The 144,179-nt window shown below is 36.3% G+C and overlaps 1 pseudogene; it reads left to right on the top strand.

The window, feature by feature from the left end:
- The first annotated feature begins 84,761 nt into the window (after positions 1–84,761).
- Positions 84,762–86,601, top strand: LOC129017589 (phosphatidylinositol 4-kinase type 2-alpha-like; annotated as a pseudogene).
- The last annotated feature ends 57,578 nt before the right edge of the window (positions 86,602–144,179 follow it).

The raw sequence follows: 144,179 nt of genomic DNA, 5'->3' as shown, positions 1-144,179 counted from the left end.
TGAATTGACAACTCATCAAATTGATCTCCAAACTTCAGTTATTTGAATGGTTATGGTAATAGGCATCCCATATCAAAACATGTCCATGACCCTTAGCAGATAAAATTTGTTTGTGGCTAGATACTCCATTCAAGCTGGACAAATTGGTGTCTTTCTGAGTAAGGACTCTGGATACTTGGACCATATTAAGAAGCTAATGCCCCATCTAGGCCCCTTATTGCCCTGGGTCATTCAGATGTGTCCCAGTGTGTTAATCATAAATCTTCCTTTTGGGTAGACTGATTGCTTTTGGGTTTCAGTCACTTTCAAATAAAACAAATGAAAGAGGCAAGCCTCAGACAAGTCATAGCATAGCCCGATAATAGTGGTGCTGGTAATGATAATCATGTATTTTTGGATAATCCAAATGATTTGTAGTACTTTTTCAGAAAATATAACATATCTAGTATTAAACTAAGGAATGCAGATATAAAAGTAACATCTCCAAGATGGGCAAATAAATATCATACATTGTTTAAATGCTATGACAAAGATCTGTGGAATTTTAGTCCAAGTCAGATTAGTAACTGATTCTTCTTACTCTTTTGAAGTGACACTTCTAGTAACAAACCAACATTTTATGTATATAATATACATTAATAATTATCTTTTAACAATAAATATCTCATTTTACTAGATTAAAATCTGTTGATAAGTAATATTATTAGATTTCATAGTGGGATTGATATGGTTTGGCTCTGTGTCCCCACATGAATCTCATCTTGAATTGTAATCCTCATAATCCTCACGTGTCAAGGGAGGGGCCAAGGTGGGAAGTGATTGGATCATGGGGGCGGTTTCCCATATGCTGTTTCCATGATACTGACTGAGTGCCCATGAGATCCGATGGTTTTATAAGGCAGTTTTCCATGCTTTTGTTTGCTGTCTCTTTCCTGCCACCATGTAATGCATGCATTGCTTCTCCTTCCTGAGGCCACCCTAGCCATGTGGAACTGTGAGTCAATTAAACCTCTTTCCTTTATAAATTACCCAGTCTGGGGTATTTCTTTTAGCAGTGCAAGAATGGAATAATACCATAAATTGGTAGCTGTAGAGTGGGTTACTGCTGTAAAGATACCCAAAAATGTGGAGGCTACTTTGGAACGGCATAACAGGCAGAGATTGCAACAGTTTGGAGGGCTCAGAAGAAGACAGGAAGATGTGCGAAAATTTGGAGCTTCCTAGGTCCTTGTTGAATGGCTTTGACCAAAATGCTGACAGTGATACGGACAATAAGGTACAGGATGTGGTGGTCTCAGAGGGAGATGAAGAACTTTTTGGGAGTTGGAGCAAAGGTCACTCTTGCTATGCTTTAGCAAAGAGACTGGTGGCATTTTGCCCCTGCCCTAGAGATCTGTGGATCTTTGAACTTGAGAGAGATGATCTGAAATTGGAACTTATATTTAAAAGGGAAGCAGAGCATAAATGTTTGGAAAGTTTGCAGCCTGATGATACGACAGAAAAGAAAAACCCATTTTCTGAAGAGAAAATCAAGCCAGCATGGGGATTTGCATAAGTAACAAGGAGCCAAATGTTAATTACCAAGACAATGGGGAAAATGTCTCCAGGATATGTCAGAGAGCTTGATGGAAACTCCTCCCATCACAGAACCAGAGGGTTAGGTGGGAAAAATGGTTTTCTGGGATAGGCCCCACTGCTGCACTGTGTGCCCTCTGGACTTGGCACACTGTGGCCCAGCCATGGCTAAAAGGTGCCAGTGTATAGCTTGGGCCATGGCTTCAGAAGGTGCAAGCCTCAAGTCTTGGCAGCTTACATGTGGTGTTGGGCTTGTAGGTGCACAGAAGTCAAGACTTGAGGTTAGGGAACCTCCAGCTAGATTTCAGAGGATGTATGGAGTCACCTGGATGTCTGGGCAGAAATTTGCTGCAGAGGCAGAGCCCTCATGAAGAACTTCTGCTAGGGCAGTGCAGAAGGGAAATGTGGGATTGGAGCCCCCACAGGGGCACTGCCTAGTGGAGCTGTGAGAAGAGGGCCACCCTTCTCCAGATCCCAGAATGGTAGATCCACCAAGAGCCTACACTGCACAAAAGCCACAAACACTCAACACCAGCCCATGAAAGCAGCCGGGAGGGGGGCTGTACCTTACAAAGCCATAGGAGCAGAGCTGCCCAAGACCATGGGAGCCCACCTCAGCATGACTTGGATGTAAGACATGGAGTCAAAGGAGATTAATTAGGAGCTTTAAGATTTAATGACTGCCTTGCTGGATTTTGGGCTTGCATGGGGCCTATAAACTCTTTGTTTTAGCCAATTACTCTTTTGAAATAGGAGTGTTTACCCAATGCCTGTACCCCCATTGTATCTAGAAAGTACCTAACTTGCTTTTAATTTTACAGGCTTATATGCAGAAGGGATTTGCCTTGTCTCAGACGTGACTTTGGACTATGGATTTTTGGATTAATGCTGGAATGAGATAAGACTTTAGTGGACTGTTGGAAAGGCATGATTGTGTTTATAAATGTGAGGATGTGAGATTTGGGAGGGGACAGGGATGGAATGATATGGTTTGGCTCCATACCCCCATGCAAATCTTATCTTGAATTGTAATCCGCATAAAACCCAAGTGTGGAGGGAGGGACCAAGGGGGCAGTGATTGGATCATAGGGGTGGTTTCCCCTACGCTGTTTTCATGATAGTGAGTTATCACAAGATCTTATTGCTTTATAAGGCAGTTTTCCCTGCTTTTACTTGCTCTCTCCCTCCTGCTGCCTTGTAAGGCATGCCTGCTTCCCCTTCCACCATGATTTTATGTTTCCTGAGCCTTTCCTAGCCATGAGGAACTGTGAGTCAATTAAACTTCTTTCCTTTATAAATTACTCAGTCTCAGATATTTCTTTATAGCAGTGTGGGAACAAACTAATACATGAGTATAACATAAAACTTTCACATATGAATAGTAATCAAGTTAAATATTCCGCATAAGATAGGGAGGGAGGATCCTTCCTAATAGAATTTGACAATTATGAATAATCCTTGCCATAGCTGGGTACAGTGGTGCACATCTGTAGTCACTGCTACGCTGGAGGCTGAAGTGAGAGGATCACTTGAGACTGGGACTTTGAGGCTGCAATGTGCTGTAATGATTTTGCCTATGAATAGTCACTACACTCCAGGAATACAAGAAATATTTAATCAGTATACCATGACACCTGAGTTCTAATTCTAGATTAACCATTAGCTATTTATATAATCTTTTGTGAGTAAACTTTCATCTTAGTTTCAAGTTTATCACATGTAAAATAGGTGAATTTTGGTCCATTTAGCTTAGACCTTTAATGGTTTTCTATAAGAGGGACATATGCTGTACATTACTAATACTTTCATATGGCCAGCCGTCTAAGCCTACTCAAAAACTTACAGAGCTTTTTCTTTTCAGAAGACAATGTAATTTCTTCACCATAACAGCCAGTATCTAGCATCAACATTCCACCTTCTTTGCCTTGCCCATCCCCACATTCTCTTTTTGCCATCAACTTTACCTATTGAAATTCCACCTCTTCAACTATTTCTCCTAGAATGACTTCATGCATTCCACCAGCCAAAAAAAGGTCTTTCTTCTCAGTTATAAATTTTACTGGTCACACTCTCCCTTAAGTTACTGCTTTCTGAATATATGTTGGATCTTTCATTGCAGGTTAGGCGTAGTGCAGAGTGGTACAAACCAACCAAACTTACCTTGAGAATCAGCTTGGGGTTTGAACTATGATTATTTTAATTAATAATTAAAACCATAACTATGTTACTTAAGTGTTCTCTATTTAATATACTATCAATCATATAAAATGTTTTTGCAGATATTTAAGATAATCTTTAATAATCAACGTCTTATTTCAAGCTCAAGTATAATCATCTAGTTGACAATCTCAATTACATGCCCAAAATAATACGTGTGATTTACATGTGCCCAAACCGTGTATTAGTCAGCCATTTCTTGCCCTTTGGTGTAATTCCTCAAATAGTCACCCAGTTACTCAAGCCAAATGACTAGACAGTTTTTATTAGATTCTTGTTGTTCTCTGTGTCTACCCCTCCTACACCTCTTCCTTCTCCCCCACCCTTTTTTTTTTTAGAATCAAGCAACTCTTTATTCCATAAAATAGAATAAGTTATCCCTCTTTCTAATTTATCAGCAAGCACAGTCTCTGTAGCTCCAAAACATAACTCTGTCTCTACCCTTGTCTGGGACACCAGTGTCTGTCACTGGACAAAATTTCTACTTTTACTCCTAACAGTCTATTCTCTACACAATAGAACACTCTACACAGTTACCTTTAAATATGTACATTATATCACATAATTCTTTTTTTAACACAATGTAATAATGTTTCACTACTCTTTGAAAATAATCCAGACTCTTACTTTATCCTACAATATCATATAGAACCTGTGCTCTGTACCTTTCCCAGCCCATCTACTGTAATTCTTCCAACTGCATTCCATTTCAGTCACCATTGCCATATTCTCATTTCTCCAACCCTCCAAGACTCAAAGCCTTTAAACTCATGTTTCTTTTGCCAGGAACACTCTTTTCCCAGGCTTGCTTAGCTTTTTTTGGGGGGTTATTCATATTAGTTATGCCTTTGCTAATTCAAACAACTTCAGCAAAACTTTACTGTACTATGTGTATATATATATATATATATAGTATATATAGTATTGTATATATATATAAAATATGCTCTACAATATATATGCCCTATAATATATGGTTTGACTATATAATGTCTGATATATACATCTAACGATCATCAATAGTAAGACCTTGCTTTCATGGAAGAGGTTACAGTAGGCAAAGTATTAATTAAATTTCATAAAGGCAAACATGAAATTACATAATAGTTTCTTTTAAAAAGGGGGGTCCTGTTTGGACCTTCACACCAAAAATGTATCATCACTGCAGTAATTTAAGCAAATGAAGCAGGAGTCCCATCTGTTACATGTAGAAAAAGGGAAAGGTAACAAAAAAGTTTCATTTCATAGGGCATTATCATAAACTATATCTATTGATCATCATGGGCGTTTTACCATATCACAGCATGTATCAGACACATTACCAAATTTAAACTTTTGTTTATGAGATTTTCAGCACTTGGAATGCTATACTTATCCTTTCGTATTCCAAATTTTTTGAATACTTCTAAATTTCTAATATTTTTCCGGGTTATAATTGATCATTGTGAAATTTACTTGAAAGCTTTAGTAATTTATTATCCAATGTATTATGTAACATGCATTTATTTATAATATCTTTATTTTATTAAGCTTTTATAATTTATTGCCAAACATATTCTACAATGAACTTTTATTTTGCAATGTATTACCAGATGTAATGAAGCTTAAATTTGTTTTATGTGTGGCTGAAATATTTTAAGTGCTTAACTATTTTAGTGAATAAACAACATAAAATAAAAATTCAGCATTACATTTAGAAAAATCACCCCACCATGTCATTTAAATGTCAGAATTGAAAGCATGCACAGGTACATTTCTCATTTTCATTTTAAGGAGTAGATAATTTGTCATTTTCAAATAATTTGTGCTACATTTAAGTGAATCAGCTATTCTTCAAAATCCATTTAAACATTTTGATGTTTCCAATTATCTGAATTTTGGGCACCAGCTACCTATAATCCATGCATAATAAAATGTTTTGAGGCAGAATGTCTGCCTTCTGTATCATCATATATTCTCAACGTGTGTCCATCAGGTGAGACAATCACTAAAGCCTTTTTCAATATACTTTGCCTTTAACAGTGGCTACAGATAAAGGAGAAGAAAAAAAGGGCCATATTGTTCATTTGTTTGTTTACGAGAAAAATCTTATTACATGTTCTCTTACCAAAAATGTTTTCTTTTTGGAAAAGTGAGGAATTCCCAAGAGGCAGTTATTAATTCTTTCCAAAGAATGGATGAATATACAATAAAGTAAATTTATTACTAAAATAAATGTGGGATGGGGGAAAGGGAGGGAATCTGAATTTATGGAAGAGCAAACAGGAATCCGAAGAAGCATCACACAGAAAATAAGGCCAATTTCAAAAATTAAGAAAAAGATCAAGAAAAGAAAAGCTTATGTGGGCTTGACATAAGAACCTATAGAGTACCAATAAATTAGATATTAGCAATTATTGACCTATAACTACCTTGGAAGTGGCATGAAAGAGTTTTACATATAAGTTTTCAAATGTGATGAGCTTTTTTTAAACGTTGGCTTCAGAATCTACTACATGTGTGGATTTGGGCAGAGCTAGTAAGTTTGTCAAGCCTGTTTCCTAACCTTTAAAAATAGAAATGGTGATACTATTTTGCATTGTTTGTATGAGAATTGAATGGTATAATGAGTACATCTTGGCACATATTTATTATATCTATTCAAAATAGTTAAAACTTTTAAATAGTACTTATTATCTACTAGGCAGTATTCTAAGCATTTCATGTGTGTTAATTCCAACCCCATGAGAGAGGTACTATTTTTAGCATCATTTTAAACATAAAGAAACTGACGTACAGAGAAATTAATGTAACTGGCCCAAGGTCTCAGATTTTTGAAGCAGCTTTGCTAGTGTTTGAGTCACAGTGTTGCTTTTGTGTTCATGAAATTAAACCCTATGGCTTGCTGCTTCTCAAATTATGTTAGTTCCCATTATATTTCTCTTTGAATAATTTATTTACAGAAATAATTGAATGGACTATCACTAATTAATTCTGTATGTTCAATTTAAAAATCTTACTATTTTTTTTCCATAGAGCTCCATTTGAGTTATTTCCAATAGATGTTATCTTCCAAAAGTCCCATAATAAGGTGTACTTTTCTCTAACATCCTGAAGCAATGGTAGCATAAGTTTTCTCTGCTGGATTTCTGGGTTGAACATATAGTTCTTGACTGGCCTTATCTCTATCCTACCTATTGTTCATGTGACACTCACAAGCTGGGATGTATGGTATGAAAATTAGATGTCTGTAATCCCAGCACTTTGCGAACCCAAGGCAGAGAGATTATTTGAGTCCAGGAGTTAGAGACTGTAGTGTGCCATGATTGTGTCTATAAATGGCCACTGTACTCAGCAAGACCCCATCTAAAAAATAATAATTATAAATAAATAAATTAAATAAAACAGAAAAAAAGAAAATAATTGAACTATGACATAAGCAACATACGCAGATGATTCTGCTTATTTTTAATTTTATATAACATTATTTTATTATTCATATATTAAACAAATGATTTATCCATAAATACTACAAATGTACAAATCTACAAAATCTACAAATATTAAAGAGGGCTAGTTTCTTTCTTTCTTTCTTTCTTTCTTGTCTTTCTTTCCTTCTTTCTTTTTTTCTTCCTTTCTTTTTCTTCTTTCTTTCTTCCTTTTTCTTCTTTCTTTCTCTTTTCTTTCTTTTCCTTTTCTTTCTTTCTTTCTTTCTGATTTTTCTCCATTAAGAAGATATTTCTAAGCTGAATAGAGTTCCAATTTCTGAGGATATGGACAGTAGAGTACTGGTCTTAACTTTACATCTTTATAGAAACTAAGAACAGCTTGTTTATTATTTGTTTGTGTGTATTATAAGCATGGCCAGGGGCTTATCCTTACCAGTTAGTAGGTTCAGTGTATCCAAGCATACACATTGTAGAAAAATAAATAAATAAATAAATAAACAAACACAGTGAAAACTTTTGTGCTGACAGACTTGGAGTACATCCCTACTAGGCTACTATGCTGTTTTCATTTCCCATTGTTATAGTTCAAATCAGCACATATATTTTGAGTCCAAATATCAATGACTGGAAAAATAGGTCTAACTAGCGAAGTGGCAGTTAGGAAGTGTAAGAAGATATCAAGCAACATTAATGTTTCAACAAACACACTGGAACATTACCATGTCCAAGGCGCCAATCTAAGTATGAGTAAAGGTCTTGGTCCCAAGGATCTTCCATTCTAGGAGGAGAGTAAAATTAGAGACCTTTAACAATCAAATAAATTGAATAAATATAGATAGTAATATGTGCTCTCAAGACAACGTAACAGGGCAAAGAAATAGAAAGTGATGATTATGTAGTTAGTCCTGGCATTACACATACGATTTTCAGTGTCGCACATGATCTGCAAGTTATGTTTGGTTGCATTTTCTACTTTTCCTTCCCACCCACCTCTTCTCTTATCTCCATCCACAGGGCTCCTTTCTATCCCTCAAACATGCCAGGCATCTCCTCAATTAGGGTTGTGCACTGACTGTCCACTTTTCTTGGAAGTCTTCTCACTCATATTTGATATGAGGACAAAGTTCTGAATTTTTATCTTGCCCAAATTTCTACCTAAAGAGTCTAGGGATTCATGTTCTACAAGCCATAAATTATCATCAGATGGGTTTTATTTAACCCTATATATTGTGACTTACTTTTCAGTCTGACTCTGGCATAACATTATGAGACAAGGAAAAAATATTTAACCCCAAAATATATTTCCTTGCCATACCTTGAAATTGCTCTGCAAAGTCTCTTGTGGGAAAAATCCACATTCTGTAGTGAATTCCCTTCCCCTTTTTTCCTTAATTTTGTTTCCAGATCCAAGAGATATTCAATTAAGATCCAGGCACCCTTTTACATCCCATAAGAAAAAAATTTACAGCCTGCTCCCTCTGAAGTCTGCTATGTGAGAGATTCCTTTGCATAATAAAACTTGGTCTCCAAAATCCTTTATCTTAACCTGAATATTCCTTTCCATTGATCCCAGGTCTTCAGATAAACTCAACCAAATGTCAACCAGAAAATGTTTAAATTTACCTATAGCCTGGAAGCCCCATGCTTTGAGTCGTCTCACCTTTCTGAACCAAACCAATGTATTTCTTAAATGTATTTGATTGACGTCTCATGTCTCCCTGCCACTGACCACCTTGGGTACATGTTCTCAGGACCTCCTGAGGGCTGTTTCATGGGCCATGGTCACTCATATTTGATTCAGAATGAATCTCTTCAAATTATTTTACAGAGTTTGACTCTTTTCATGGACAGATACTCCCTCACATCCACATCTTTGCTTATGTGTCATCTTCCCAACAAGCTCCATTCTAACCACCATTTATATTTCAGTTACTCTTATCTCCCTGTGATTTATTTTTCTATTTGTTTTTAAATCACCTATCACTTTCTAAAATCTCATGTTTTATTTTATTTTATTTTATTTTGGGTGCTTATTGTTTATTTTTATGTCTGCCTTGTAGAATATAAGCTAGATGAAGGCAAAAATACTTGTCTATTTTATTTATGAGTGTATTTCAAATGGTTATAATGGTACCTGGCCTATGTAGGCTTTCAGTTAGCTATGGGAGGTAAAAATGACCACTTAGTAATCATAAAAAGAAGTGAATTCCAAAAAGAAAAGTGGATAGACCATGATACTGGGATTGAGAAATGAGACAGCTATGGCCAAGGTATAGTTTTGCTTAGAATTAAATGAGAATCTTTTGTAGAATGAAACGGCAAAATGGAGAACATATTTAAAAGTGCTTGGAATGAAGAATAAAGTGAGTTTTGGAAAATGGGTATGGAGATGGAACAGATGCAGAGAAGACCCATTACTGTACTACCAAAGAATAGAATTCTATGTTCCTTTACTTTGCACAGCAAAAACTGTATTTGTCTGCTGAATACAGAACATGCAGAATGGTTTGAAAAAGTATGTAACTAGGTCAAGGAGTAATAAAAGGTAATGGCACGACTAGGCAATTTATTTTGGAAAGTACTGGAGTTTAATCCATCATATTTTATAGTGTAATTGCAATTATATTAAGGAACCTGAACATCCTCCTGCAAAAAACTTAGAGTTAACTGTTTTAAGGAGTAGATTCTTGTGACAAAATTTCCCTGGTAGCAGTCCATCCATTCATCCACACATTCACTCATTAATTCATCTAAAATATACATTTAGGATCTGATGTATTACTTAATACTGTGCTAGACTCTGTATACAAAAATAAGTATCACTCAGGCCCTATACTAACAGGGCTCATATTCATTTGTGGGATGTATAAAAAGCAATTTCAATGTAATATACAATCATATAGGAAATTCTTTAAAAGTATAGAGAGTAGAAATATTTTGTTGTTGTTTTAGATGGAATCTTATAATAGGTGGTGATAATTAACCTTGATATTAGAATTTAAAATCTCACCTTAAGTGAAAAATAGATTTATGTAGAAAGAATAGCATGTAAAAGTAAATTAAGGTGTGAGAGTGTATGACATATTTCAGAACAAGTAATCCATCTGTTATTAGTCTGTTCTTATCCTGCCAATAAAGACATAACTGAGACTGGGTTATTTATCAAGGAAAGAGGTTTAATTGACTCACAGTTCCACATAGCTGGGGAGGCCTCACACTCAGAGCAGAAGGCAAAGGAGGAGCCAAGTCATCTCTTACATGGCGACAGGCAAGAGAGCATGTGCAGGGGAACTCCCATTTATAAAACCATCACATCTCGTGAGACTTATTCAGTATCCATGAGAACAGCACGAGAAAGACCTGCCCCCATGATTCAATGACATCCCACTGGGTCCCTCACATGACACGTGGGAATTATGAGAGCTACAATTCGAGATTTGGATGTGGACACAGCCAAACCATATCACCATCATATTAGGGCAAAAACACAAGAGGTGTTGCAGGTTGAATTGTGCCCTCCTGAAAAGATATACTAGACTTCTAACCCAATTGCTTCAGAATGTGCTTTTATTTGGAGACAGGTTCTTTCCAGAGATAACCAAGTAAAAATGAGATTATTTGGGTGGAACCTAATCCAATACGACTGGTGTCCTTATTCAAAAGGAATTTTGCACACAGACATACTCACAGGGAGAATGCCATATGGAGATGAAGGCAGATTGTAGCACTGCCTTTTTAAGTCAAAGAACACCAAAGATTGTTGGTAAATCACCAGAAGTTAGGAGAAAGGCATGAAAAAGATTCTCCTCCACAGTACTCAGCAGGGAGGGGAAAAACCCCTGCAGACACCTTGATTTCAGATATCCAGCCTCCAGAACTGTGAAACAACAATAACAACAAATCCTGTTGTTTAAGTTACCCAGTTTGTGGTATTTCTTACAGCAGTCCTAGAGCTAATACAGGAGAATGTGAAAGTTATAAAAGACAAAGATGCAAAGATATGGAGGGACTGTCAACATTGTTAAAATATTAAGTGCTTAGATTTTAGTGGTTTGTAAGGACCACTGAAAATGGAAGCCAAATGAGTTGTGCATTTTACAAGGAAATTCTGACAGCCTGGGGAAGATGCATATAAGCTAAAGCTAGTTAAGATGAAAAGTCAGAAAACCGGGCAAATGACTATTATAATTTAGCAAGAGGGAGCCAAGGAGGGACTAAAATAGGGAAGAATAGTTAGAATGAAGATGTAGTGATGTAAGAAATTAAGGATATAAAATGTGTAAGATATAAATATTGATGAGATAGGAAGGGGAAATCAACGGAGAGATTAGATATGACTTTGGCTTAGGGAAATGAGAAAATGGTGGCACCAAGTTTATAGAAAGGCAATTCGTGATCTAAGGTAGAGGATGAAAATGAATTTTACTTAATGTTGCAATCAATGTACGTGGAGAACGTTTGCCAGCTTACAAATGAGCCTGTGGGTATTTTAGGTGAGTTATGAACTAGATAAAAAAAGAGAAAAATGAAAGTTTATAAATAATATTTCTTGTGTAATATAAAGGATTGAAGAAAGACGATATAGACTAAAGGTTGTATGTACCTGAGAGGTGGGGATATGGGCAAGGGCATGAGGGAGAGTTAATTCTGGGATTCTTATAGTAGTTTAGGCATGAGTTGATAAGCTTCAAGTAACTAAATACAAGCAACAATGACTCTATGCAATAAAACAAGGTTATTTTTATCTAAAATGCAAGCTATGCTGGAAGCAGTACAGAAGAATAACTGCTTTAATAGTAGATCTCACCTGGCAATGACCTTCTAAGCAAAAAGTTTTATTTATATTTTCAGGCCGTGTTTACTATGTAAATAAATATAAAAATGAGAAGAAGAATTAGCTTCCATATTTTTTTCTAATGTGAAGGTATGAACTCTTTCTGTAAATTTTGTATTGATACACATAAAGATAAAAAAGCTGTCTAAAAGATCTTACATTATACAGAGTAAGATGCAAAGTGAGAAATGCTTGACCCATACCACCGGCTGTTCCAATGTGATACAGCAGACAAAACAATGAACCGGAGTGCTACAAGAGGAGTACTATTAGTATACTGCCCTGCAGAAAAAAATGAAAAAACAAAAAACAGAAACCAAAGCAAAATCAATAAATATTTTTGTAGAATTTATGCGTAATTTATGCTTAGAAATATTACTGATTTATGCTTTTGACTGATGTTTAAGTTTCATTATAATCACAAGAATCTTACTAGCTTAAAAAATGGAAACAAAAACACAAATAACATGCATGCCAAATTTTCAAGAGATGAAGAATTGTAAGTAGAAAAGAATATGACAGTTTGAATCAGAAGGACCTGGATTCAAAACTAATTTTTAGCATTGCTACCTGTTTGAAAGGCGATTGCCAAGAGATTAGCCACTACCCCCACTGAGTTTACAAAGATAGGTTGTGAAGGTATAGAAACTCCAGTAAACAAGTTTAGTGATGAATTCCAAAAATGGCATTAATTTTAGCCATCTTTCCATATCCTTGCCTTTTGGTAATATGCTCCTATACTGGCTGGAAGCTTGTTCTCCATTATTTACCCAGTGGGTTATTAGCAAATTTAACACAAGAAGAAGTTTGAAAATGACCTGCATATTTCTGTTTTCATTCTTGTACTCTTTGCATTTCCATGAACATGTACAGAATAGCCTACAGGAGAAATGTGAGAAAGATACATGGAGAAAAACAAAGCCAACCTAGATCAGCCCACAGCCAGCCAACCATAGGCATATGAGAAAACTCAGCCAATATCAGCAGGGCCACCTTCGAGACTCAACTGACCACAGATGCGTGAAGGAGCCCAGCCAATCCATAGACGTGTAATAAATAATAAATGATGTTTGCTTTCAGCCACTAAATTTCTTGGCAGTTGGTTACACAGCAGTATGGTAGTAATAGATAATTTATACATCAATGAAGTGATAATATTGAGAATGGAAAGGAGAAATGATGGCTCAAATGAGGCATAACTGAGGAGGAAATCTTTGCCAAATCTGAAATTCACTACATACGGTCTCACAACTTAGGAAACTTAACCCCTGGTTTTGCATGCCTACTCTGGAATAGAAATAACTATCAATTATCTATAAGTCAGTGTAAATGATTCCTTATGTGCAGATTTCATGTCTTAAAACTTTGTTGTCATAGAAACTCACAGACTGCCAGGACCTAAGTAGTCAATCAATAAATACTGTTTAAAAATATGATGGAAAGGAAGCTGTTTCACAGGTTCACACAACCAGTCACACTAATAGAGCAAACTCAAGTCCAGATATCAGAATGTGAATATGACCTTCATATGTTTTCTTTATAAATATGTTACTTTTATGTTTTTATAATCCTTTCTTAATTATAAGGTTGACATATATTAATCTCAAAAAATCCACCAGAAAGAAATATGTTTTGTGTAACTAGACTTAGGACAGACAAGTTGGACCTAACTAGTCTGTTCTAGAGCCAGAAGAGTAGAATAGCATTTTCAGTGTATTAAAAAAGTGAGGCTAAGATATGAAAATTGGTTTAATTATTACTTAAGACTGAAAGAGAGATAAATATATTTTCATATAGAGAATGACTGACAGATTTTAATAGTGATTATTTCTGAAATAACTTCTAAATGATTTTTTTAAGTTACAAATATTCTGAACCCAGATGATTGAAGTGTCAAAATAATTATATTTCACAATTAGACTCGTGCAAATAAATTGGCAAATACGTGTGTAATTCAAAATATGTACAAGACATGAATAATACGAAATAGGAGCAACTTATTGATATTAAGTCAAGACATATATAAAATACCAGATAAAAAATCATGTAGAAAGTGGAGCAAGGAAATCAGAATTAGAGCTAAGATCTATTTATCATTTGGTATCATTTAGATCAGGGTCACCAAACCCCCAGGTTGTGGACCAGCATCCGTTCGTGACCTGTTCGAAACCGAGTCACACAGCAGGAGGTGAGCGGCAGGCCAGTGGGCACTACTGCCTGAGCTCTGCCTCCTGTCAGATCAGAAGCAGCATTAGATTCTCATAGGAGAGTGAACCCTATTATGAACTGTGCATGCGAGGGGTCTACCTTGTGCGTTCCTTGTGAGAATCTAACTAGTGCCTGATGATCTGTGGTGGAACAGTTTCACCCCAAAACCATCTCCTGCATCTCAGCTGCACTCCTGGGTCTGTGGAAAAACTGTCTTCCACAAAACAGGACCCTCGTGCCAAAAAGATTGGAGACCACTGATAAAGATGACTAATTTTCTGCTTTCTTATCTAGATGAATTAAAATTTAAACATAAAAGAATTAGGATGTATAATATCTAAACCAGTAACAAGAATAAAGGGCAATGGGGTATGGTTCAGTAAAAACAAAAACAAAACTACAAGGAAAAGAATAGTAATTGGAAGTCATAATATTAAATGATTCTAAAAACTGAGTATGTCAGTAATCAATAAATATACATGGAGTAAGGCTACACATTGAAAAACAAATGGTCTCAAATGGGATATAAATTAATCAATTCTAAAATATTTGTAAATATAGTGACTCAAAATATATAATGACTCAAAAACTTTAAAAATAATGGATAAGAAAAGATACACTGGGCAAATACTAACGAAGGTTAGCTGCTGTGCTACACAAATACATCTTTAAAGACATAATTAAGGATGAAGTATTCTTATTAGGGACATAATTATAAAATAAACTACTTACCAGAAGAATATCACAATTCAGATCTAATCTTTATCTAACAGCTAAAACTCAAAACTCAAAACAAAGACAAAATTACAAATAGATTTTTATAAATCTATAGTCAGAGACAGGGATTTAAACATCTGTCCCTCAGAAATTAACATAAATCGTAATAATCAATAATAGTTTGATTTTGTAAATATATAGACTCTTATATTCAACAATTAAAGCTTATATTTATATCTATGTTTAAATCTCTATTTTTATACCTACATATACATTCCATTCAATTCAAGGGCACATAGAAGTTTTATTAGAATTAACAGCATACAGACCCACTTAAATAAAATGAGTAATACCTTAGAAAGATAACGAACATGCACACCTGACTCAAGAAGAAAAGGAAAACCAAAAAGTCCTGTAATAATTAAAGGAATTAAATAAATAAACTAAAATTTGGTACAACTTGCCCCTTCATACACACACAAGCATCAGGCACAAATTGTTTTACAGATAATTTTACCCAAAGCCTCAAGAATCTGATAACCCTTATCTTACACAATTGTTCCAGAGGATAAAAATAGAAGGAATATTCTCCAACACATTACTTTATCCAATTAGCATAATTTTATATAAAAGGAAGACATAAATAATAAAAGAAAGTAACATTATAGACCAATTTTACTTACAAATGAGATGTCAATACTCCACACAAAATTTTATCTAGTTAAGTCACAATAATGCAAGTTATTCTAGGATCATAAGAATGTGTTAGTTCTACTATAATGCCTAGAATCCTGTTCCCCATCTACCACATGAAAGAAATATTATAAACAGGTATGTTAGTTTTGAACTTACTTTTTACATGATGCTATGAATTGCTTCCTGTGCAGTCACAATTTGGAAGGGTTTGGCTATAGAGACTAGTTTTAATTATTATATAATATTATTCAATAGCTTTTTAAAGCATCCCTCTATACATTTTTAAATTTTCCTCAAAACAATCTGTATAGTAAATAAAATGATGAAACTGAGAATCAGGAAAATTAATTGAAAAGAAAAAAATGGTTTTAATGAGCTACTCTATGTCAATTACCTAAACCTCTTAAGTAGCAGAATGATCTTGAAATGCTTGGTTTAGATTTTAGATCTACATTTTCCCTTTAGCATACTCACCCATTCATATCTTGGGTGGTTTCAGATTATGAGATGTCACTGCCTGTTGCAGTTTCATGAATACACATTAATATATATTTACTAAAGTGCAATTCTAGAGGCAGAGTTTCAATACTAAGAACATTATACCTTCAATGTTATGAATTTGCTAATTTTGCTGTAAAGAAATCAAGCAAGAAAACCTAATTTTATTTTTTAAAATAAATACACCAAACAAATCTGTTGAAACACATAAATACAACTGGATAACTAGTGGAATATTTTGCACAGTAAGGATACCTCCTGAGACTGAGGTTCATATCCTTATAAAATTCATACTATAAATTCTAGGTACCATACTGCATTAAGTAACTGCAAAAAGAAGATCAGGTTATGAGTTTTAAGCATGTGTACATAAATCTCTGCTCTGCATACACCAGTGTTACATTTCTGAATAATAAATAATCTGATATTATGTCACCAAAAATATTGTCTGTTCTGAGTGCTTAATCTTTAAACTTTCCCTGAATGAGAAGAAAAACTCAAGCAATATAATTCAAACTTATTATGCATGAAATAGCATGTTTAAGAAAGGAAATATTTGCAGAAATATATAAAGCCATGAATACATTCACATTTTAGCATACTACACATATAGTGATATAAAACATTAGTTTGTCACCATATATGCTCACTTTACAGTGCATGATCTAGATTCTGGATCTGTATTGTAGGGATGTTAGCACACTTGCCACAATGGTTATTAAGTCACCAGTTACATACTATGTAACTGAATGTTCCTCTCTGAATGTTATGACTTACTCTTATTTTCTTCACTCTAGTCATATTCAATCACTTAGTGTCTCTTTCTCTTGCTTCTTCTTTTCCTTTTTGTATCCTTCTGTATTAAAGACTGTTAGTGCTCAACATTATTCATGATTTTTTAAAATTTTCCAAGCAGTTTTGCTCTAAGATGTGTCTAGTTCTTGCGATGAGTTGTGGGTAGCAGTGATATGTTGCATTTTCAGATCAGGGGGTGTCTGGTTTGCTTCTCCATGCTTTCTTCCTTCAACTGCTAATTGAATTTCTTTGAGTCCAGAAGATGATGGGTCCACATGATGAAAGCACTCTTATTATTTATTCACCAATTGAAAGAGAGATACTCAGGACAGTTGCCCAGAATAGCTTGACAAGCTGCCTAGAACTACAAAGTGAATGATAAATAAACTTTTTTGATTTAAGACAATGAGATGTTGTTGTTGTTGTTGTTTATTTTTACTATAGAAAATTACCGACTTAATAATATTCCTTTCTCTCATCTTTAAACTAATCTTTATTGAATACCCTATATCATGCATTATGCAATGCATCAGAGACACAGAGATGAGAGATTCAGTCCCTTTCTTCAAGCAACTTGCAAGGTCATATTGAGTAAAGGTGATTAAGCTAACCATTACAATGCATTTTGATTAATGCAATTGTGGAGTTATCCCCATAGTCTCTGTAGCATGAAGGACTCTAGGGAGGCATCCTAGGAAAAGTGATGCTTGACCACAACATAAAGGGTAAGGATGGTTTATACAGAAGGCACAGAAAAACCTAGGCATTCCGAACAAGTGTTCCTCAGGGTTCCAACTGGGAGACCTCAGGGTTTAGTTTTCTTCAGGAAGTTTGCACAAGTGGGTAACCTAGCAATGATTTTTGATTCACAATTTCTTTAACTCTAATACTAATGTTCAATGTATAATCTGGTCCTTTTGTTTTTATCTTCTTTTTCAATTTTTATTTTAGATTCAGGAGGTAAATGTGAAAGTTTGTTACCTTGGTATATTGCGTGATACTGAGGTTTGGGGTACAACTGATCCCATCACCCAGGTACGGAGCACAGAACCCAATACTTTTCAACACTTGCCCCCTTCCTCCTTCTTCCCTCTAGTACTCCCCAATTCCTATTTTTCCTATTCTTATGTCCATGAGTACCCAATTTTTAGCTCCCACTTATAAGTGAGAACATGGAGTATTTGGTTTTCTGTTCCTGCATTAGTTCACTTAGAATGATGGCCTCCAGCTACATTGATGTGACTGCAAAGGACATGAATTTGTTCTTTTTCATGGCTGGATAGTATTCTATGGTGTATATATGTAACATTTTCTTTATTCAGTCACCATTGATAGGCACCTAGGTTGAATCCATGTCTTTGCTATTGCAAATACTTTTACAAAGAACATGCAAATGCGTGTGTCTTGATTGAATAATTTGTTTTCTTTTGGATATATATACCTAGTAATGGAATTGCTGGATCAAATAGCAGTTCTGTATAAAATTCTTTGAGAAATATTCAACTATTTTCCACAGTGGCTGAACTAATTCACATTCCTGCCAACAGTGTATAAATGTTCTCTTTTCTCTGCAGCCTCACCAGCATCTGTTGTTTGTTGACTGTTTAGTAATAGCCATTCTGAATGGTGTGAAATGGTATCTCATTGTGGTTTTGAAATGCATTCCTCTGAGAATTAGTGCTGTGTAACATTTTTTATGTGTTTGTTGGCTACTTACATTGTCTTCTCTTGAGAAGGGTCTGTTCATGATTTTGCCCCTTTTTAATAGGGTTATTTAATTTTTGCTTTTTCAATTTTGTAAATTCTGTATAGATTTTGCATATTAGACCTTTGTCAGATGTGTAATTTGCAAATAGTTCCTCTCATTCTGTAGGTTGTCTGTTTACTCAGTTGATAGTTTATTTTGCTGTGCAGAAACTCTTTAATTAGATCCCACTTGCCAATTTTTGTTTTTGTTGCAATTGCTTTTGGGGACTTAGTCAAAAATTCTTTCTGAAGGCTAATGTCCAGAATAGCGTTTCATGGTTTTTCTTCAGTGATTCTTACAGTTTTAGGTCTTACATTTAAATGCTTAATCCTCCTTGAGTTAATTTTTGTATATGGTGAAAGTTAGGGGTCCAGTTTCACTCTTCCGCACTTGACTATCCAGTTATCCCAGAATGATTTATTGAATAGGGAGTCCTTTCTTCATTGCTTGTTTTTGTTGACTTTGTTGAAGATCACATGGCTGTAATTGTGCAGCTTTATTTCTGGGATTTCTATTCTGTTCCCTTATTTATGTGTCTGTTTTTGTGCCAGTATATTGATGTTTTGGTTACTGTAGCCTTATAATATAGCTTAAAATCAGGTAATGTGCTGTCTCTGGCTTTGTTCTTTTTGCTTAAGATTGCTTTGGCTATTCATGTGCTTTTTTGGTTCCATATGAATTTTATAATAATTTTCTCTAGTCCTGTAAAAAATGACTGTGGTAGTTTGATAGAAATAAGATTGAGTGTTTAAATTGCTTTGGGCAGTAGGGCCATTTTAACAATATTGTTTCTTCCTATCCATGAGCATGGAATATTTTTCCATTTGTTTTTGCTGTTTCTGGTTTCTTTCAGCAAGGTTTTGTAATTCTCATTGTATAAATCTTTCATCTTCCAGGTTAGCCATATTCCTAAGTATTTTATTTTTTGTGTGTCTACTGTAAATGGTGTAAATGGGATTGTGTTCTTGATTTGACTCTCAGCTTGAATATTATTGGTGCATAGAAATGCTACTGATTTTTGTACATTGATCTTGTATCCTGAAAATTCACTTATGTCATTTATCAGTTCCAGGAGCCTTTTGATGGAGCCTTTAGGGATTTCTAGGTATAGGATCATACTGTCCATGATGAGAGATAATTCGACTACTTCTTTTCCTATCTGGATGACTGTTATTACTTTATCTTGCCTGATTGTTGTGGCTAACATTTCCAGTACTATGCTGAATAAGAGTGGTGAGAATGGGCATTCTTGTCTTGTGCCAATTCTCAGGGAAATGTTTCCAGCTTTTGGCCATTCACTATGATGTTGGCTGTGTGTCTGTCATAGATGGCTGTTATTATTTTGATGTATGATTCTTTGACAGCTAGTTTATTGAGGGTTGTCATCGTATAAGGATGTTGGGCTTTGCTGAAAGCTTTTTCTGCATGTACTGAGATGATCATATGTTTTTGTTTTTAATACTGTTTATGTGATGAATCCGATTTATTGATTTATATATGTTGAACTAACCTTGTATTCCAGGAATGAAGCCTCTTGATCATGGTAATTAACTTTTTGATGTGCTGTTGGATTTAGTTTGCTGGAGTTTTGTTGAGGATTTTTTTAATCTATGTTCATAAGGTATATTGGTCAGTAGTTTTCTTTTTTCATTGTACCTTTGCCAAGTTTTGGTATCAGAGTGCTGCTGGCTTCATAGAATGAGTTAAGCAAAAAAAATCCCTGCTTCATGATTTTTTTGGAATAGTTTCAGTAGAAGTGGATATTGTGTATTTTAAAAAGTTATTTCATTTCTTCTAGATTTTCTAATTTATGTACATACAGGTGTTCATAATAGTCTGAAAATCTTTTCTATTTCTGTGGGATTAGTTGTAATGTCACTTTTGTCATTTTTGATCGTGCTAGTTTGGATCTTCTATTTTTTTCTCTGTGAATCTTGGTGGCAGTCTATCAATCTTGTTTATCCTTCCAAATAATTCATCTTTTGGTTTTGTTGATTCATTTATGGATGGTCACATCTCAATTTCATTTGGTTCCAATCTGATTTTAGTTATTTAATTTTTTTTCTGGTAGCTTTGGTGTTAATTTGTTCTTGTTTTTATGGTTTCTCTATGTGTGATGTTTGATTATTAATTTGAGATCTTTCTAACTTTTTGAGGTAGGCATTGAAAGACATAAACTTTTCTCCTAACACTGCTTTTGCTGCATCTCAGTGATTTGGGTATGTTTTGTCTTGGTTTTCATTTAGTCCAAACTTTTTAAAATTTTTGCCTTAATTTTGCTTTTTACCTAAAATTATTCAGAAACAAGTTGTTTAATTTCCATGTAATTGAGTAGTTTTGAGAGATCTTCTTGGTATTGATTTATATTTTTATTCCATTATGATATGAGTATGTGGTTTACAAGATTTCAATTTTTTTGAATCTATTGAAACTTGCTTTGGGGCCAAGCATGTGGTTAATCTTGGAATACATTTCATGTGCAGATAAGACGAATATTCTGTGGTTTACGTGTGGAGTATTCTGTAGATATCTGTTAGGTCCAACTGGTCATGTGTTGAACTTCAGTCCAGAATTTATTTGTTAGTTTTCTGCCTTGATGATGTGTCTAATGCTGTCCATGGGCTATTGAACTCTCCCACTATTATTGTGTGTCTGTCTAAATCTTTTTGTAGAACTAGAAGTACTGGTTTTATGAATCAGAATGCTCCAATTTTGGGTGCATTTATATTTTATTAAGTCTTCCTTTTGAATGAACCTTTTATGACTATGTAATGCTCTCCTTTGTTCTTTTTTTACTGTTGTTGGGTTAAAGTCTGTTTTATCTGGTAAAAGAATAGCAACCTCTGCTCTTTTTCCATTTTCTGTTTGCATAGCATATCTTTCTAAAACCCTTTACTTTGAGCCTATGGGTGTTATTACATGTGAGATGCATCTCTTAAAGGCAGCAGACGGATGGGTGTTATTTTTTTTAATTCCAACTTTCCGCTCTGTGCTTTTATTTATTTATTTATTTTATTTTTTATTTTTTGAGACAGAATCTCACTCTGTCACCCAGGCTGGAGTGCAGTGGCGTGATCTCGGCTCACTGCAAACTTAGCCTCCCAGGTTCAAGCAATTCTCCTGCCTCAGCCTCCGGAGCAGCTGGGATTACAGGAGCCGGCCACCACACTCAGCTAATTTTTGTATTTTTAGAAGAGACGGGGTTTTGGCATGTTGGCCAGGCCTGACCTCAGGTGATCTGCCTGCCTCATCTTCCCAACGTGCTAGGGTTACAGGTGTGAGCCACCGTGCCCCCGCTTTTGTGTCTTTTAAATGGGGGCATTTAGACCATTTGGATTCAAAGTTAATATTGATACGTGAGGTTTTGATCCTATCATGAAATTGTTAGCTAGTTGCTTTGTAGTTTCTATTGTGTGGCTGCTTTATAGTGTCTGTAGGCTGTGTACTTAAGTGTGTTTTGTGGTAGCATGTATCATTCTTTTATTTCCATGTTTAGAACTCCCATAAGGATTTCATATTAGGCTGGTCTAGTTGTAATGATTTTCCTTAGTACTTGCTTGTCTGGAAAATGGTTTATTTCCCTTTTACTTATGCAGTTTAGTTTGGGAAAAATGAAATTCTTGGTTAGAATTTCTTGTATTTAAGAATGCTAAAAATAGGCCCCCAATCTCTTCTGACTTGTAAGGTTTATGCTTATATGTCCACTGTTAACCTTTTAATGTTATCTGACCTGTTTGTCTAGCTGCCTTTATTTTTTTTTTTCTTTAGCATTGATCTTGCACAGCCTGGTGACTAAATACCTTTCGGATAATTGCCTTATATAGCATCTTGCAGGTGTTCTCTGGATTTCTTGCATCTATCTATCTATCTATCTGTCATCTATCTATCTGTCTATCTATCTATCTATCTATCATCTATCTACCTATCATCTATCATGTATCTATCTCTAGCAAGATTAAATTTTCTTGAATTATTTGTCTAAATCTGTGTTCCAGGTTGTTTATTTTTTCTCCTTCTCTCTCAGGAATGCAAATAATTCATAGGTTTGGTATGTTTACATAACTCTATATTTTTCAAAAAATGTGTTCATTTTATAAAATTATTTTTTCTTTATTTTTATCTGGCTGGATTAGTTCAAAAGACCAGTCTTCAAGCTCTGAAATTCTTTCTTTTCCTTTTTCCAGTCTATTGATAAAGCTTTCAATTGTGTTTTGAAATTCCTTAAGTAAGTTTATTTCCTGAAGCTAATTTTTTTTTTTTAAGATTTTTGTCTCTTCTTTAATTTCCTGGGTTGTGTTAATTTTCAACGTTGTCATGGATCTCTTTGAGTTTCCTTTCAATACAATGTTTTAAATTTTTTTGTCTGTCATTTCTCAGTTTCCATTTTGGTTAGGTACCATTGCTTAAGAGTATGATTCTTTGGTGGTGTCACTACATTCAAATTTTTCATGGTGCCAGCATTTTTGTGTTGGTTCCTTCCCATCTGGAGATGCTAGCACTTTTCCTTTCTATAATTGGTTTTGTGCATGTAGGAGTTTTTGTTTTTCTTTCTTGCCTGTAATATTATTTTTTTCTCTTTCCCTTTCTCTTTCCCTTTATGCCCTCCCTAGGAGGTGTGACTGTAGAGAATGCTGGGTAGGGTCTTTAGTTTTGCTTCTATAGCCTTATGCACTTCTTTCAGCAGGCTTTATATTGGGTTGTTCAATTTGACCTACAAGTGAATAGACACTGCTTACAGGTAAGAGCTGGCTGTGACCAATAGAGTTGGGTATATTCCTGATCCTGTTTATTGTCAGAAGCTCTCCACTGCATCAGGCTGTAGAATGATTTGTGGAATGCACAGTGGTCTCAGCTCCCTGCTCAGTCCTGGGGGCATGGAGGCCATGATGGGTGGGGCCAGTTTGGGTAGGTGTGCCTACAGATCCCCCAGTGGCATTCACAAGCACCAGTACCAAAGAAGAATCGAGTGGGCAGCCACCAAGCACCAAAGTGCCTACAGATGGAACCAAAAAACCTCTTTAACCCCAAGTTTTCTGCATAAGGATGGAGGGAAGCCTAAACTCAATTCAGGAGAGTGGGTGTTCCAGATGCCTGGACATCTTCCTGGGAACGGAGCTGAAAGGAACACCCTGCACCAGGATCTGTGCACAGGGGGAATGGGGTGAGACAGGCTGCTGATCTAGGTCAAATGGTGTTCCAAATGCATGATGCCCCTCTAAAAATCTCCCATACAGCAGTCAGAGCTGCTTCACTAAAACTCAAATATGATTATATCTCTTCTATGGTTAAAACTTTTTGATAATTTCCCATTGCCCTGAGAAAAAATGTCCAAACTCTTAGCAGGAATTTTTGTGTTATGACTTCAGCTTATATCACTGATATAATCTTACCACTTCCTACCTCACAATGTATAGTCTAGCCATACTGATTATCTGCTTAATCCTAAAATACTATATGTTACACAACAATGCTCTAGAACTTTTCTATACACCTGAAGATAAATGCAAGCTCACATAACTTCAAAGGGGATGATGTATAGAGGTGTCTGGACAATAGGATGTAGGGAGATTAAGGTCCTCATAGGACTTTAGTAGTTGATGTCAGCAGACATGGGACTGTTAGGCATTTTTTAAAAAAATAGTTTATCTCCTTGATCAAGTGAATCTAAATGATTGTCCAAGGGATGCAAAGTTCTGTTGTAGCTGAAAAATAGGCAGCTAAGTAGTTAAATGGAAGTAGATTATCATTGGAGTACAGCAGGAAGCAAAGCCTATGAAATTTAAGGCAATATTTGTTGATAACTACATAAAAGGTCATATTGTTTCTCTGTAGGACTCTATGAGAATTTGAAAAACATATATTTAGGGCTAAGAAAGCACTGTTTCTATAATACCTAAGTGATAATTCACTGAGTTGAAAATGTCTCCCAATACAGTATAATTATCTGAATTATAGTTAATAAGTGAATAATCTAATTGATTTTTATAATGTCCTGAATATTGAAAGATGGTATACTGTATGTCAATAGCTGACTGAGAGAAACAGGATTCTTTTGTATATATAATCATAAAATGCTCTAGAGAAGAACTGAGGTAATAACTAAGACAATAAAAACTTTAATTTTAATTATGCCTTAAAGGATGGGTTTTAGCACAGGCATAGAAAGAAACTGTAAAATAAATGTTGTAAGGATCAGAAGCTAATTGGAAGAATCCTAGAGAGTTCTGAGGAATGTTTTATCCTGGAAGGTAAGTTTCTCTAGTACAGTGTTAATAGAGTCTGCTGTATGGACAAAATTGAAGAGTAGAAATTAAGGAAATGTTTCTTGAGTGTAGGTCATGGCTTTTGCTCTTTAAACAAACATTTGTTGAGCTTTATTTTCATACTGCATCTCATTTGAAAGTAATGACAGTCCTATACAGAATGCATTTAATTTTGCTGTTTTTAAGAGAAGAATTGCGTTCAGGGAAGTTAAGTGACTTTGCCAAAGTTGTACTGCAAGGTCCGTTTATAAGACAAAATCAGAACTAAGTTGTCTAAATCCAGTGCACTTTTCATGATAAATTGTGACCATGGAAGATATTAGGGGATTTCATACTCACGTTTCTTAGAGTACAAACTGCAAGTTACAGGAGGACCACAGAAGTCTGGGGAATTTATTCTGTGTGAGTTCATATTTCTATACTGAGATGTTTAGTATCTGAACCATGAACAAATGGATTGTGTTTAATTGGCTGCCATTTTTGTAACTTTCATCTTTACAAAAATCCTTCACATAAATGTCAGCCTCTGTGATAAGAGAAACCAAGAAAAAGAGTTTTTGCCTGCACTTAAGCCAGAATTTTAAAAAGCATTATGGACCTAGGGATTGTAAGTAATGCAGAGACTCAGGGAGGACAGTAACATTCCGAAACAAAGTCAGAGACATCTGATCCAATCTCTCCTTTCTACCTGGAGATTCCAGTCTGGAATTTTTTTCACTGGAGCTATAGAGGATGACTCTATTTTAAAAACAAAGCCTCCTTTATACAGGCTTATTATAGGCTTTTGCAATTCCAGCCTTCCATTTCGTCCACACTTCTCTACTCCCACTCAATAATTTTCTTATTGAAATTTGGGAACCCTTCTAAAATTATGACAGTTCTTCCAGTCTCATCAAGTCAAAGAAGGCAAAGAAGGATGTATTGGAAATGAGAAAGGAAGACAAGGGCAAAATTCAGGAACTAAACTTTAGCAATTTAGAAATGCAAACAAATTTAGTCTCTACAGCATTCAAATTAAATTATACTTCTAATGTGACTTTTTCATTACTATGAAAGGTAATTTAATGGACTTATTTAAGCATTTTGAGTGGAAGTAGGAGTGATATTAATGAATTAAATATGAACTTTTGCTTAAAATGAATTCATTCTTCAAAATGATTCTTAGTATTTTTAATAAAGTACTACATTTATGTAACTAAAATGAGCATGGGATAGGTCTTAATGTGCTTATAAGCTAATAACATAAGTCTATAAATGACTTGTAAATGGTGAAGAGAGACTACAGGAAACTCATCCATGTAATTATAGTACCAGATAATATCTGAGGAACATCAATTTAATGTTTTCTCATGATTTCACTACCTATTAACTGTCACTTTGAGATCACTACAAGTCTTGCTAAATGGAACTATTATTTAAATCTGTGAATTACAAAACGAAGACACAGTGAACAAGCTTCTTAGATGTTTCAGCTGCTATTCTGCAATAGATTACAAAATGTTATAACACGTGTGATGGGTGATATTTTATTTTGCTTTGATGCAGATTTATTAATGATACCACTACAGGACTAATGTAATAATAATATTGTGGCTTTAAGGACAAATGAAAGCTTTCACAGAACGACAAACAGAAAAAATAAATTTGTATATGGAAAGCACAGAAAAATATGGAGAAAAGGGCTAGATATAAATGTAATTTATACACATATTAATCACTGCAGTTATTATCAAACTAAGAACTAAACCAAGAGAGGTATATTCCCATGAGTTCTAAATATTACTGTAGTATTATTTGGTGTCTATTTTTTATTTAAAAATCTTCACATAAAAGTTAATTAAAATTTAATTTTAGTTTTCAATTTATTTATTTTTGTTTATAATTAATTGCTCTTAGATCTTGGAGTAGTCGAAAAAGACATGAGCTTTGGAATTATGTCTCTAAGAGACTACATGACTTTAGACAAGTATTTCATCCTCTTTGGGTTTTAATGTTTACAGTCTTAAAATTGAGATAGCATTTTAATATTCCCAATCTTGAAATATGGCTTAACATTATAAGCCATAGTTATGAAATTGAAAATTAAAATACAGTGTGGTTAGTTATTTGCCTGACACATTATACATAGTCAATACCACATACTGACGCATTTATTTCATGTTTTATAGGCAAGATCTATATACATATACACATAATTATTTATATATACATATATAAATATATATAATTATACTTTTATAAGGCTTAAGATTACAGTATATACAGATACGTATAAAACTGCTTTTTAGTACTAATATCCACATGCCTGCATGATTGAAACAGTAAAAGAAAATAAAAGGAACTAGCTATAACAAAAAAAAATCTAAAATCATAAAACTCCTGGAAGAAAACACAGGGGAAAGGCTCCCTGACATTGAACTTGGCAATGATTTATTGAAGTTGATACCAAAAGAACAGACAACAAAAGCAAAAATAAGCAAGTGAGACTACCTCAAACTAAAATGTTTCTGCACATCAAAGGAAACAATCAAAATAAAAAGGCAATCTACATACTGGAAAAATATTTGCAGAGCATATCTGATAAGGGGTTAATATCCAAAATATATAAAGAATGCATATAATTAAATAACAAAAAAACTTGATTACAAAATTAACAAAGAACCTGAACATTTTTCAAAGAAGACATAGAAATAGCCATATATATGAAAAGATGCTCAACATCACTAATCCTCAGGGAAATGCATATCAAAACCACAATGAGATATCACCTCACACCTGTAAAAATGGCTATTGTCAAAAAGACAATAGATAAATTTTGGTGAGGAGGTAAAGAAAAGGCAACCATTTTACACTGTTGGTGGGAAGGTAAATTGTCATAGCCATTATGGAAAAGAGTTTGGAGATTCCTCAGAAATTTAAAAATGTAACTACCAGTGGGATCCCGTAAACCCACTTGTGGATATATATACAAACAAATTGAAAGCAGTATCTTTCTATTGAGAGTTATCCAATTCCCATATTAACTATAGCATGCTTCACAATAGCCAAAGTAAGAGCCCAACCTTAGTTTTCACCAACAGATGATAGATAAAGAAAATGTATTGTGTGTGTGTGTATATAATATATATAATATATAATATATATAATATATTATATATAATATATTATATAATATATATAATATATTATATATAATATATATAATATATTATATATAAGATATATAATATAATATATATATTATATATAATATATTATATATAAGATATATAATATAATATATTATATATAATATTATATATTATATATTATATATTATATAATATATAATATATAAGATATATAATATAATATATAATATATAATATAATATATATACACACACATAATATATATACACACATCATATATATACATATATAATATTCCATCATATATATATACACACATATATATAATATTCCATCTCATATATATATATATATACACATACACACACGCACACACACACACAGGATGGAATATTATTCAGCCTTAATAAAGAAGGTAATTCTGCCATTCACAACAACACAGATGAACATGGAGGACATTATGCTAAGTGAAATAAATCAGACACAGAAAGATAAATGCTGCATAACATCTCCTATATTTGGAATCTGAAAAACATCAGACTCATGGTAACAAAGAGTAGAATGGTTAGCAGGACCTGGGGGGTGGAATAAATATTGGTCAAAGAGTACAAACCTTTAGTTATAAGATAAATAAGTTCTAATGTACAGTATCATGACCATAGTTGTTAATAATGTATTGTATACTTGAAATTTGCTGAGAGTAGATCTTAAATGTTCTCATTACACACACACACAGAACAAAAATGGTAACTTTAGGGCATAATGGATATGCTACTTAGCTTGATTGTGCTGATCTTCTCACAATGTACACATACATCAAAATATTCATTTGATACCCCTTAAACATATGCAATTTTGATTCGTCAACTATAACTCAATAAAGCTAGGATAAGCAAGAGCATCATTAAAAAACTCCTTTGTCTATACAAGAATGGTGTAATGGCTTCTATTTGCTTAGGTATTATGTTGTAAATCTGTTGTTTTAATCCTGATAGTGTTTATCATAAAATGCAATACAGATTGATATCCCTCATCTGAAATCAAAAATACCCCCAAAACCTGACACTTTTTAAGTGCCAATAGGACATCACAAATTGAAAATTACACACCCGACCTCATGAAATAGGTTATAGTCAAAATTTTGTTTCTTGCCCAAAATTATTAGAAAGATTGCATTACTTTCAGGCTCTACATATAATGGTATATTTGAAACACACATGAATTTTGTGTTTAGCCTTGAGTCCCATCCCCAAGATATCTCATTATATTATGTGCAAACATTCTGAAATCTGAAAAAGTCTGAAACATGAAACGCTTCTGGTCCCAAGCATTTTGAATAGGTGATACTCAATACGTAATATTATTTTGCTGTTCTGAATGTATATGGCTTAGATTAGGCAAGTAGAATGTATAAAGAACCCTATGTAGAGAAATAGACACAAAAGAATTTATAGAATTTAAAAAATATTGTCCACATATTTTCCAATTCTGCTTTGAGTGTCTGTAATAATCCATTGTTCCTTTACTACACTAGATGTCTGCAGGTGTATCCCTAGGAAGCATATTTTTATGGTTTCTTCCCCAAATGCAAATGAGTTAGCAAATGTTTTCATGTCTTACTTACTGTCCCAGCACTTTTGCCTGAATACCTTTACTCACTTCAAAGGTTCTACTCCACCATCATCACCAGGAGGTCTTTCTTTAGTGAATGTTCCAATCTAGATTTTGTGCCTCTGTCATCACTGCTTCCTTAGCCTCTGCTTTTTACCTCTACCTTGATTGAAATATTCTTTTTTTTTCTGCCTATATCTCTCACTAGATTGTGATCCTTTTTAACGCTGCCTTTTTATGCATTGTTACAGGTATCAGTCAGCAACTGACAGGGTGGTTGTTCAATAAGTGTCTGTTGAATGAATGGAATGATAATTTAAAGAAAGAAGATAAGGAGTTCATGTTACTCAGACCCTAAGCAGGCAACTATGTGTCTCTCTGAATGATTCACTATGATAAAAGCTAACATCAACAAATTAACTATGATGTTTTGTCATTGTGCCCAGTAATTTATGAGCATTCTTTATTTATTCCTATGGGCTGAGTAAGGCTAATATTTTCAGTGTTACATTAAAGACAAATAAAATTAAGTTCAGCAATATTAAATAAGTTGCCCAAGACTGCACTACTGTTTGGATCTCAAGGTAATTTTTCTCCAAATGTGTGCTGTTGCTGTATTGCCATGGTGGTTTCCTCATTTAATTGAAGCTCTATAAATTCTATGTGTTTAATTTAAGCATCCCACATACTTATAAAACAGGAAAGAAACAATAGTTTTCTTCTGTTTTGATTCATATAATGATTTTGTAAGACGGAGTCCAACTCCAATTCAAACAACAACAAAATTGCAGAATAAACAAGAGAAGGACTTCAACCACATATTTCATTTGCTCTGATTTTTATTTTTAGCAAAATAGCATTTCAAATAGTAAAATAATGCATTTTGTTAAGAAGATATTATGGGTAGTGACCAGCCTAAAAGTCATTGGTAGATTTCTAGTTAGGAAAAATGGAATCACTGTATGCCTAACTCACACTAGATACTAGAAAGAGAATAATTTGTATGTGGTGATTCTAAAGGTTCATCTGAATCTTGTAATACTTTAGGGTATCCACAGTGACAATACTTTTTGTTGCAAAGTCATAGAGGTGAAAGGTAAACTGATTTTTTTTTTTTTTTTTTTTTTGAGATGGAGTCTTGCTCTGTCACCCAGGCTGGAGTGCAGTGGCTCAATCTCGGCTCACTGCAACCTCTGCCTCCCGGGTTCAAGTGATTCTTTTGCCTCAGCCTCCCGAGTAGCTGGCATTACAGGCACGGGCCACCATGCTCAGCTAATTTTTGTATTTTTAGTAGGGACAGGGTTTCACCATATTGGCCAGGCTGGTGTTGAACCCCTGACCTTTGGATCAGCCTGCCTCGGCCTCCCAAAGTGCTGGGGTTACAGGCGTGAGCCACCGCGCCCCACCCTGATTTTTTTTGTTTTGTTTTGTTTTATATTTTAAAATTTTAGTAATCTGCTCTTACTAACTTTGCCTTTTAAAAGTGTCTCAAACTCTGGATCCTCTTAATTGTTTAAACACATGCACACACACAGACTTACACATACACACACACGTACACACAGTATATACATCTTTATGACATTTCACAAATATATACTTATTTGGAGAGAAGACATCTTATCTTTGACATATTTTCAATCTTATTGAGCAGTACTCAGAGAGCAAAATCCACAGGCATTTGTCTTCAATACAATCATTTGTAACCTGTTTGGATAATTGAACTGTCAGCTTTGCCCTAGTCAGGATCCCCTGGACATTAGACATTTGTTTGCTTTGTAGCAGTCAGTGTTTTCATTTCGATATACTTTGTTACTGCAAAGAGCACTGCCTCAAAACTACCATTAAGAAGAAAAAATACCCAGTAGTACACAAGAGAGTAAACTGCCAAAATAATGTATATGTAATTGGAATGATGAGTAATCTGTCACCAAATCTGATGTCAGTTTAATTTCTCTTATAAGAAATCTGCAGCATGACCTTCCTTATGCTTCAGTTGTCTTAGTTCAGCATAAATATTTTAAATATTAATTTTGTAACGTGTAGTATACTGATATTTTATAACCTGATTTGTTCCAGAATAGTGCCAAAACACTCACATTTGGATAAAAATATGTTGCATTTGTGCAATTCTAAGAAGAGTTTCTGCTTCTTTTGATGGCAGGCGTGCCCTTAAAAAACAACTAACCATATTCCATAAAAATTGCATATTGTTTTTTGACACATCACTTACAAATGAGTTCTGGGTTCACTTTGACCATGACTAACACAGGCAGGCCAAGTTGTCAGTAACTTTTGGGAGCACATACAGCCACTATTATTTCAGAAGGACCAAGAATAGAGTCTCAGGTTCAATGCAAAAGGCAACAATACAGTTGAACATTCTACAATTCCATCAATCCGTAGGGATCAAGAATTAAACTGAAGTTTATTACAAAAAAACCTTGTCTTCCACAGTTTTTAGGAAAAGCTGCTCTTTGTGCGGCCTCTGTCCCTCTTAGACACTTGCTAAACGTTATATATTTAAGTTTTTTTTTGTTGAAAACTGCCGAGGTTCCAAAGACATGGTTTGATTTCAACAGAAAAATAAAGCAAAGCAAATGAAACACAGCCTCCTTCTGTAATTTAGAGCAATTACTTTACTCTTTATGACCCTCAACAGAAAAATTAAAAGAGAGCTTCCTGCTTTTTGATTACATGTATTTGACTGTTTAGTGTATTCTTCAGTGAACAGTTAATAAAATACAGTACTTGAAATAACCTGGTTTGTCTGTCTACTTCTTTAACATTTATAGATTATTAGAAGACTAATATATATGTTGAACCCTAATTAATATTTTAGGTCTCCTGGAAAGCAACATATATGATATAATTTTAGATTATCAGAAAGCTACTCTTTCCATCCTCACCACTAAATCTACCATAGTTCGCTGGGGTCCTATATCCTCAAATTGTAAGGGTAATACTTTAATAACTTAAAATCCAAACTGATCTCAAGATATACCCTGCTACTGATGATTTTTACATAATAGCAGGGGATAAGGAATCCATGAACAGGTTTGGGAAAGTACAAATTAAAAATGAGAATTTCTAGGAAATTCATTGCAAAATTAAAACACAAAACCTGACTTTCATTATTTTCCTTAAGCAGTGGTAATAGCTTTCACACTGAAGATGTTATCTGAGATGGATGCAGGCCTTCCACAAAGACTTGGTCCTGGGCTGCCTTGGACAGTAAATCCTTGTTCTGAGTAACCAGGAGTTAAAAATTGGGAAGCATTTAGTCAAGTGAAAGAAAGTACTAACCCAAGAGGGCAGATATATTTCTGCTGGGCTTCTTTGAAGTACTAAATGACTCTTTTATTTATTTCTTAATTTTAACATTTAGTGACAACCTACCATGTACTAGATAGTAGAGATCGAGGTGGGTGCATGGAGACAGAAACCTTCCAGTTTAAACTGAGGACTGAGGAGAGGGCCGATAGGCCCCTAAGAAGAAGTAATTCTAAAGTCTGGGAAAGAAGGAGTTCAAGGATATTCACAAAAAAATGTGTTTGTATAAGCATGACTTGGGATAATGAAGTGGTAATGAAGATGTGCTTTAGTGCATGGGAGACCAGGTAATTACCCCCACATAATTCCAGAGTCAATTGGTATGGTGAATGCAGAGATGTTTTAAAATCTTCAACAAACGTTTTCTATAAAAGGTCAGTAAAATCAAAAACAAGAGCCTTATAGTTAAGTAGGGTCTAAAGCTAAAGTTAGTTGTACAAGTGGCGGTCAGATGTCAACAGTAGGAGCTCATTAGTTTCAACCACAAGACAGACAAGTCAGAAAGAGCGGTACAGTAGGAGTGAGCATGCCCTGAGGTATGTCTGTCTGCATATTTGCTCTAGACACAGACATTGCCATGCGTTTTGGTATATAAGGAATGTATTGTTTCAGTTTATAAAATAATATATGTTCCTTTGCTAAAATTTGCTGAACTCTGAAGACTGTGGACTCTCGACACCCAGAGGTGGTCATTGTTTGTAATTATAAGGCTTCTCTTCCTTCAGGTGCATACTATTTTACAATGGTAGAGCATGCCTTATAGAACAAGTTGGTCACTTTTCTCACTTAACATAACCAGTGGTTTCTTATGTACATAATAGAATTTCAGTCACTATGCAAGAAAGTTTCATTTTTTAGCCTATGAAGGCATTTTTCTCTCTTTCCAATATCTCTGAAAATCTCATAGTTTGTGATCTTAATCAATCAACCTTCAGCTAACCAATTCACATCAAAGAAAAATATCGGGATCAAAAAACTTTTCACTTTAAAATTAAGTTTTTGGATAAAAGCAAGGGGGAGAAAGCAAAAAAAAGAAACTGTACTCTTGTTTTACCTTTGGTTTGATATCCTTGTTTCTCACTGAACCTGTTTGCAGCAGCTGCAGCTCTGCCTAGAGTAACTCATCAATGGTGTGAATCTTATGGTGTCCTGTGACTTTTCAGATCTTTGCCACTCAAACTCCAAACCCATCCAAATATAAGAAAATAAACAAAATATTTATTTGAAAATTAAAATGTATTAAATATATATGCATTTTATACGTATAATATTCAGGCAGCTGTGTATTAAGTTCCATATGCAATCTTTGTCTACTATTAATTTAAAAACTATATTTTTCAGTTGTGGATGTTAAAACGTAAGTCTCACCAGTAAGCCTTGTTGCTAATGAACTATTATTAACTCCTACTTATGCTTGCTAACGGCATGTGCCAAGCTCTTAGGCACCATTTAAAGAATAATCACCCTAGACTCATAATTTGCTGCCTTCAGCCTAGATGGTTTATACATAAAATCCAGCCAGTGTCAGATACTTTATATTGTATTATTATTAATAATAATTTTGGCACTAATATTAATATAATACATTCGATTGGCCTCTTTGGGAAATGGTATTTGTATTCTTTCAAACAACACAGGTATTAAAAAGATAGTTGGAACAGCAAGAACATGGAAACTTAGTCCAATTTTTGGGCAGATCTATAAGAACTTTAATGAACTCATCTTCTTGACAATTTATGGTTTAACTGCCTAGATCTACCTTTGAGAAAAGTAATATTCCCCTGTGGTATTCAAGAGCATAGATGAGTTTTGGGTTGTCAAAACCTTCATTAAAATTTTATCTCAAAATAATAAGAGCTATCTATGACAAACCCACAGCCAGTATCATACTGAATGGGCAAAAATTGGAAGCATTCCCTTTGAAAACTGGCACAAGACAGGGATGCCCTCTCTCACCACTCCTATTCAACATAGTGTTGGAAGTTCTGGCTAGGGCAATTAGGCAGGAGAAGGAAATAAAGGGTATTCAGTTAGGAAAAGAGGAAGTCAAATTGTCCCTGTTTGCAGATGACATGATAGTATATCTAGAAAACCCCATTGTCTCAGCCCAAAATCTCCTTAAGCTGATAAGCAACTTCAGCAAAGTCTCAGGATACAAAATCAATGTACAAAAATCACAAGCATTCTTATACACCAATAACAGACAACAGAGAGCCAAATCATGAGTGAACTCCCATTTGCAATTGCTTCAAAGAGAATAAAATACTTAGGAATCCAACTTACAAGGGACGTGAAGGACCTCTTCAAGGAGAACTACAAACCACTGCTCAATGAAATAAAAGAGGATACAAACAAATGGAAGAACATTCTATGCTCATGGGTAGGAAGAATCAATATCATGAAAATGGCCATACTGCCCAAGGTAATTTATAGATTCAATGCCATCCCCATCAAGCTACCAATGACTCTCTTCACAGAATTGGAAAAAACTACTTTAAAGTTCATATGGAACCAAAAAAGAGCCCGCATCACCAAGTCAATCCTAAGCCAAAAGAACAAAGCTGGAGGCATCACGCTACCTGACTTCAAACTATACTACAAGGCTACAGTAACCAAAACAGCATGGTACTGGTACCAAAACAGAGATGCAGATCAATGGAACAGAACAGAGCCCTCAGAAATAATGCCGCATATCTACAACTATCTGATCTTTGACAAACCTGAGAAAAACAAGCAATGGGGAAAGGATTCCCTATTTAATAAATGGTGCTGGGAAAACTGGCTAGCCCTATGTAGAAAGCTGAAACTGGATCCCTTCCTTACACCTTATACAAAAATTAATTCTAGATGGATTAAAGACTTAAACGTTAGACCTAAAACCATAAAAACCCTAGAAGAAAACCTAGGTAGGCATTACCATTCAGGACATAGGCATGGGCAAGGACTTCACGTCTAAAACACCAAAAGCAATGGCAACAAAAGCCAAAATTGACAAATGGGATCTAATTAAACTCAAGAGCTTCTGCACTGCAAAAGAAACTACCATCAGAGTGAACAGGCAACCTACAAAATGGGAGAAAACTTTCGCAACCTACTCATCTGACAAAGGGCTAATATCCAGAATCTACAATGAACTCAAACAAATTTACAAGAAAAAAACAAACAACCCCATCAGAAACTGGGCAAAGGATATGAACAGACACTTCTCAAAAGAAGACATTTATGCAGCCAAAAGACACATGAAAAAATGCTCATCATCACTGGCCATCAAAGAAATGCAAATCAAAACCACAATGAGATACCATCTCACACCAGTTAGAATGGCAATCATTAAAAAGTCAGGAAACAACAGATGCTGGAGAGGATGTGGAGAAATAGGAACACTTTTACACTATTGGAGGGACTGTAAACTAGTTCAACCCTTGTGGAAGTCAGTGTGGCGATTCCTCAGGGATCTAGAACTAGAAATACCATTTGACCCAGCCATCCCATTACTGGGTATATACCCAAAGGACTATAAATCATGCTGCTAGAAAGACACATGCACACGTATGTTTATTGCAGCACTATTCACAATAGCAGAGACTTGGAATCATCCCAAATGTCCAACAGTGATAGACTGGATTAAGAAAATGTGGCATATATACACCATGGAATACTATGCAGCCATAAAAAATGATGAGTTCATGTCCTTTGTAGGGACATGGATGAAATTGGAAATCATCATTCTCAGTAAACTATCGCAAGGACAAAAAACCAAACACCGCATGTTCTCACTCATAGATGGGAATTGAACAGTGAGAACACATGGAAACAGGAAGGGGATCATCACACTCTGGGGACTGTTGTGGGGTGGGGGGAGGGAGGAGGGATAGCATTAGGAGATATACCTAATGCTAAATGACGAGTTAATGGGTGCAGCACAACAGCATGGCACATGTATACATATGTAACTAACCTGCACATTGTGCACATGTACCCTAAAACTTAAAGTATAATAATAATAATAAAAAATTTTATGTAACCATTCTCTAGAGCTTAGAACCTGCATAATACCTTACCCAATGAATTATGCATGTCAGTTTCTATACTCACCCTATTTTTATGTTTAGCCTTTAAGCATATTTATAGCAGGATTCTCATAAACTCATTACACTGTAAATATATTAAAAGAAGTAGATTGTGTCCTTGATTGAAAATAACAAAAAAGTCCTGAGAAGGGTCAAATTCACATGCATTAGTATGTAACCAAAATCTCCCAGTGGTGACTCACCAACAAAATTCAATGACATAATCAAAAGATTTACTGAAATCTCCAGTATATATAGCCCCCAAACACTGTAAATTAGTTTGGGATCTACGGACTAAATTCATAAAGTTTAAATGTTGCACGTATGAAATAGGAAAGCAGTCTTTGATCTTCAGAACCAGAATCAAGAAATTCAAGGTAAGAGTTTACTGAAAACAAAGTCCCTTTTATGTTTGTACATTCTTTTCTCACTAAGTTTATGTAATGCTGTTTTGGGAAGCTCACGACCACTGCTAGGTTCAGCCATTGGCTAGAAAAACTCACAAGAATCAGCATGAGATTTATTACAGCAGAAAGTAAAAAATACAAAGTAAATTCAGCAAAGAGTAAAGGTACAAGGAGAGAAGTCCAGAGAAACTAGGCACAAGCTTCCAAGGGTCCTTTTCCAGTGGAGTCACACGTAAAAGTACAGCACTTAATTTATCCAGCATTAAATAGTGATAACACAAGTGAAGTGTTATCTACCAGGAAAGCTTATTTGAGACTCAGCGCCAAGGTTTTTATTGGAGGCAATTCATGCACATAACTTCTGCCTAGCATGTACCAAAATTCCAAATTCCCAGAGGGAAAGCTGGTGTTCAGCATAAACCACATTGTACAGTTCAGGCATAGTGAGCCACTAGTCCCAATTTCTAGAAATGGTGAGAAGTTTCCTGGAATCCAAGTTCCTAGATACTAGCCAAGGGCCAATCTTATAAGCAGGACTTTTGATGTCGCTCTTTTCTGCTGCTACCTTAGGTATAACTTGTTCAAAATTATTTGTATATCTGTCATATCACTTAAAATGATTTTCATCTTGATAATGCAAGTTATGTGTCCAAAGGCAGAATTAGGAAGAGATACACTAATATAGATTTAATAAATGTAAGTAACCTTAAGAGTAGACTGGTAAAAGGTAGTAAAATAGTTAGAAGTGATATGTTTTGAGTAGGTATTACCTTTGTTCTTATTTTTATTGATTTTTTAATATGGCTTTTTTGACAACTGGCTTGCAAAATCTCTGAAAACTTATCCTTCAGTGTTAGCTGGCTTTGGCACAGCCCAAGAATGCAAGTATGTATCAATCCTCTGTTCTCATCCTGTCTACTAATATTCTATTGACTTCTCTCCAAGTCAAAGATGGGGAAGTATACTTCTATGGAGGTGAGGGAGCAGGATGGAAGGTTTGCTCAAAATACTTCTAAACTACGACACCATCTCCTATTCTGCTTATCATTTTAGAGTTTTTCACCTGCTTTGTCTTATTTCATTCTAATTTAACTTTATGCATAAAGAAATTACGTTCTTGGTTTTATCTTTTAACCAGTATCATTCATGCAGGGGTAAAATGTAAACAAGAGGCAGGGAGGGAGATAGTTTTTAGGGTTTTTGTTGTTGTTGTTGTTCTCTGCTTTTTTTAGATCCCCCAATTTTAAACTCAATACAATGTTTCTCAGCAGAGAATACAATGGACATTGCCAAGAGGCCTGTAGTCTCTCACTGGATTTTTAGTTTACAGATTCTTGGTAGCTTCTTTCCAAGATTTTTATTTGAGGCCTCTTCAATGCATGATGAGGCTCGAAACAATAGAATTTCCAAGTCTCTACTTCATGAAGTTTGCTGCCAACTTACAAATGCCTTGCAGCCTCTAAAAACTCAGCTGCGTAAAAGTATTTACAAAGCTGGCCCATTTAAAGCAACCATATTTGATGATCATTACTTTATTTTCTTGGAGAAATGTAGCCCACCCCTCAGGCCAATGAATATATGCCCTACTGCACTTGAGAAACCCTTAACAAATAACATTAAGTCCACACCGGTAATGAAGTAAAAGCAGAGGGTGACATGTCGACAGAGTAATCCTTGTGTGATTTACATTCAGTTCCTTACCATGAACATAATCTTTAACCTATCTTAAAAAATAGACTAATCGCCACACAGTGTATCTCCATAAGATTGTAGAGGATAAAGAAATAAGGGGCCACTGTCCTTTACTGCTGGAAAATGTCTCCAGGAGACATTTCATTAGAAAACACTTTGGGGCTTACAGAGAACCAATGCCACCATCAACACCACTTCTACCTCTGATCTAGTCTTCTTGTCTTCAGATAATTTTCATATATGCTTTATCTTCCAGACTGGATTATAAGGCCCTTCAGGACAGTAATTTTATCTTCTCTGCCCATTATATCATTTTAGATGCTTTTAAAGCTTTTGTACCTGTTATGGGGAAGAATAGGGACAGAAAAACAGAAATAATAGCCACAGTGTACACTTCATTGGTTACATTAATTAAATTGTGTTTCTCAGTCAGGGATACATGTCCTCATGAAGCGTTTATTAAATCCAAAATTATTGCATGTCAACAAATGCTCCATGGGTTTTCGTGTAGAGTAGCTTTTAGAATCTTGCCCTAGACACCACTGCCACCACCACTGCTTATTTAGCCCCTTTAACCTCACCACACCTTCTGTTTATTTTTTCACAGTTTATTCTTCCTACGTGCTGGATACTCTGTATAGGGTTGCCATCTTCAGCCTGCTGATACTTCAAATCTCAGTTTCATGATGACTTCACTTAGAAAATAATTATTGATCCCACAGCCTGGGTTAGAGACATCTTTTTCTACCATATGCTATGGCTATGACTTTGTCTACCTTAACATTTACCAGTCAGTGATTACTGATCAATTTGCATGCTTCTGCTAAATTGTAACCCCTTAAGGACAGGAGCCCTACTGTACCTGGCTTTTTGTATCCAACACTTGGTGTGGGGTCTAGAACAAAATAGGCCCCCAATCCACACTTATTCTGTAAATTAGTGGACATGTAAAAAGATGCAAAGAGATATTTCTTCACTTGAGATTGTCACTGTCAGTAATATATTGGCATTCTAGGCATGCTGGCAATCATCTGGACTCTGAATCCCAGTTGAAATCTGAAGAAAATAAGCAATAACTAACATAAAGCTTCATGTTTTTTGAAATGTTGTCCTTCAGTACAGCTAACTCTGACTAAAATTTTCAAAGGATAATTCCATAAATTCATAAATCTCGAAGGGAATCTCCAAAAATACTCTGTCTGAAATAGATAGCCATTAATATTAAAATCTTAAATTAAAATAAATTATTCCATTCATAGCTTTTTTGATTGTAAACATTTACCACCTCTCTCTGTCTCCCTCTTAATAAATAATAGTTTTTTACTGTTGTTGTCATCACTATATCTTTCTCAAATGTTCCACATTGACTAAGGACATTCTTCTAGGTTTCTTTTTCATCTCTCTATCTTTGACAAAATAGTTATTTTAATTGAGGTCAAGTAAGATACAGATCATGTAAACTTGCATTTTGAATTCTATGTCTTCTGCATCTACTTTTGAATATTCCACAGGAATATGATTGCTTAGTGTTCCACATCTTAAGTTTATTACCTTAAGTAGAGTTTCAAAGAGATTCCATTACCAAGTAATTACAAGGTACCAGATATTGTGCTAGGCTTTTTTCTAGTAAAAGAAGCATATAATGAAAGAATATTTGGAAATACAGCTAGAGTAATTTATTCAAGTAGGTCCTTGATTAGTTGAATGAATGATAAGTGTATGAATAAATGGACTTAGAAATTGCAGATTAATGACTTTTTGGAGTAATTGCATTAAAAAAAAACCTGATGTGAAATTATTCAAATTGTCCATATCGAATAATAGCATTCCATGAATTGATTGATGCCTAAATGTTGAGCTCCAAAAGTTTTTCAAAATTTTATTTTAATAAAAAATAAATATTGATACTAGTATATATTTGAGTCATTAATCTTTTTTTTTTTTCAAGTTGTTTCCACATTCGTTGTTTAAAATCCATTATCCTCCATACATCAGTGGTAGTCTTCTACTAAGTGAACTTATCTAAGCTGGAACTGTTTCCTAGAAATTCCTTCTCTATTTGATTCCAGGTTATGATTGGTTCATGTGAAATTAGCATGAGCCTTTTTATGGCTAAAGTGCAGCAGAACCCCTTATACACTGAAGGTCAGAATGGGGAACCACACACTATTGCAGCTTACAGAGAATAAGCTCTCCACTGGTGGCTTGCTTTCTAGGGATAGTGCAGCAACAGTCCCTGTAGCTCCTCACATTCCAAGATATCCCGTTTAACTTTTAGGAACCTAGGATAGGCTCATGTGTACCCCTACGGCCAAGGGTACTAGCTTCTGTTCATCACCACCAGTATCTGCAGGGGAGACCATGAAGACAAATGAGGCTTTGAGTTTATCCTCACACCAATCAGTTTGTCCTCACACTTCCGTGGCTCATGTACACCGTTTCTTCCTGTGACTGATTTTCTTAACCTTTCGAAACGTCAGACCCTCCATTAGACAGAGATGCAACAGCTTTCCCTAAATTTCTTCACCAGTTTGCACAATTGCATAGAGGCTAATCTCCACAGTAAATCTCTTATTTCATATTGATGATAATAGTTCTGATAATTTGAATGAATCCTAACCATTACATCCCACATCAGACCTTATGTAGGTCTTACATATGAGCTTGGCAGCTCAGGTAGATTACCACTGCTGTGATGCAATTACACTGATTTCAAAGACCCTATAATATTTTATATTCTGTAGTGCTGAAATTGAGAATTACCAAATCTAGCATGAGCAGTGAAATTAGAGGCATTTTATTACTGCAGTGTTTATTTATGGCCACCTATTTATATGGTAGCTAAAAGAACTCCTAGAAAAAAGTAGACTCTACAATTATTTCTGAGAATTTTAATACTTAGCAATTGATAGAACAAATAGAAAACCAGTAAATTTATAGAAAACATGAGTAACACTATTAACCAAATTATCTTACCAACCTAAAAGACAATTATGGAACAGTCCATCCAACAGTAAAATACATATTCTTTTTAAGGCCACACAGAACATTCACAAAGATTACTAGATTTTAAAGTATAAAACAAATCTCAAACATTTATAAATAGTTGTAATACTTGTAGCAGTGGTGGTTTTACACAAGTAGCGTGAATGGCTGAAGCCAAAATTTTTGTGTGACTTTAAATTCATTTTTCTTTCACTAAAAAATAAAAATAAAAATTGTGTGTGTAAGTGTGTGCATATGTGTCATGAGGAGGAAGTGGTGAGAAACAGTGGCTTAGTTTCTGGTAGGAGTTATTTCTGTTCAAATAACAAATTCAGTTACAAAAATAGCTATGGCTTCTAAGTCCATATCTTGTAAGAGCTCATACTTTGTCAGAGATACAGACTCAATAAATATACATATCGGTATATACACATACACACACATATATGCTGATATACATGTGTATATATATGCAGACACATACGTGTGTGTTATATATGTATGTATATATGTGTATGTGTATAATACATAAGACAAATATAGATTACCATGGGAGAATATACAAGGAAGTATTCAATTACTAGTGTCAGTGGTGGAAATTAATAACAAAAGCCTTCACAGAAGTACAACTTTAAGATACGAACAGGAGCTCATCAAAAAGATAAGAAGAAAGAAATTTTAAACATGAAGTTCATCATATCTAATAGGAAAGAGCTCAAAGACATGTTTGAGAACAGCTAAAAATTTCGGGTGATTAGAAGCTGTGGAAGAGGAACACTTAAATGTATAGCTGGATAGATACTTGGAGGCTAACTTGTGAGGGGCCTTAGATTATATGTAGAGAAGTTAAATTTTTTTTCATCATGAAGGATATCGAGCCAACAGAATTGTTTTTATATGTTTGATATTTACTAACAAACGCATTTTTTAATATAACAATTGGTAATAATGTAGGAAATGGTTTGGGACAGGGAAAGAATTACAGCTAGAGGTTAGTTGAGACACCACAGGAGGATGTTGTGATCTACAGACAAGCAACATCAGTACCACCTGGGAGCTCCTGAGAAAGGCAGAACGTCAGGCTCCACCAAAACGTTAAGGTACACATGAACCACCTGGAAATTTTGCTCAATTCAGATACCAATTTAGCAGTGTTGATGTGGGAACCAAGATTCATCATCCTTACACAACTTCTGTGTGAGGTCTAAGTGGTGATCTATAGTGTTCACTTTCAGTAATAAGGGCAAGGTAGTAGGAGTCGAAGATGGTCAGCAGGCATTGTGAGACAATTAAAATAATATTTAGAAAACAGAAGTGCCAGGAATTACAGTCATCAACCATTCAAGGTGACTGGATAGAAATGATTGATAAAATTTGTATTCATAATTTGAACAAGATGAGAGTATTATGTGAATGTAAAATATGTTAATAAAGAACATTTCCATTACAAAAGTAATACATAATTGCTATTGAAAGTCTGCACAACACAGTAATGTGGAAAGGAATAAAACCAAGTATACATGTTTTCAAACCTCCAAAAGCTCCACTATTCACAATTTGCTCATTCTAGTCATTTTTTACCCCCTATTGTAGAATCACATAAACTACAAAAAGGAGCTTAAACTTGAACTGAATGGTAATCAAATATAACTTAGATTTATGGAACTGGAGCAATAAAGCAAAGTTTATATTGTATTATACATTCCAGATATCAAAAATATTTTGTTTTGCTTTCCTGAAATGTCTCCTTTGTCCCTGAAGGAGTTGGTTATCCTGTGCTACAGGTCACATAAATAATATGATGCTGGCCTGCATGGTGTCTCACGCCTGTAATCCCAGCACTTTGGGAGGCTGAGGCGAGTGTATCACCTGAGGTCAGGAGTTCGAGACCAGCCTGGCCATCATGGTGAAACCCTGTCTCTACTAAAAATACAAAAATTAGCCAGGTGTGGGCACACACCTGTAATCCCAGCTACTTGGGAGGCTGAGGCAGGAGAATAGCTTGAACCCGGGAGGTGGAGGTTGCAGGGAGCCGAGATTGCACCACTGCATTCCAGCCTGGGTGACAGAGAGACTGTCTCAAAAAAAAATTAATAATAATAATAATAATAATAATGTGATGTTTCAGTCAGTCTGGAGCCATTCAGGAAGCAAGAATAGTCTATCATCCCCACTGGACTTCCACAAAAAACATCATGGTACAGTTAACAAGAGCACTGATGATCTGTTTAGGGCCAGAGGTTGAAGAGCGTGGTTTGTTGTTATTTCCGAGATTGACATGCTTGTGGATGGAGCCCAGCTTGACAGAACAGATGATTAATTTTTCAATCACCTGTTGTAAAAGAAATTAGCAAACAAACAAAACAACTTACTTGCCTGCATGCTTACCTCATAGTCTTTATGATTTAGAAAATAAACTAGTTTTTTACTCCTGAAAAGCGTTTTTTGCTTTATTTTCTTTCTTTTTTTTAAATTGGCACCAGTTTTTGAGGTTAGTAAGCATGAGAGAGAACACAGAGAGGGAACTGGATAAACTCCTGACAATATCCACATTCTTACATAATGAAAATTGAGCTTCAAAATTTTCCCACTTTAATCATAATTCAACTTCTCAATGATCTCCAGTGAGTAAAAACCAAAAATGAAAGATAATGGAGAAATTCCACATACATAATATTCAACTTCTCTCCAAACCGTTTCCTGCCCAGCAGCTTTTAAACTGAAGGAGAACAGCAGAGAGGAGATAGCTACACTTCCACCAAGTAGATGCAGATCTGTTCCCTAAACTCCTTCTTGTCTGCTCAGGAAGGGTATCTCTAGTCACACTATTAAGTTACAACTATCTCCACTCCTCGTAATCTAGCCCTCTTGTCTACTTTATTCTATCCTCTTCTATTTTACTTTTACATATGTCATTTGCCTTTCATCCTTCCTTCCCCCACCCCCAAAGAATGTATCTTCCAAGAGAGCAAGAATTTTTATCATCTGTTTTTCAAAAAACACAATGTTTAGAAGAGCATCTAATGCATTGTAGGTGCTTAGTAAATCTTTTTGAATTAATAAGTCTTATTTTTATTTTTTTATTTTTTTATTTTTTATTTTTTTGGATTTTAAAAACCATCAGAGTATATTGTGTGAAATGGGTATTATGGCGTTCCTGCGAATGTGAAGCTCTCTTGTCCATTCATATAGCAAGCACCTATAATCCCACACTTTTCCAATTCCTGAAGCACTTTCTTCTTTGCATCTTCCATAGGACACTTATAAATTCTGTAGTCCTTCCAGTAGAATAGAAAATCCTTGGGAAAAAGGAAGAATTAATAAGTCTTATTTTTAATCAATTAAAATATGAGTGGTGTATTAAATTTGCCATGATATAATGATATAAATGTTTACAGATCTATACATTTATTTAACGTTTGCATATAGATGATTATGCAATCTGCAAATAAAATTAGAAACTGAAACTAAAAACTCATTCACTTCCTCCTTTCCAATATATGTTTTTATTTATGTTCTTGCCTTATTGCACTGACTAGATCTTTTAGTACAATACTGAATAAATGGTAGAAAGAGATTCCCAGACTTCCTCTAACTCTTAGGGGCAAAGCATCCAGTCTATCACCAGTAAGTAAGATGACAGCTGTAAGTTTTTCATAGATAAACTTCAATCAGATTGAAGAAGTCTCCTCTATACCTAGTTTCCGGAAAGATATCATGAGAAATGGATGGTGGATTTTGACAATGTGTTTTGTAGGTGCTTATTTAAATGATAATTTTTAACTTCTTACTAAGGTGAATTACATTATTGATTTATGTATGCTAAACTAACTTTGCACTTTTGAGATAAACATAATTTTGTCATGATATAATACTCATTTTGCATCTTGTTGGTTTTGATTAACTAAAATTTTGTTTAGATATTTTTCTCCCGTATTTATAAGACATATCAGTTTTCCATTTCTTTTCTTAATAGGTTTCTGTCTGGTGAGATGGCCTCTTTAAATGGGTTGGAAAAATATTTCCCGCTTTTCAACATTCTGGTAAAATCTTATTGCTATGTAACCTTTATTTCCTATTGTCCTTATGTTCCTTTTGTACTTTTTCTAATTGTATTTTTGTGGAGAGCCAAGATTTTCTGCATATACATTACTATACCATGTTTTTTTCTTCTTTTCTTTTTTCTTTCTTCTTTTTTTTTTTTTTTAGTAAGGATCTCCCTCTGTCACCCAGGCTAGAGTGCAGTAGTGAGACCATGGCTCACTGCAGTCTCGACATTCCCTTGACTCAAGTGATTCTCACATCTCAGCCTCCAGAGTAGCTGGGACTACAGTCAGGTCCATCACACCTAGCTTATTTCTCTTTTATTTTTTATAGAAAAAGGGTTTCATCATGTTGCCCTGGCAGGTCTCAAATTCCTAGGATCAAGCTATGCTCCCTCCTGGGCCTCCCAAAGTTCAGGATTTACAGACATGAATCACTACCCCTGGCCTATTTTTAAATAAGATTAATTTTTCCCAAATAAGTGTATTTGTGAATATATTGTATTAAGGAAGAGCCAAGACGATATCCCCCCAGTGAAAAGTCTTTCTGGCTCACAAACAAACTCTTTTTTGATTCAGGGGTTCCTGCATAAGTATTAGACAGGTTACTCAATATTTCCTTTGACAAAGGTGAGTAGCTATACATAGGGTTGCCAGATTTATCAAATAAAAATACACAAAACCCAGTTATATTTGAATTTTGGATAAACAACAAACAGCATTTTTGTGTGCATATGTCTCATGCAATATTTTGAATGTACTTATATTGAAACAAGTGTAAATCTAAATTTGAAATTCAAATGTAACTGGAAATTCTGTATTTTTTCTGACAACCCTATCTGCAGCGCCACTTTCCACTCACAAAGTTTCTATGTGATGTGTGTGACACATTTGCCCAGATAACATATGTAAAGCTCTTCCTCCGAGGCCATTTATCCTTCAGCATGACCTCCCTTGGCTGATTGTGGGGTCAAACAGGGAACAGGAGCCTCCATAGCTGGGTAACTCGCACTGGGCCTGCATAAGCACCGAGGGACCCTGCTTTTCTTTATGTACTACCCACTTTGGAGATCTCTGTTCCCTTGAATAAATGCCATCTTTGTGGCTCCCTTCATCACTTTAAATGTTTCATTGTACCGCTTTCTTTGTTTTCCCCAATCTTTTACCACAGTTTGCTACACTTTATGCTTCGTGTAGATTTTGTTTTCAAGTGTTTTCTATTACCATTGAAGATGAGATTTCAATCTATTTTTGCTTTTTTCTTTCTTTTTGCTTTCAGAACTGAGAAGGGGAATGTTCACTCTGCAAACTTACACCTGCAGGTCTGTATAATCCATTGAATAGCTTCATCAGTATCTATTTATTTTACGCTTCTTTCGTATTTCCATTTTAGTATCTTTGTATTTCCCCCTTTTTATATTATAGTTGTTAAAAACATATCTGTTGTTTTGCAGTGTTCCAGGTTTTAGAAGTATTTGTATGTTTTCCTGTACACTGTTGAACCCTCACTCCTCACCACTTTACATTTTAATGCCTTCTGATATTTTATCTTCATTATTTTCTCCATAAATTCAGTTCTGTTAGGTCGGGTTTTTTTTTTTTTGATCTTTTAAATTTCAGTGCTTACTTTATTTTTAATTCATTTTCTTAAACAGCTAAATATTTAACACTAACAAGTGCCCATGAGAAATGATCTATATTCTATTCATTTGGAGGTACTGTCTTATTATCATTCCCTTTTCAAAGTATCTTATTACAGTTTGAATTTGTGTTTAACAAAATAATGATATAGTAGCATTTTCCACCTTATAGTCTATGCAACTAAATATTTTTAACTGAAATATTAGTATAATATAGCTTGCTTATTTAGCTTTTGCATTGTGCTCAAAGAATATGAGCTATTAAATAATTTTGAAATTGTTAGCTTTACTTTTTGGTAAGAAAACAGTGAGAGGGTAGTTCTAATATAATATTGTTGAAAAAAATGAGCATACATTTTTCCCTCGATTATCTGCCCTTCTGTGGAACATAATTTTCCTACAGTTTAAAAGGCAGCCATGTAGTGTTTACTACCTGATGTGCCGCACCCAGCATATCTTACATTTCAGAAGATGGACATGTCAATCAACATGAACTAATTAATGGATAAGAGAAAATCAGTAAGATTTGTATCCTTAGTAATTTAAAATTGGGATATGAAGTAACTATGCCAGTGAGCTATGGCTTCTGAAAATGAAAGGTAAAATATAATAAGGAAGAATTTGAGGCAATCTCTATGAGGATTGTGAATAATCAACCATCCAAGAACTTAATATCCTCAAACAATATCTATGTTTTAGTGCTTGATTCTTTAGGGTCAGCAGATTAGGTGCTTCTTGGTTTGCTTTGACTCCCTCATGAAACTTTAATGAGTTGTGAGTCAGATAGGCAGTTCGCTTTCTGGAATGGCTGGCTATCCACTGGATCATCTTGGTTCTCATTCCTTCATCTTATTTCTGAGTGTCACTTAGATCCTTCCAGCAGCCTACCTTGGCATGTTCTCATGGCCAGGCTTCAGTGTAAATGCAAGGCAGTCTAAAGATACAAGAAGACATGCTAAGCAGGCAAATGCTTTTGACCCTTAGGCTCAGAACTCATACACAGTCATTTCTGCTATGTTCCATTAGCCAAAACAGGTTGAAAGACCATCTGAGTCAGGATATGGATGGGGGATACAAAGTTTCACATCAAATGATGTAGATATTGGGAAACCATTAATTTACAACATAACAGCAAGTTACTACAGCCTTCTCTCCAGAACAAATTATTGATATCCTTTTTATATGAAGAAAATGACTTGGGAATTTATCCTTAGTGTCAATTCCAGTAACTTGGAAAGTTTATGGCCATTATCTGTTGGAATGTGTGTGTGCTCCATTTTCATTGTACTTTCCTTCTGAGGATTCAATTACATACATGCAAGACTATTTGATCTCCCACAGACCTTAGACTTTCTGTTCTACTTTTTCATATTTTTTCTTTTAGTTGTTATTTGATAGTTTGTATTGCTCTGTATTCAAATTCTGTAATTATTTTATATGCCTAGTGATATGGTTTGGCTATGTCCCCACCCAAATCTCATCTTGAATTGTAATCCCCATCATCCCCACATATCATCATGGGAACGACCCCATGGGAGGTAATTGAATCATGGGGGTGGTTTCCCCAATCCTATTCTCATGATAGTGTTTGAGTTTTCATGATATCTGATGGTTTTATAAGTGTTTGGCATTTTTCCTGCTTGCACTCACTCCATCCTGCTGCCCTGTGAAGAAGGTACCTGCTTTTCCTTTGCCTTCCACCACGATTGTAAGTTTCCTGAGGCCCTCCTAGCAATGCTGAATTGTGAGTAAATTAAACTTCTTTTCTTTATAAATTACTGAAGTTTCCATGTCTCTGCTAAAATGTTTCATACATTTATATATGTTGTACACATTTTGAACTAGTTACTTTGGCATTTTTATCAGTTATTTTAAATAGTATTATAGTTTTATAATTATAATAATAATCATAATATTTGAGGCATCTCTGTATCTACTTCTATCAACTGTGTTCTCTGTTGACTTAATGCTCACCTTGTTCTCTCTCTCTCACACACACGCTTTCTCTCTTTTTCCGTTTTATGTGTTTTATCAATTTATTATATGCTGATCATTTGTGTAATAGTATAGGCAAAAATAAATTATATTTACACTTAGAATAAAGAATATGACATTTTATAATAGGCTGCTATAACTGGGAGCCCATTAAATCTGATCTGTATTGATGTAGGCCTGGGATTTGTAGCATGCATTGTTAGAGTGGCTTTAATTTCTCTCAGTTCATTACTGGTTTTATATATTTAGAGATTGAGCTCAGGTATCTCTGTTCTGTGAAGCTTCACCTCTGAGAACTTGTGAGGTTCTAGAGACACCTTTGTGCTTTATAGCTGAGCTATCAACTTTCCAAATTGTGGAATACCTCTTTCTGCCTTCTACCAAGACAAATGGGTTTTTCAGTTTCTGGGAAATTTTCTTTGGTCTCAAAGCTTCCTTCAAACTTTCCAAACTAGGAAAAAGTAGTTTTAGCTCTAGCCCTTGCCAGGTTGATTTCAGTGTGCCTATTTCATTGTGGTTGGATTTATTATCTCAGGAATCCAGCTCTGTCCACATCTTCAGAAAGGCAGTTTCTTTGTAGTTGTGGGAGGCCGTGAAAACCTGGAGATACCTTTCTTAGCTTTCCTGTTCTGCATCCCAGCCTGTGTAATATTACCCCAATGCAATCGGTGAAGACTTATGGAATAATCAGCAAATGAGTCTAGAATTGTTTTATGTATGAAGTTCCATGGAATTCTAATTTGTCATATAAGCCAAGATGAGGTTCTTAAAAGTATTTTATCATTTCAGCTTGTTTCTTTCTACTCCCATTAATAGCAAATTATTCATGCTCTGATCATTCTATCAAAGGTACATCCAAATTCTCACTTCAAAAAAGACTCAACTTTCTAGAATTTAGATCATCATTTATTTACATGAAGCACTTTCTGATAGTCCCAGAAAAACAATGGTTTTGTAGTATATTTTGCTTTCTGTAGTTTTTATGGAAAAAGAAACATTCTCTTGTGATGTTGCATATCCTAGTAAGAAGTTATGTCTTGCACTTTGTTTATTTTCAAATATTATTCCAAATTAGCATATATTGCTTTATTTATAATAATAGAGTAAGTAAATAGGGTAAAAATAATCAGGTGTTCCCCCTTCCCCAAAGGAATATAACATTAAATGTTAGGCCTTAAAAGAAATGGCACTTTCTTTATATTAAGAGATAGTTTACTTGTTGAACACAAATGTATTCTGTTATTTTGCCTCTTTTTAGTTTGATAAGTGCCAAATTCATAATAAAATTCTGGGTTTATCCTCCTTGATGATGTTTGAAACTCTAAAGAAACAACAGTGTGTAAAAACACAACAGCCGAAAGAGGATCTTTTCACCTCCGTATACATAATTAACTTGGAGAATCAACTGAGAGTTGCAGGTATTTAGTAATGTGTGATGTGTTGTAATTCAACAAATAAATTTTCTAGCATTTTAAAGACTAGATAAATCAGTGCAAATTTAAAAAAAAAGCAAACCAACCAACAAAAATAACAATATATTATACATTAAATTTGTAATTTATAGATAACTTAGATTTACTAGTGTTACATTTATATCTACATAAGCACACATCTCTATCTCATATTTCTGGAAGAAATAATAGGCTCATACAACTTAGAAAAGTTGCTATGATGTAGAGGGAATTGAATGCTTAATGCAGAATCAATACCACTACCAAAGAGTGTACTTGATTTATCTTACAATCAACATGGAAAGATCATTTTAACATTATGACTCAGCACCTGTCAAGATGTAAACCTCTCACAAAATGATTTCAAGGCAGGAGTTACTTCCTTACTCTGCAAAAACAGGTAAGAGACAAAACGTTGGTAGACGTTTGCCCAAGGATGTGCTTCAAATGTATCAAGTTTGCTTTGTCATTCTCTTTCTCCAATGATTTTCTTCAGCCGTTGTTGCAGAGCACAAACAATGCAGTCAGCAACAAATTGGACAGAATATAGTGACCCAGAGAAATCAGGTAAAGTGTGAAATGGCTAAGTGAAATCATTTTACCACAATTTGCCTGGAATGGCTCTAAGCTGCCAAGTTAGGTAGGAGAGTATTACAGCTACTTGAAATTTAAAACTACATAGTTGTCTATATTAAAGAGAATCCCTCAAGGCTTTGACTATCAAAGTACCCCCCACCAGAAATAGCCTTTATCCACCACAAAAATCTTAATCCCATAAACAGTGAGAACTTACTGAAGTTTGTCACAGATTAGTTTAGATAAAGCTGAGAACATTCTAATGTAACTAACCTAAAATCTCCAAGCAGAGGCAAATTGCCCAGTGTTCTGGAAAACTAACTGTGGCCTCCAGTAAACATTTTTTTCAGAAACACGATCCCATAAAATTTGACCCTGTTGCAATAAACATCTCTTGCATCTTGTTTGACATAAGCGTTTAAATCTTCCCCATATGAATTCACATACACACTCTCTCTTTTCACCATAATCTCCACATGGACAGTCCCTTTTCATCCTTCAGGTTGAGTGTAAATGCCACCTTTTCTGAGAAGCCTTTCTCCATTACCTTACCAAGAAAGTTTTGCCCTGCTTATTCTCCATCCCAGCTTCTTGTTTGTTTCCTTCAAGGCTCATGTCTGAATATGTTACTTAAAAAAATGTGTCTTTAGGACTTTTTCCTGCCACAACGATAAGTAGATGTAGGCAAATCCTACCTCTTGCATGTTCCATATTTAGCAAGTAAAACATTGCCAGGCACAGAGGAGATGCTCAATTAATATTTGTCACATAAATAAGTACATTAAAATATATATATTTCATGGAGTATCCTTTGACCCTTTATTGTAGAATTACTCTTTCTTTCTTTCTTTTTTATTTTTCCTTTTTTGAGACAGGGTCTTGCTCTGTTGCCCAGGCTGGAGTGCAGTGGCACGATCTCGGCTCACTGCAAGCTCTGCCTCCTGGGTTCACGCCATTCTCCTGCCTCAGCCTCCCAAGTAGCTGGGACTACAGGCACCCACCACCACACCCAGCTAATTTTTTGTACTTTTTAGTAGACGGGGTTTCACCATGTTAGCCAGGATGGTCTCGATCTCCTGACCTCGTGATCTGCCACCTCGGCCTCCCAAAGTGCTGGGATTACAGGCGTGAGCCAACTAAGTCTCTTCTCTAAGTAATAATAAAATTGCTGGGCCCTGATTGCAAGGAAAAGAAACCCAACACAAATTAAAACTAGAAGAGATATTAACACATGCAATAAACACCCACGGACTGACCTTCAGAAATGGCAGAAACCAGTATTTAAAATAGCATCAGAATACCAGAATTACTGCTTTTCTCTTCAACTTTCAGTTCTGCTTCCCATTGAGTTATCTTATTTTCAGGAAAATTTTTTATAGGTAGAAAATATGGTTTCTAGCAGGTCTAGCCTTACATTCAGTCAGCTTAGCAACAATAGGAAGAAACCATGTTCCCTGCTACCAGAGTAAATGACCCACTAGGGGCTCTAATTAGTCTGACTTAAATTAGTCTGTGAGGCTAAGTGGATGAAGACATTGATTGATATAATCTGATTCATTGTCTAACCCTAACATCTAACACCACTCCCTGAAAACATCTTAGGATAAATTTTTTGCACTTGAAAGTACTAGCAAGAGAAAAAGTATAGCTAATCTGATCCACCACACATTTTTCTTGTTGCATACCATTTATTAAAGTGTCAGATGTGCATGCCCATCACCACAGACTGCTAGCTCTTTGCTTAGCATGCCTGAAGGTTTTTTGTTGTTGTCGTTGAAGAGTCCCTTGTTTACCACCTTCTCACATAAATGTCTTATGAATGAACTCATAAATCAGTATTTTTTCTGACTTATTTGGCAGAAAAATTGGCTGAATATTCTTATTAGATTTAGAGTTTAATGTTGTCTTATGAGAATCATTCTTTTGCTGGGTGGAAGGTGGGCTGAGTGACGGTACAGAGAGACACTTTTATGGTCTTTGACTTTAATTTCAGACTAAGACATTCTCAAACAGAATTTGATCACATAATTACATCCTTAAAAATAGGATCAGTATAAGGAAAACACAGTGAAATACTTTTGAAAATATAAAAATAAGCTGCTACCATCTGGAATATTATTTACAAGTTTTTGGCCCTATACTTCCTATTTTTAAATAAAAGAAAAACAAAACAAAACAATTATGCTCTGAGCGCTAAGTAGATACTGATAGGCTTTCATGTATGAGGCAAACTTTAAGGGCATTACTATTATCTATAGATTTCTTTATATCTGCAGTACCTGTTAAGGCAATAAATCATCAATTTGTATAAAACACACACACGAATATTATTCAGAAGGCCAATAAATAGTCAAATCATATGCAATTTTGAGTGTATCTGAAATTCTGTTATCATTTTTACTACTAGTTATAATTTTCTAAGGCTTCAGAATGAAACAAGCATCAAAAACCTCATAGGATCTTTGTTATTCAAAAAACTACTAAATCAGCAATTCTCAATTACTTATAATTTTTGCTTTCTTTATTAAATACTACAAAGGGTGCAATATTCAAAACTAGTTAATTGTATGCTTCAGAAATGACTATTTGCTTCCCAAATGTTTCTTGTGAGAAATGCTTAATGTAGTTATGTGCAGGAATCTAGAACTGAGATATTTCAGCAAAGCTATGACTGTGATGTCCAGGTCTTATCACTTAATTACTATAATTACTACGTCAATTTTCCAACCATTTTAAAATAATTTTTCATAACAAGTTGAAACAAAATTCACAAGAAAGTATAAAGACTTTTAAAATTAAAATGTTATACAACAGCAAAGGGAGCCCTCATGCTCTACCAGCTATCAAAATATACTTTAAAGATAAATATTATGTTTTGGTCACTCCTTTGGATCATTTAATTTTTCTATTCTTTTGGCATTTTATCATTTCCTGTATCCCAAAGTGAGGCATCCATATTATTGGACTGATTAAAATGGCCCGAAGTCAACCAGTAATCTGTTGTAGTATTGGTATTAGTATATTCTGGTATTTAGTTTTGTGACAGAAAGCCTGGGGGTGTAGAGCTCTCAGGCTGCTGAAAGGGAAGTGAGTCTATAATGAAGTTAACACAAAGAACAGGGTAGCATTAAGGTGAGAAATTGGGCCAGTCAAATTTCTCCATCAAAACAATAAATCTCTTATTCTTTAAGCCATTTTGAATTGGATTTTCTATAACTTAAAGCACGTTGATATATCTGATGAACAGGGCTTATAAAAATTTAAGCAATATGGTCTATGTAAAATCATCTTTTAAAAAATAGGTGAGAAGAGTAGAACAGACCCCAGAAATCAGCCCAAGAAACCTTAAAGGAACTTTGAAAAGGAAAGAGAAGTCCTTGCCCATGCCTATGTCCTGAATGGCATTTCCTAGGTTTTCTTCTAGGGTTTTTATGGTTTTAGGTCTAACATTTAAGTCTTTAACCCATCTTGAATTAATTTTTGTGTAAGGTGAAAGGAAGGGATCCAGTTTTAGCTTTCTACATATGGCTAGCCAGTTTTCCCAGCACCATTTATTAAATAGGGAATCTTTTCCCCAGTTCTTGTTTTTGTCAGGTTTGTCAAAGATCAGATGGTGGTAGATGTGTGATGTTATTCCTGAGGCCTCTGTTCTGTTCCATTGATCTATATCTCTGTTTTGGTACCAGTACCATGCTGTTTTGGTTACTGTAGCCTTGTAGTATAGTTTGAAGTCACGTAGCATGATGTCTCCAGCTTTGTTCTTTTTGCTTAGGATTGTCTTGGCAATGCGGGCTCTTTTTTGGTTCCATATGAACTTTAAAGTAGTTTTTCCAGTTCTGTGAAGAAAGTCATTGGTAGCTTGATGGGGATGACATTGAATATATAAATCATCTTGGACAGTATGGCCATTTTCACAATATTGATTCTTCCTATCCATGAGCATGGAATGTTCTTCCATTTGTTTGTATCCTCTTTTATTTCATTGAGCAGTGGTTTGTAGTTCTCCTTGAAGAGGTCCTTCACGTCCCTTGTGAGTTGGATTCCTAGGTATTTTATTCTCTGTGTAGCAATTGTGAATGGGAGTTCACTCATGATTTGGCTCACTGTTTGTCTGTTATTGGTGTATAGGAATGCTTGTGATTTTTGTACATTGATTTTGTATCCTGAGACTTTGCTGAAGTTGCTTATCAGCTTAAGGAGATTTTGGTCTGAGACGATGGAGTTTTCTAAATAATAAAATCATGTCATCTGCAAACAGGGACAATTTGACTTCATCTTTTCCTAATTGAATACCCTTTATTTCTTTCTCTTGCCTGATTGCCCTGGCCAGAACATCCAACATTATATTGTATAGGTGTGGTGAGATAGGGCATCCCTGTCTTGTGCCAGTTTTCAAATGGAATGCTTCCAGTTTTTGCCCATTCAGTATGATATTGGCTGTGGGTTTGTCATAAATAGCTCTTATTATTTTGAGATAAGTTCCATCAATACCTAGTTTATTGAGAGTTTTTAGCATGAAGCGCTGTTGAATTTTGTCAAAGGCCTTTTCTGCATCTATTGAGATAATCATGTGGTTTTTGTCGTTGGTTCTGTTTATGTGATGGATTATGTTTATTGATTCACATATGTTGAACCAGCCTTGCATCCCAGGGATGAAGCTGACTTGATTGTGGTGGGTAAGCTTTTTGATGTGCTGCTGGATTTGGTTTGCCAGTATTTTATTGAGGATTTTCGCATCGATGTTCATCAGGGATATTCATGTAAAATTCTCGTTTTTTGTTGTGTCTCTGTCAGTCTTTGATATTAGGATGAGGCTGGCCTCATAATATAAGTTAGGGAGGATTCAATGGCAACAAAAGCCAAAATAGACAAATGGGATCTAGTTAAACTAAAGAGCTTCTGCACAGCAAAGGAAACTACCATCAGTGAACAGGCAACCTACAGAATGGGAGAAAATTATTGCAATCTACCCATCTGACAAAGGGCTAATATCCAGAATCTGCAAAGAACTCAAACATATTTACAAGAAAAATGCAAACAACCCCATCAACAAGTGGGCAAAGGATATAAACAGACACTTCTCAAAAGAAGACATTTATGCAGCCAAAAGACACATAAAAAAATGCTCATCATCACTGGCCATCAGAGAAATGCAAATCAAAACCACAATGAGATACCATCTCACACCAGTTAGAATGGCGATCATCAAAAAGTCAGAAAACAACAGATGCTGGAGAGGATGTGGAGAAATAGGAACACTTTTACACTGTTGGTGGGAGTGTAAACTAGTTCAACCATTGTGGAAGACAGTGTGGCAATTTCTCAAGGATCTAGAACTAGAAATAGGATTTGACCCAGAGATCCCGTTACTGGGTATGTACTCAAAGGATTATAAATCATGCTACTATAAAGATGCATGCACACATATGTTTATTGCGGCGCTATTCACAATAGCAAAGACTTGGAATCAACCCAAATGTCCATCAATGATAGACTGGATTAAGAAAATGTGGCACATATACAGTATGGAATATTATGCAGCCATAAAAAAGGATGAGTTCGTGTCCTTTGCAGGGACATGGATGAAGCTGGAAACCATCATTCCAACCAAACTATTGCAAGGACAGAAAACCAAACACCACGTGTTCTCACTCATAGGTGGGAATTGAACAATGAGAACACTTGGACACAGGGTGGGGAACATCACACACTGGGGCCTGTCATGGGATGGGGGGCGGGGGAGGGATAGCATTAGGAGAAATGCCTAATGTAAATGACGAGTTAATTGGTGCAGCAAACCAACATGGTACATGTATACCTAGGTAACAAACCTGCATGTTGTACACATGTACCCTAGAACTTAAAGGATAACAACAATAAAGAAAGAAAGAAATAAAGTGGAGACAAAAGTGAATAGAAATTCACTTAAGAAGAATGGGATATAAAATATTCGAGGGCTAATATTTTCTATTGTATAAAATATTTCATAGCATCAATAAAGGTAGAACATTTAAAATATATTCTGCAATGGTAGTATAATGCTAATTTCAAAATAAGAAAATTATGACCTGGAAAATGTATGAAGGTTATGCAGTTTAATTATACATTGCAAATTTGAAGAATAACACAGACAAAAAATTCAGATATATATGTGTGTGTGTATATATATATATATATATACACACACACATATATAAAAATGTGCCATTATTAGTTAAGCTAGAATTTATTTTAGAAAATGGAGGATAGTTTGGAATTTGAAAATCTATTACTTTGATTTACTGTGTTAGTACATGTAAAAGAAAAATATAAGATCTTAATTCAGAAATTACTACTGAATGAATTTGCTAGAAATTAAAGAAATATAAAACAAAAAAGAATATTTTATTTAACCAAGAAACATAATAGTGTTTAGTAATATTCACCAATGTTTGAAGAATCTATTCAATATAATAAGAATTAAGAAATAAAAATTATAAATATTGAAAAGGGAAATACTATTTATTATTAAAATAGCATAAAAGCATATAATGATATCCCAGGAGAACAAATATTTTTACAACTAGTAAAACAATTTGAAAAATGTCCAGTTACAAGAAAAGTATTTCAAAGTAATTCTTTTTCATGTGCAAATGCTAAACTAAACAAAATATTCCTATATTGTGTAGCAGTATAAAAATGAAGAAAAATAATTTTGGCTAAACATGAACAGAAATAGGGAAACTCTCTTTCATATTATTGAATGGAAAGAGTCAGTATTCTCCCAAATTTATTTATGAATTAAATTCTCTTGTAGTAAAAAAAAGCAGCATTTAAAAAAATAATTTATATTTGTTAAGCTGATGTCATTTAGAATAGTAACGGTGTAAGTTTACTGAACTATGTTGGGAAAAGAAAAGGCAAATTTTGTAGTGAGATTTTTAGCAGATACAATGGTATGAAATATATATATATATATATATATATTTTAATACAGGAAAAGGCTGGGCATGGTGGCTCATGCTTGTAATTCCAGCACTTTGGAATGCCAAGGCAGGCAGATCACTTGAGGTCAGGAGTTCGAGACCAGCTTGGCCAACATGGGGGAAACTCATCTCTACTAAAAATACAAAAATTAGTCTGGCTTGGTGGCGGGTGCCTGTAATCCCAGCTACTGGGTAGGCTGAGGCAGGAGAATTGCTTTAACCCCAAAGGCAAAGGTTGTAGTGAGCCGAGATTGTGCCACTGCATTCCAACCTGGGTGACAGAGAAAGGTTCTGTCTCAAAAATAAATAAAAATAAATAAATACAGAAAAAGGTACATATATACCTATATCAGTCAAATAAACTTACCATACATATGTGTGTATGTGTGTATATACACACATATATAAAAAGTATATTGTAAAATAATAATTTCAATATTTTAATAAATAGAGCCTTCAATAAATGGAACAGGGTCAGTTGGGTATTTATTTAGAGAGGTTTGATGTACAAAAATACAAATGTATTCAACATCAAAATATAAATATATAAAATTATTAATGTATGTGAAGATAAATAGAAAAGTTGGTCTTTATTATCTAGAACTGTGGAAGGTTTTGTTTATTATGACAAGAATAAAAATCATTTAAAAATTACCAAGTGTGAACAGAAAAAAAAAAATATATAAAAATTCAATATAATTTGTACACACAAATTAAAGTAAGTAACAAAAGACTAAAGGTCCAATAGGGTAAAATTATAAAAACAAACAAAGGTCAATATTTCCCATATTAAAATATCCCATATAAATAAGAAAAATGCAAATAAACAAAGAGAAAAGTAGATTAAAGTTATCGAAAGGAAGTTCTTGAGAAAAGAATACAAATGACTCTGAAAAATGGATATAAGTTCATAAAGTCCATAGTGAATAGAAAAGTTCAAACTAAAACAATGGGATAGCATTTGTAGCTTATAAGACCGTAAAATACAAAATGATTTACATTTAGCATTAATAAATATGTGGGGAACATGATATTCTCCAACAATACTAATAGATATAAATCAGCCAAAGATTTTCAAGATCTCTGTCATGTACCTGTTAAATAATTAATTAATTATTTATTTATTTTTGATTGAGCAAATCCATTTCTTTGGCAAAGATTACAAAGTAAAACATGTTCAAGGATGTCTATTATAGCATTACAAACTACCTAAATAGCTATCAATGCAAGAATAGTTAAATTGATTTTAACACAACCATTTCCTGAAACACTATGAACTATGAAAAAGAATAATCTGTGTTCATATGCACTGAAAAGGAAAAATATCTATGATTGTTTTCATTTAAAATAAGAGATATGGTATACTATACTTCACTCTTTGTAAAAATAATTATATATATAAAATATTTCAATGTGCATATTTGATGCTTTGGCATAATAAATATTAAATTGTTAACATTTTGTTTTAGTTATGTGGTGAGAAGAAAAAGGAACATAAGTTTTTACCTATTAATTTTTGTATTTTAACACTTTAAGCACTCATACTATTTTTGTATTTTTAACATTTACTTTTTAAATCTTGTTTTGATATTCTAATTTTTAATTTTTTCAGATTGTGTAATTACTATATTATGTAGAAGTATAAACATAAATAATTAAGGAAACTAAATAAATTTTACTTCAATAATATTATTTGTACAATATGTTTATGTTTGTAGTAATAAATCAAGTTTCAAATCTTTGCATTTGAGAAATGTTGCCTATCAATTTCTGTACTGTTTAACTAATTCACTTGTTTATTGCAGTCTTCAACAACCGAAATTTTGATCTAATATGAATTATATCACTTAATTTTTTAAGTAATGATGCATTATATGTTAACTTATTCTATTTTGCCCTCTTACTCAAGTACCTCACCTCAAATGAATGTAAACTTAAAAACACTATAGACTAAAGTAAAATTTAGGGTTTTTCTCATACTATGCATCTCTTAGCCCAATTATATATTAAGAAAATCTGCTGTATACATTAGCTGTGTAACTTTGGGTGAATTACATGACCTCTTTAAGCCTCAGCTTTCTCACCTGGAAAATTGAACTAATTTTCCCTTGCATATAGGTTCCATATAGGTCCCTTGCATATAGGTTCCATTCAAAATTAAATGAGATTATTCTTGCAAATATTTAGATGTTATTCTGGTGTGTCATAAATGGTCAATACACAAATTTTCTAATTTCGTGTTCTTGTTAAAAATCTGATGAGTCAAGAGCTTAGCAAAGTTTTATTAACAAAGAAAGAAAGAGAGAGAGGTAAGAAGAGAGCAAAAGAGAGGGAAAGAGAGAGGCAAATAGAGAACATTGAGTGCAGTGGTCAATTTTTTCTGGGTTTAATATATACTAGAACCATCATAATTATATTTTAATCAATAAGTGGTAATTTTTATCATCCCACAAAAATTTGTGAAGATATTTTCCCTGAGGTATAATTGTAACAACAGAAACACAAGTAGTATTTGAAGTCTAGCAATAGTAAATCCATTTTGAATTTTTTAAAAAAGTTAATGCTTGCTACAAACTTGCCAAGACCAGCTCGGTTGTGGAGACCCTAACACAACGGCGCTAGAGGAATTAAAGACACACACACAGAAATATAGAGTGTGGAGTGGGATATCGGGGGCTGACAGCCTTCAGAGCTGAGAGCCCCCAACAGAGTTTGACCCAAATATTTATTGACAGCAAGCCAGTGATAAGCATTATTTCTATAGATTATAGATTAACTAAAAGTATTCCTTACAGGAAACAAAGGGATGGGCCGAAATCAAGGGATGGAGTCGGCTAGTTATCTGCAGCAGGAACATGTCCTTAAGGTACAGATCGCTCATGCTATTGTTTGTGGTTCAGAAACACCTTTAAGCAGTTTTCCACCCTGGGTGGTCCAGGTGTTCCTTGCCCGCCTTCCGATAAACCAACAACCTTCAGCGTGGGCGTCATGGTCATCACGAGCATGTCACAGTGCTGCAGAGATTTTCTTTATGGCCAGCTTAGGGGCCAGTTTATGGCCAGATTTGGGGGTCTGTTCCCAACACAAACCTGAGATGAACTTGGTAGTCAAAATAGTCATTCCTCATTTTACATTTGGGAAATAAAATGAGATTCTGGGATATGATAATTTATTCAAGATATGCTGTACACATAAAGTTTCTCATGTAGTCTCTTGACTACATATCTAATCCCCTCATGGTGCTCCCTTCCTTTTTCTGTTCGTCTGTGCCACTGTATTCAATGAGAGTGTTTCTCTTAAGAGTCTGACAGCACAAAATTTAGCTATTGGTATAAACTCAAAACAGCTTTTTCCATTACTATTGCTTATACATAACTCTTAGGTTCTTTCAAAGTGTATTTAAACAAGTCTTATTATCCCCAGCCCAGATTGGGGGAGAATCAAACTGACATCTCATATGAGCATTTTCCTCTTTTCAAATGCTGTGAAATCAGTTATAGCCATAGAATGTGAATTTACAACAGCAATAAAAAGGGTGAAGAGAGAAGATTTAAAGATTAGGCACCCTACAGCTGTAAAGTCCTTATTCTCTCAAATCTATGTCCACATGGCATAATGGACATTTCAGGGTCAAAATAACAATAAAAATCACACTTGTAGAAGTTAAACTTAAGCCCAACACTGCCTATTGTTCTATAGTAATTAGAGTAAAAAACATTTATAGAGCTCACAGTTTGGTAATACAGAAACACAGCAGGCATGTTTTCTGTTCTCTGTGTAAGCCTTTCACATAGATTTGTGGACCATGATAACAAAAGAAAATCCTTTGAGATGTAGTTATATTTTTATTGACATAGTGAACTATCCAGCATCCAAGATGTTCTGGCAGAGAATTGATTCCCCCTTAATGCTTTTTATAGAGCCTTGTTTCTTTTCATCACTGTGACTTACAGTAGTACATCTTAAAAAGTAAATAACTACTAAGACACCTCTCTAATAAAAAAAGGCTTAAAAATTATGAAAGCTATTTTCTTTCTTATACATTTTACTTAGTACATGCACGATTACTGAATTCAACATGAACTTGCATGCAACTACTTGATAAAATTCTTAAATGATAATATTAAGTATTTAAAATAAAAACAGGTAGGGTCTACCTAAGTGTGTAAAACTGTCCCACTAGTGCAGGTATAAACAGACAATTCTCCTAATACATATCTCTATTACTAATTTTTAAATTTTCTATATATCAATGGTTTTAAAAAATGATCAGCCAACATTAAGCATATCTTCCTTTACTTTTTCTTTTCTTATAAGCCACTATATATTTGACACATTTGACACTCTTTAACAATAAAAATAAAAATACTTTTTTTTTTTTTTTTTTTGGAGATAGAGTCTCTCTCTGTTGCCCAGGCTGGAGTACAGTGGCACAATCTTGGCTCACTGCAACCTCTGCCTCCTGACTTCAAGTGATTCTCCTGTCTTAGCCTCCCGAGTAGCTGGGACTACAGGCTCATGCCACTACACCTGGCTAATTTTTGTATTTTGAGTAGAGATGGGGTTTCACCATGTTGGCCAGGCTGGTCTTGAACTCCTGACCTCGTGATCCGCCTGCCTCAGCCTACCAAAGTGCTGGGATTACAGGCATCAGCCACTGCGCCCAGCAAAAAATAGTTTTTAAAAATTTATTAGAAGAGGGGTCCCCAATCTAATAGAGGCCTGTGGCCTGTTAGAAACCAGGCTGCACAGCAGGAGGTGAGCACAGGGAAAGTGAGCAAAGCTTCATCCATATTTACAGCTGCTGTCCATTGCGTGAATTACCGCCTGAGGTCTGCCTTCTGACAAATCAGTGGTGCCATTAGATTTTCACAGGAGTGTGAATCCTACCATGAACTGCACATGTGAAGAATCTAAGTTAGGCACTCCTTATGAGAATCTAATGCCTGATGATCTGAGGTGGAGCTGAGGCGGTGAGCTGGGGAGCAGCTGTAAATACAGATTAACATTAGCAGAGAGGTTTGACTGCACACAGACCATAATAAATCAATTGCTTGCAGACTCATATCAAAACCCTACAATGAGTGGCAAGTGACAAGCTGCATCTGGTCATAGGATTTATGGTGGCGAGTGAGTTGATGTACTTCAATTGTACAGCTGCATCTGGTAGCAGGGTTTAAGTCAGAATCTGACACATATTTTAGTCCATGTGTGTCCCGCCCATTATTTTATTTACCACTGCCACTTGTGCCTCTTTCCCATGCTGTGCATTTGTCTCAGTCACAGTTTTGGTTTAGCTCACAAGCTAACCCTAGCCAAAATGAGAAAAAAACAAACATCCTTGGATAGCTTCTTTGAAAAGGGGGAAAGATGCAATGATGAGATAGCAGAAAACTCTGAGATGGCCAACATAATAAAAATTGCATTTAAAAGAAAATATCAAAAGTTCTGTTAAAATTATGGGTTCGTTGCAGCAAGGGATGCACATTCTCCAGGTCTGCCTTGTATAATACGTGGCAACTGGCTATCCAAAAAAGCCATGAAACCTTCAAAACAGCTTTGCCACATGGGGACCAAGTATCCTGTATTAAAAAACAAACCTTTGGAGTTTTTCAAAAGAAAATAAATGTGACCACGAACAACAAAAGCGATTATTGAAGGTCACCGCTGCATCAAATATGTCTGCACTGAGAGCGTCATTGTTAGTGGCTAACCGCATTGCTAAAGCTGTCGCCCATTACTACTGGTGAAGAGTTAATCCTGCCTGCTGCTAAGGATATTTGTCATGAACTTTTAGGAGAGGCTGCAATTCAAAAGATGGTACATCTTTTGGCTAGCACCATAACTAACCTAATTGGTGAAATAGCAGAGGATATTGAGCCACGATTGTTGGAGAGGATTAATGAGTCACTGTGGTACGCAATCCAGGTCAATGAGTCTACCAATCTTTACAACAAGGCAACAATGTGTGTTGTTGTACAATATGTTTTTCAAGAGAATGTCCATGAGTATATGTTAAGTCCACTTTTGTTGCCAGCCAACACCACAGCTGCAGAACTGTTCAAGTCTTTGAATTATTACATGTAACGAAAACTGAATTGGTCACTTTTTGTTGGTGTATGCGTGATGGAGCAGCTGCCATGACTGGATGGCTTTTTGGTTTCACTACGCAAGTCAAAATGTCACTTCTGAATGTGAGTCTACCCACTGTGTCATCCACAGAGAAATGCTGGCTAGCTGAAAAATGTCATCTGAGCTTAATAACATTTTGCAGGATGTGACTAAAATTATCAAATACATTAAAGTGCATGCCCTTAATTTATGTCCATTCATGCAGCTCTGTGAGTAGATGGACACAGAACATACACATCTTCTCTTATACACAGAAGTAAGATGGCTTTCTGAAGGTGGATCACTGGCTGGAGTTTTGAGTTACAGGAACCACCTCAGAGATTTCTTTTAGAAAAACAGTCACCACTGGCCACACATTTCAGTGACACAAAATGGATCGCAAAACTTGCTTACCTGTGTGACATATTCAACCTGCTCAACAAACTCAATCTGTCACTTCAGGGAAGAATGACAGCTGTGTTCAAGTTGGCACATAAAGTGACTGCATTCAAAGCCAAACTGGAATTATGGGGGGTGACGAGTGAACACTGGGATTTCTGACATGTTTCAAACATTAGCAGAGATTTTGAAAGAGACTGAGCCAGGGCCTTCTTTATTCCAGCTGGTGCATGATCACCCATCTCAGCTTTCAAATTACTTCCCAACAACAAAAGACCCCCAAACTGGAAAGGAATGGATCCAGGACCCATTTGTGAATAAGGCAGGTGAGTCAACTTTGTCTATGCTAGAAGAGGATAACCTGCACGAGATCACAAATGATGGTGGCTTTAAAAGTATATTTGAGACAACTTCAAATATCCACGCATTCTAGACTAAAGAAAAGGTGCGATATCCTGAGATTGCCACAAAATCACTGAAAAGCCTGCTTCCATTTCCAACAACCTCTATCTTTGTAAATTAGGGTTCTCTGCAGTGACGGCAACCAAAACGACATTATGGAGTAGACTAGTCATAAGCACATGCTTCAGCCATCACTGTTTCCCATCACTCCAGATAGGACCATCTAGTTCAGAAAAACAAACTCAGGGTTCCCACTGATTCTACATCATGGTGAGTTGTATAATCATTTCATTATATATTACAATATAAGAATAATAGAAATGAAGTGTACAATAAATGTAATGCACTTGAATCATTTCAAAACCTTCCCACCCTCCCCCAGTCTGTGGAAAAAATTGTCTTCCGCAAAACTGGTCAGCCCCCAGTGCCAAAAAGGTTGGTGACTGCTATATTAGAGCATGCTGACTACCAACCCAACTTCTTAAAAGCATAAACTTGAAAGTTTAAAAACATACAGTGTATGCAAACATACTTGCATATCAATCATGTGCTGAGCCTGGTTCATGTATACATTAAATTTTGACAAATTGCCCACCTCAAATGAAAAAAAAAATGTAGGGTCATTTTAAAACTTGGCCTGGTGCCTCTGACTTTGGGTAAGAGCAATAAGGAACTACAGCCAGCTATTTGAAAAGCTGTTCTGCTGTATTTCTCCATCCTTTCTCATATCAATTTTATTTCCAAACCCAAATGCCTGACAAATGCCTTTCAAAATGGTACAACATTTTCATTCATTTTGATTTGCACAATTGCACACAGTGTTTCACCCTCTCTATTAGTAGTCGGCCTTATTCAAAAATTTTTTTGTCTTAATTTCATGTGTTTTTGATTAATTTTCTTCACCAAAGGTCAGAAATGGTATCTGAAGTGTCACTTTCCACACTGCAACCATAGAATACCTAATACATAACCATAGATTCAAGTTAATACTGAGATTACCCCAATAAATATGCCCAAGGTCAAATGCTACCCACCCTTGATGCACAAAGCTAGCTTAATTTTAGCCAAAGTCTGGTCTGTGATTGGTATCTTCCATCAGAAACCTTGGGGAACAATGAGAGCTATTAAATACACATAGATTTAAAATTAGCAGAGACCAACCGTAAGGGTCATTTACTTTTAGAATATCAAGTAGTGTGAGTAATAGATTTGCAGATCCTCCTTCAAAAAGCTTTGCATAATTCAGAATTCTCTTCTGAATGTTGGCACTATACACTAGGAGTAATGTATATTTTTAAATTTAAATGAGTTTTATGTGTTTCTGATCCTATTTTGAGTGTGTTTTCTCTGTGTCCTGTTAATGGTAGATGATGAGCACACAAAGATGAAGATTATTATGATGATAATGATAATGATGATGACAATATTACCTTTTCTTTATAATATTAACTTATCAATCAGTTAATTACATACATTTATGCAAACTATGCCTCAAGGTAGACACTAATTTACCCACTTTACAGAGGAGTGACCTTATTCAGAGTTAGACTAACTCAAATTTCCAGGCTAACAAAATTCAAGATCCAGGGTTTTTATACCATCTCAATTCCTTTTGTATCTTTGGGAAGTCTCACATTGCAAAGCCAAGGCTCATGAAAACAATCTATATTCAAAATGTTAAACAAAAATTTATCAAGTGCCCATTTGTGACTAATACTGTACTAAGCAAGAAGAAGAGTATTGATGAAATGTTAGATATAGCCATATTTTTGGGAGTTAAATGCAGAATATTTTGTTTGGGGAACTAATGAAAACATCCTATAAGCAACATATTATGAAAATATCATTCATATTAAGAGGGCTCAGTTATTAAACTTTAAGCTCCTTGAGGACAGGGATTAAGATCAAAACATCCTTTTTGATCACACGGAATATAGCAAGTGCTCTATAAAGCTCTGTTGAAAGAACATATGAATGAATGACAGCTACTGTTAAATCCTCACTGCAACCATTCCTTTAGTACACCAATCCTGATGACGGTGTCTTCTCAATCTCTCTTGAATGTGTTCATTTTTCATTTTTTCTGTTAGTGATAGGCTCACACAAAGTAAAACAAAGGCAAAAATACATCAACGAACAAGTCAAGTGGATCCTACCAATAAACAAAATTAACTCAAAAATTTATTTTTCAAGAATTCACTCAACAAAAATGGGCCCATTCTATGTTTTCTGTTTCTGTCTACACCAGAAGTTATGTGCTGACAAGTGAATGAGTCAGGTCTATGAATCTCTGCAGTTTTAATCTAACTGATTTTAAATGTTTAAATCAGTTTCCTATTTTTAACATTTTCAGATTTCGAAGTACATCTGAACCTCTGGCTTTCTTTTGGAAAATTAGAAGACATCGCTTTTTGAAATAAAATTGAATTGCTTCAGCCCTATCTACGTGGTACATGCACTGTACAACTCACTGTACTCAGCACTACTGCTCACTACTATCCACCACTCACTTCATCTCTGATCATTACGGCCAAAAGTCACATTCATGCTTTTAAGTGCATTATCATCTAGTTGAAGCTAAAATAAGATGTCTGGTCCATTCATTTGAAACTCTAACCACTGCTCTTCAGGAGATCCTCTTCAACCTCAAATGGATCCTGATATTTGCTAATTCTGTGCTCTGGTTTGCCATCCATTCTATCATCTTGTATCTGTGGGTTTAGGTAAATTAACATTGTTGAGCTTCAGTTTCTTGAACTATAAAATGAGCCAATGAGCCTGTCTGTATTTTAATGTTCTTAGGAAGCTTTAGTGTGATGTTTTTCAATAAATACTGAGAACATCGATGGACATTTAGTAAATGCTTAATACATATTAACTTACTTTGATCATGCTGCTGATGATATTATGATCTTTATATCTTTCATAGCCACCTGTAAAAATCAATCAGCATGAAAATGCCTTGCCATTTCTATTGTAGGGTGGAGTGGGAATAATCTGGGGTAAGAACTGAAGCATAAGGGAGGAGCAAGTCTCACTGAAATAGATTCTGTATTCCCAAATATAAGATCCTAGCCCCAGATACAAAAGGCAGTTTCTAGGTAAGGGAAGAGGGAAATTATGTCTTGATTTATACCGACAGAGGGAAAAAAATGAAAAGGGGCAGAAATAGGTCCAAGAATTTTGTGGTGGGGGGGAGATGAGGCTTGAATACTTAAATATTGATAAGAAGCCAGAGGTGACAGGGAACATCTCCACCAGCACTTCACAGAGCACTTCACAGAATCAGACCTTCAGTAACTGTAGCCAGTTTTTTGGTTTTTGGTGGAGTTTTTGTTTTTTGTGGAGGAAACAAACCACAAAAGATTTAGCTTCCTAGTAGAGTGTACTCTCATCGGCAATGAGGAAAAACTTTTCTAACTTCCTCACATATCTTTCAACTTCTTACATTTATATGAAATCCCTTTAATGAAAAAATAGCTTACATTTATTTAGCACTATGGACTCATTCTTAGCCCATTATGTACATTAATTATTTAGTTCTCACAACCCTAAGAGGCTTAACAAAGAAATAAAATAAATTGTCATGTAGTAGAAAAAAAAAACATAATTCTTGGAGTTTAAAGGCTGGAACAAAGGCAAATGCAGTGATGGTTGAGTGTCAACGATGATCAAAACATATTTATTAGCCACATTTGGAAGGTTCTGACATATTATTTGATATCGGGAAAGAGGTGTTGAAGAATACGAAACTGAAGATGATTCTATGATTTTTAGTTGAGATGTGTTAATGCGTGTACATGTCATTAACCAATTTCTATGGAATAGAGTAAACTCAGTAGGAAAAATAGGGTTATGAAAATATTATATTAATTCAGACATGAATACATTGAATTTAAAGTGCTTATAGGGACAATGAAATGCAAATACCCAATATTGCTTTTAGTGGTTGACTTCTGATGTAAAAATAGTTTCTTAGTATAAATATTGGTTTAAGGTTTTTACCTGCTGACTCTAAGAACCACCAGACTTTCTGTTCTCATGGTAATTGAGTGATCTTGGGAAAGTTACCTAATTGAATAATAGTCATTATAATGCATCCTAATTACGTTATTTTAAGAATAAGGTAGCATGGTGATGGCCTAGATAATTGTTATTTCGATGTGTGATTATTTTAAGAATCATGAAGGATACATTGTAAAAATAGTCTCCAAACAGGTACTAGAAAACAGTACTGAAATTATAAGACACATGTAAGAGAAAACTAGGTATTTTGCATGTAACCTTAAAACACAAATATTCAATATTATTTCTTACATTATATTCTTTGACCCCTATTGCTCTCAACTCTTGTTTTACATTAAAATCACAGAAAAGATTTTTTTTGTAAGTCATATCCACTCCCCATCCCAGATTTATTAAGCTAAAATTTCTGGGAGTGATTGAAAGGTGCTGTCAGTGGCACAGCCCATGTTATTAACCAGTTTCAGATCCCACAAACAAAAAGCAATTCATGAAGTTGCCTGTATGCCTATACTGTTTCCTTTTTATTAGTAATAGGCTTTATATAATTTGTATACCAAAATTTGTACCTGGTGACTTTCTGTTATTTTTTTATTTTTATTTTTTTCTTTTTATTATTATTATTGTTATTATTATTATTATACTTTAGGCTCTATGGTACATGTACGCAACGTGCAGGTAAGTTACATATGTATAAATGTGCCATGCTGGTGCGCTGCACCCACCAACTCGTCATCTAGCATTAGGTATATCTCCCAATGCTATCCCTCCCCCCTCCCCCCACCCCACAACAGTCCCTGAAGTGTGATGTTCCCCTTCCTGTGTCCATGTGTTCTCATTGTTCAATTCCCACCTATGAGTGAGAATATGCGGTGTTTGGTTTTTTGTTCTTGCGATAGTTTACTGAGAATGATGATTTCCAATTTCATCCATGTCCCTACAAAGGACGTGAACTCATCATTTTTTATGGCTGCATAGTATTCCATGGTGTATATGTGCCACATTTTCTTAATCCAGTCTATCATTGTTGGACATTTGGGTTGGTTCCAAGTCTTTGCTATTGTGAATAATACCGCAATAAACATACGTGTGCATGTGTCTTTATAGCAGCATGATTTATAGTCCTTTGGGTATATACCCAGTAATGGGATGGCTGGGTCAAATGGAATTTCTAGATCTAGATCCCTGAGGAATCGCCACACTGACTTCCACAAGGGCTGAACTAGTTTACAGTCCCACCAACAGTGTAAAAGTGTTCCTATTTCTCCACATCCTCTCCAGCACCTGTTGTTTCCTGACTTTTTAATGGTTGCCATTCTAACTGGTGTGAGATGGTATCTCATTGTGGTTTTGATTTGCATTTCTCTGATGGCCAGTGATGGTGAGCATTTTTTCATGTGTTTTTTGGCTGCATAAATGTCTTCTTTTGAGAGTCTGTTCATGTCCTTCGCCCACTTTTTGATGGTGTTGTTTGTTTTTTTCTTGTAAATTTGTTGGAGTTCATTGTAGATTCTGGATATTAGCCCTTTGTCAGATGAGTAGGTTGCGAAAATTTTCTCCCATTTTGTAGGTTGCCTGTTCACTCTGATGGTAGTTTCCTTTGCTGTGCAGAAGCTCTTGAGTTTAATTAGATCCCATTTGTCAATTTTGGCTTTTGTTGCCATTGCTTTTGGTGTTTTAGACATGAAGTCCTTGCCCATGCCTATGTCCTGAATGGTATTGCCTAGGTTTTCTTCTAGGGTTTTTATGGTTTTAGGTCTAACATTTAAGTCTTTAATCCATCTTGAATTGATTTTTGTATAAGGTGTAAGGAAGGGATCCAGTTTCAGCTTTCTACATATGGCTAGCCAGTTTTCCCAGCACCATTTATTAAATAGGGAATCCTTTCCCCATTTCTTGTTTTTGTCAGGTTTGTCAAAGATCAGATAGTTGTAGATATGTGGTATTATTTCTGAGGGCTCTGTTCTGTTCCATTGATCTATATCTCTGTTTTGGTACCAGTACCATGCTGTTTTGGTTACTGTAGCCTTGTAGTATAGTTTGAAGTCAGGTAGCGTGATGCCTCCAGCTTTGTTCTTTTGGCTTAGGATTGACTTGGCGATGCGGGCTCTTTTTTGGTTCCATATGAACCTTAAAGTAGTTTTTTCCAATTCTGTGAAGAAAGTCATTGGTAACTTGATGGGGATGGCATTGAATCTGTAAATTACCTTGGAAAGGATGGCCATTTTCATGATATTGATTCTTCCTACCCATGAGCATGGAATGTTCTTCCATTTGTTTGTATCCTCTTTTATTTCCTTGAGCAGTGGTTTGTAGTTCTCCTTGAAGAGGTCCTTCACATCCCTTGTAAGTTGGATTCCTAGGTATTTTATTCTCTTTGAAGCAATTGTGAATGGGAGTTCACTCATGATTTGGCTCTCTGTTTGTCTGTTATTGATGTATAAGAATGCTTGTGATTTTTGTACATTGATTTTGTATCCTGAGACTTTGCTGAAGTTGCTTATCAGCTTAAGGAGATTTTGGGCTGAGACAATGGGGTTTTCTAGATATACTATCATGTCATCTGCAAACAGGGACAATTTGACTTCCTCTTTTCCTAATTGAATACCCTTGATTTCCTTCTCTTGCCTAATTGCCCTGGCCAGAACTTCCAACACTATGTTGAATAGAAGTGGTGAGAGAGGGCATCCCTGTCTTGTGCCAGTTTTCAAAGGGAATGCTTCCAGTTTTTGCCCATTCAGTATGATATTGGCTGTGGGTTTGTCATAAATAGCTCTTATTATTTTGAGATACGACCCATCAATACCTAATTTATTGAGAGTTTTTAGCATGAAGGGTTGTTGAATTTTGTCAAAGGCCTTTTCTGCATCTATTGAGATAATCATGTGGTTTTTGACTTTGGTTCTGTTCATATGCTGGATTATGTTTATTGATTTGCATATATTGAACCAGCCTTGCATCCCAGGGATGAAGCCCACTTGATCATGGTGGATAAGCTTTTTGATGTGCTGCTGGATTCTGTTTGCCAGTATTTTATTGAGGATTTTTGCATCAATGTTCATCAAGGATATTGGTCTAAAATTCTCTTTTTTGGTTGTGTCTCTGCCAGGCTTTGGTATGAGGATGATGCTGGCCTCATAAAATGAGTTAGGGAGGATTCCCTCTTTTTCTATTGATTGGAATAGTTTCAGAAGGAATGGTACCAGCTCCTCCTTGTACCTCTGGTAGAATTCGGCTGTGAACCCATCTGGTCCTGGACTTTTTTTGGTTGGTAAGCTATTGATTATTGCCACAATTTCAGCTCCTGTTATTGGTCTATTCAGAGATTCAACTTCTTCCTGGTTTAGTCTTGGGAGGGTGTATGTGTTGAGGAATTTATCCATTTCTTCTAGATTTTCTAGTTTATTTGCGTAGAGGTGTTTGTAATATTCTCTGATGGTAGTTTGTATTTCTGTGGGATCAGTGGTGATATCCCCTTTATCATTTTTTATTGCATCTATTTGATTCTTCTCTCTTTTTTTCTTTATTAATCTTGCTAGCGGTCTATCAATTTTGTTGATCCTTTCAAAAAACCAGCTCCTGGATTCATTGATTTTTTGAAGGGTTTTTTGTGTCTCTATTTCCTTCAGTTCTGCTCTGATTTTAGTTATTTCTTGCCTTCTGCTAGCTTTTGAATGTGTTTGCTCTTGCTTTTCTAGTTCTTTTAATTGTGATGTTAGGGTGTCAATTTTGCATCTTTCCTGCTTTCTCTTGTGGGCATTTAGTGCTATAAATTTCCCTCTACACACTGCTTTGAATGCATCCCAGAGATTCTGGTATGTTGTGTCTTGGTTCTCGTTGGTTTCAAAGAACATCTTTATTTCTGCCTTCATTTCATTATGTACCCAGTAGTCATTCAGGAGCAGGTTGTTCAGTTTCCATGTAGTTGAGCAGTTTTGAGTGAGATTCTTAATCCTGAGTTCTAGCTTGATTGCACTGTGATCTGAGAGATAGTTTGTTATAATTTCTGTTCTTTTACATTTATTGAGGAGAGCTTTACTTCCAAGTATATGGTCAATTTTGGAATAGGTGTGGTGTGGTGCTGAAAAAAATGTATATTCTGTTGATTTGGGGTGGAGAGTTCTGTAGGTGTCTATTAGGTCCGCTTGGTGCAGAGCTGAGTTCAATTCCTGGGTATCCTTGTTGACTTTCTGTCTCATTGATCTGTCTAATGTTGACAGTGGGGTGTTAAAGTCTCCTATTATTAATGTGTGGGAGTCTAAGTCTCTTTGTAGGTCACTCAGGACTTGCTTTATGAATCTGGGTGCTCCTGTATTGGATGCATATATATTTAGGATAGTTAGCTCTTCTTGTTGAATTAATCCCTTTACCATTATGTAATGGCCTTCTTTGTCTCTTTTGATCTTTGTTGGTTTAAAGTCTGTTTTATCAGAGACTAGGATTGCAACCCCTGCCTTTTTTTGTTTTCCATTTGCTTGGTAGATCTTCCTCCATCCTTTTATTCTGAGCCTATGTGTGTCTCTGCACGTGAGATGGGTTTCCTGAATACAGCACACTGATGAGTCTTGAGTCTTTATCCAATTTGCCAGTCTGTGTCTTTTAATTGGAGCATTTAGTCCATTTACATTTAAAGTTAATATTGTTATGTGTGAATCTGATCCTGTCATTATGATGTTAGCTGGTTGTTTTGCTCGTTAGTTGATGCAGTCTCTTCCTCGTCTCGATGGTCTTTACATTTCGGTATGATTTTGCAGTGGCTGGTACCGGTTGTGCCTTTCCATGTTTAGCGCTTCCTTCAGGACCTCTTTTAGGGCAGGCCTGGTGGTGACAAAATCTCTCAGCATTTGCTTGTCTGTAAAGTATTTTATTTCTCCTTCACTTATGAAGCTTAGTTTGGCAGGATATGAAATTCTGGGTTGAAAATTCTTTTCTTTAAGAATGTTGAATATTGGCCCCCACTCTCTTCTGGTTTGTAGGGTTTCTGCCGAGAGATCCGCTGTTAGCCTGATGGGCTTCCCTTTGATGGTAACCCGACCTTTCTCTCTGGCTGCCCTTAACATTTTTTCCTTCATTTCAACTTTGGTGAATCTGACAATTGTGTGTCTTGGAGTTGCTCTTCTCGAGGAGTATCTTTGTGGCGTTCTCTGTATTTCCTGAATCTGAATGTTGGCCTGCCTTGCTAGATTGGGGAAGTTCTCCTGGATAATATCCTGCAGAGTGTTTTCCAACTTGTTTCCATTCTCCCCGTCACTTTCAGGTACACCAATCAGACGTAGATTTGGTCTTTTCACATAGTCCCACATTTCTTGGAGGCTTTGCTCGTTTCTTTTTATTCTTTTTTCTCTAAACTTCCCTTCTCGCTTCATTTCATTCATTTCATCTTCCAGGGCTGATACCCTTTCTTCCATTTGATCGCATCGGCTCCTGAGGCTTCTGCATTCTTCACGTAGTTCTCGAACCTTGGTTTTCAGCTCCATCAGCTCCTTTAAGCACTTCTCTGTATTGGTTATTCTAGTTATACATTCTTCTAATTTTTTTTCAAAGTTTTCAACTTCTTTGCCTTTGGTTTGAATATCCTCCCGTAGCTCGGAGTAATTTGATCGTCTGAAGCCTTCTTCTCTCAGCTCGTCAGTCATTCTCCGTCCAGCTTTGTTCCATTGCTGGTGAGGAACTGCGTTCCTTTGGAGGAGGAGAGGTACTCAGCTTTTTAGAGTTTCCAGTTTTTCTGCTCTGTTTTTTCCCCATCTTTGTGGTTTTATCTACTTTTGGTCTTTGATGATGGTGATATACAGATGGGTTTTTGGTGTGGATGTCCTTTCTGTTAGTTTTCCTTCTAACAGACAGGACCCTCAGCTGCAGGTCTGTTGGAGTACCTGGCCGGCCGTGTGAGGTGTCAGTCTGTCCCTGCTGGAGGGTGCCTCCCAGTTAGGCTGCTCGGGGGTCAGGGGTCAGGGACCCACTTGAGGAGGCAGTCAGCCCGTTCTCAGATCTCCAGTTGCATGCTGGGAGAACCACTGCTCTCCTCAAAGCTGTCAGACAGGGACATTTAAGTCTGCAGAGGTTACTGCTGTCTTTTTGTTTGTCTGTGCCCTGCCCCCAGAGGTGGAGCCTACAGAGGCAGGCAGGCCTCCTTGAGCTGTGGTGGGCTCCACCCAGTTCAAGCTTCCTGGCTGCTTTGTTTACCTAAGCGAGCCTGGGCAATGGCGGGCGCCCCTCCCCCAGCCTCGCTGCCGACTTGCTGTTTGATCTCAGACTGCTGTGTTAGCAATCAGCGAGACTCCGTGGGCGTAGGACCCTCTGAGCCAGGTGCGGGCTATACTCTCCTGGGGCACCGTTTCCTAAGCCCGTCGGAAAAGCACAGTATTCGGGTGGGAGTGGCCCGATTTTCCAGGTGCCGTCTGTCACTCCTGGAAAGGGAACTCCCTGACCCCTTGCACTTCCCAAGTGAGGCAATGCCTCGCCCCTGCTCCGGCTGGCGCACGGTGCGCTCACCCACTGACCTGCGCCCACTGTCTGGCACTCCCTAGTGAGATGAACATGGTACCTCAGATGGAAATGCAGAAATCACCCGTCTTCTGCGTTGCTCACGCTGGGAGCTGTAGACCGGAGCTGTTCCTATTCGGCCATCTTGGCTCCTCCCGACTTTCTGTTATTTTATGCCTCGTATTAGAGAACAAGATTATTCTTAAAAAGTAAGGCTTAGTCTTTTGATATTTGAATCTGATTTGTATTTCCAAGCCTACTTTCCCAATTTTAAGGAAACATAGAACTTTATCTCTGCCTAATATGAAACATCCTTAAAATGTGCCTCTTTTCCATCTTTGCTCAATCAATCACTTTTAATAAAACGCAGATGCGGGCAAAGACCTTCCCAGACATACACTGAATAGAAGGATCATCCAGGAAATGCTTTCTTTGATAAAGCAGATTCAAGACTTCTTTTTGGCTAGGAGAATAAAGAGAGAAGAATGTTCCTGGCCTTTAATTGGTTCACAACCACTTTGTAGCATCTAATCCCAAAGCTCTGACCTTGCTCTAGTTTGTAGATATAAAAAATAATTTATTATAATTTTTATACTTCCTTAAAGATTTTTAAAATTTGCATGTGGCCCTTTTTAATTAGACACCTCTGTATGATATCCATTTTGTGCTCTGTAACTTATTAATGTAACATAAAACAAAACTGAATCTACATATTAGACATATATTTCACAATTATATTTCAATTTAAATACCACCGAAATCCTTAATTCTATCATGAATCACACTTTTAATGTCTCATGCTGTTATAGATTTTACAAAGATCAGACATTTTAATTTTTTTCCTAAGATTTCCTGTGCACCTCAGGTGATAAATATAAGAGTAAGCAGATGAGAATGGAAGCAGTAATCAAGCGGTGATTCTCCATCATAGCTGTGCATTCCAGATCCTCCTCACCCCCACCTCCACCCCTCCCACATGGGAAAGCTTTTGAATTTACCATTGCTTAATCTTGCCTCATCTCAGATTAAATATGTCCTGGATGAGTCCCAGGCAAGTTTGTTTCACAAGTTCATTTCAGGTGATTCTAACATGCATCAGTTTAGGAATCCCTGAAATAGACCAGGATTTCTAATAGTAATATAGGAGGAGAAAGGGGAAATCCACAGAAAAATAGCTGGTGTAGGGTTAGGTGCATAAGAACTGAAACACCTGGTGAGGAGGAACACAGACTAGAGTACCAAAAGCATAATTATGGTATTTTAAAAAAGCGTCATTGTGGTTTTGATAGGGAAGTTCTACAGGAGACCATCAGATATGGATAGCAAATGGTCAAGAGGATTAAGGAATGAGTTTCCTAGATTTAAAGGATAGACAACCCCAGGAAGTAAACAGTCCTTTAAAAGATTAAGGAGCATAGTCATATTTCACAGGACATTTGGAAAGACTTTCAAATAGCTTGGGTTAAAAAGCCAGTCAGATGGCTATTTATAGTGAAATAGTGAGAGAGACTACATGAGTCAGAGATTAGAAATCAATTATTTAGGTTTGATACACAGCCCTATTTAGAATAAAAGTGCAATTGATTTGGTAGAACTTTAAATAATTTGCTACAGTAAGTACTAAAGAACTGAAAGTAAACTGTTCAAGCCATCTAGATAAAGCTCATAGGGCCTTGAAATCCTTAATTCTAACACAGTTGATTTGAAAGTGTGAGATGTTAGTTCTACAATATATTTCTTATAAATATAAAGCATAGCACCTCCAAAATCTTCTCCTCCCTCACTGTGTATTTGGTTCTTCATTTAAAACTGGAAAAGCCACTGGGGATAAACAAAATAAAATAAATGACAGAAACCTCTAGAAATATGAGAAAAAGTTTCCTGCAAGGGGGCATTTAATCTGGTGACCTGAATTCTCTGTACTAGGGGTTAAAACACCTGATTGTGCTTCTTTTTCTCTTAAACAACACGAAACACCAATACTGGTTTATTACTATACTAGCTGTAATTGTTGTTAAAAGAAAAGCCTTAGACAAATGTAATTTAACAGAGTTTAGCTGAGCAAAGAACATTTGGTAAATCAGGTAGCCTGAACCAGAAGAGGTTCAGAGAGGCTACCCTGAAGCTGCATAGTAGAAGATTATTTATGGACAGAAAAACGAAAGTGATGAACAAAAAAGGGAAGTGGTTACAGAAATGGCTGGATTGGTCACTTTTGCTATGCTTTAGCATAGAGCTTGGTTAGACTGTGCCCCTGCCTGTCAGGTCTGTGGAACATTGAACTTGAGAATGATGATTTAGGGTACGTGGTAGAGAAAATATCTAAGCAGCGAAACATTCAAGATTTGGCCCCGCTGCTTCTAACAGCAAATGCTCATGTGTGTGAACAAAGAAATGACTTTAAACGGGAATTTACATTAAAAAAAATTGCAGACTGGCTCTGTGATAGTAAAGAAAAGCCTGTTTTCTTGGAAGGAATTCAAGCAAGCTGCAGAAATTTGCATAGCTAAAAGGAAGATAAGCACTGATAGCCAAGACAATGGGAAAAAAGGCCAAGATGGCATTTTAGAGAAGTTCCTTGTACCCTCTCCCATCATAGGCCTAAAGGCCTAGGAGGAAAGTATGGTTTCATGGGCCAGGCCTAGGGCCTGCTGCTCTGCACACCTCAGGACACTGCTCCCCATATCCCAGCTGCTCCAGATCCAGTTGTGGCTTAAAGGGAACCAGATATAGCTCAGGCTACTGCTTCAGAGAGTGTAAGCCATAAGCCTTGGCAGCTTTCATGTGGTATAAGGCCTGCAGGTACACAGAGTGCAAGAGTTGAGGCTTGGGATCCTCTGCCTAGATTTCAGAGAATGTTTGGAAAAGCCTGGCTGTCCAGGAAGAAGCTTGCTAAAGGAGGGAGCCCTCATGGAGAACCTATACTAGGGCAGAGCAAAGGGGGAATGTGAGGTTGCAGCCCCCAAACGGAGTCCCCACTGGGGCACTTCCTAGTGGAGCTACAAGAAGAAGGCCACCATATTCCAGACCCTGGAATGGTAGATACAGCAGCAGCTTGCACCTTGCACCTGGAAAAGCTGCTTGAACTCAACCCCAGCCACTGAGAGCAATTGTAGGGGCTGAAAACTGGAGAGCCACAGAGGCAGAGCTGCCCTTGGCTTTGGGAGCCCACCCCTTGCACTAGTGTGCCCTGTATGTGAGACAAAGAGTCAAGGGAGATTATTTTGGAGCTTTAAGATTGAATAACTTACCTGCTGGGTTTTAGACTTGCACGGGGCTGTAGCCCCTTTCCTTTGGGCTATTTATCCCTTTCAGAATGGGAGTATTTACCCAATGCCTGTACCCCCAGCGTATCTTGGGAATAACTAGCTTGCTTTTGATTTTACAGGCTCATAGGTGGAAGGGACTTGCCTTGTCTCAGATGAGAATTTGGACTTTGGACTTTGGACTTTTGAGTTAATATTGATATGAGTTAAGACTTTGCGGGACTATTGGGAAAGCATGATTGTGTTTTGAAATGTGAGGAGGACATAAAATTTGGAAGGTCCCAGGGGTGGAATAATATGGTTTGGAAATGTGTCCCCACCCAAATCTCAGGTTTAATTGTAATCCTCAAAGTTGGAGGTGGGGCCTGGTGGGAGGTGATTGGATCATGTAGGTGGAATTCTCAGGAATGAGTTAGCACCATGCCCTCAGTTTTGTTCTCATGATAGTGAGTGAGTTATTCTGAGATCTGGTTGTTTAAAAGTGTGTAACACTTCTCCCCTCACTCTCTCTTGCTCCTGCTCTAGCCATGTAAGACATGGTTGCTTCTCCTTCACCTTCTACCATGACCGTAAGTTTCCCAAGGCTTCCCCAGAAGCAGCAGCCACTATGCTTCCTGAACAGCCTGCAGAACCATGAGCCAATTAAACCTCTTTTCTTATAATTTACCCAGTCTCAGGCATTCCTTTACAGCAATGTGAGAACAGACTAACACTAGCTGAGGCTTTGATGTAAACCCAATATTGTCTCCCAATGAGCTAGATAAGGCAAAACATGCATCGCAAAAACTTATGTGAACCTATCTGAAGATTTACCCAAAGTACACTTGATTCTTTTTCTTTATGACCCATACTTCGAGTTTGTTGTTTTGGGCAGGGAAGAGGGACAAAAGCAAAGAAAGTTAAAACTAAAGGAAGCATATTAAGAGAAAAATGAAGGAAAGTAAAATGGTTTCTTCATAAGGCTGATAAAATATCTAGCTTTATCCACTCGACTTTGACTTTTTGAATAAATAGAGAATGATATCCCAAAGAAGGAAGCTATCATGAGAGAATTCAGAGAACAAACAGGATGTTGAAAGCTAATTAATTCCTCCTCCTACTCTGGCATTAATACTTTTTTTAGTATCATGGTCCCAAAATGCCCTTGGAGTTGATTCTTACACTAATGCTCTCACTACTCTGATTGAAATGGGAGTTACGATCAGGATCTCTTCAGTGGTAAGATTGCAGAATTTATATATTTTTTTCTTACTTTTGATGATTCCTTTCAGATAGATTGTCAACTTCAATTTTTGCCTTTGCTGGTCAGGTGCCATGGTTCTTATTTATCTTACCTTCATTTATGTACCAGTATTTAATCTCACAGATGTATTTGCACATCTATATCAAACCATGATTTTTAGTTCTTTGTGCCCATTTTCTCTATGCTTCTTGACTTTATGCCTGTTACACAATCATCCTGTACTTTTTCATGTCCCTAATAAGATTGAATGCCACTCATAGAATTCTAATCTTATCTTTTAGAAAATCTTACATCAATGTTTCTCAGGTATTTCTTAACACATTTCTCCCAACATCAAAGTACACTGACAGGGTAGAGGGATCAAACAGAAAGAATGAAGTTGTCATTACATTCTTCTTACTATTTTAAATTATATTAATCTGATATTATTTAACATTTGCCTTAATATAAAAATTAGAGTGATGCTTGTGTGTCTTTTTTTTACAACGAATAGCTTGAATTTGATACTGCAGTGGATTTATCATAGCATGCTATAACTACTTTAACTTTAGCTCTTAGTTGCACTTGTATATTTGTGTTAGAGTGATGGATTGTTTGTTAGCATGTCTCCTGTATATTGTCTTTTCCATCAGATAATTTAGTTTGTTGCAGGTGGTCAGTATTACCAATTTAGAAGGAGGACTAAAGGGATAATGAGGAGTATAAATAAATAAAGGAGAAAGAGGTGGAAAAACAGGAAAAGGAAAACAGACATTTCCATAATGTATAGTCTTTGCCACTCTGATTGCAGAACATCTGTGTAATTGTTCAACCTGTGCATAGCAACTCTATAAAAACCTCTGCTGATATGCATCAAAACAAAAATACTCTGTAATAATTTCATATCATGAACAAACAATTCATTTACATCTAATAAGACAGCTTGTATGTTAATTCAGAGAAATCAGGTGCTACAATCTTAGAAGATAAACCGAGCTGATTTGTAATTAACGCAGGTTTATATCAATAAGAATATATTACATTAAAACTGAAAAAAAAGAAAGAACAATAGCAGTTATCTCGTCTGCATTAAGCGTGTTTCATTTTTCCTGGTATACACCCTGTGGATTTTACAGTACTTGTGAGATAGTGTAATTGTCAGGTCTCTTAACTTATGGCTTGTTTTCACCACAGACGATGGTTTTCTCCACTGCCACACAGACCCTTACAGATAAGACGGCTAAGTTTCAAAGGTGTGGAACCCTGGTTTCCTTTGCTGAAGGTGTTTTCTAATGATTTGTGAGTTTCAAGGCTATAAACAGAAGTTTTGAAGTACCTGAACACATGTTCCATCCAGGGTATACATGGCAGTCAAGGTCCATTAGCTTTAAGCAAGATCTAGAGGATCTTTAAAGAGAACTCAAACATCGGAGAAAATGCAAACACATGAAGATGAAATAAATAGAAAACAAGCTAACTTAATGATGAAAGAGAATTTTAGTTTATGAGTTTCTGAAACTGATGAAGAACTATAAACGGAATGCTCACAATTTACAAATGGATCAAGCAATGCCTGTGACCTGCCTGAGAAGACCAAACACTAATGCTGTGGCCTTGAGAGTTTCATTGGGATTCCTTACATCTCAATGTAAAAAATCTAAATCTAAGTGGAGAATGCTTCCATGAAAGACATCTCTGAGCCACTGGAAAATGTTGTGTTTCATCAGAAAGTGAAAGTCATCTCCTGATAATAGTAATGGTAGAGCCAATTCCCATCATGGATAAAGAACAGACCTTTTTCCTCCCAAGTTTTTTAAACCAGGTAATTCTAGGTTTCTTATGTGAACTTAGGGAGAGGGAAGGTTTCCACAGAGATTGACACTGTTGATTACACTGGTGATTAGGTGTTCTGAGTCCGTTTTAATTTACCCTAAAAAGGGTAGGTGACATTTTATTTTCTTGCCAGGTTCTGACAAAGCTTCATATTCACTATCCTTATTTTGCATCTTACATGACACATGAAGCCAAGAAGAGGACTGAAGATTCATTTTTTTTAGAAAAAAAAAAAGCATTTCTCAAAGAAATTTTGAAAAGCTTGGCAATCCCTATTATACCAATTAAGATATTCAAGCGTCACAGTAGATTCCTAATCTCACCATGGTGAAAAACAGTTGTCAGTTATCGAAGCAAGAGTCTAGAACTGCAATAGCCACACACACACAGCTTGATTCTTTTCAATTCATTCAAAAATAATTTGTATTCATCAGCAAAAAGTGTATGCTAATTCATGGAATATTTTGTTATATTAAAGTTGTCGGTCTTTCTATTGTTTTTATTGCCAAACCATCACTATGTCTCCTTTCCTATATCTTTATTTTCTTTCTGTTATTACAGTACAGAAAGTGTTTACAGTGTACAGAAAGTGTTTACAGTGTACAAAAAGTGTTTACAGAAAGTGTTTTACTTTCTGTAAAAACAGTACCTAAAGATATGTAGAAAAAGAAAGCATTTTATTTCTGAATTGCACTTTTGATATGAGCAAACCCTGTTATATCCTCATCAAATGCATTAGACCTACCATCCTGGCTTAGCAGAGGTGCTCTTGTTATCTATGTACAGGCTCCACCTTAGAGTGACATCTTCTCCACTAGAAACTACATAAAGAGATAGAAAATAATGTATTGTTTTCATTATTATGTACCTGATTTAAGTTTTATGTACAAAAAGTGTTTAGTATAATGGTCTAGTAATAAACAAAATGTCAGTGTGTCTTTGTCTTTTAATAGGGAAGAGGTAGATGGAGAGATGGAGATGTGGTACTACACTGCTTCACAATCTTCATGAATTTCTGTAGAGCTGAAGGAAACCATCTAGGCTACAGTATTTAACAATAAAGATCAATAGCACAGAGTCTCTATGATATACTGCATAGCTTCATACAGAAAGCGTTTTAACCTAAAGCTTTTTAACCAATTTTATAAAATTCTATGTGCATGTGTACTAAATTTTCTCCACTGTCTTGGTGTTTTAAAAGACTCTGGTAAATAGCATCACTGTCCAAAGAAAATAAAAATACTGGAGAAAACAAAAAATACCTAGTGGTTATACTTACTGAAATAAAAATGCTTATACTCTGAACATATGGGTCTTTAATGAACGTTTAAAAAACGCATTCTTTTGAAGTTTCAATACAGCACATTTTGAAAACTATTAGTTTTATGTACATATTTGGGTTTGCTTACATATCAAAATTTCCCCCACATTAATTAAAATTGGGCATCTTTTGGATTATTATTGCATATTCTTCTAGGATTTATTTAAAATGCCAAAATAATTTTATGTACAGAGTAATGACATTATTTAAAACAATGGGGAAAATACAACTTTGAATTTGTGAAGTTGGTTTTATCATTTCATTATATTGCAAGAGAAACAATAACTGATTATGCTAACAGTACCATCATGAGAGTTTTTAAATTTGTTTTAATCAATGAATAAGAATATTTTGTACTTGGTTATTATTAATACAGAAATGACTGTTTGTAATTTTGTTTGTTTCTTAGTAGGATATGTTTTTCATCTTCTCCCTAACAATCTTTTTAGTCTTCTTACTTAGTAATTGTTTTTCACCCTAAAATGCAATTGTTAAAGATAAAAATTAGTATTCTCTAATCTAAAAAACTTAAAAAATTACTGGAGGGGAATTAATTCCATCCAATTGAAAAAAATTATGTCTTTATTACAGATAACCACTGGAGAAGAAAATAGGGACACAGCATTAATAACAGGGAACTTAAAATAGCTTAAAAGCTTTCAGAGAATTTTTGAATTTATGAACAACAATACGATAAATGTTATATTAATGTTATAAAGGATGTGTTATACAGGTGTACATGTGGTCTCATTTTGTTTTAACGTGGTACTGTAGTACAAAATGGATTGTCGCAAGAAAAAATAATGTCATCAGAGGTCAAAAACATGAGCAGTATTTCTGCAGGAAGAATGTTTCCACATCCAAACTGTGGTGGCGCAGGTCCAGGGTTTGCTGTGGCAGCACACAATGCTCAGGCCCACCAGGAGCTGAATGAATTCCTGGAGGACCTTGAGTTCGAGGCTGCGGTGCGGCAGGCAGAACTGGCCATTAAGCACATCATCTTTCCCAAGCCCCATCTACCAGGGCTCCAGCAGAAGCTACTTGTCAAGGACCCTCACGGGGTTCTGGAGGGTTACAATGGACTCATCCATCATTCTCTGAGTTGTGAGCCCATTGCTATTGCTTCTTTGTTGTTCATAGGCTGGGGTTCCAGGAGAGCAGAGACAGAGAAGACTGATAACTGAGGCCTCTTGCTAGCTGCTTTGGATAAGAAAATAATTCTGAAGACTTAACAATATGAATATATGCATTTTGCTTTTTTTGCCAGTAAATAAAAGATCACTGTTGTCTTCAAATCCAAGAATGAAGAGCCCCTATGGGCAACTTAATCCTAAGTGGATCAAGTGGTTGCAGAAGCTGTGCCATCCCTGCTGTTTTGGCCATGGTTCATACCTTGTCCTCAACCAGGGTTACCTCTCAGAGGCAGAGGGTGACCTGGTGGACCGAAAACTAGAATGCAACATTGTACTCCTCACAAAGGTAGTATACCTGGCCAATAAGACATTCAACTATAGTGCCATTGACAGAGTGATGTCCAGGGGCAAGCAGCTTGTGCTAGAGAAAGTGTCAAAAGTTGGGCAGTGGTTTAACCCCATCGGGCAACCCACCAAAGATTGGCTCATTCCAGCTTTTTGTTGAAGGCTATAAAGATGCAGACTATTGGGTGTGGCATTTTGAAGCAGAACCGCTTCCTGAGAACATTAACCAGCAACTACTCCTGCAGTTCCAGCCGCTGGTGGTGCTGGATCACATCATCTGCGACACTGACGGAGACAATGACAACTGGTAAATGTGACTGTCCAAAGGATAGATCTAGCTTTCAGCACACAGACTGGGTGATGGTGAAGGAGCCTGTTATCAAGGTGCCTGCCATAGACAGTGGGTGGCCTTCCCACAAAAGCAGCCTGACTCCTAGAGGGAATATCCTTTGCACTGGGCCTGGTTGCCCCGGACAAAAGTCCCATTCTCTTAGGAGTTCAAAGATCTGATCCTTCCAAAGATATCCAACCCAACTTCAAGGACTTGCAAGAGGACCTACGTGAACTCTTCAGGAAAGCTCCTGGGTTGAGTCTGGTGGCTCATGCCTGTAATCCCAGCACTTTGAGAGACAGATCACTTGAGCTCAGGAGTTGGAGACTAGCCTGGGCAAATGGGGAAACACTGTCTCTACAAAAAAAAAAAAAAAAGGTAAAAATTATCCCAGTATCATGGTGCGTGCCTGTAATCCCAGCTACTTGGGAGGCTGAGGAGGAAGGATTGCTTGAGCCCAGGAAGCGGAGGTTGCAGTGAGCCAAGATCAGGCAACTGCACTCTAGCCTGGGCAACAGAGCGAGACCTTGTCTCAAAAAAAAAAAAAAAAAAATCTGGTTTTGACAAGGACCAGTTTGATAAGCAGGTTACTGTCATGCTGGGTCAGATCCTAAATCTGACTCAGGCCTTGAAAGACAAGAGTCCCCTGTACCTTGTTCAGATGCCACCTGTGGTTGTTGAGATGAGATGGCCCCCTCCCATCAGTGGTTTTCTAGCGAATCCTACACACAGAGATTTCAGAGCTTCAAAAGTCAGAGGCAGGCAAAGGAAGCACTGTCTGACACTTGTGGGAGGAAGCCTGCAGAGTGGGGTTCAGGAAAATCCAGAGAAGCCAGTGGAGAGCAGCACCTTTAAAATCCCTCCCATTCTGCTTGCCACCACCCTCGGGTCTTTCCTACCCACAAGGAGAAGCACAGTCAGGAAGAGTGAGTACTCCTTGGCCCTTCTTAGTGCCAGGGATGCCTGGGAAGAAGCATCTCCCTTCCAGCATCTGCTGGTGGCAGGATGAGACAGTCCCTTCCTTCCCTGACACCTTGCTGTACTGTAATTCTCTATTCTGCATCAGCAAAAGCAGACAAACAAGAAAACCAATGCTTGTAGCAGAGCCCCAGATCCCCTCATGTCGGAAACCTTTAATCCAGGCCTAAATTAGCATAGATCCAGACACTCAGCTGCCTTGCTGTTGCTTACTCCCACGAGCCAAGACTGTGTCAGAGGGCAACTGGATGGCTCACAGTGCTGGAACAGACAGAAGCCACACCTTTCCTTTGGGTTTTTGCCAAGCCTTCTTCCCCTTCTCCCACTAGTGCTGTAGGGTGGCTGCAAACCTCTAAACAGTTCTCCCAGAAGGGAGGTTCTTGCTCTACACCTCCCAGCAGTTTTGCACACAATCATGGGGAGCTCTTTGCTCCCTGCCATGCTGCAGCTTGTCTGGCTGTCAAGCAGAGGCAGAAAGAGCTAGTCTTAGCAATATATTTTAATAAGAAGTTGACTCCCAGCATGTAAAAGTGATCCACATGGCTTAAATGTATGCTGGGAGCTGTAAGTGCTCTATGGGTGAACTTATCCCGCCTTGCTTCCTGAGTCCCTGTTCCCAACCATCTAATTTGTTCCTTTTGTTTTAATTTTTTCCCCCAACTCTTTTGACCTAAGAGTTCAGTTTGTCTTCTGAGTGGGTGTCTGTGAGGGTTCTGGGGTGAGTCTTGGTTTACAAGAGGACAGGATATTAGTTATTGGATTTCTTTCTATGCTACCACTGCTGATTGGTGGAAGTAACAAGACTTGTATTCTGCCTCCTGCCTCCTAATTGGCAGATTCCCTTTACTCTCTGACTTGTCTCAGGCCAGTTTCTTCATGGCTTCTTGAGAAAGACAGGGCCCAAAGGAGAGAGGTCTACAAACTGTCCCCCAGTTCCTGCCCAGCCCAGTGCACATCTTCTTGCTTCCTTGTAACTTTTTCCCCTGCTACCCAACCCCACTTGCCAGGTGTTTGAGCCCTTTCTACACCAAACCAAAGAACGGCCTGAGGAGGAAGTAAAAAGGGTGCCATCTGTGGATGAGGGGCAGCTGTATTCATATGCCCTGTACTACTGAACACTTCACAGTTCTGGCACCTTGAGATTGGTTAATCAACTCAAAAAGAAACTGTCTTGAAGGTTTGAAGAACAACCAAATAAAGGGAGCAAGGACTAGGGCTGTGTATCTTCTGCTTACCCAGCTTTGGAGCAGAGATGTGTCAGCTGGTCCAGGCTGGTCTCCTTCCAGTCCAGCCACCAGGAGTCTGCTTGTCACCTGGGATTACTGAGGTGGCTGGCAGAGAGAAGGCCATTCCATGAGTGCCACCCAGCTGACAAGAAGAGTTTCTGTGCATGCCCTATGGAAAAAGGCACAGCTCACCTGCCTTCCTCAGCCTTGACAATCCCATGCAGCTGACTTGGACCCTGGCCTTGGGAACAATGTTTGAGAGAATACCCGTGCCCTGACTGTAGGAGCCAGTAGGGGATCCAGGTGTGCATGGCTGTCTGTAGACATCTTTACACAAACCTGTTGGTAATGCTGCCCACTTGGTGCTCAAGAGAACCTTGGGGGTCTAACAGGGAATGTGGCTGCCTTACCTGGCCACATCCTCCATGCCAGATCTGCACATTGTCTTAATCCAGAGCAGCTCTGTGATCAGAAGGAAATTGGGCCCTATGTAAGGGGGAGCTGGCCCTGGGCCTAGCAGGCAAAAGAATGTGGGTGTCTTTTCCTGGCCTGTTTCCATTCTCCCTAGAAGCCTGTGCTTACGTTGCATTGAATGTGGACTCTGGAAGAGCCAGTGGTCCAGAGTGCCACAGAAGGCTTCTGGGTGGCACTTCATGGAATGGCATGGTCCCTCTGCCAGCCATAGGTCCTACCCCCAACATCAGGGAGTGGAGGTTGGGCTGTGAGAGTGCTACTTCCCCCTGTGTTGTTTTTCTGATGCACTGTAGAAATTATACATAATATATTTAAATCAATGAAAACGTATGAATAACAAATCCAATTCTGAAACAAAAAAAGAAATTTTTAATGATGAGTATCCTGGAATGGAAGGAAGACAAGAAAGAAAATGGAAACCTGACAGCATGTATATATTAGTCCATTTTCACACTGCTGTAAAGATACTACCTGAGACCAGGTTATTTATAAACAGAAAAGAGGTTTAATTAACTCACAGTTCTGCATGGCTGGGGAAACCTCAGGAAACTTACAGTCATGGTGGAAGGCGAAGGTGAAGCAAGGGCCTTCTTCACATATTAGCAGGAGAGAGAAAGACTGCAGGGGAAACTCCACTTTTAAAACCATGAGATCTAGTGAGAACCCTCTCACTATCAGGAGAACCACACGGGGAAAATCATCCACATGATCCAGTCGCCTCCAACCAAGCCCCCTTCCTCTACACCTTGGGATTACAATTTGTGATGAGATTTGGGTGGGAACACAGAGTTAGGCTCAGTCCAGGGACACCAGCTACAATGCAGTACCTTACTTATTAGCAAGATTTATGAAGAGAGCTATGAACACATCATAAACACCTTCAGAGTGGTTTCATCAAGCGAAGTATTCAGTACTATGATCAGGGTTTCCAAGGCCACCCTCTTTATTTACCTATAGAACTCAGATGAGACCTATTATACAGCCTGCCCACAAGGTTCTGTGTGACCTCTGCCTCTTTTTTTTTTTTTTTTTTTTTTTTTAAGGAGACAGAGCCTCGCTCTGTTACCCAGGCTGGAGTGCAGTGGCGTGATTTCAGCTCACTGCAAGCTGTGCCTCCCGGGTTCACGCCATTCTCCTGCCTCAGCCTTCTGAGTAGCTGGGACTACAGGTGCCCACCACCACCCCCAGCTAATTTTTTTTTTTTTTTTGCATTTTTAGTAGAGACAGGGTTTCACTGTGTTAGCCAGGATGGTCTCAATCTCCTGACCTCGTGATCCGCCCGCCTCGGCCTCCCAAGGTGCTGGGATTACAGGTGTGAGCCACCACGCCCAGCCAACCTCTGCCTCTTAAACCCAAAACTGACCACACCAATGTGCAGGGATGCCATCCACTTTATATCAGCCGCAATGAGTGATATTACTCTATCCCTTCACTTTCTTGCTAAGCTATTAGTAAACATGGCTTTCTTTATTTGACTCCACAAGATGGTTGCAAATGAATTACAGTTCCCTTTCTTTTTGCTAGTGCATGACCTGCTGCACTCACCAACAGATATAACAGGAATTCCAGGTCTTTATCTGCCTGAGCTTGCCCAGGTCTTTGGTGCAGCAGACAAGGTAGCAGCGTGTGACCCACATACCCACTGCTCCCTAACTCCTGCAGCTGGTTTCCACCCACAGATGAACACAAAGGGAGTAAATGAGCAGATCTTGAGTATACAAATAAAGAACAGTAGCCACTTAGAACTGATCCTCTACATAATCAAGATATCAGTCCCTAGCGTACTTCACCACCAACAATATTGGTACCCAAGAGTTATTTAAGCACTCTGAGTAGTGCACTACCAAGTTTCATGAGTTTCAACCTTCTTCCACTGATACACATAGCAGAGGTTGAAGAAAATGATATTCATGTAAGGTTAAAGCAATACTAAAGAAAAATCAAAACTCTTCTTAAACCCAGTGATTCTAGAATGCTGCTTATAAGAGAAGTAATTTGATGAGGAGTTCAAAGAGACATCAGGAAAAGCTGCACATGTCATCTTCAATTGCTCCTTTACCACTCTCAAAATTTACATCCTTTCTTTTTTTTTTTGAGACAAAGTCTCACTCTGCTGTCCAGACTAGAGTGCAATGGCACAATTATATCTCACTGCAGACAAAAAACCTGGTATCAAGTGATCCTTCCACTTCAGCTTCTCAAGTAGCTAAGACTGTAGATGTACCACCATAACTGGGTAATCTTTTAATTTTATGTATTTATTCTTTTTTTAGAGATAGGGCCTTGCAATTTTGCACAGGCTGATCTCAAACTTTCAATCTCAAACAATCCTCCTACCTCAGTGTCTCAAAGTGCTGGGATTATAGGCATGAGCCACCATGCCAAGACTAGATTTGGCATCTCTTCTATCATTTTATTTCCAATCTAACATGGTTTCTGATACATGATAAGGACTTAATTAATAATAAATTGTTGTTTTGGAAGGAAATACACTATATTCCCGCACCATACCAAAACACAAACACTCTCTCCCCCACCCCACACACATACACCCCATCCCCTGTCCCTTCACACACACCCATCCCCCCTCACCATACACAGACACACACACAAACACACACACACACACAATTGTTGTGGGTAGAGTCAACTTATTATGACAAGAACTCAGAATATTTAAATATTTGGAAAACCAAAGAGGAAGATGCAGTGGAGTCACTGGCAATCAAATGCTACTGGCCATTTATTGTGATTATCTTCTACCCTGGGTTGAAGATATTTCATTAATAGACCTTAATTATGCTAACAGGCATGTCTTTGTCTTCATTGTTTACTGTTCTCTGCTTTATGCTCCATCCGCTGAGAGGATTTTCTGTGACCGTTGACCTTATTGACCATATCAAAAGTTGGCATAGTGAGTATGCAGACCTTGGGAGAGGGCTACATGTTTATAAGAACAAGCCTGAGGACAGAACTAATAGGAGATATGGGTGTGTGTATGTGTATATACATATATATATATATAAAATATATATATATATATATAATGAAGGGGTGTTTATTAAGTATCAACTTACATGATCACAAGATCCCATAATAGGCTATCTGCAAGCTGAGGAGAAAGGACAGACTGTCCGAATCCCAAAACTAAAGAACCTGGAGTCTGATGTTTGACGGCAGGAAGCACCCAGCATGGGAGAAAGATGTAGGCTGGGAGGTGAGGCCCATCTCTCCTTTTCACATTTTTCTGCCTGCATTATATTTGCTGGCAGTTGATTAGATTGTGTCCCCCAGATTAAGGGTGGATCTGCCTTCCCCAGCTCACTGACTCATGTGAATCTCTTTTGGCAACACCCTCACAGACACACCCAGGATCAATACTTTGTATCCTTCAATCCAATCAAGTTGACACTCAGTATTAACCATCACACAGAACATGGAAGTTTTTTGTTTGTTTCTTTTGTTCATTCATTCATTTATTAAATCATTCATTTTGAAGAGAGGCTTTTGGTTCACATTGACAGAATATTATTATTATGGAATGTTGGTTCAATGTATGCAAATCAATAACTGTGACTCATCACATAAACAGAACTGACTGAAAAAACAAACAAAAATAATGATCAAATCAATAGATGCAGAAAAGGGCTTTGATAAAATTCAACATCGCTTTGTGTTAAAAACCCTCAACAAACTAGGCACTGAAGGAATATACCTAAAATTAATGAGAGCCATCTATGACAAACCCACAGCCAATCGTATGAACAGGCTAAAGTGGGAAGCATTCCCCTTGAGAACCTAAACAAAGCAGGGATGTCCACTCTTACCTCTCCTATTTAACATAGTACTGGAAGTCCTAGCCAGAGCAATCAGGAAAGACAAAAAAATAAAAGGTATCCAAATAGAAACATAGGAAGTCAAATTATGCCTGTTTGCAGGTAACATGATTTTTTTTTTTTTTTTTTTTTTTTTTTTTTTTTTGAGACAGAGTCTCCCAGGCTGGAGTGCAGTGGCATGATCTCTGCTCACAGCAAGCTCCGCCTCCTGGGTTCATGCCATTCTCCTGCCTCTGCCTCCCAAGTAGTGGGGACTACAGGTGCCCGCCACCATGCCTGGCTAATTTTTGTATTTTTAGTAGAGACAGGGTTTCATCGTGTTAGCCAGGATGGTCTCGATCTCCAGACCTCGTGATCTGCCAGCCTTGACCTCTCAAAGTGCTGGGATTACAGGTGTGAGCCAACATGATTTTATACCTAGAAAACTCCATAGTCCCTGCCCAAAAGCTCCTAGATCTGATAAACAACTTCAGCAAGGTTTCAGGATACAAAATAAATGTACAAAAATCAGTAGCATTTCTATATACCAACAGCATCCAAGCTGAGTACCAAATCAAGAATGCAATCCCATTCACAATAGCCACAAAAAGAATAAAATACCTAGGAAACCTAGGAATACAGTTAACTGGGGAGGTGAAAGAGCTCTACAATGAGAATTACAAAACATTGCTGAAAGAAATCAGAGATGACATAGACAAATGGAAAAACATTCTATGCTCATGGATAGGAAGAATCAATATTGCCAAAATGGCTATACTGTTCAAAGCAATTTCAATGCTATTTCTAACAAACTACCAATGACATTCTTCACAGAATTAGAAAAAAAAATTCTAAAATTTATATATGGAATCAAAAAAGAGCCTAAATAGCCAAAGCAATTCTCAGCTAAAAAAAACAAAAAAACAAACAAAAAAAAAAAAAAAAAAAAAAAAACTTGGAGGCAACATGTGACTTGACTTCAAACCATACTACAAGGCTATAATAACCAAAACAACAAGGATGGTACTGGTACAAAAACTGACATGTAGACAAGTGCAACAGGTTAGAGAAACCAAACAAACAAACAAAAAAGACTGCATATACACAACCATCTTATCTTCAACAAAGTCAACAAAAACATGCAATGGGGAAACAACTCCCTATTCAGTAGATGGTGCTGGCATAACTGGCTAGTCATATGTAGAAGATTGACACTGTGCCCCTTCCTTACATAATATACAAAAATCAACTCAAGCTGAATTAAAGAGTTAAATTTAAAATCTAAGAGGATAAAAACCCTTGAAGAAAACCTAGGAAATACCATTCTGGACACAAGTCTTGACAAATATTTCATGACAAAGATGCCAGATTCAATTGCAACAAAAACAAGTGGGACCTAATTAAACTAAAGAGTTTCTCCACAGCAAAATCAACTATCAACAGAATAAAGAGACAGCCTACAGAATGGGAGAAAATATTTGCAAACTGTCCATCTAACAAAGCCCTAATATTTGGAATCTATAAGAAATTTAAACAAATTAACAACAAAAAAAATCCTATTGTATAGTGGGCAAAAGACAAGAACAGACATGTCTCAAAAGACATACAGACTAGTCTGTTTTCTTCCAATCAGTCCCAACTGATTGTCTGCACACCCGGTTATTTTCTATACATAGTATCAATCATTTTTTACTTCTTTATTTTTTCATACACCAACAACTTATGAAAAACTGCTCAACACCACTAATTTTTAGAGAAATGGAAATCAAAACCACAGTGAGATACCATCTCACACCATTCAGAATGAATGTTATTAAAATGTCAAAAGTAACATATGCTGGAGGATTGCTGAGAAAAATAATGTTTATATACTGCTGGTGGAAATGGAAATTAGTTCAGTCACTGTAAAAAGCAGTTTGGTGATTTCTCAAAGAACTTAAAACAGAACTACAATTCAACCCAGGAATCTCATAATTGGGTATATACACAGAAGCATGTATACTGCTTTGCTATGATCACATGCACATGTATTTTAATCACAGCACTATTCACAATAGCAAAGACATGGAATCAACCTAAATGCCCATCAATGGTTGAGTAGATAAAGAAAATAATGTGCATATAAGACCATGGAATACTATACAGCCATAACAAAGGAAGTGATCGTGACCTTTACAGTAACATGGATGGAGCCACAAGCCATTATCCTAAGTGAACTAACACAAGAGCAGAAAACCAAATACAGCAGAAGCCAACCATAGACACTGGGACCTACTTGAGGGTGAAGGATGGAAGGAGAGTGAAGATTGAAAAATTATCTATTGGTTACTATGCTAATTACCTGGGTGATGAAATAATCTGTACACCAAACCTCCATGACAGGCAATTTACCTATATAACAAACCTGCACATGTACCCCTGAAACTAACATAAAGGTTAAAAAATGTTAGAAATTACACTCTGCTCATTTCCAGGCTCAGACCTTAAGAAACTTGAGAATCTTTAAGAATTGTGCACATACAGGCTTATTTTCCCTCATGTTCTTATGTTAAATTTCAATTACAGAGCTACATGGATATGTTCACTTTATGAAAATTTTATCTGTACACTTTAGCTTTGCTCAATTTCCTGTATATGCATGATAATCGGAAAAATTTCAATTAGAATTAAACAGTTGAATAAAGTTTGACAATTATGTGAAAAATTCAGAAAAGTAAAAATCTAGCTCATATATGTTATATATATAACATAGCATAGTATATTATCTATATACCATAGTTATCAATAGTATCAATAATTTTTCCCCAATTATGTAAAAAATTCAGAAAAATAAAGTAATATAGCGCACACACACACACACACACACACACACACACACACACACACACACACACACATATATAATGTCCACAGATTTGCAGTTTGTCTGGAGCATCTCTGCTTCAGGCTTATCAGGTAGTTGGGTTGAGCTGCAGGCTGAGTTAGATTCAGGTTTTTTCAATGCATCTTCATTTTCCTTGGACTAGCAGTTACCCAAATCATGTTATTCTCCTCACAGGTGGCAGATATCTAAGAAGTCAGGACAAACTATGCAAACACATGTGTAGACTCTGTTCATATAATATCTGCTACTGTTTATTATATTGTCTAACTCAAGCTCAAAGTTCATGGGGATAGGGACACAGACTTAACCCACTTTATTAAAAGGCACTGGAAGATCACTTAGAGAAGGCAAGAAGAATCAGAATGTTAATCAATGTAACCACAAGGCTACATAGGATATTATAGTAATAGGAGATGGGTTTAAATGAGTCATGATTGTCAATGATGTAGCAATGTGTGGAGAATTGGAAAGTATAGATTTTTGTTAATACTTACTCCTGTGGGCTGGGTGTGGTGGCTTATGCCCATAATTCCAGCACTTTGGGAGGCTGAGATGAGAGCATCACTTGAGTCCAGGAGTTCCAGACCAGCTTGGTCAACATAGTGGGACCCTGTCTCTAAAAAATAAATAAGAAAAGGAAAAGAAAAAAAAAACATACTCCTGTGAACTATATTTAAAACATTGCATCTCCTATTCCTGAGACATGAAGTGCCTTTCAAGGCTTATATAATATTACCTGTGATACTCTGGTCTGTTTTCACTTATTACACCAGTAAACCCATAAGGGTCATGTTTGCTAAGTGGTGACTCAGTACCATACCCCGTCCTTAAACATATCTTATATCAAAGCAACAAATTTGCTCAACATGGTGTAGCAATTAGTTGTAATAGGAATAGATGAGACAAAAGAGTGTTTTGTATGCTTCAATTTTGTTTTGCTGGGGTGGGAAGAATAAAAATAAAATATTTGGTTTTGGACATATTGAGTTTGCAAGTGCTATATGACAAAATGAAAGAAGACATTATATTTAATATTAGAAAAAAAGATCAAATAATCAGGAGAGGTATGAAAAAAAAATAAATGAGTTGAAGGATAGATAGAAATATTTATCTCTCCAAAGACTGTTTTCTTAATTTCAAAGTAAAAATCAACATATTGTTTTTACTCCAACCAAATAGACACTACACAAAGGATAAAAACTCACCAGAGAAAATTGAAATGAAAGCATTGGTAATATCCTTTCCTTTCCCGCCTTGTCTAGTGATAGTGAGGATGAGTAGGAATAATCTAATGGAGATTAAGGGTGTCTGGTTCTATCATTCCAGAAAGAGTACAGGACACACTTACGGCAAAGAAAGTAAGTATAGAATCCCGTCAGCCTACAGGTCGTTGAGAAAATTATTTGCATTGATTAGTTCAGGGATATAGAGAAATTCTGCCATATTTCTATGCAATAATTTCTAGTCTACAAAAGAGCAAAATAGAGAACTTAAGTATCGGGCTCATTTTATTAGATAGTTGTAAAGGAGGGCAAATGGACCTTCCTTTTTATGAAGTTAAATGAATGTTGTTATGACATTGTTGAAAGTGGGATAGCATCCCTCTACACCTTATTTGATACACTAATTCTTCCAAATTATGTTAGCAAATGCCAATAAAAATCTTATAATTCAAATATATGATTTCTGCACATATTAAAATTATTACACTATAACAAAGTTACACCAACTATTTTATAACTTAAGACATTCTGATTTAATATATTAGATAATTTGTTGATTAAAGAAAAAGTCTCCTTAAATTTGGAGAAATTAGAAAACCCTCTCTCACCATGAGAACTTTTTCCACCTAAACAGGAAATGATAAGAAAATGGGTGATTTTTAGAGTCCAGAAAATAAGATAATATTTTTCAAGGATAAAATATACTCAAAATTTTGTAAACATTCTTATTTACAGCAAAGAAAAATAAGCAAAATTGTTAACAATGGATAAACTAGGATTTACACACACACACACACACACACACACACACACAGGCACACACACATACACACAGGGGTAATCAATAATGCCAAATGAAGTTAGGGTCAAGTGGATTTAGGATTAAAAATAATTCATGAAATCTGGTAATTACTAAATAATAAGTGATCATTGAAAGAAAATGTTTATTAGAACAGTGTTTCTAGAAATTAGATTATGACAGTTTGATGAGACGATGGGAGGTGAATAAATGAAGGCTATGATGTCAATTTTCAATAATATTGGTTCTTTCTGTCTAGAATATGCTTCTCCTATTGTTCTTCCTAGGAAAGTTTTACTCATAAATCAAAACTCAGAGGAAAATGGAGTGAAGAATGTATGTGTCCCTGATATATGTATACGTGTGTATGTGTGTGTTTGTATATATGTTTATGTGTGTATATATACACATGTATATATGTATATGTATTTGTATACACACATATGTATATTTCACTTGTATGTAATCGTATATATCTAGATTAAGCTAGACATAAGCTCATACTGATGTCTCAGTCTGCAATACATTACCTCATAGTTCATTCTACTCTTCTCCTCTCTCTTATCTGTAACCTTCCACTCAAATAGTGAGAGACATATCTCCTGCAATCTATAATCAATTTACTCAATTGTTCATATTCTATATATATGTCTAGCTGTAACAGACTTACAACATGTAAATCTTTGGTAAGCTACTTTATCAAGTATATTACAGTACCTATGTACAGTTTCTTTTGTTTCTGGCCTTTTAGACTCCTCTCATTTATAAAGTTACTTAAGTCAGCACCTTTTCCCTCTACCTCCTTCAGTGAGGATGTTTCATAAATTTGTAATATAGTTAGATCATTTTGTCAGTCAACATTCCATCCTGGGATTACACTAAGCTCCTGCATGTATTTTTAAATTCCATACTTTAAGTTTCACTGCTTGTAATGAAAGTCCTATAGGTTCTAAAAAGTCCATCTTTGCTGACCAGTATTGTCTCAATAAAATAGATTATATTGTGTGCCGTGAGAGAGGATTACCTGGGTTGAAGATATGGTTGAAGATTTGAAGTTAGTTTTGAAAGTTTAGAATAGCTGCTACGTGAATAAGGAAAGGGGGCTGAGAAAGAAAGGTCAAACAAAGAAAAATTGCTGAGTTGCTTCAGTGCTTAAGCAAAGCTGCTATCGTAAATGTATAATAGATATAATTAAAGAGAACATGAGATTTTTCCAGCAGCACTTCTCAGCCCAGGGAAAAGTGAGATGATTAGATTGGTCAACATTTTGGCATTGCCAAGGAGAGGTCATCGGCAGAAGGTGAAGGGGACTGAATAGACGCAAAGTAGTAGGGAGAAAGTCACTGAGATGATTAACCATGAGATTGGTCCAGGATGGCCTGGGAGGGAAATGAAGTCAGATGGGTTCTATATTCTAATAGATTAAGAAGAGCTCAGTGATTAGAGGTCAGGGATGACTGTAACAGCAGGTTTGACTAAGTGGAAGAGCTGAGATTACAGGAAACGTGCTGGTTAGGGGGTAATTTCAGACTTCAGGAATACGATTTATCAATATAGAGTTTCAACCCACTGATTTTAACGAGAAGGAAAAAGCATATGTTTGCATAATAAGGAGACAAACAGAACATCTCAGTCTTCATAACAATTGAATTTGGGAAACATAAACTTGATTTATCACTCATTTAGTTTTGATTATAACTACACTGTTAAGCCTAAAAGCTGTAAATCAACTTCTTGAATAGATTTGTTAGTGACTGCAATTAATTAAAGCTAATTCAAATATACTTTATAAAATAATCAGAGGTTAAAACTTATATTTAAATTTAGTAATTAATTGATGCATGGCTAGTGTTCCTATATAAATCTTTCTGGGTTTTAACTTTAGACAGATACATAAATATGTCAGTTATTTGCACACTGACTGTTCCAAATCTCAAGTCCTGAAAAGTATTAACCTTTGATTCATCTTGATTTCTGCTAAAGAATGTAAAGAACTTTAGATGAATTATTACCTATTAAAGATAGGAATCATGATTAAAAAATTAATGAATGCTTTTTGCAATCCAAAACTGAAAAATTAAGTTATTTAAAAGAAACCTCTTCTAAAAAAACTTTTATTTTCAATTAAATAGCTCAGTGAGCTTCTCAAAAAATCTGTATCATCTCTATCTGTGATTTTGGTTGCATTTATGCCTTTGTATGCATGAAATTCTATTTACTTACATTAAGTTAAGCTTCTTGAATTTGTGTCTTTACTACCATTTTTGGCTGAAAATAATACACAGATTTCATTTATTCTTGGATGATTATAATAATGATAAGCAGATAGCAATTAAAAATGAAAGAAAACGTTCTCAATTATTATTACTAATGCACTGAATTTACATTACATTACGAATAACATTTTTACAAGATTTACTTGACCTTTAAGGTTTTGTGCATTCTAGTTATTACCTTTAAAATAACCAAGAATATCTGAAATTTTGGCAATGCTGTATGGTAGAACATGAAACTGTTGGCAAAACTGCCTACATATAGTTCCGTAGAGTCGGAGCTTTTCCATATGGAAGATGGCTTCATAAAACCTCCCCACACTGAATATGCACTTTGTCTTGTATTTTCAGATTCTAGATTAATTTGCACAATTAGTAATCATACTGACTGAAAGGATTATAATTTACCATAAAGAGTTTACCAACTGAAATACATTAATTCTTCTATATGTAAGCATATCACAATGTTAACAACATCAGTGATTAAATAATTGATGGTGCTAGCATTAGTAGGAATGATTTTATTTATACTATTTTCACATTTTAAACAAGTCTAGATGCTCCTTCATTACAGTGTGTATCTGTTAGCTCAAGACATTTGGTTTAAGACCAATGTTTTCACAGACAAAAAATGTTAAAATAGAACATGAAATGACTACAATGAGTAGCACAAAGAGACAAATCAGAAGGTTGTACAATGATGTCATATCTAGAGTGAAATTATTTCTTGGTGTTTTGCTTAAACTGTAGAAGTGACGTTATTATTTAAGAATTCTGCAAGACCTTTTCCCTCATTTTAAAAGCAGAGTATTACCTTATAGGAAATATGTAGCTTAAAAGACTGCTAACTAAAGCACATTTGAATAGCCAATACCATGAAAGATTTGTGAGAATTGTGTTTCCATTTTTAAGGAACCACTCCTGAAAATAGGTTTCAAGTTCGCAGCCATCAAGAAGAAATGTGTTTGGGCATATAGAAAGCGCTCTTTACAGATCTGTTATACTCGGGAACTTTGAAGGTTATTTGAATGGCTGAAGAAAGCTGTCAAACAGATTATTTAAACTTTACAAGTTATAAATTCAGGAGAAATCAGTGGATATAGGGTACAACTCTAGGGGACCATTGATACTTTTTGAGTTTGCTGATTCAATTTGGTGGTTTAATATTGTGTGTTTAAGAAGTGTTGGTCCAGAAAATCAGGCCAATGATAAAGTAATTTAACACTTAATGATTGCCTTTCAATGTGTATTTAGAAGGTATACAACTCTAAAATAGAAAAATGGCATTGTTTCCATCAGGAATTAAAACTCATTTCCTAGTAACATCCACAACAGTAAATTCTCAATTTGCTGGAACCAAAATTTCCGGAAACCAAATTTAATTTCTTGGCACTCAGCATTAGGATAGTCATGCACATCAAAAGAAAATGGGATTAGTCCAAAAACTGTTTAGTGTTTAACTGCCTTCAAAAACATTTAGCCTTCTCATCAGGTCTGTATGTACATGGTTATATAATGAAAACAACCGCTCAGTTCACTCCCTTTTCCTCCCCAATAAACTAAGAAAATTGATATTAGGCACGTATCATAATAAAATGGACATGAGAAACAAAAATAGAAAACCTCAAAGTTATACACCTACTGTGTACAATGAAGTGTGCTAAGTATTTTTAGGCATTTTAGATTTCACAGAATATAGATTTTTTCTCAAGCAACCTAAGAGATTAGATGGACAAGAAAAAATCCATATATTAATAATATAACTTAAGGTTGAAAATTATAAATGCTGTAAAAGGTAAAGGTAAACTAGTATCTAATTTCTGAGATGAAAAAAGTTATTTTTGTAGAGGGCTGCAGGAGGTTTTCTACACCAAGTCTCATTTACTATGGCCTTCAAATAAGTATTATGTTGATACATGGTGAGCAGAAGAAAATATACTACAGAGAGTGAATAGTAAGAGCAAAGATTTTTAAAATCAGGGCGCTCTATGGAAATACATCACTCATGGTTAAATAAATACCTGTTGAGTCGGTTGGATCAAGATTCAATATCCTTTTTCAATTTACAAGCTGTATAATGCTGGATCAATTATTTACTCTGCTCATCTGCAGAAATTGATAACAATAATAATAACACTTTTGTTATGGTTTGTTTTCAGGACAATGAGAAAATACATATAAAATTCCTGGTATATCTATTATTATCATTTTCAATATATATTTTGCATTGTGAAGTTTTTCAAAAAGTTACAGTTTAATCTATGTTTCAGTATTTATGTTGCTGTCCCATGAAATGGCTAATATGGATTTGTTAATCTCAATTGGTATACTCTTATCTAATAAGTAAGTTAGAAAAACAACTTTGATGGTGTTGCCAAGTATTTAATATTTAGATTTCAACATGTGTAAGTAATGATGTCTAACACATATGGTGCCCTGTGTGCCAGACAATGTATTTTACATGTGTTGACTGAATGAATCTTTACAATAACCCTATCAGGGAGGTACCAATATATCCCCATTTTATAAATGAGAATAAGAAAGTGAGTTCATGCTTCTAGATCCACTAATGTGTATGATAAACAACCCTAAGAACAAGGAATATAGAATTTACCTTGCCTTATTACACAACTAGGAAATCCCTAGGAAGATACAGAATTAGTCGGTGTAATGTGGATTAGTTATTTGTACGATTTAAAAGAGCATGATGCAAGCAACTTCATTTAATGAATTCTGCAGATATTTACTGGATACTTCTATGGACATAATACTACACTAGGCACTCTGAAAGGTGCAACAGTAATTAAGTTTGTCTCAGTCTGTTTAGGAAGCCCTCTATTTACATGCCTTTCTTTACCAAATTGCCATAATAGAGACATAGGTGTGGTGCTACCTGAGCAAATGTAAGAAAAATATAAATTCTGCTCTGTTTTAATCATACAGAACAATATAAGGAAAAAAATGTATTTGAACTAGACCTTGAAGGATAACTGAGAACTTGTAAAGAACAGCCTAATCAGAGGGAATAGAATTAGCAGAAGTATGGAATATGAATAAAATGGTTACTACAGAAAGATGTAGGGTTAGATGTGGCTGTAAGTATAATGAGGAAGATTGTAGAGGCTTTTGGAAACCTTGCAAATCTGATACTTTCCTGCAGGTAATCAAGATCTAAGAAAAGCCACTCAATACCCCTTATATAACTACATATAAATTATCTTTATATTACAGAGCAGTAACTCTGGTGGCTTTATAAATGACAGGAGAAAAAGGAATTGTGAGAAATATTTCAGCCATCATTTCACAAATCAAGAAAAGAGATGATGAGGATCTGCTCTCGGAAAATGGCTTGAGAAACAAGTTGATGTTACAGTGATATTTAGGGTGTGATAGGGCATTGGAATCTGCAATGATACCAAATATTTCAAAACCATGTAACCGGGAGGAAAGGGTCAAACAAGGAATATGGAAAGGGTATCTGTTGGATGAAGTTGGGTGAGTATAATAATAGCAGGATAATATTTATTATAGTAAATAAATATATATGTGTCTATAAAGTATACTCAAGCATCTTGATCAGTAAAATTTGGGAAAGATGAATACAAGGAATTGTAAATAAGCCAGATGGCCTTGAATAAAATAAGAATATGCTAAGATCGAGAAAGATTGAATAGCATAGTTGTCATATAAAAGCCAGGTAAAAAGAGTGTCCAACAACATTTTGATCAGTAATGAATCGGCCAGTAATGAATCCCCTCAGAGGTCTCAACTGGCCCCTATTTTTAGGAAGATGAAACTTCTGTCTGCTCCATAAATTATGAGATGACAAGGCCTAGTAAATCGTAAAGTGGTGTGAGACATTTAGTAACAAGGACTTGATAGAAACAGAGGGCAAAAAAAGGGCACTAGCTAAGGAGTTACAGGCCATAGACTTTGTTTTATATATACTAGGCTCCCAAGAGTATTTTTTGGCTCCTTTTCTGAGCAAAAAAAGGGCACTAGCTGAGGAGTTACAGGCCAGAGACTTTGTTTTATATATACTAGGCTCCCAGGAGTATTTTTGATTGTAGGTAAGGCTATTTCTGGTGATCAACTCCCTGGGAAAATAAGGACACTCAAAGTGTAATAAAATAAAAGCATTCTCTGCTTATTATTTCCAATTGTTTCTAAGAAGATGGCTGACTACATATGAGGAACCTAGAAAATAATCAATCCAGAATTAATTAATCACGAATACTGTTAGTGGCATACTAAAGGCAGGTGTCTGGCATTGTTCTTTGTGTATTAGAGGTATCATCTCTTGTATTCATTACATAAACCTTAGAAATAAGTATGGATTCATTTTCTACAGTGGGATTCTGGTCTACTAATTAAGCAGTCATGTACTCATACTCATCACACACACAGCAAGTATTTTATTTTTCTTTTATCAATTGTGCATAACTTTTTAAAATTTTTATTTCCATAGGTTTTTGGGGAACAGGAGGTATTTAGTTACATGAATAATTTCTTTTGTGGTGATTTGTGAGATTTCGGTGCACCCATCACCCAAGTAGTATACACTGAACCCAATTTGTAGCCTTTTATCTCTCACCCCCTTCCCACCTCTTTCTCCCAGAGTCCCCAAAGTCCATTCTTATGCCTTTGCATCCGATAGCTTAGCTTCCACTTATGAGTGAGAACATACGATGTTTGGTTTTCCATTCCTGAGTTACTTCACATAAAATAATAGTCTCCAATCCCATCCAAGTTGCTGTGAATACCATTATTTCATTCCTTTTTATTGCTGAGTAGTATTCCATATATATACATATACACACATATATCTATATATATCTATAGATATATATAGATATATGTGCGCCACAGTTTCTTTATCCACTTGTTGATTGATGGGCTTTTGGGCTGGTTGCATATTTTTACAATTGTGAATTGTGCTGTTATAAACATGCATGTGTAAGTATCATTTTCATATAATGACTTCTTTTCCTCTGCATAGATACCCAGTAGTGGGACTGCTGGATCAAATGGTAGTTCTACTTTTAGTTCTTTAAGGAATCTCCACACTGTTTTTCATACAGGCTGTACTAGTTTACATTCCCAATAGCAGTGTAGAAGTGTTCAAAAATGACCATACTACCAAAAGCAATCTACAAATTCAAGGCAATTCTCACCAAAATACCAGCATCATTCTTCACAGACCTAGAAAACAAAATCCTAAAATTCATATGAAACCAAAAAAGAGCCAGCATAGCCAAAGCAAGACTAAGAAAAAAGAACAAATCTGGAGGCACCACAGCACACACCAGTGGAACAGAATAGAGAACCCAGAAATAAACTCAAACACTTACAACCAATTTATCTTTGACAAAGCAAACAAAAACATAAAGTAGGGAAAGGATACCCTATTCAACAAATGGTGCTGGGATAATTAGCAAGCCATATGTAGGAGAATGAAACTGTATCCTCATCTCTCACCTTATAAAAAATCAGCTCAAGATGGATCATGGACTTAAATCTAAGACCTGAAACTATAAAAATTTTAGAAGGTAACATCAGAAAAGTCTTTCTAGACATTGGCTTAGGCAAAGATTTCATGACCAAGAGCCAAGAGCAAATGCAACAAAAACAATAATAAGTAGGTGGGACTTAACTAAAAGAAAGAGCTTTTGCACAGCAAAAGAATAGTCAGCAGAGTAAACAGACAACCCACAGAGGGGGAGAAAATCTTCACAATCTATACATTCGACAAAGGAATCTACAAGGAAGTCAAAACAAATTAGCAAGAAAAAGACAAACAACCTGATCAAATAGTGGGCTAAGGATGTGAATAGACAATTTTCAAAAGAAGATATGCAAATGGCCAACAAACATATGAAAAAATGCTCAACATTACTAATGATCAGGGAAATGCAAATCAAAACTGCAATGTGATACCACCTTACTCCTGCAAGAATGGCCATGATCAAAAAATCAAAAGATAATAGATGTTGGTGTGGATGCAGTGAAAATGTAACACAACAAGTATTTTAATTTATTTTATTCTAATTCAATTTTTATTTTTAATTTTTGTGGATATGTAATAGGTACAAATATTTGTGAGATATTTTTGTATAGGCACGTAATGTGTAATAATCACATCATGGAAAATTGGATATCCATTCCATCAAGCATTTATCATTTGTGTTACAAATCATCTAATTATACTCTTTTGGTTATTTTTAAATGTACAATTAAATAATTATTGACTAGAATCACCCTGTTGAGCTATCAACTACCAAGTATTACTTATTATTTCTTTTTCCTTTGTACCCATTAACCATTTACACCTCCCCTCTACTTCCCCACTACTCTTCCCAGTCTCTGATGACTATCTTTCTACTCTCTATCTCCGTGAGTACAATTGTTTTAATTTTTAGCTCTGACAAATAAGTGAAAACGTATTTGTCTTTCAGTGCCTGACTTACCGCATTTAACATAATGACTTCCAGTTCCATCTATATTATTGTAAATGATAGGATCTCATTATTTTTTTTTTGGCTAAATAGTACTTCATTGTGTATAAGTAGCACAGTTTCATTTTAAACATTTTTTATTTATTTCTCACTCTGCCTTCTGGTGCTGAAGGTACCACATTTTCTTTAACCAGTCATCTGTTGATGGACACTTAGATTGCTTCCAAATCTTGGCTATTGTGAATAGTGCTGCAATAAACATAGCAGTGCAGATCTCTTCAATATAATGACTTCCTTTCTTTGGGGCATATACCCTGCAGTAGGATTCTGAATCATACGGAGCCTCAATTTTTAGTGTTTTTAGAAACCTTCAACTTGTTCTTCATAGTGGTTGTACTCATTTGCATTCCCATCAAAGGTTCCCTTTCTACATTTGCTATTGCCTGTCTTTTGAATAAAAGCCATTTTAACTGGAGTAAGATAATATCTCACTGTGGTCTTGATTTGCATTTCTGTGACAATCAATTATGTTGAGCACCTTTTCATATGCCTGTTTGCCACTTGTATTTTTTTCTTTTGAGAAAGGTCTACTCAAATATTTCACCTACTTTTTTTTTTTTCTTGTGATAGAATCTCACTCTCACTCTGTAACCCAGGCTGGAGTGCAGTAGCATGATCTCGGCTCGCTGCAACCTCCGCCTCCTGGGTTCAAGAGATTCTTGTGCCTCAGCCTCCTGAGTAGCTGAGATTACAGATATGCACCACCATGTCCAGCTAACTTTTGTATCTTTGGTAGAGACAGGGTTTCACCATGTTGGCCAGGCTGGCCTCAAACTTTTGACCTCAAGTGATGTGCCTGTTTCAGCCTCCCAAAATGCTGAGAATATAGGCATAAACCATGAAGCCTGGCACTTTTGCCTGCCTTTTAATCAGACCTTTAAAAATTTTCCTGTAGAGTTTGAGCTCCTTACATATTCTGGTTCTTAATTCCTTGTCAGATAGTAGTAGTTTGAAAATACTTTTCCCATTCTGTGGGTTGTCTCTTCATTTTGTTAATTGTTTCCTTTGCTGTGCAGAAGTTTTTTAGCTTGATATTATCCTATTTGTCCATTTTTCTGGCTCTGTGTCCCTACTCAAATCTCTTCTTGAATTGTAATCTGAATTGTAATCCCTACATGTTGGGGGAGGGACCCTGTGGGAGGTGATTGAATCATGGGGGCAGTTCACCTGTGCTATTCTTGTGACACTGAGTGAATTCTCATGAGATCTGATGGTTTTGTGAGGGGTTTTTCCCCACCTTGCTCTGCACTTCTTTCATTCTTCTCCTTCTTACTGCCATGTGAAGAAGGACGTGTTTGCTTCCCCTTCCATGATGATTGTAAGTTTTCTGAGGCCTCCCTGTTCTGCAGAACTGTGAGTCAATTAAACCTCTTTCCTTTGTTAATTACCTAGTCTTGGATATTTATTCATAGCAGTATAAGAATGGGCTAATACAGTAAATTGGTACTGGTAGAGTGGGGTGCTGATATAAGGATACCCCAAAATGTGGAAGCAACTTTGGAACAGTTTAGAGGACTTAGAAAAAGACAAGAAAATATGGGAAATTTTGGAACTTCCTAGAGACTTGGAGGGCTCAGAAGACAGGAAAATGTGGGAAAGTCTGGAACTTCCTAGAGACTTATTGAATGGCTTTGACCAAAATCCTCATAGTGATATGGACAACGAAATCTAGGCCAACGTGGCCTCAGATGGAGATGAGGGATTTTTTGAGACCTGGAGCAAAGGTGACTCGCTTTAGCAAAGAGACTGGTGGCTTTTTGCCCCTGCCTTAGAGATCTGTGGAACTTTGAACTTGAGGGAGATGCTTTGGGGTATCTGGTAGAAGAAATTTCTAAGCAGCAAAGTGTTTCAAGGATGCAAAGCATAAAATCTTAGAAAATGTGAAGCCTGATAATGCCACAGAAAAGAAAAACTCATTTTCTGGGGAGAAATTCAAGCCAGCTGCAGAAATTCGCATACTTAACAAGGAGCCAAATGTTAATCACCAAGAAAATGGGAAAATGTCTCCAGGGCATATCAGAGACCTCCACAGCATTCTCTCCCATCACAGGCCCAGAGACCTAGGAGAGAAAAGTAGTTTCCTGGGCAGTGTCCAGGGACCCCCTGCTGTGTGCAGCCTTGGGACTGGTCTCAGCTGCTCTAGCCATTGCTAAAAGGGGCCAAGGTGTAGCTCAGGATGTTGTTTCAGAAGCTGCAAGCCCCTAGCCTTGAGAGCGTCCATGTGGCATTGGTCTTACACGTGCACAGAAGATAAGAATTGAGGTTTGGGAACCTCCGTCTAGATTTTAGAGGATGTATGGAAATGCCTGGATGTCCAGGCAGAAGTCAGCTGCAGGGGCAGAGCCCTCATGGAGAACCTCTGCTAGGGCAGTGCAGAAGGAAAATGTGGGTTCAGAGCCCCCACACAGGGTCCCTATTGGGGCACTGCCTAGTGGAGCTGTGAAAAGAGGACCACAGTCCTCCAGACCCCAGAGCAGTAGATCCCCTGACAGTTTGCACAGTTTCCAGGTGGAAAAGCCACAGACACTCAAAGCCATACATAAGAGCAGGGCTGGAGCTGCCCAAGACCATCAGGGTCCACCTCTTGCATTAGTGTGACCTGGATGTGAGATCATTTTGCAACTTTCAGGTTTAATGACTATCCTATTGGATTTTGGACTTACACAGGGCCTATTACCCCTTTGTTTTGGCCAGTTTCTCCAATCTGGATTGGGTGTATTTACCTAATGCCTGTATCCCTATTGTATCTAGGAAGTAACTGACTTGCTTTTTATTTTACAGCTCATAGGCAGAAGAGACTTGCTTTGCCTCACGTGAGACTTTGAACTTGGATTTTTGGGTTAATGCTGGAATGAGTTAAGACTTTGGGGAACTGTTAAAAGGACATGATTGTGTTTCAAAATGTGAGGGCATGAGATCTGGTAGGGGCCAGGGGTGAAATAATATAGTCTGGCTCTTTTTCCTCACTAAAATCTCATCTTGAATTGTAATCCAAATTGCAATCCCCACATGTTGGGGGAGAGACCTTGTGGGAGGTGATTGAATCATGAGGGCAGTTCCTTGTGCTGTTTTCATAATAGTGAGTGAGTTCTCATGATATCTGATGGTTTTGTGAGGAGCTTTTTACCCCCTTTTCTCTGCACTTCTCTAATTTTTCTCTGTACTGCCGCCACATAAAGAAGGATGTGTTTGCTTCACCTTCTACCATGATTGTAAGTTTTCTGAGGCCTCCCCAGCCCTGCAAAACTGTGAATCAATTAAACCTCTTTCCTTTGTAAATTACTCAGTCTTAGGTATTTCTTCATAACAATGTGAAAATGAACTAATACAGATGGGTAGTTTGAAAATATTTTCTCCCATTCTGTAAGTCATCTCTTCATTTTGTTGATGGTTTTCTTTGTTGTACAGAAGTTTTTAACTTGATGTGATCACATTTGTAAATTTTTGCTTTGGTTGCCTGTGAGGTATTGCGTAAGAAATTTTTGCCCAGATCAATGTGCTGGAAAGTTTCCCCAACATTTTCTTGTAGTAGATTTATAGTCTGAGGTTTTAGAGTTAAGTCTTTAATCCATTTTGGTTTGTTTTGTGTGTGTGTGTGTATGGCAAGAGATAGGGGTCTAGCTTCATTCTGTTGTGTATAGATATCCAGTTTTCTTGGCACCATTTATTGAAGAGACTGTGTTTTTCCCAAAGTATGTTCTTGGTATCTTGGTCAAAAACAAAGTCACTGTAGGTATATGGATTTGTTTTTAGGTTCTCTATTCCATTCCATTGGGCTATGTGTCTGTTGTTATGCCAGGACCATGCTGTTTTGGTTACTATAGCTCCATAGTATAATTTGAAGTCAGGTAATGTGATTCTTTCAGTTTTGTTATTTTGACTCAGGATAGCTTTGGGTATTCTGAGTCTTTTGCAGTTCCACATAAATTTTAAGGGATTTTTTCTCTATTTTTGTGAAGAATATTACTGGTATTTTGATAGGCACGCACTGGACTTGTAGATTGCATTGGGTAGTATGGACATCTTAACAATATTGATTCTTCCAATTCATTAACATGGAATATTATTCCAGTTTTTGTGTCTTCTTTAATTTCTTTCATTAATGTTTTATAGTTTTCATTGTAGAGAGCTTTCACTTCCTCAGTTAAGTTAATCCTTGGGTATCTAATTTTACTTGTAGTTACTGTAAATAGGATTACTATTTTTTATTTCTTTTTCAGATTGTTCAGTGTTGGCATGTAGGAATGCCACTGGTTTTTGCATGTTGATTTTGTATACTGTGACTTTCCTGAATGTGTTTATCATTTATAATAATTTCATGGTGGAGTCTTTAGGTTTTTCCAAATATAAGATTATATTATCTGCAAACAAGGATAATTTGACTTCTTCCTTTCCAATTTGGATGTCCTTTATTGCTTTCTCTTGTATGATTGCATTAACTGGGACTTCTAGTACTATGTTGAATAACTGGTGAAAGTGGACATCCTTGTCTTGTTCCAGATATTAGAAGAAAGTCAACTAGTATTTTAAAATGAGCACCTGAAGCTGGGCACGGTATCTCACACCTGTAGCCTCAGCCCTTTAGGAGGCTGAGGAAAGAGGATTGTTTGAGCCTAGGAGTTGAAGACCAGCCTGGGCAACACAGTGAGACTAAGTAACCACAAACAAGAAAATATTAGCTAGGCATGGTGGCATGCACTTTTAGTCTTAGTTGCTTGGAAGGCTGACATGGGAGGATCACCTGAGCCTAGGAGGTGGAGGCTGTGGTGAGCCATGATCATGCCACTGCATTCCAGCCTGGGTGATAGAGTGAGACCCTGTCTCAGAAATAAATACATACATACATACATAAGTAAATAGATAAAAATAAAAATACCTAAAACTAGCCCATGAAATATAGAAAATTTAAAGTTAAGAAAAAACTTCTAGTTGAACCCATGATGTTAATTGAGGAGATATTATAGAGTGAGAAGAAAACAGGTCTGCGGGCAGAGTCATGAGGAATCTTCAATTCTTCTGAAGCTTTAGAATATACTGTAGAAGACAATTAGATTTTTACCATGAAATGTAAATATATTTTGGTGAACAGTTCAGAGTAGTTTATTCACTACCATTAAAAACTTTGCTTATATAAATATTGACTTATCCATCTGAAATTCTTGAGTAGATTTTATGACCATGCAATTTTCTTGACAATGCTCCATCTGCCATAAAAATTGGTTAAACAGTGTTGGTTATAGAAAGGGAAAGCAAAGGGAATAAGAAGCTTCCTGACAGATAAGAGGAAGCATGGAAGGGACAAACTTCCTAGAACTTGAGTGAAGAGTGCTTAAAGAAGAAGAAAGTCATCATCAATTTCAAAAGTTGCAAAGAAGCGTAGCAGGCTGAGGATAGAAAAGAAACTTTTGCACCTTTTAAAAGAAAGCTTCAGTGAAGTGGTAGAGGATGAAGCCAAGTAAAAGTGGTTTGGAGAGGGAATGATTTTAAGTATCGTCAAATACTACGGGCACTGTGTTATTCTTTATTTATTTATTTATTTTAATTCTTAAGAGGAATGATTTGTATTCAACCATTTATAGGAATTGAAAAAAATGTTGCTTATAGATATAGAGTTTCTTAGGTCAAGACACATACGCACACATACACAAACACACACATGCAAACAGAGAGAGAGCACTCTCGTCAATAACTAATGGCAGCTCTAAAACATCTGGATTGATATAAAAATGTGGCAGCATTTTCTTTTGGCCAGAAGGAAAAGCCAAAATAATGGTTCGGAGGAGTAATCTTTCCCTTTGCATCCCTTAAAACATCTTCCATGACTATCATTTACCTTTCTTAGAGAGAATGCCTGTCTATATATACTTTACACTTATATTTTGTTCATGGATGAAGGCAAAGGAAGGGCAAGTTCAAAACAATACAAATAGGCCTGGCACAGTGGCTCACACCTTTAATCACAGCACTTTGGCAGGATGAGGTGAGAGGTTCAGTTGAGGCCAGGAGTTTGAGACCAGCTTAGGCAATATAGTGAGACCCCGTCTCTATGAAAAATAAAAGAAATTTATCCAGGCATGGTGGTGCATGCCTGTAGTTCCAGACACTTGGGAAGCTGAGATGGCAGGATAACTTGAGCCTAGGAGGTTGAGGCTGCTGTGAGCTGAGATCATGCCACTGCATTACAGCCTGGGCAACAGAGCAAGACCCTGTCTTCAAAACAAAATGGGAACAAAACACAACAACATGAAATAAAATATAAATACAAAACAGTAACATTTCAGAAAATTAAGAAAAGAGTACTCATCAAAAGCAAGAAGAGTTTTCTAAGTTAAGGGAAGGTTTAAAAATTATAACGTTGTACCAAAGCTGGGTATGCATCAATATACCCACTGTTATCATACAATTAAATACATGATGATTAGAGGACAGAATTCGGAGGTGAGCAGGCATATATTCTACCTGATTGACTTTCCAGCTGAGCAAATGTTTCTCTTGGCCTGAACACAGACCTTCATTTATTTTCATTGTGAGTAGTTTCCCTAGAAGTCACTGTTGCATAAATGGTGCTTCCCTGACTCCTGATCAACTCAGACAGCCAAAATCAGTAAGTGTACAAATGAGCTCAACAGGAACATTTTTTCCCAAGATATTTCCTGTCAATTTTCTCTTCCTGGAATGTGAAATGATCTTTTCCTAAAGATCCCCAGATAGTAGTCATGGAATTCATCTTTATTATCTGTCAGTATTGTATTTATTACTCATATAACCCTGTATTCCAGATCTCCCTCGAATGTGGTGGGAAGATCTCATTCACCCTATGATCTGACAGCTTGTGTTTTTCCTTCTACTCTTTTCACCCAAAGGCAGAACCTGAAAGGATGCCAAGAACTTCTAGAGAAATGCAGAAAAAAAATTAAAAACCACTACACAAACTTTAGGGCCAGACAGAGATATTAGTACAGCCATAAAAAAAAGTATTTTGTTATTTTACTATAAACATTTCTTATTACATTTTATTTCTTATAAAATTACAGAACAGGGGGTGAGGGCAAAAGACTGAATTGTTGACTAACCAATTCTGGAATGTACTATTATTGGTAACTGCTAGTTTCCCTTTTCGTAGGCATTGGTAGTAACTAAAGTTTTCAGAATAACCAATAATTTGACTGTGTTTTGTTAATTAAAAAAAACTTTACATAGGAAGTTAAAAACATCAGCAGATTGGTGAAATTGTGCGAACTACAGATTCATTTGAATCATACAATGCCAGATTTAGAAGCAGCTTCAGAGATCATGTCTCAATCTTATTTTACAAATGAAGAAAATGGGTCCCAAGGGACCAAAGGGAATGGCTTGTCCACTGTCAAATACTCATATTATTTTAGGCAAACATGTATCTCTTGCCCTATAATTAATCACAAACTTAGGAATATCTCTATTCTCACAGAGTTCAAGTCTCAGTTACACAGTAAGAACTGGAAACTCTACTGGTCTGAATGATTTTGAATCAACTAAATATCACCTAATATTTGCCAGAGTGCCTGACACAGAATCAATGCCCAGTGCTTAAGGTGTAGTTGAGTGTTGAATGAATGCATTATAATAAAAGCTATTCAAAAGAACTGCTATGAATCATTGTCACATGATGTATTTGTTGAAGGCAGAGCTCCTTAACTGGTGGGGAGGATCATCAGTTTGGAAACTGAGGGCATGCGCTTTCTTTTAGATGCTGCCTAAGATGAATGATGTTACTTCAAAATGGTAAAAAAAAAGAAAAGGAAATAAAGAAAAAAGTACATCATAAATAAAAGAGATTGCTAACAAATTAGTAATTATGTCAAACAAATACAGCTGCCCAGTGTTATGCTTTAGCCTCATTTGACCCTTTTCAAAAAATTAAAAAGAAAAAAAGAGGAGGCAGAATGAGGAAATATATTAACCCACAGAGGCATTTCTAGCTCTGAATCTCCATCTAATTCACTTTTTACAAACTATCCAGCATAAATTGTCTGTTTCAGCATATTGAAGGATGAAAACACATGCTAATACTAATAAATTGGATCTGAGTTTGGAAAATTTATGTGTGCATATAAAAACTATTTGCATACATCCCCAGATGGAGAAGTCAACAGAGCATGAACCTTAGTTGTGAGGATAAAAATGTATACATTACATTGGGAGATGCAATTTGTGTGTAAAACAGTTCAACTGCTGATTATGAAAGTGACACATTCTAGGATGATGTGCCTTTAAATTCAGCAGTAAAAATGAGCATGGCACTCTTGCTGTTTGCCAGCACAAATTTCCACATCTGGTTCATTTCCACATATAGCATCTTAAGGAATCAAAGGTATATTTTATTTAGTAGTTGTTAATCAACTTTAAAAATAAATATCATACAAGGTATTTACAGCATATAGTTTTAAGCACCCTATAGACTGTGTTACATGAATGATAATGATGAAAGCAAAATGCAAAATGTGTTAAGAACCAAGAAGATAGGTCAGTATTGTAACTATGTGAGCTTGGACATTTATCTAACTTTTTTTTTTTTTTTTTGTGATGGAGTTTCACTCTGTCGCCCAGGCTGGAGTACAGTGGTGCGGTCTCGGCTCACTGCAACCTCTGCCTCCCGGGTTCAAGTGATTCTCCTGCCTCAGCCTCCCAAGTAGCTGGAACTACAGGCACTTGCCACCATGCCTGACTAATTTTTTGTATTTTTAATAGAGATGGGTTTTCACTGTGTTAGCCAGGATGGTCTCGATCTCCTGACCTCGTGATCCACCCACCTCAGCCTCCCAAAGTGCTGGGATTACAGGCGTGAGTGCCCGGCCTATCTATCCTTTTTTCATGTAAGTTGTATCAGTGTTTCATGGAAGTTACATCAGTTTCCTAAGTTGTGCATTGGACATAACAACGCCACATATATATATATACACGTATATATATATATACACACATATATATACACGTATATATATATATATACGTATATATATATATATTCATAAGGATCTAATCAGATAATGTACATATATAACTCATTATAGCATCTAGCAAGCAGTTATCTCTCAATAATCATTATCATTTTCAGTCGTGTTTTAGAAGCTGTTATGTTAAAATTGAGTGCTGTCTTCATTGGGACTTGCAGTTTCAAAATATGGTATTAGGCATTTGCTCAATATTGAAATCCACAGGCACGTTACACAGGAGAGATAGTGCTGATAGTTTGAGGTGAAGCTGATTGTCCAGAAGGCTGAATGTTACTAATTACATAATAGTGAATACAAACTGAACACAGGCACAGCGTAAGAAGAGTACATTGAAAAGAGAGCCTGAGACTCTTTCCCAAGAGAAGACACTGGGAAAACAATTTCGAGCCAATTTTAAAACCACAAGGTCAGAGAATGCTTTTTTTGTTGCTGCCTTTTTATTTGTTTTCATCCCTGAATATATCCTAAGTGTTTCATTTAACTTTGTCCTTGCCCCAGGTCCCACCCATTCAATCACATTTACGCCCTCAGGTGAATGAAGACTGGAGGTAAAAAAGGAAGTAGCTAGGTTATGAAAGATTCTGTAAGATTCTTGGGCACAAACAGCACTTCTTCTGTACTTTCTTTACTGAACCGATTACAAAAGAGAGAGAGACATAGTTTTGTCTGTTTCCCGTTGACCCCACGTATCCCTGGAATCTGAAAGGCACCCATGTATTAGTGGTCTAGCTGCTCCCCAAGAAGATGGCAGAGGGGCTGTGGTGCTTGGTAGGGAGAGGTAGGCAGGAATAGGAGTGGCAGTGACAATGCCCAGTTGGAGAGCTAAGAGTGTCAGACACATAGTAAGCCCTCAAGAAATACTTGTTTAAGACTTCCTGGTTCCTGCATTGGGTTGAATTTTGTCCGTAAAAAAGATTACTTATAACTCTAAGCATCAGTAATTGGAATGTAATATTTTTTAAGTACGGTGTTGCAGATATAGTCAAGTTAATTCAATGACTGATGTCTTTAAAAGAAGGAGATTTGGCTTGCAGTAAGCTGAGATCGTGCCACTGCACTCCAGCCTGGGCGACAGAGTGAGACTCCGTCAAAAAAAAAAAAAAGAAAAAGAAAAGAAAAAAAAGAAGGAGATTTGGATACAGACGCATAAATAGAGGAAGGAAGGTGAAGTGGCATATACAGTGGCAATAAACAGTGGCAATGAAGGTGAAGATTGCAGTAATGTGTCCTTCTACAAGCAAGGGATGCCTAAGATTGCCAGTAACGGTGAAAAGCTGGGAAGACATGTGGAATGACTCCTCCTGGCCTGCTCAGAGAGAGCACAATCCTGGCAACACTCGCACTTCAGATTTCTAGTCTCCAGGACTATAAGAGAACATGTTTCTGTTTTATTAGGGCCCCTGGTACATAGGGCTTTATTGTGGCAGCCCTGGGAAACTAATACAATCCCCAAAGAAAAAGTATTCTGTGAATACCTAGCAAAGTCAAGGGTGCTCAGTGGGGAGTTAAAACACCTACTAGTAGGGTCCATGCTGCCTGGTAAAATGGCCATAGCTAATAGCAAGGCAGAGCTTAGCGGACTCTATAGATAGCAGAATGTATAAGATCTTCCTGCTGTTGCCATGGGAAGATTGTTCAGAGGAGTTAAAAATGCACTTGCCAAGATGACCCTCAAGGGGCTGTGTGTAGGGATTTGAATAAAAAGGGGATGATGAGAAGCCTTATAGGGAACTGGTGTTTATAGATAGGTGAAGGCAAAATTTGTCTCTCAGTGGCCACATTTTTCAGCCCTACATTGAGAAGGCATGAGGACATCCAGGCTACAATAATATAGAACAGTTTCTCCTTGATTATATTAAAAAACTGCATTAGATTGTCTCTTCCTGCATGACAGTCTCCTCAGCTTGTAAATGTTTTAGGGTCACTTATTACCCAGAAATGTGTCTTTTACTAAAATGATTATGCCAACTGTTCTATTTAAAAGGCTCTTGATCACTGAACACAGTGAAAAGTAATTCATAAATGCTGACTCAATAAAAATGTTTTGATAACAAAAGTTGCCAAGGCAAGCCAGAATGAAAGCATTCCTTAGCCTTAAATTGAAAATAGTTAAAAGACCCACAGTGAAAAACACTAATAACAAATCTTCAGAAGCTGACGGTAAACATACATTAGAAGTTATGATTAAATACATTTTGACTAAACAAGATACATGAAGCTCTTATTACAAGGCCTGGCTCTATGATACGCAATAAAAATAGTTCATAGCAATAAGAGTAAGAAAAATATTAATGATGAGTTGTGTGAATGTGTATTTTTTATATCGTGTTTCTATGATTGAGTGATTTGCAGTAAATACTGTCAGCTAATACCAAAAGCATTACAAAATGTGAAGACAGCCTTCGCAGTTGGTTAGAAAGGTGACATGTGAAGAACATGACACCTAAAAACAACTGCTACACTCACAGGATCAATTAGAGTAATTTCTAGGTAAACCCAGGTACATTGGTAGAAAGTAAAGCTATGGGTACAACCATAACCATAGGGTGTACCAAAAATAACATTACTATTTTAATGCTTTGATTAACCAGGGCCAATGTGTTCTTTACGTGTATTGACTTAACCAAATTTGTGTTACCATAAAACCCAGCAGCACACAGAAGTTAGTAATGTGGGGTGGATGTTAGAGCCACACATTTTAGCTCTAGAGACCTGCCTTTCATCAGTACACATGCTGCTGTTCAGGGTGGAAACAGGCCAGATGTTAATGCCAGTATTTAGCTGGTGTCATGAAAGTCCTCCAGAAGTTATTCTGAAAACTTTACAGCTTTTATGACAACAATAAGCATGCAGCTTACCCTTCAAAAGGCAGCTTGGGCCAGGCGTGGTAGCTCACACCTGTAATCCCAGCACTTTGGGAAGCCGAGGCAGGCGGATCACAAGGTCAGGAGTTTGAGGCCAGCCAGGCCAATACAGTGAAACCCCGTCTCTACTAAAAATACAAAAATTAGCCAGGCATGGTGGCGTGCACCTGTAGTCTGTCCCAGCTATTTGAGAGGCTGAGGCAGAATAGCTTGAACCCGGCAGGTTGAGGTTGCAGTGAGCCGAGACCACACCATTGCACTCCAGACTGGGTGACAGAGTGAGACTCCATCTCAAAAAAATAAAAATTAAAAAAAAAAATTAAAAAAAAAAGGCCGCTTGGTTGGTAGTCATGAGATAGAAAATTAAATTAAACAACATCTTTTAAATGTTGGGTTTTATAAAAAATAAATTTCTGCAAAGCAGAAAGTAAAGATGAAAATTAGCAATTCTGGCCGGTGCACACAGCATGTGATGGGAAGATTGTAGGCAAACGTTATGCAGAAAGACAGTCAGGCAGGTATTTAGTTTCAAAAAGATTTGGGAAAAGGTATTTTTTATTTATTAAATAGGCAAAAAGGTGCTTTAGCCCTTCGGGAAGAAAAATAAGGCTAAACAAGAAAGATCTCAATTTAATGAGCCTTTAGATGTTCTTAGAAAGGATTTGGCATGGGTATGTGGGGTGGTCGGGATAGAGGCAGAGATTATATAAATGAGATATAAAATAAGGACCTGAATTTAGAAACAAAAAACAAGGGTAGGTATATGAATGATTGAACAAAGTGAGTGAGATTCATATCATTAGAATTTAATGCAAGTTAATGAGGTAGGGTTTCTTAAATTAATTCACTTAGTAAATATTTTTGATAATTTATAGTGTGATAATATTCTAATACTAAAGGCAGATTATTTATCAGAGTTACTCAGGTAAGTTCTGCTTTAATGCTGATCCCTCCTAGAGGAGTTAGAATAACACTTCCTGCCTTAGATGACCATGTGCTAAACACTAAAATCTATGACATGTTACCTTGCATTGCAATCAGGACTTTGCAGATGTGATTTAGTTGAAGATCTTGAGAGGGGAGGGTTATCTTGGATTTTCCAGACAGGTTCAATGTAAGTACACAAGGGTTATTTTAAGACAGAGGCAGGAGGGTCAGATTCAGACATGTGATGATGGAAGCAGAATTTGGGATGATGTGGCCAGGAGCCAAGGAGTGCAGGCAGCCTGTAGGGGCTGGAGAGACAAGATAAAAGATTCTCCCTTACAGCCTCCGTAAATGCTACAGACCCATTTTGGACTTCTGACCTTCTAAATTGTAAGATAATTATTATTTTTTGTTTTGAACCACTAAATTATGGTGGTGATTTGTTACAGCAGCAATAGAAAATGAATACACCTGCACATTTTGATTGTTTGGGGAAAAGGGAAGCTGTATAGGCACTGTACTGAGTACAGGAGTTAGAGAAATAAATAATAGTTACAGCCATCAATAACCTCATAACACAATGTGAGATTAAAGTTGGATTGTGGTGTGGTGGGGAAGTGTAAGGCTGGTTTTCATAGTCTAGGTGATTTAACTATGTGGAGTGGTGGAATTTATGAATACAATTCCAGACAGATCTATAAATTCAGTTATAGTTTAAGGATAAGATGAGTAAATTTTTTTAAAATTAAAAAAAACTGAAAAAATCAAAAAATTAGTTTAATTGATCTTAGTAAGCTGGACTAGATATTTCTACTCATGTCCATCTCATCTACCATACCATAGTCCAACCTATCATGATGTCTAGCCCAGACTATCAAAAAATGTCCTTATGGGGGTCCTCACTTAAATCTCCACTGACCTAGTCCAAACAGGCTTTGCAGTTACGGTGAAAATGACCATTTTAAAATTCAAATCTGATTTTTTTTAACTTTCTTGATAAGTATTTATAATGCCTTGCTACTGCCATTTGGACAATATTCCAAACACTTACCTTACCTAAAAAGGTCCTCCCTGAGCTAACCCTACTTACTACCCATATAGGTATCTGGTCTTACCGTGACCTGTCTTTCAGGTCTTCAAAAGCTCCAAGCCCTCTCTTTTCTCAGAGCCCTCCTGCACACTGTTTTTCCCAATCCTTAAAAGAGGATCCATTCCACTTTACACATATTTAAAAATAACAAATACTTACAGTGACATTGTTATGATTACTTGATGTGTATTACCTCTATTAATCCTCTCAATAGCTCCATTTAGTAGATATCATTACTTTTATTTTATGGAAAAAGATACAGTGGTACAGAAAAGCTAAGTAACTAGTCCAAAGTCACAAAGCTAATAATATATCTCAGAGTAGGCAGTCAATCTATGCTGTATGGTTTTAGAGTCCTTTAATTGCTAAACCAGTATGCCATACTGCCACATTCATTGATTGTCAACTTAGATATCATTCTACAAGAAAGCCTTCCCATAACCCTAACCTTGAGAGTGCCCTGCCTTCCCCTTATGTTATGCTGACCACACACAATCACACAAGGAGAAAAGGGTGTCTGAGACCTACAAGTACTCTGTACTGAATCTCTCTAAGATAGTCTTAAAATTATAGTAAAGAAAACTAGGTTAGCAATTCGTTTATAACACCTGAAAAAAATCAAAAGCTTCATCTCTTACAGAGTTTTCACCTTGTCTGACTGGACTATTTCTCATGCTGGTGGTTATACTGATCTATTTATATATGTGATGAACTTTCAAGGTCATGGGTATCAGTAGGTGTTTGAGTTGAGACTTAAACACTTCACATCCCTGCTTTATCATTGATTGCTTCATACACATACAAAAACATTTTTTCTTGGAAAACAAATCTGAAATTTATATCAGCCTTTATTTAGATGCAATTCATATTGAGCATTGTTAACACAAATGTGATTTTTCTATCCCTGACCCTCTTACTAGCCCTGTGTTGTCCAGGGATCCATGAACTTTCTACAAATCATGGTAGTGAATCACCTCTATCCATTTGAAGAAAACAGAGTTCTAACTGTGTATTCTGACTCACAACTTGAGGTTAAGTGGAAATAGCTTTTGAGTGCTTAATTCTCATCCCTTCTGATTCTGCAGCATTGGAGGAAGGTCATTCTTAACTCTCAGCTTTTCCTTTGTTTGGTTTCTTTTGCTACAAAGTGCTAGACGCAGACTACATGAGATACTGAGAATCAAGTAAGCTTAAATAGGGTTGAGAAAAAATGGCTCCCAGCTTTGGATTATGTCTTCTCTCAACTATCTTTGTCTTGTGGACTACCGGCAATTTTATTTTGTTGTTTTTACAATGCAAATATCTTTATTGCCTTTTCTAAGTTAAAAAAGTATATGCATTGCAATAACAAAAAAAATACTATGAAAAGAACCAAGTAAAATTCATTTTGAGTCTCACTTTACTAGATGACCATAGTTAACATTTTGATAAATTTAAGAGAGACAGGCAGATGTCTCTTTCTCTTGTATGTGAATGTGTGTGCACATGTGTGTCCATGTGTATGTGTACATATGCTACTATGGACATCTTCTCTGTGTGTCTTCCTCTAAATCCTTACTCTGCCCCAAAAGTCTGATCTCAATAGGTGTCCTTGGCCTCTAGCTTCTAGTTAGATTGGAACAATTGAAAACTCTGAAAGGAAGGTAGAGGGATAAGAGGGCTAAAGATTTATTTCTCTAGTCCCATCCTTCTTGGCTTACCTGAAGCAGGTTGTGTTTGTCTGTGAATACTCTCTCAAAACAAATCTCTCCTTTATTCTCTTCATGTCTGGGTTCTGGTAATTGCTGTCTGCTGCCTTACATCAGGTCTAGAAATTAAAAGGGCTCCACAGAAACTAGCTCCAGGGTATGCACTGTTCTTTGTGTCCCAATACTGTGCTCACTCCTTTAAAAAGTCCTTTTATCAAATAATCTTCAAATTATCCTATTTTGAATATGCCATCTGTTTCCTGAGGGAACTCTTATGGACAATTTCCCCTACAAAACATGCAAACACATGCACGCACGCACGTGCGCACACACACACACACACTCACCCCACATATTTACTGGAATGGGTTGATGCCTGCAACTACATTTTTTATGATGTATCATAATTTTTCTAGTTTCATCTTGGTAGATATTTAGACTATTGCATTTTTTATCATACCATAAGCAATGACATCATTAATATCCTCGTGTATATGTTGTGCCAACTTTTTGCAAGATTATTTTATAGTACATTCCTAACAGTGGAGTTTCTATGTCAAAGGACATGTGCATTTTAAAATTTGATACTACTTTTTTTCCTTTCAAATGGCTCCACCAATGTTTATTCCTACAATCTTAGTCAGTTTGAGCTGCTATGACAGGCATATAGAGTGGTTGGCTTAAAGAAGATTTATTTCTCGCAGTTCTGGATGCTGGAGAGTCCAGTCTCAAGGCAGATGTGGTGTGTTCACAGATGGCCATCTTCTTGCTGTGTCTTCACATAGTGGTGAGAGCTCTCTGGGGTTTCTTTAATAAGGTCACCCATCCCATTCATGAAGGCTCCACCTTCATGACCTAATGACCTCCCAAAGGCCCCATCTTCTACCACCATCACATTGAGAGTTAGGATTTCAACAGATAAATTTTGGAGAAACATAAACATTCAATGGTCCACTGGACCTATCAACACGGTGAAAATTTATGTCTCTCACTAGAACTTCCCGTACTTTATTTTATCGAACATTTTAATTTTTGCTAATGTAAAATGTGAGAAATGTCATTACCATTTTAATTGTTTCTTTTAATATGAGAAATATTGGACATGGTTTATATGTTTATTTAGCCATCTGTTTCTTTTCCTGAGAAGTTCCTATTCACGCTCTTTACTCAGATGAGTTACAATATTTATTTTCAAGACAAAGAGTAGGACCAATAGGGGAAAGAAATAAGTAACCTTAAAGCTCTCTTTACTTTAACAGATATCTTAAAGTCATATTAATTCATTGAACTTTACCTTCAGGCTTCTAAGCTGTGTATTTCTAACTTTAACATAGTTGACATTCCAGGACTGGGAGTCACAGTTGATAGTCCCTCTCGTTGGTGGAGGCTGCCTTCTTCTTAGATTGCGTGACGATCTCAACTTTACATACTAGTCAAAACTTTGTGTTGTTTTTCTCATGTTAGGCTTCAGGTTATTGTCTTGCATTTCTTGATCAGTACTTTATATTTCTAAAATGAGCTTTAATCGACATAGATTGTGACCATCTTTCCTGGCCCAAACCAGTTAATTTTACATGTGTATCAGCATAATACAAGCAAGGAGCAACTAAATATGTGAACAGTGGAGTCTATATTCAGAAATATCTAAAAATGTATAGAAAATGTGGGCAATCCTGATAAGTTTTAATCAATCTGATATGTTTGAATTTTATTCAAGTTTTCATGTGAACTAAGTAATGGTTTGGAGCAAAAGGGATAACATTATATCTTTACTAATGCTCATAGCTTGAGTGGAAGGAAAAATAAAGTTCATGGAAATACGTTAGGAAGGATTTCAGAAGACCTGGTTGGTGATGCATTCATTTGACTCTGATAAAAAGATGATTTAAAGCTGAGCATGGTGGCTCACACCTGTAATCTCAGCACTTTGGGAGGCTGAGGCGGGTGAATCACTTGAGTTCAGGAGTTCGAGACCAGCCTGGCCAACGTAGTGAAATGCCGTCTTTACTAAGAATACAAAAATTATTCTGGCATGTTCCGTGCACCTGTAATTCTAGCTACTCGGGAAGCTGAGGCACAAGAATCTCTTGAACCTGGGAGGTGGAGGTTGCAGTGAGCCGAGATTGTGCCACTATACTCCAGACTGGGTGACAGAGTAAGACTCTGTCTCAAAAAATAAAATAAAATAAAAATAAAAGATGGTATAAATGTTAGATTCTTTATTTACATATAGACAGATATGTAGTATGTTGTGGTTCCTCTATTATTGTCCAGATAACTTTAGTCTAGAGTTACTGACTGTTGCACCTACTGATTCCATTATAAATCACGTTGTTTTTCCAGAAAAACTAGATTTAGCCATCCTGGGTAGGATAGTGTTGTCCTCCTCAGTGGCAAAGGAAGTATGGGAAATAAAATTAGCTGGATACCAAAGAATTACTGGCGAATAGCTGTGTTATTTACAGTCAGAGTATTCCATATGAGGTTCTCAATGATCCTCTGGGATAAATATTACCATCTTCATTTTTAAAGTTAAGAAACTCTTTCAGGATCACATGAGATAAAAAAAATGTAGTGTTAGATTTGAATCAAGATCTCTATGACTTCAAACTCCATGCATTCCTAGTATACTAGTACTTCTCAAACTATATATAATACAGAACATATTTTTTCTTTCCTGGCACAGACAAAGACATGGTCCAGCTGTGCATGATTAGTATGTAGTTCTTGCTGTGTGGAACTCATCACTCAAGTTCAAGAACCCCGAATTGGTCTAGCACCCATTCAAGAAGAGTCCACTGACCATAGGCTTAGCTATTGTGAGAATGTCCAATTGCTAGAAAAGTTTTTTAAACTTGTAATTTTTGTACTAACTGCATTCTGGTAATAAATAACTTGCAGAGCTGCCCTAGTCTACACACCATTCTCTGGGTTGCATTGTCCTGGAAAATACTGGGGTTTTGTTTTGTTTTGTTTTGGAGACGGAGTCTGACTCTGTTGCCCAGGTTGGAGTGCAGTGGCATGATCTTGGCTCACTGCACCCTCTGTCTCCCGGGTTCAAGCAATTCTCCTGCCTTAGCCTCCCAAGTAGCTAGGACTACAGGCTCACACCACCATGCCCAGTTAATGGTGTGTGTGTCTGTGTGTTGTGTGTGTGTGTGTGTGTGTGTGTGTGTTTGTAGAGATGGGGTTTCACCTTGTTGCCCAGGCTGGTCTCGAACTTCTGAGCTCAGGCAATCTGCCCGCCTCGGCCACCCAAAGTGGGATTAGAGGCATGAGCCACAGAGCCTGGCCTGGAAAATACTGTTGAAAACTACTTTATCATCTGCATTTGTAAAAGACCACACATTACTATTGAATTAAAAGTATGGAAGCTAGAATTCTGCTATTTTGGTGAAGTAAACCTAATACAAAATGGTCATTCATAGCTTTTGTGGGAATAAATTATTCCCCGAGGAATGTGCTTGATAAGTAATAAACATGGAAAACCGTTTGTTCTCCATTAGGCAGAGGAAAACTAATTTCACAGTTTGTTGTAGCTGAGTGTTCGGCGTTTGTTTCTTTATTCTTATTCTGTGTTAAGGATATTTAATCTTTCCCTTGGAAAACTACTTTTTATTTAAAAAGACATTTTTCTCAGTCCATTTGTAAATAAATCAAGCATACTGAAATGATTCAGATTCCTGTGGTTCTCATTTAGATCTGATTTCCTTCTTGGCTGATCTTCCAGTCTACATGGCTTGATTATCTTCCCAAATTATCTTGCCAGGAATATTCCACAGGGTTTTTCCTATGGAAACTATATTAAACCTTTTATAATTTAGCAATGTTGGCACTAACGTACTTTCTCCAAAGTGCACTTATCTCGAGAACATTCTTCCATGAAGATCATCCAAAAAGCACTCTAGTGTCAGCATAAGTGTCAACATAAGAATGATCCCTAGGCATTTGCAGAAATGCCTTTAACTAATTAAAAAGATGTTTTAATATTTATCTTCAAATTGTGACTCTTCAATATGTCTGATCTAAACAACATGCATATATAGCAAGCGCCCTCATTTTGAAAATTATTTTCTAACTATAATGATGCACACTTTCTTTCTTTTGTGAGTTTTTCTGTTGGTGATAAAAAACAATAAAGAGGGGAACGCTATAAAACATCATATCTTTATTAAGATAGTAAGTTTTATAATAAATGTATTGCCGGGCGCGGTGGCTCACGCCTGTTATCCCAACACTTTGAGAGGCCAAGGTGGGTGGATCACGAGGTCAGGAGATCAAGACCAGCCTGGCCAAGATGGTGAAACCCCGTCTCTACTAAAACTACAAAAAAGTAGCCGGGTGTGGTAGTGGGCGCCTGTAATCCCAGCTACTCAGGAGGCAGAGGCAGAGAATTGCTTGAACCTGGGAGACGGAGGTTGCAGTGAACCGAGGTGGCGCCACTGCACTCCAGCCTGGGCAACAGAGCAAGACTCCATCTCAAAAAATAAATAAACAAACAAATAAATAAATAAACAAATGTCTTTATTGCTCTTTTTGGTGATCACCAGAGCCATTAATTTTTATTTCTTTTGAAAGGTCTAAATTCGGAATGCAGAATGAGTTGAGCCAATTGTCTTTGAGGAAGCTGTAATCAAATATTTTAAATTTGCCTAAATCATCATTTGGACTGATTAATAGTCGTGATAAGAAATAAGAAAGATATCTGAAACCATTATCTAATTAGTTAAATGATAGGGAAAAAACAGTAAAAAATAAAAGAAAAATACCCAAGACTAACCAAATTCCACATGCTTTACATAGGAGATATGCTATAATCTCTGTTCCATGTGGGATATATTTCGTGTTTGCAATTGTCACCTCCTTAAATGGTTGGGGACCATGCCTATGTGAGTATTCTGTACAGCCAGGCAGAGTGCTAAAAGATATTTCCCACCTATCTCTACTACCGTATTTGTATCTAACCTTTAGGTCTGTATTAGTTTCCTAGGGATACCATAACAAAGCATCACAAATGGAGTGGTTTAAAACAACATTTACTCTTTCATAGTTCCCAAGTCTAAAAGTCCAAAATTAAGGTGTTGTCAGGGTCATGCTCCCTCTGATATCTGTAGGGAGAATCCCTCTTTGCTTCTTCCTAGCTACCGGTAGTTGCCAGCAACCTTTGGTGTTATTTGGCTTGCAGCTGCATTACTCTAATCTTCATCTTCCTTATCACATGGCATTTTCCCTGTGTCTGTCTTCACTTAATCATCTCCCAGCGATGTTAGTCACAGTGGATTAGCGACCCACTCCTACCCCAGTGTGACCTTATCTTAACTAACTATATCTGCGATGACGCTATTTTCAAATAACATCATATTCAAGGTACTGGGAGTTAAAATTCAGCATACCATTTTTTCTGGAGACACAATTCAACCCATAACAATCCCTAAATGGCATATTTGTAATTTCAGATAAACATTCTAGTGAAACAAATGATTCCCACTGTTAAACACGTATTTTTAAAAGACTGTAAAATTTCCAGAATGCCAGATTCTTTCTTTCTATTTTCTCCCACTTATTACAGCATTATCAATCTATGTGTTCTCATTTCTTCTATTCATAAGTCATAAATGACCTTGATAAAGCTTGGGTGATTTTCCCAAGGTAAAATTTGGGGCAGGGGTTATGAGTAGAAATTTCACTGCACATTGTACATTGTTTGGACACTTTGCTGGCCATATTCATTGTCCTATTTTTATTATTACCAAAACACTAGAAGGTATTATAATAATGAAGTTACGCAGATGAGAAAAACATGACTTAGTTGTGGTAAATTAACTTGCCCTGGAGAGATATATGGATGAGTCAGTATCCAAACTGTACCGTACAACCTTTTAGTTTTCTGGAACCAGGGAGAAAGTGGGAAGAGAAATAGAAGAAATTACATATGACATGATAGATAGTTCCTTTTCAACAAAGTTTGCTGTGCTACAATCTGCCAAAGCTGATAATTTAATGGGCCGCTCAGTGTTGCCCAGAGCATAGTATATATGCTGGTAAATTTTGTTTACATAGTAATGAATTGCCTTAGTTTAACATCTTATATCAGAATTGAATGAGGTTAATTGAGATTCCAGAGCACAGATAACGTTAGAAGCTTAAACACCAAAACCTTTACCCCACCTAAAGCAATGAACATATAGTTGAATCAATAATAAGAAAATGATTGCTGTGTAATTCCAACTGTGTATTAGTAATTATTTCAACAAGCTTTGTTGGCTATCTAATAAAAAACCATCAATATGTCAAAGGGTGGTTGTACTGTATAGCCTTCATAATAGCCAGCTGAGGCCACAATCTATAGCCACTATTTGGCAGTAGTAACAGATTACCACAGCCCTTGATCTCCAAACACTTTTGCTTCCACCTGACTTCATTGAATGTCACATGCAAATATGCATGCTACCACATACTGTGGATTATTCATCCCCATTTATCCATAGCAAAAAGGTTATCTATCATTTCTCAGATATATGAAACACCCAATCCCAGAATCTCACTTAAGGTTTTTCTTGGTGTTGCCCCTAATACCACTTACTGTATGCTATGGTTTTAATGTGGCCCCCAAAGTTCATGTATTGAAAACTTGATCCTCTATTCAGTGGTAATGGGAATTGTGATTTAATGGGAGGTGTTTGAGTCGTGGAACATCACCTTTATAAGTGTCTTGGTGCCATTATCACGAGAGTGAATTTCTTATAAAAGGACAAAATTGGCCTTCTCCTGTGTGCACTCATGCTCTCTCTCTCTCTCACACCCTCTTTTGCCTTTCTACCTTCTGCTATGAGATGATGGGGCTCTAATGTCTTCACCAGATTCCAGTCCCTCAATTCTGGACTTCCCAGCCTGTAGAATCACAAGCCAATAAAGGTCTGTTTATTGTAAATTACCCAATATGTAATATTGTGTTATAGAAACAGAAAATAGACTATGGTACTGCATTTACCATTCTTCTAATAGGAAACAGCATACTCAAATTCAGTAACTTAAGAAAACTATTTGCAAAGCTGTATGCAGAGTGTAGGGAATCCACAATGTATAATACAATATTCCAGGACTAGAAATCGTGGAACATCATGAACACCTGGTGGCTTGAAGGAACAAAGGCAAGGGTCGATTAGCAGATAATGGAGAGTAAAAAAGCTGAGTGTAGAAGGCCAAATAATAGATTATGTGTTCTTCAGTTATGAGACACAATCACTCATGCAGAATTCCATGGGAGAGTAACAGGGAAAATAAAACTGTGGGCTTGTTCTCCTCTTTGTCTCCAATCTTCTGTTGGCCAAGCCCAGACAGCATCTAGAAGACAAAGGATGCAATTAATGCAGGTCAGCCACTCAGGGCACAGAGCAGGGTGGGAAAAGAAGAAAAATATCTTCAAGGGCAAAAGGGATGATCATGTACATTTTCCAACAAGGTAAAGTATTTCCATTGTTATCAGTGAAAGTCAAGGACTCAGACTCTCTAGAGAAATATATGTTCTCTCCTTCTCATATTTCCCCTAACCTTAAACCTTAACAACATCTACAACGTAGACTCCAAGTGATCCTAGTAAGATTGTCCTTCAATTTTTCTCCCACGAACATGCTCCCAGAAAGATTGAAGGAGGTTGCTTGGGCTCCACATGTATCGTAATGCTTTTTTCACAAGCCCCAACGTTTAACAGATCAGCTTTTAAAGAGTTCCTCAGAGCTACTAGTGTTCCTGGTAAGCTCTCCAACCTATCTTTCTTGTCCCCTTTACCCCAGTAATTTTCATCTGGTGTCAACAAATTGGCTACAGACCAATCCCAAGAAAGTGACGACCTACTTTTGACAAAGAGTCCAGCAACACTAATCACATTGGGCCTTACATTCCTATTTATCTCAGTCACTACAGGAGGTCAAACACCTTCATCTAGATCCTCATTCCTATGTGGCTGTGCAGAGACACTGTTCTGACTCATTGCCCATTCCTAACCTAAGCAAAAGCTTTTCTCCATACCTCTGGGACCCTTGGTTTGTCACTGGTGAAAGTCCTTGTATCTTCCCTTTAGCACACTTGTATTAGTTGGAAGCCTTGCAAGAGATGATTTGGTTTTCTCATATTTCTATTTTATCTCAGGGCCCAGACTCAATGTATTTCCTGATGCTAGCTTATGTTTCCAGGCCATTGTTTATTTTTCTGCTCTCTCCATCCCTCTTAGAAACACCTAACATCAGGTATTCCTCACTGACATTATCAGCCATCCTTCATTAAGGAAAACGTATATTAACCTCTGTGTTAACCTCTGTGTAATACATAATAAACCCCATTGAAGGTTTTAGTACATGCTTACTGTCTTTGTGTCTATACTACTCCTGTTTAGCACTTTGGCCTGTTAGTCCCTTGAGCTCTTCAGTTCCAACCCTCTTTATCTCACCATCATGACCAGATTTTTCATCACTGATTATGCCGTAATTCCTGACATGTTAACCATGCCAATTTTAAGTATCTTGTTCTCCACCTATTTTTTCTATATTTCCAGTTCTTTTGCTCTACTATCTCTATTTCCATAATTCTCTAACTTCACTAGGACATTCAACCCACTTATCTACTGTGTTAGCTCCACTGTAATTTTGGCATCATTTTTACCCAGAGAAGGTTCTATATTCCAACATTATCATCACTAACTTGCATATTCTTTCAAATCCCTTGACATCTACCCTCCTTGCCCTGCATAACTTTTACCCTGATTGCACACAATTCCTTGTGTTCACACTGTACCTCTACTCATACAGCCAAATGCAACTAGAGCAGTATACACAGCCATTCTGACAGGTATCACTTTAAATTCATAACTACAAATCTCGTCAAGTCTCAGCACTGCCAAACAATCCCTCCATATTATCTAAGTAAAATCACCCGAGCTTATTTCTCCTATCTAATGGTAAATTTGTACCCATTGACCAACTTCTCCTCATTCTCACCTTTTCCTCCTCTTAGTCTCTGATAATCACAGTTCTATGATATGAATTTTTTTGTTTTTTTTAGATTCCACATGTGATTGAGGTCATGAGGTATCTAGTCATGAAGTATACAAAAGTGTCTTTCTGTATCTGGCTCATTTCACTTAAAATAATGTTCTCCAAGTTCATCTATATTGTGACAAATGACGAAGTTTCTTTTTTATGACTGAATAATATTCCATCGTGCATACATACCACATTTTCTTTGTACATTGTTGTGGTTTGGTTGTGTTGCCACTCAAATCTCATCTTGAATTGTAGTTCCCATAATTCCCATGAGTCATGGGAGGGATGCAGTTGTAGGTAATTGAGTCATGGGAGTGGTTTCCCCCATGCTGTTCTCATGATAGTGAGTGAGTTCTCAAGAGATCTGATGGTTTTCTAAGCATCCGGCATTTCCCCTGCTGGCACTCATTCTCTCCCCTGGTGCCCTGTGAAGAGGTGCCTTCCACCATGACTGTAAGTTTCCTGAGGCCTCTCCAGCCGTGCTGTGGTCAATTAACCTCTTGTCTTTATAAATTACCAGGTCTCAGTTATTTCTTCATGGCAGCATGAGAACGGACTAATACATCCGTTTACCCATTGTTGGACACTTGGGTTGATTTTATGTCTTGGCTATTGTGAATATACTGCAGTAAGCATGGGAGTGCAGATATGTTCTCAATATACTGTTTTCTTTTCCTGTGAGATCCAGCAATCCCACTACTGGGTATATACGCAAAAGATCCTCCTTTTTTTTTTTTTTGAGACAGAGTCTCGCTCTGTAGCCCAGGCTGGAGTGCAGTGGTGCAATCTTGGCTCACTGCCACCTCTGCCTCCTGGGTTCTAGCAATTCTCCTGCCTCAGCCTCCCGAATAGTTGGGACTACAGGTGCACGCCACCATGCCTGGCTAAATTTTTGTATTTTAGTAGAGACGGGGTTTCATTGTGTTAGCCAGGATGGTCTCAATCTCCTCACCTCGTGATGTGCCTGCCCTCTGCCTCCCAAAGTGCTAGGATTACAGACGTGAGGCACCGTGCCCAGCCAAGATCCTCCTTCTTTATTGACTTCTTTATGTTTCATTCCCACAAAATTCTGCCTTCAGATTTTATCTTTTATCTATCCACATTTATTCTTCCGATTATCTCATCTATCCACATGGCTTTAAACACCGTATATTCACTGACTATTCTTAAATCGTACATTTCTAAAGTGGACCTCCACCCTGCATGTCCAAACCGAAACTGCTATGTATTTGCTATCCCATAGTCAAATCTCTCCTCTTCTTAGAAAATATTAACACCACTTATTTCATTTTCCAAACAAAATTCTTCTCTTTCTGTTATCTGTAAAAATTGAAGTCAAAATTATGTCTGTTATATGTTGTTGACTTAAAGGAATGATGATGCTCAATTCTAACTACTCTGTGGGAGGTAAGATAAAATCAAGTGAGCAACCAAGATTATTACATTGAAGTAGAACAAAAATTTTTATCTTGAGAATCTGATATCAATTTTACATCTAGCTTGTTCCTCAAAATACCACATGAAGAACTAAGGAGCATGCATTACAATTATCTATACAGTCATAAAAAGCATAATTATAAAAATTATAATATGCATTTTGTGGAGTCAGATTTGTATATAAGAGGTAAAATATGATAACCACTCCTTCAGTTATTGTAACACTGAAGCTATGTTGCCATTGATTTGAATTTTGTTCTTATAGGCCCAAGCCATGCTTCAAAGGAATAAAATATTTCACCTTAGGTCTTAGTTTTACTTCCAAAGGCAATCAAAGCACTGAAGCATTTATGAATGGGTTAGAAGTATCAATCATCAGTCATTGTCAGAATCTTATCAATAATAAAAATAATCCTCCCAAAACATATTTTTCTTGAAATACTATTAAAATTGAGGCTTATGTCAAAATAACAGGCACAAAAAATAGGCCCACTTTTGAAACTGTGGAAAACAAATGCAACATGTCTTACTCTGCAATGGCAACAGAAAAATTTATTCAGCTGCTGGATGCAAGGGTCACTTAATCTGGGGATGCTTAGCACAAAAATAATGGGGCTATTACTTTTTTAGCTTTGCCTCTAATCCAATCAACATGGTCTTGTTTTATTCTCTCAGATGTCTTATTATTAGATCACTAACATTTTCAAAAATGTTTCTACATAAATATGAAGTAAAAGCAATTCACCCATAGCCACGAAACTTTCTAGTTTCAATCTGTGAGAGACAGTAATGAAAGTTTATTAGAAGCATTTTCTTCCGTTTTTTGACTCCATGACTTTGCATACTAATAGCTAATATAATTGGAATAGAACTGTGCTTTAGAAGAAAACATAAAAGTACACACAACTTTCATATTTCAAAGTAGCTCTAGGCTAAGGAAATGAAAAATGGCCTAGCAGGTAAGAATATGTATTTTAATTCTTTCATATTTCATAAAAAGTCACCCAGCACAAATCTGTAAGACAGACCTTTGGTAAATGTATTTTGTTATTTTTTGGAATCATGGATTTTGGACTTGGATACCTTTTCTTGTAGATCTGAATCTGCATGTGATCAGTAATAAGTGGCTCTCAGTGCTGTGGGCTCCTATTCTGTCATTTACTTCAGTCAGAATACACTGGGCATATGATGTGTGTTCAACAATAGTTTGCCAATTGCCTTATATTTTTTACCCATAATAAATTTCAACCACAAAAAGTGATCAAGTAGATATTTATAAAGCATTAGGGACATATTGGAAACCATAGATTGTACACTGATCAATTCCTTTTGTATTATTTTAGAAATTTTTACTTATCTCAAAATGTATTAAAATACTCATCCGTCCTCTTATTTCATGAATATTAAATGCATGTATATTTATTAAATATCAAAATTGGGTCTTTGTAAAAAAAGATTAAAGCTTAATAAAGATCATAGTCGTATGCATAAATGTCACAAATATAAAACACTCTTCCTCTCTTTACTACACCCATGTTGACAGATGTTGAATTATATTCAAGTCAACTCATTTACTAGCCATTCTGTGGGCTCTTAATAGTTATAAATTATTTTGCCAAATGTACAAGATTGCACTTGCATTGAAGTAGTTTAGAGTCTAAGATAGAAAAAGAGGTGCGCATTTGAGTATTTCAAGAGCTCCAACAAACGTGCAAACACAGTTCTCTGGTAGTTCAGAAGAATTAGAAATCATATCCAATTCAAGGATATTAAGAAAGTCTTTACGGGGGAGGTTGCAATGAAGAGAAACTTGAAACAGATAGAGTCTCACCATCTGGCATGAGATGGAAAAGGCACATTCCAGACAGCAAAAGACATAAACACATCACTTGAAGTCATTCTCAAAGAAGGGAAAGTCATCTTTAAATATCACAGTGGAGCCAAGGAGAGATTAAAAGTAGTTACATTTCTAGAGAGGGGCAAAATATGACACTTTACTCATTAGAGCGAAATTTGTCTTAACTGAGATTTTGCAGAGAACTTATTTTACTTATCTGGTATCTCTTCTTTGACTACAGAGACATTTTTTAACATGAATGACTCATTTGAAATCTATACTTGGAAATGTCATATTTTCTAAGACTCAACAGGGATTTGCTATATTTTTAAAGATTAATTTCTAGAGGAAAGTGTTTTTAGATATAAAAATTAATCCCCTGACATACTACACAAATACAAAAATCCTTCGGTATTCATGAACCTTGCTTCTAATTCTGACATTTCTACCTTCCAAGCTTGCTTCTTTAATCAGAGTAGTGTGAACGGCCTCAGTATATCACCACTAAGTTTTAATAGCAAGTAAAAAACCAAAAACTCTTCTGACCTTTAGCTGCAGAGTTTATAACTGAGATTCTTGACAAATAGCTGCCAACTGATAGATTTTTTTTTAAATTTCATGTCTATTTTCATTTTCCTGTGACTATATCTTGGGTAGGCATGGATATTATACAGACTCTAAGCTAAATTGCATTCTATTATTAATAGCTTTAATCTGTTTGTCATCATCTCTTATTAATGTGATAAATTGGATATACTGAGAATATAGATTTTTCCAAGAAATATATTGACAAAGTGAAATTCTTCTGGAATTGTTTCTACCTACATACCCCACCAATAACTGAAGTCAACAGGCAGTGAAACCAGCACTTACTCTACAAAGCTTGCAATATTGAATATAATTGGTGGATTCAAAATAATTATTTTACTGCTGGTTGTCCTAAGACTACATACTCTTAGCCAAACTGTGCTAAGAGAAGCACTAATTCTTGACAATGTTAACCAGATTTCTAGGTAACTTGGGGAAAATACTGCACATACTATTTTTTTAACAGATTCCAAATATAAATTGACTTATATAAAGAATTGAGAATTTCTGAAGTTTAATATGTCATTATTTCACATATAAAGGGGTTAGTATATGTTAAGATCCTTGCTCTCACTATTTCCAATAAAGTTTTATAGCTATATATTTTTAAAACTTGAATCTCCCGTTCCATAAATCAATTTATGAAGGCACTAGTAACATATTTACTTAGATGCAGCTTTTCATCCATCCACAGACTTAGAAATGAGAAAAAAGAAAGCATAACCAACAAACAAAAAATAAATATAAAAGTTGGTGTTTGTTCTGAAAATCTGCATGTCTTAAGTAATCTTTAAGCTCTGTCAAAGACAGAACAACATTAAATACAATCTGACTTAGAAATTTAGGAGGGATCATGAATAATAGAAATGCAAATAAAATGAGCCTAGGAATGACAATATTGAGAGTTGTTTAAAATAATAGGGTAGTTTTCTACTATTGGGCAAGTAATGAAAAAATAAATGAATATATATTGGTTTTCTCTCATATTTGCACAAAGAAAATTGAAAATATGCATATATAACTAATACAATTCTTATCTGTAGAAAGCAAGGGGGCAGGGTCAGACACAGTGAAAAGGAACAAGACTTGGAGCAAGACTTCTCGATGTATAGATTTTCTAATATCTTGATTTTTGAATCACATGAATGTTTCAAATTAAACTTAAAAGTAAAATGCAAAATTGTTATTGCAAATAGAGTTTCTTTAGTTGCTCATAGGAGAGACTTCAAAATTTGAATATGTAATGATGTGTTCTCCTCACTGTATAGAAGAGCAATATATAGAGAGAAGGAAAGTAGAACAAGATAAAACTGGCACAGTGTTTGTGAGCAAACATTGCTAATTGATAAGGAGTGAACATGTAAACTACCTGTTCAATACAGGAGATTTTGCAGTGGTTCATTGCAAATGGACAGTCACATGCAGACATAGTTGAGAGACCTCATAGAAGCAGAAAACATAATAGAATTAATAAAGACTGATGAAAATTGTTCTCCTTTTCCAATATTTGAGCAGATATGGTCTTGAACTGATATCACTCTTAAAAAATTGGATGTAAAAGATGAACCCTCTTCCCAAAAGGCCAAAAATGCACATATATAGAGGCACAAAACTATTAAATACAGACAATTTAGAAGTTAACACAGATGTAAGAGGACGAGCCTCCAAATTTTAATGGGCAAGATACTCTGATCCAAATAGAACTTGGATTAAATCTCAGTACTGCCACTGATGACTAACAGACCTTAGATAAATTACTTAATTTCTCTGAGCCTCGGTTTTCTTGTCTTCAAAATGGAGATAATGATCCTTGTGTTACCAGCATAAGGAACAAATTCAACATATATGAGATATTATTATTGTTACTATAATTATAATGGCTGCCAAACAGAATTAGGAACTCAAAAGCTGGGCAAAGAGTTAGTCTTCCCTGTCCCTGTCAGGGTAACTGATATGTCCTGCTTCAACAAACTGCAATTCTATTGATATTCAGAGGTAAGTACTCTGAATCATTTTGCTACCACTCACAGATTGTCTTTTCATTTTCTCACCCATATATCTTTCCTCCCAAAATAGTTTGAGAGAAACTCTAGCATCTTTACTCCAATAGTGTTAGACCTAACTTCATTTGTTTCAAGGAGAGAAAGCTATAGTGATCACACAGTCAGGGAAGGAATCTCAAGTTTTGGGGTTTTGTTTCTAGTATAGCTTTATGGAGTGGCTGATAGTCTTACTATCTAATTAGATGCTTCAGGCACATGCCAGCTTTGAAAGTCTGGCAGTAGTTTCTAAGGGTGCAAAGAACAGTTTGAGGTGAGAACATTTGTTGAGGATGTCCTATTTTGATTTCTATAAAAATATAATTATATGAAATCATAATATCTGTGTCCCTGGTAGTGCCAAGATATGGGGCAGGCTACTAAAGAACAGCCCCCTTTACTTGAAGGAGACAGAGAGAAAAAATTATATCTCCATGAAATAATGCAGTGATTAATTTAAAAAGCTGTCTCCTTTCTCTTACCTTTTAAACTGTGAGGGGATTTTTTTTTTCCTATTATGATAATATCAGTTCTAACAAGATAAACTCAGTAAAGCCCACTAAGCATTAGTTTATCCATGAACCTTTGCACTCTTTGAACCACTTTGTATAACTATATAAAGAGAAAATGAAAACGAGTTTGCAAATCATGCTTAGCGTAAGTCTGAGAACTTGCTTGCTGTTTGTTATTCCATTAGGAATTTTATTTGAATTGTTGCTTCAGTCTCACCCCACCTCTCTGTTGGTTTTCAAAGATGAGCTCAGAATGATTGAACTTAATATTTAATGGCTTCAATTGTGAGGTCAGCTAAGTGGCTATATGATTAAAGAGCAAGAGTAATAAATAGACTTTCCTTCATTTGCTGTTCTGCCATACTATTAGTCTACCAAAAAAAGTTTAAGTTTTAAATGACAAGTAACAAATTGATGACATGCACTCTTGACTAATTAGGTGAATCCCTCATTCTATATGGTACTTGACCTTTAATAACCAAAATAATATCAGCATAATACCAATAACCTGATATTATCCATTTAAAGTATCCACTTCACTGCCATTGAATATAGCAATTAGGAGGACAGGTCCTAATGACAATATTTAGCTAGTACCATTTCAGTGATATAAACCTTTCAAATCTGCTCATCATCACCTCTTCTTCCTGAGAATAACTTTTTTTCTCAGTATTAATTAACTATTCCAAAACTTAGTAACCTTCTCATTCACCTTATTCAGTTAGCTTTGCCTACTAATAATCATACCCCATGCTCTTTTCAGAATACAATTCACAGATTTGCTGTATAGATTTGCTTTCTCACCCTCCAGCTGCTCTCAATTCAGTGCCAGTCACTTTGAGATTATTGGATTTAGTGAGGAGGCTACACTCTGAGTCTCATCTTTTCCCTAAGGCACTCAAAGCCTTTCTAGCCCTTTTTCTTTTTCTCTCTTTCTTTTCTTTTCTTTTCTTTTTTTTTTTTTTTTTAACAACTTAAGGCCTTAAAATAACTTTGTTTTTCCAAAATTTCAGCAGCCAAAATTTCTATAATATGATCTTGTATTTCTTCATGCATCCTGGCCAATCCTCTCCTAGCTCATCTCCTTCAGGCAATATGAAAGTGTGTTTTTTCAAATTCTAATTCTATTAAAAGAGGAAGAACATCTGCCTTCTAGACTACCATAAGCAAGTGTTTTATCAAATGTTTCACTACTGCATAACATAAATCATCATTTTTTTCAGCCTTCTATATTAGTTTTACTAGGCCAACACTGTATATTTTATGTTATGTTACATCATCACTCCAATTCTAGTACAAATTTGTCTTGTGATGAGGTTAAGTTAGGCTATGCTGAGATAACAACTCTGAAAATTCAGTGGCTAAACGCGTGAATATTTTATTACATGTCTTGCTCCGTCCTGCTCTGTGTGTAACAGGGCTTTACTGCTCAAAGTCACTTGGTTTTCCAGGGTAAAGAAAGCTCTTCTGTGACCCAGCTGTTGTACCGTTAGAAACATTCAGTTTCTTTGGGATTTTCAACGGAACACAGGGTGTAGTGAATTGACATTGTTTTTCTGTGACTCAGCCCATAAATTATATATGTCACTTTTGCTTATGGTACATTGATCTGGACTAGTTCCTTGGCCCTGTGTAACTGAAAGACAACTGAGTTACATAGAAGGAGAAGGGTATGTGGCTATTAATTGAGAAGTAACTACTTGCTTCACCACAGAAGAAGAAGGATATGTGGCTATTAACTACTTGCTACACTGTAGGTAAAAATGCCTTGATCAACTACTTTATAATTTTTTTTCACATAAGATTCCTTTGGCTTCCTAGGTCTCATGAGGTGATTATACCTCCTTTACTATTTTATTAAAATTCTATTTGAATTTTAAAAATTCCTTATAAGTCCCTTATATTCAATCCAATATACATTTAGTTTCTCTCATTGATAAAAGCCTGGTCATAACTCTGACCATTTTTAAATGCTTTGATATCTATAGTTATAGAAGAAAATAACTGATAAAAGATTAAACATTAGATATACACAGGTAAAGGAAATATGGAACAACAGTTTCTAAGCCTCGAAGTAATGAAAGGACAATAGCTCAAATAAATCAGCCTCTTCGAAATATGAATGCAGAGAAATGCATGTTGAGAATGGTTAATAAAGTTTCATGTCAATAATAGAGTATGATTTTTAAAAATATTTTAAACTTTGCATGCCAACCTAAGACATTTACATAAAAAAGTAAAAATATAATCATCTCTGCAATCCACACATAATTATATAATGGTCATGACCATCCCATAGATGATATAGATGGATTCACATGCCAATCTGAACTTAGAAAACAAGTTTTTTTGCAGAAAGGAAAAGGTATTCAAGATGATACTGCTCAGAGCTAGCAGATGACTTTGAATCTACTCCCCAAATTTAATATCTCAGATGTTGATGTGGGAGGAGCACAGTGAAAGTTTTAACACTCAGCAGCTTTGAAGAATGAAGTTCTCAGAATGATTAAACATTCTAATTAATATATATGGCATAGATATCATGTGTGGAATACCAGTTTTTTAGAGAACTGAAATAGTATAGGATCTATTCTTAAGTAATATCAAATAATTTAGCATTTATTTGATTACTCAGAAGACGCATGAGGTTCTCAAAGAATCTGCATAAATAAATTTTAGTTATTATTCTGAAGATTTAGAAAAACGTACTTTAAAAAATATTTTCAGTAATTAAAAGGTGTCATTTTTTGTGGTATAATGCAGTCCACAGCTCACATTCTAACAGTGTCTCTTACTTGCTAAATATTATAAGCAATTTATTCTCTCTAAGGATCTGTCATTATCATTACCATCACTAACTGTTTCATAATATCTCTGGAAAATTCTCAGAGTGAATTCCATGGTTATAGTAGAGTAACATTTAGATTGTTTATCCGTTAATATTAATTTATTCTAAGTTGTTCTATTTAAGGTCTGCTTAATGAAACTACTCTAGGTATTTTTTTGAACCAGAAAGTGGGTAATCAGGTGTAGCACATACAATTCGGTGAGTCTGAGTCTGTTGAAACTTATAGCATTTAAGGTCTACTGTGTTCTGACTTATATCTATGTCTCCCAGTATATCTACAGTACCTATCTGAGACTGTGTAGTTTATAAAGAAAAGAGGTTTAATTGGCTCACAGTTCCACAGGTTGTGTAGGAAGCATGGTTGGGGAGACCTCAGGAAACTTATAATCATGGCGAAGGTCAAAGGGGATGCAGGCACAATCTTTACATGGTGAAGCAGAAGACAGAGAGCAAAGGGGGAAGTGCTACATGCTTTTAAACAACCAGATCTCATGAGAACACACTATCAAGAGACAAGTAAGGTGGAAGTACATCCCCCTGATCCAATTGCCTCCCATCAAGTCCCTCCCCCAACATTGGGAATTACAATTTGACATGAGATTTGGATGGGAACACAGAGACAAACCATGTTATTCTACCCCTGGCACGTTCCAAATCTCATGTCCTTCTCACACAATCATGCCTTCCCAGCAGTTCCCCAATGTCTTAACTCATTCTGGCATTAGCTCAAAAGTTCAAATCCAAAGTCTCATCTGAGACAAGGCAAGTCCCTTTCACCTACGAGCTTGTACAGGCACAAACAAGTTAGTTACTCCAAAAATACACTGGGGATACAGGCACTGGGTGAATAGATCTGTTCCAAGAGAGATAAATCAGCCAAAACAAAGGGGCCCCAGGCCCCATTCAAGTCCAAAACCCAGCAGAGCAGTCATTAAATCTCAAAGCTCTGAAATAATCTCCTTTGACGCCATGACTCACATCCAGGGCATGCTGAAGCAAGGAGTGGGCTCCTAAGGTCCTGGGAAGCTCCACCCTTGCGGTTCTGCAGGGTAAAGACCCTGCGGCTGCTTTCATGAGTTGGCATTAACTGCCTGCAGCTTTTCCAGGTTCACAGTGCAAGCTGTCGATGGATCTACCATTCTGGGGTTGGAGGACGGTAGCCCTCTTCTCACAGCTCCACTAGGCGGTGCCCCACTGGGGACTCTATGTGGGGGCTCCAACCCCACATTTCCCTTGTGCACTTTCCTAGTAGAAGTTCTTCATGAGGGTTCCATGCCTGCAGCAGACTTCTGCCTGATCATCCAGGTGTTTCTATACATCCTCTGAAATTGAGATGGAGGCTCCGAAATCTCAACTCTTGCCTTCTGCACACCCGCAGGTCTAACACAATGTGGAAGCCACCAAGGCTTGGGGCTTGCACCCTCTGAAGCCATGGCCTGAGCTATACTTTGGCCCCATTTAGACATAGCTGGATCTGGAGCAGCTAGGATGCAGGGCATGATATCTTGAAGCTGCACAGAGCAGCAGGGCATTGGGTCTGACCCATGAAATTTTTTCCTTTTTAGACTTCTGGGTCTGTGATGGGAATGGTTTCCATGAAGGTCTCTGAAATGCCTTGGAGGCATTTTCCTCATTGTCTTGTCAATAATAGATTATGACATTATTCCATTGATATGATATGACTATTAATATTCGAATCCTCTTTAATTATGTAGATTTTTCAGCTGGCTTGAATTCCGCCTCAGAAAATGGGTTTTTCTTTTCCACTGCATGGTCGGGCTGCAAATTTTCCAAATTTTTATGCTCTGCTTCCCTGTTAAATATGTTTCACTTTCAGGTGATTTTTCTGTTTGTTCAAATGAGTATAGGCTTTTAGAAGCAGCCAGGTCACATCTTGAACACTTTTCTGTTTAGAAATTTCTTCTGCCAGATATCCTTAATCTTTTAATCTCAAGTTCAAAGTTCCACAGATTCCTAGAGCAGTGGCACAATGACTCCAGTCTCTTTGCTAAAGCATAGCAAGAGTGACCTTTACTCCAGCTCCCAATAAGTTCTTCATCTTCATCTGAGATCTCATCAGCCTGGACTTCACTGTTCATATCAACATCAGCATTTTGGTCAAAACCATTTAACAAGTTTCTAGGAAGTTCTAAACTTTCCCACATATTCCTCTCTTCTTCTGAGCCCTCCAAACTGTTCCAGCTTCTGCTCAGTTACAAAGTGTTTCCACATTTTCAGGTATCTTTATAGGAATGCGCCACTTCTGGGGCACCAATTTTCTGTATTAGTCCATTGTCATAATGCTATAAAGAACTACCTGAGACTGGGTAATTTATAAAGAAAAGAGGTTTAATTGGCTCACAGTTCCACAGGCTGTATAGGAAGCATGGCTGGGGAGACCTTAGGAAACTTACAATCATGTCAGAAGGCAAAGCCAAAGGAAGCAGGCACAATCTGTACACGGAAGAGTGGCAAAGGGGGAAACCCACTTTTAAACAACTAGATCTCCTGATAATTCAGTCGCTACTATGAGAACAGCAAGGCTGAAATCTGCCCCCACAACTCAGCCACCTTCCACCAGGTCCTCCCCTAACAGAGATTACTAGAGGCTGGAAAGTGCAGAAGGAAAGGAGAGATAAGGAGAGATTTGTTAAAGGATAAAAGACTGCAACTAGACAATAAGTTCTAGTATTCTACAGCACTGTAGAGTGACTATTAGACATGACAATTAGACACGAGATTTGGACGGGAACACAAAGCCAAACCATACTGCCATCTAAATGCACTCTCCACTTGAGGTGACAGATTTTTACTTTTAATATATTCTGCGGCTGTCTCATGTTCACATTGTCATTTTCAAATGCTTCCTTTCAACTGGACTTTTTCCTCTTCTTCCCCGTCTTCTCTGCCTCATGGAGTTCTAAGGCTTATCTCTAACATCAGGTCCTCCAAGATCCTGCTGAGTCACTCACATTGGATGGTTAAACATTGCAGTGTTCCAAGTAAAATCTTAAGGTATTAAACAGCAAGATGAACAAGACAAAGTCCCTGTCTTTGGGAAATCCAGGATGTTGTAGAGGCTGGTACAGAAATAATTTGAATACAAAGTAGAGACTCTAACGAGAAAGTGTGCAAAAAATGTTATCCATTACTTATCCAAACTCTGAAAGTAATGCCAATGCCCCTTCTGTAGCAATAATGTTACTCAGTAGGAAAATACAGTGGAAAGAGAAACCTAAGTGAACTGAAGTTTTAAGTTATTTTTCATCGATGCATAATAAGTGTACACATTTTGGGAGTACATGTGATAATTTAATATATTCATATAATTTGCACAAATCAAATTAATGCACTTGGGATATCAATAACCTTAAATGTATGCTTTTCTTTATGCTTGAAACATCTAAATTATTCTTTTCTAGCTATTTTGAAATACTGAAATACACAATAGATGGTTATAAACTATAGTTACCTCACTTATGTATGGAATACTAGGTCTTATTGCTTCTATCAAACTCTAAGAACAACTATAAAGCTTCTGCACAACAAAGGAAACAATCAACAGAGAGAAAAGACAACCTGCAGAATGGAAGAAAATATTTGCAAATGACTTGCCTGACAGGAAATTTATATCCAGAGTGCTCAAGGAACTAAACCATCTGAACAGACAAAAAAAAAAAAAAGAAAGAAAAAAAGAAAGAAAAGAATAGAGAAAGAAAAAGGAAAAAACAACAATCCAATTTAAAAAATAAGCAAATTATCTGAAAAGAAATTTCTAAATAGAAGACACAAAAATGGTCAAAAATATATGAAAACATATTTGACAACATTAATCATCAGGCAAGTGCAGATCAAAATGGCAATCTCATCCCAGTTAGTATGACGGTTATCAAAAAGAGAAACAAAAACAAATGCTTGTGAGGATGAGGAAAACCATTTCTAGTACAATTAATATGGAGAATAGTATGAAGGTTCCTCAAAAATCTACAAATAGAACTACCATATGATCGAGAATCTCAATTCTGGGAATCTATCGAAAGGAAAGAAAATCATTATATCAAAGAAACATCTGTATCTCCATGTTTATTGCAGTAGTAGTATAGTCACAATAGCCAAAATATGGAATCAAACTATATGTCCAACAATAGGTGAATAAATAAAGAAACTGTGGTGTATATACACAATGAAATACCATTCAGCTACAAAAAAGAATGAAATCTTGTCATTTGCAGCAACATGGATGGAGCTATGGGATGTTATGTTGAGTGAAATAAGCCAGGAACAGAAAGTTAAATGTCACAGGTTTCCACTCATATGTGTAAGTTCAAAAACAGTTGATGTTATAGAAGTAAAACGTAGAACAGAGGATATTGGAGGCTGAGAAG

The sequence above is a fragment of the Pongo pygmaeus genome, chromosome 19, assembly GCF_028885625.2.
Source record: "Pongo pygmaeus isolate AG05252 chromosome 19, NHGRI_mPonPyg2-v2.0_pri, whole genome shotgun sequence".
Lineage (NCBI taxonomy): Eukaryota > Metazoa > Chordata > Mammalia > Primates > Hominidae > Pongo > Pongo pygmaeus.
Note: the sequence above shows the minus strand (reverse complement) of the source record. Positions and strands in the feature narration are given on the sequence as shown.